The 144,179-nt window shown below is 36.3% G+C and overlaps 1 protein-coding gene across 1 annotated transcript; it reads left to right on the top strand.

Moving 5' to 3' along the window:
- Positions 1-39,094: 39,094 nt before the first annotated feature.
- Positions 39,095-135,056, top strand: WDR72 (WD repeat domain 72; the record flags this gene model as incomplete). The annotated part of the gene is made up of 19 exons (XM_079540737.1): positions 39,095-39,247; positions 40,229-40,335; positions 43,008-43,086; positions 45,646-45,817; positions 46,350-46,426; positions 47,811-47,930; positions 49,469-49,614; positions 49,976-50,072; positions 51,614-51,755; positions 52,225-52,467; positions 53,024-53,244; positions 54,176-54,371; positions 67,715-67,920; positions 83,203-84,023; positions 88,179-88,270; positions 90,605-90,687; positions 96,722-96,833; positions 129,599-129,697; positions 135,001-135,056. 19 exons carry the CDS (start codon positions 39,095-39,097, stop codon positions 135,054-135,056), a joined length of 3,222 nt encoding a protein of 1,073 aa, XP_079396863.1.
- Positions 135,057-144,179: the final 9,123 nt, after the last annotated feature.

The following is a 144,179-nucleotide window of genomic DNA, read 5'->3' as shown; positions in this document are numbered from 1 at the left end:
TCTCTTTACCAATGAAATAATATTTTCTGATTACAAAATCATTTTTTCCTACATGCCTAACTGAAAACTTAGTACAGCAATAACATCTACCTATTAACCATTCCAACCCAAACATTTAATAACATGAACAGAAACAAGAAGGTCACTTAAAAATATGTATAACTTCACTTATTATTTAAGAGATTTCTGTCTCACACTTTTTTTTTTAATGTTGGTTACACAGTCATTAAGAAATTAAAGCTTATATCAAGGCCTCCATGTTTTGACTCACCTCTGAAGCAAAGTTCTCAGGTATGTTTTTATTCCTATAGTAAAACTCACTTCTATATTTTTTTCTCAAGTCCACATATTTTCTCTACTTCTTCCTAAGATTTTCACAGGAGCAACTCACCCCTATGGTGATCTTTCCATTTTTCTGAAGTTATTTGTTCTTGCTTGGTTCTAAAGAACACCTGAGTTACAGCGTTATCAGCACAGCTGCTAAGGGTACCCTGTAAATAGCTGCAGCCTTGTTACCCCTCCTCTTCCTGGGGATAATTAACCTTTTGTTGCAAGATTATTTCTTCCTTCTCCTTAGCATTTCACCCTTAAGGCAGTATGTTTACAGATTGTTATTTAGGAAGTCACAGCTAATTTTAATAACTATTTTCCAATAAGCTAAAATGGTTACTGGGGAAGGGAGATAACTTCTTAAATTGCTGCAAGTGACAAAGTCACTGATTTGATACACTGAAGTTAGTGCTAGTGCATGTTTTATTGCTTTCTTTTGAGTAAGATCTTCGAAACATTCCAAATCCTCTTTGAGAGATCTCGTTACGTTCCTGCAGTCATCAGCCCTGAATCTACTGTTCTGAGCATTTTCAAATAAACGTTTTTGACACTAACCAAAATGAAGGATGGAAATATTCCAAGAGGGTAAGGTGAAAGTTTCAGAACAGCCAGAATAGGATTAATCTGAATTTACCATTAATATTTATGATCATAATTTGAAAAAAAAACTAGATACACTGAAGGAGGAAGCAGAGATATAATCCATACACTTTGTTTACCGGGAAATGGCATTTTGGAAGGACTAAGCTGGAACTGATAGCAGTTAGTTTTCCAACCTTTGCGTAAGTGCTTTTAGTGTCCCCACCTCCCTGTTTTTCCTAACGTGAAAATAAGCAGTGGCTTAAAGCAAGTTAAAACCTATTGTTAGATCTTCTGTGACATAACTTCATTTATGCCACGATTTACATGTTCTGACAAACTAAACACTCTCCAGGGCACAAGTCCACAGTAATGATAGAGGTATTCTATTCTACTCTGACAGAAAAGGGCTGAAAGATTTTCTCTTTGTGAATCTTCAGTAGTTAGAAATCCATCAGAAACCACCACAGAAGGCAAGATGGTTTATACTCAAACTTGGATTGATACTGAACACTTGAAAGCTGCCATTCCGATAGGTGACTTTCTTAAATTTCAGTCTTAGTGTACTTAGTACAGTGTCAGTAAGTACTGATGCTATCCCCATACACAGCTGTAGAATAACAGCTTTGAAGGCATTCTGTATTGTTTTCCCCCAAAGTATGTCAGACTGTAAATCAAATTGCCTGCAAACTTTCCTGATGAATGCAGGGCAGTTTTGCTAACTGGGAAATCCTCAAGATGAATATAACTGTTGCAGTGCTGAAGAGATAATGCATCTTCTCTCAAGAGAATGACATTTATCAGAATAAAAGGACATGCAATTAGGATAGGAAGTGATGGACAAGACCAGAAGCAATCAGAAAAGTCATACAATACGAAGAAACACACATGTAAGAGTGAATAGGATACTAGTAAGACACCTTTCTACTACTATCCAGTGAAGTACCAGCTTCTAGTCCATCTTGACTGTCACAAAGCATCACCTAGCACAAGTAACAGTGAGGTATTTTAATGTTCTTTTACACAAGTTTTAGGCAAGTGGACATTAGTAAGTCAGAGCATTATTTACAGTAAAACAATGGAAGAGCTCTAAGTATTTATTTTCCCTATTTCTTGCATAAGCATTTTATTTGCAGTCACATCTATAACTCCAGTTTGTCTGTTTCAAATTCCTCTACATTTTTACAACTTTACTCTTCTCAATATATAGTTTAATCGTGCATATTTCTTTATGAAATCTGCATCCACAAACACGATCATAAAAAAAAAAACAGCTTTTTATTTTTCTTGCTGTACATAGTCTTCAATAATGTGAATTGTGCAATGCAAAAATGTTATAAGAACAAGCCTCTACTTCAAAACATAACTGTGTCATTAATACACATTCAGTAAGAATCTTCTCTAGCTTCTTCAGTCAATATAGAGTGGAATTAAGAACAATTGTCTGTTTCTTTCTGAAAATTGAAAATTTTCAATATAAAAAAAAATAAAAAAATCCAGCAACAGAACCTAGATAAAGTTTCCCAGAAACACGTTGGAATACAGCAGGGCACTAGTCTTACCATGATTCATAACATCAGTGGGGAAAAAAAAAATCCCCTAAGATTCACTCTAGGAATCTAATGCTCTTTATTATGTTTACCTTCCATCCAATACGACTTGCAACAAATAAGGAGTAATGAGAAGGCTGTACTGTCATAGATAACTGTCATAGATATCTTTAGCATAAATTATTGAAAAAAGGAAAATACACATCTGTTGCAAATTATTTGTAATCTGATCATATTTCAGTCCCCTTTGAACAGAACCTGACACCACAGAAAGTGGAAGGTTTTAACTCATACTTAATCCATTCCTGTAGTGTCTGTAGTTAAGTGATGTTTTCCTTGCCCTTTAGCAATTGTTGCACCATTGAACAAAGGAGCTGCCTGTCATCTCTCTACCTACAGAGCTTTTCTGGCCTTGAATCTTGATATCCAAGAGAGAAAGAAATGCTTCCAACAAAGATGATTGCACTGTTCAAAACTATTTTTGAATCTACTTGTAACTTTGAGTTCAGACAGAAATCAAAATATATTCAAAATATATAAAAAATACATAAAAATATATACATCAACACATCATATCAACTCAGTATCATTTGTTCTAATCTGCAATTTGCCTTGCCACAGGAAATTTCTTTTGTTCCCTACTTCTATTAACAGATTCACATATAGTCTGCTGGTTGTTGTGACAGTATTGCTAACTCCCTCAATATAATTGCTCAATTCCCCACATTTTTTTCTCAGGCTGCAGAGTACATTTTCTCTACATACAGCTCCCAGTGAATTATCTTCTTTTCCTTGTTAGTTTTCTCACTCAAAGTCTTTCAACATATACAACTGCTAGTGATTTTATTCCCACAGTTAACACAATTAGAAAAATTAAGTATGGGCATCTTACAGAATTCCATCTCTTAAACTTCAAATTTGCCATCGTTACAGTAGTTAGTAGTCTCCAGTTCTGATTTTGAACATTGACCATACTTTCTCTGCTGTGGAGAGCTACCATGGCATTCCTTAGAATTCCCTGTAAAGATTTTTTTCTTAAACAGACTTTGAAATAACATTTAACTCAAGATAAACAGTTCCAGAAAACTGAAGGAAGGAGATTCTTGAAAAAAAGCTGAATCTGAACTCTGCAAGGGCAACAGAGCAAAAAGGCCATTAATGAGTGTACTAATTTGAGTGACAGAGGAGAATTAAGCCTGAGGAACAATGGAACGAACTCTCAGCACTACAGTACTCTCAAAAAGGCTTAATTTTATGAAGAGTGTAAGCCCCTGTTACAACAATTATCTAATATTGAAAAGATCTACCTTGCTGTAATAAAACAAATGAAAAACATCATTTATATGTAGTTTTAAATGTCTTCTATAAGGCAAAACTGAGCACCTAAAGCAGAGTCTCTTTCTATTATGTTTTCTATAATTCAAGTATAAAACTGCTGCCTAAGCAGACAAAATTCTCAGAGGAATGCTTTTCAACATGTGAGAGATGCTCATATTGAGGGTAGATTTCTTGGTGGGAGCTTGCTGTGAACAGCGATCTTACCCTGCCATTGGAATGCACAACTATTAAAGTTACCTAGGGAAAAAAAAAAGCTTAAGTAGAAAAGCAAGCCAAAGCACAGCTGCAACAATAACTAACCAAGATTCCTGATTCTTTCAGACAATTCTGACAATATGGTTTGTTTTTCTATTCTTAGGGTACTTTCTATAAAGATGATTTTTTTTCAGCAAACACCATCAAGCATTCAATACTGCAATATCATCTTAGAGCAAAAATGCAAGTTTAAATCAGATGAAGGTCAATTAAGATAGACATGCAACAGCTATTGCTAATACTTGGTCTGAGGCCATCTTGCTTAGAGTTTTTGCTGGCTATCCATTGTTTGTGTTTTCAATACTTCAAGTTCAGATCAGTTCTTACTTTCCCACTGGACGAAAAAAGAAAATCACATTTTCTACTTGCATTTGGAAGAACACAACTGGAAAACAATAATTTAGACCAAAGGAAAATAGCACACAATAACAGTGTATTTTGAAAGCACTGCCCATAACACGCAGCACATAGATCCCGCCATGCTAAATACTACAGAAATAAATAAAAAAATATTGGTTTTCATCTTGAATACCTGCCTATTGTTCCATTTGTGTAAACTAGAAGATGACACTCATTTTCTCGTTCCATATACAATGAAGTTCCACACATGCCCACTATAGTTTCTGTATCAAAGCTCAGTCACTATTCTGAAAACAGATCTGATATAGCTCAATTATTTATAATTGAGATCTAGAATTATTTTTCCTCATTAGTTGAGGTTTTGAGGAGGAATGCAAGAGTAAGTATTTAATATTATCTTTTTTTAGAGAATTGGGTAATTCTTGTCCCTGAGGCTGTAACTTGACAAACCTAGCAAGTAAATCTCATTGCTTTCCATGAGGCTATTAAATCTCAGTGCCGACTGAATTGCTCAGATATTGCTGATGGACAGAATGCCTTTGGGTGACATTTCTCAGTGTCTAAGGACATTTTAAGCAAGTGCTTTTAAAAAGAAGTTTGTCATTTTTAATCCAATATTTAAAGTTCAAGGATCAGAAGCATGTCTAGTCAATTCATGGTCTGACTGAACCTTACCCAGACACTTTAAAGTAGAAGTAGGCTGCAAACATGCTTACTAGATAAAGTCTCTTTCAAATCTTTTGCTTTCAGAACAGCAATGTGCTTTCCTAGGACATTTTCAAAGAACTTGTGTCCAAGACAACTGAAATGGTGGATATATATCTCTGAAACAGGCAGAAAGAATCCAATTCAGATACCTGAGCACAGATATTTGAACTCATCTGGCCTTCAGATGCCACTTGAGATGAGCCCAGGCGTTTTAAAGGCCGTATGAAACATCTGCTATACATGGAACTGTGTTACCACGGGGAATATTAAATAACACTTGTTTAGAAAGAATAAAGTCTTCCACAAAATCTCATGTTATAAGACACCTTTCACAACCCTCCAGAACAGATGAAGCTGTTGTCCTTGGATGTGATGGCTTTGTTCTTTAAGTGTGTTGAAAATAATACAGCATCAGTCCTAAGAAAGCAAAGCTCAATGATCCAACTGGAGCAATGCAGTGCACATGGAATGCAATCACAACACACCTTGATTTTAGAAAAACTGTCTCAGAATAGCAATTAAATGCAAAAAAACACAATCACCAAAATACACTTAAAGATATCAGCTGCCCTTTTTTTCTTGGGGGGGGGGGGGGGGGGGGGGGGAGGAGGGGAGGGAGCAGGGGGGGAAGTGGGGGGCAGTAAGGGGTAGGTACATGAGGGCTTACTCCTTTTTGGCAGTAAACATGAAATGAAACAATATGCATCATGGAATAACAGTTATTCTTAGCTGTATACTCTGTAACTGTAACTCTGAGGAACAAGATCAGAACAGAAAACCTATGTGGACAAACATCTTTTTAAACAGCTGTGGGTACATAATGGAAACATGTCTTTCATCTCAGAAGTTCCTTATGTGTAGCAAAGAAGTAGAAGTAGAAATTTTCACAGTTTATCAACAATTTTCTGCCTGCTCTGCATTCTTTTGTCATCTGTATGTGAATAACTAAGCAGCTTACTGGACAAATGGCTGTAAAGCAATCACTTCAAATGAATTCAGACCTTAGTAAATACTAATCCCATAGAAGCAAGTCTTCCTTATTTTTAAATATGTTTAAGAGCCTGCCTTTCAGGATGTTTCAAACTTAAAAAAAAAAAACTTTTAAAACTCAATTTATCGCATTTAAGCATTCTTTTCAGTTTTCAACTATGTTGTAAATAATCAGTATGTTACTATCTAATCACCTTGGTTTAATGAATACTATTTTAACAAAGTTCTCGTTTAAATCAACACAGAGATAATGACGTCCAGTTTTGGTAATACACCTCTCTAACACTCAGCAGTTCATCTCATACACATTAGTTCAGAAAACACAAAATCAGAAAACCAAATGCTGTAGAACCAAATACTCAGGCCCAACTTTGTCCTTCAGGTTTACATAGGCCTGCTGTGGTTTTGTTATGCATTCGTATATTCATACTGGAAATAAAGGATATGCATACATCTACCCAGATGTCAGTGTAAGTGGAATAATAAACCTGAAGAACAATTTTTTTTTTTTTTATTTCTTATATATAAATCAGCAAGTCCTTTTCATTGTCATATGATTTATATTTCTGCATTGAGAACACGTTAAAGATTTTTGTTTTACAATAATATTCATCTGTGTTACTCTAATGCTTTAGACTTCATTTAATTTTTGTTGGTTTGGCCCTACACCTTGTCAATGCAATGCCTTTTGTTTCAGTTTGTGATTCACAACTGTGCTGTACTTCTGTTCAACTGATTAGCTGTTGACCCCAGCATTAACACTATCTAACATATTAGATTATTATTTTCAAAATACTGCATGTTTAACACTTCCTAAATCTGAATAACTAAGTTCTTTCATAAATAGGACAAAGGCCTATTTATTGCTCAGCATTTATTTAGTGTTCCTTTTCTCTGTAGTTCTTTTGTTTCAAACAGTAGTCATACAGTTTAAGAAACAGACTGTTCTGATTATTCTGCATTATGAATTGATTAAAGGATTCATTTCAATTCTAAGAATATTTCTATCCTAGAGCATCAGTTAAATGAAGCATCTCCCGAAGAGACACTATAAACTTAGCAGATACAAACATCTCTCGTGTAATTTTTAGCCTTCATATGTTTTAGGTTGCAAAGATCCCAGTACTGCACAGATGTTTTTTATCCCAGTATACCTCCTCTGTGCATAGAATGTATAGCTTTCATGTAAAGATCTTTACGAATTCAATCTTTCAATCTGGTATGTACTTAAGTCAATTATCTACAGTACTAACTCCCCTCCTTAGGGCAACATCATCACATTCTGTTAATGTAACAGATTTATACGTTAAGTACACAAAGGAAGCATACATATTGTATATGTGTAATTGTACTGAATTGTATATTCAGCATAACTGAAGAGTAACTCATACTCACACATGTATCTTCCCTGAAGCATCAGCAGACAATTACATGAAAAGCTTATTCACTATGACGTTCTCCAGAATTTGTATTTTAAAATTATACGCTGTTTTCCAGACATTCTGTTGTAAAAAACACATGGCTAGAAATATATGTAGAACATCGCAATGTATCTTAATGACAGAAAAATAATTACCGTGATATCCATATTCTGGCAAGCACCAGAATTGAGCAATAGATACTAACCCCACAGACAAAATGAAAACATTGATTTCTCATATAGTAACTATACACAGCCAAATGTGTTTAGTTTATGACTTGGAGGAAAAAGTTGATCAGTTACACTAAATTAGCAGTCTATATCCAGAGTCAACAGCCATAAACACTGTATGCATGGAAGTCCAAAGGACTGACAAACCAGGGTAAAGAATGGACTAATAGAAAGAATAGAAAGTGAGCTTTATACACAGAAAACCTTAAGTATTTACAGGATACAATCAATTTGGTGCATTCACAACAAAATCTAATTTAATTACTCTCCACAGGGTTATCTGATGTATTTCATTAGTACAAATGTAGGGTTTTTTTTTTATATATAAATCACAGCTATTTTAATCTTTAAAACTAGTATAACCTTACTGGATAATCTTTGAAAGATGCCTCTAAGTAGATGAAAACATTTCCGTTTTAAATTATTACCTTGTAATTTACTGATAATTCTTAATTTAGTTACACAAAAGCTAATTCAAAAAGACCATCTGGGACAAAAAGGCTAAGGAAATAATTTCGTTATCAGGACAGATTCAGTTACTTTCATTTAGATTAATCTGCTCAGGGCTCAGATCTGTTGAAAAAGATGCGTCAGCCCAGACAATATGCTAATGACTGCACACATTCTTAGAAAAACAAAGTGAAACTGCTCTTGAATTACTGACATTCCTCACACTAAGGATGCAGTTGTACTTATCCACTAATATGCTGCAAGAGTTTGCTGGTAAATGCAAAAAGAAAACAACCAGAAAAATAATGCTGTAGCACCCTGCATATGTATACTTTCTACTGATGAGCTTGATCACCTTTTTTGCTAACTCGTGCTTAGCAGTAATTCTTTGTTGAACCTACATCAGAACTACAGCTTTTACCATACATGAAGAGGTCTTAAGTATGTACAGGTTATACCTTCAGAGAATACATCCCTTAATAATGCAATAGCTTTTGTCTTCTCTCTGACAGCAAACACTGCAAGTTTCTGAATTTTTAACACCACTGAAGTGACCTCAATGTTTAGCCACATAGAACTTTGCACCAGAGCATAATAAAAATCAACTGTCGACTTTGCTGTCCCACTAAGCACTCTTAGAAATACTTACATTTTTCCTATGGTTATCAGCTTTAACACCTTCTACATTTTAAAATTAAGCATCATGCAGGCAGCACACTGCTTTTGAACCACAAACCAGAAAATAAGGATAATGCAAACAGCAGTAACAGACTGTTTAATTCCTCCTGTCGCAAGAGAGATCGGTTCACAGTTCTGTGAGAAACTTTACCTGTTCCATGCTTCAGTGTGCATCTCATTATTTAGACTTGTTGAGCCTCTGACAAAATGCTGGAGTAAGCAATGTCTGCCCCTGCTCATTCCTATTGTTTCTTCATGCTGCCACAAAACATTTGAGCATCTGCCAAGTCAAATGGGCTACAGAGCTGGGCTGAATGAAAATTAACCTGGCAAAACATGCTCCATTTACATACAGAATGGTTCCCCAGGCTGCTTTATTGACTGGCTATATAAACTGTTGTGATGACCTGGAGAAAGGGGGGCAAAACAAGGAACAGCGGTAATCACTGGCAGAGAGGAGAAAAAGATTCCAGTCATCTCTGAACCTACTTGATTCACTAGACAGGCAAAAAAAAAAACCTAATCAAGTGAGAAATGGTGCTGCTTGTTTTTTGATTCAGAAAAAGGCTGAGTCTATTCCAACAAACAACAGTTCCAGAAGTGATGAAGATCAGGAAATAGGATTAACTACCTGGTGACAACTAGAAGGAAATGCAAGAGTAGGAGGAGTTGGAAAGAGGGATGGGTCATGAGAATGACTTCCAGTTCTAGTGAGATATTCCTTAATTTGAAAGAAAATTATATTTATCATTAAAAGTCTAATGACTGACTATATTGTCTTTAAAATAGTGTTCTTTAAAAGCATCACCATAAATTAAGGTTAACAAATTTGTGCTTCTGAAGCTATCTGTACATAAGCATGTATAGAGTCTCTTGCACAGATTCTAAAGTGTTTACTGCTTTTGTATCAGTAACAGAGGACTGTTTTATAAGGATTTCCCAAATAAGTATTTCTTAAGCACTTCTAATGCCTATATTTTTATCAGGCTAAAATCCCCTTTCCTGACAACCTGTGATTCAATGAGAGAATACAGCAGGAAACTGTATTCTTCACACTTCCAATAAAATATAAAGATATTATACTCTGTCCTACCATAAAGATTAAAAAGGTGTTTTTTTTTATAGCTTTATATAAGTTAATGAAACTTCCAGACACATACTTGCTTAAATTAACTGTGTATCATTGAATGTCACTCAAATTAAAAATAAATATGATACTTGCTTGATATAACAAATTAACATACCTTAACTTGTTTTCTTGTTTGCTGAGACCACTTTCCAGCGATGACAGACCATCATATGCATCTTTATGTGAATGTTTTGTTCCTTGAAGTAACATCCCCCTATTGCAGCCTCTGTAATCTAAATCTTCATGCACATCTGAGGAGAAATATAGAAATATTTCCGTCCATCTTAAGAAATGAAGGAGCTTCTAAAATAAGTGAATATTTACCCATAAACAATAAACTTGATAGTTGAGAATCAATGAAGTTGATAACAAAATACTACTATAATTAAATTCAATTTTCTCAAGAAATGCAGAAATGCTTTCAAGACCTACAACAATAATCATCTTCTGTCTGTTGCTCTGAAAACATTACCTAACCTTAACCTAAGCTAGTTCCCTTTATGACACACAATCTTAGGAAAGGATTATTCCAAAACTGAAAAGAGAATTAGTGTTGATAATGAAAGAAGTCAAAACCTTAATCTTCCAGTACTGCTCTTTAACTGTCCTTGTACCTCTTCTGTGTCCATGCATAGCATTCCAATTTATTATTTTTTAATAAAAAATGTGTGCCAAATTTTTAATAAAAAATGGGTGCCAAGGCGCAGGCAGAACTGAACTTGGCAAGGGATGTGAAAAACAATAAGAAAACCTTCTACAGGTACATTGGCCAGAAGAGACAGGCCAAAACGGGTGTACCTACTTTGGTAAATTTAAAAGGAGAACTGGCTTCAACAGATGAAGAAAAAGCTGAGGTGCTGAATGAATTCTTCACCTCGGTCTTCACTGGTGGCCAGGATTCTAGTCTTTTTCACGTCCCTGAGCCCTGCATCCCCAAACCTCTATGTGGGGACCAAGGAGGTAAATCCCTCCCCACTGTAAGGGCAGAGCAAGTCCGACAGTGCCTCCTTAGACTGAATGAATATAAGTCTATGGGGCCGGATGGCGTGCATCCCAGGGTCCTGAAGGAGCTGGCTGAGGTGGTTGCCGAGCCGCTCTCCATCATATTTGAGAAGTCGTGGCTGTCAGGTGAGGTCCCGGACGACTGGAGGAAGGGTCACGTCACTCCCATATACAAGAAGGGGAGCAGGGAGGACCCGGGGAACTACAGGCCGGTGAGTCTCACCTCCGTGCCTGGGAAAATCATGGAACAGATCCTCCTGGACAACATGCTCGATCACATAAAGAATGAGCATGTGATCCGAGACAGCCAGCACGGCTTCACCAAAGGAAGGTCATGCCTAACTAATCTTGTGGCCTTCTATGATGGAGTGACGGCATTGGTGGACGAAGGGAAGGCGACCGATGTCATTTTCCTGGACCTGAGCAAGGCCTTTGACATGGTCCCCCACCACATCCTCATCTCCAAATTGGAGGGAAGTGGATTTGATGGGTGGACGACCCGATGGATAAGCAATTGGTTGAAAGGCCGCAGACAGAGGGTGATGGTCAATGGCTCTATGTCCAGGTGGAGGCCGGTAACAAGTGGTGTCCCCCAAGGGTCTGTCTTGGGACCGGTGCTCTTTAACATCTTTATCAATGACATCGATGAGGGAATTGAGTGCACCCTCAGCAAGTTTGCTGACGACACCAAGCTGAGTGGTGCGGTTGATACGGTGGAAGGAAGGGATGCCATTCAGAGGGACCTCGACAGGCTGGAAAGCTGGGCTCGGGTGAACCTAATGAGGTTCAACACGGCAAAGTGCAAGGTTTTGCATTTGGGCCGGAAGAACCCCAGGCACCCGTACAAGCTGGGAGGAGTGGTCCTTGAGAGCAGCTCGGCAGAGAAGGACCTGGGGGTCCTGATGGACGAGAGACTCAACATGAGCCAGCAGTGCGCTCTGGCAGCTCGAAAGGCAAATGGGATCCTGGGCTCCATCAGGAGAGGGGTGGTCAGCAGGGACAGGGAAGTGATTGTCCCTCTCTACTCGGCTCTTGTGAGGCCCCATCTGGAGTACTGTGTCCAGGTGTGGAGCCCTCAGTACAAGAAAGACATGGAGATTTTGGAAAGGGTCCAGAGGAGGGCGACTAAGATGATCAGGGGGCTAGAGCACCTCCCCTATGAGGACAGGCTGAGGGAGTTGGGCTTGTTCAGCCTGGAGAAGAGAAGGCTGCGGGGCGACCTCATTGCAGCCTATCAATACCTGAAGGGAACCTACACCCAGGAGGGGAGTAAACTCTTCATAAGGGCTGACAATAGCAGGACTAGGGGAAATGGATCCAAGTTGAAGGAGGGAAGATTTAGGTTGGATGTTAGGGGGAAGTTCTTTACGAGGAGAGTGGTTAGGCCCTGGAACGGGCTGCCCAGGGAGGTTGTGGATGCCCCGTCCTTGGACGTGTTCAAGGCCAGGTTGGACGGGGTCCTGGGCAACCTGATCTAAATGTGTATGTTTGGTGGCTCTGCTAGGCAGGGGGGTTGGAACTACATGATCCTTGAGGTCCCTTCCAACCCGGGTGATTCTGTGATTCTGTGATTCTGTGATTCTGTGTGATTTTTAGAAAAAACATCATATTTTTCTTTAACTCCATTTGCTATTGGTCTAGAACCATCCTTGTTTCTAGTTATTCCTTTGGAGGAACCTATTAAGTCTCAACTGCAATGAGAATCTGTTATTTCCTGCTTTTTATTCCACTAACCATCATACGAGCTTCAGTGAATAAAAAAATTCCATCTGACCCCAAACCTGAAAAGTTTCACTTTCATAATGCTTAGAAAAATTCCTGTGCCCTTCTCTTATCTTCCATTTTTTGATAGCTTTTTGTGTGCTAGGTACTGTATTTTGATCCATTTCTTCTCACAGTTTATTTCATTACCTGCCAAAGATGATAATATTTAAGTAATATTTTGCTCATAATAAAAGCAACACCATCGTGAAACAAAGGTAAGTTGAAGAAAACACTCTGGAAAACAATGAGATCCTGTGGCTTTCCAACTGCATAAATTAATGCCAACTTTTAGGCTGGTTACACACATATGAATTAAAGCAGAAACTGAGGAATTTCATATTTGGAATTTCATACTTTGAGGCAAGAGTTTTCACAAACATTGATTTTTTCAGGACCACGCTTTAAGCAAATAAAAAAACACTATGAAAAAATCTGTTTTGCCTGTTAATTCCTTGGTGATAACTCATGAGGTTACAGCCCAGGGGATGTTCAGTAGGCTACTTGTCACACAAATGACTTCCAGAATTATAGCTATTGCCAAATCCATTTCATTTAAATGAAATCATCTCCATCCTCGTCTGTTTGTATTCTGCCACGTTAAATCTTTTCAAAGATACACTCCACTTTAGACTATATACATGGAATGCTTCGGAGATCAAACCCTTAAGGGAAACTTGCAGGTTTAACTGATTTTCAGGAGGTCCTTGCTCATGCTTGTATTCCTACTCACAAGGCAAAAACATTTCTTAAGTATGAGCTCAACACAACTGCTGAGTTTCTAGGTAAAGATATTCAGTGTTCAGCCTAAAGTAATATAATGAAACAGTAAAGCTTGTTTAAATGTATTTAAACAATCACAAGTTCATCTTTGACCTAATGTTTCTATAATTTGTTATCAAAAAACCAATTGCTTCATATGCTTGGCACTTCACATTCATTGTATTTTCAGCTATACACAGACCCATGCTGTTTTACAAGATCATGCTTTTCTAAGACTTTACGGCCTGCTCTTGGGTGTAAACAAAAAAATTCCTTATATTTTTATACTTAAAGAATGCAGGTCCAGTTAGAGAAAAATAAGAGGCTTCTTACTGTGAATTTGAATGCAAAATTCCCATTTTACTTAGTGCTTTTACAGAATAAGGTGAAATGACCACTTCTTACTACCAAGAGTAGCATTAACTTATGGAAAAAAAGCACCCATTAATAAAAGTTATTCAATACTAAAAGCAGTAATTCAATTCCACAAAATCACAAGTTAAGAAAAGCATTGGAGGGCTCCTATTTCTACTGAACATTATTTTTTCTTCCACAGATGAAGTATGTGACATTCTCAAAGTCAAAGACAGATTCTCAGTTGATGATAGCTGAACTAAAGTCATTCGACAGAATAAGTAATCAAAATGTAATGATTCATTTAAACTCCAGGTAGGGGGGTGAAAATTAACATCTAGCTTTCTCAGTACCAGACAGAATGCTTCTAAGTGCACCCTCTGCAAGGAGAACTGTGGTGTAAGAGTGACCTCTACAGGATTTCCTCAGCACTCTATCTACAGTACGGGGGACAGTCTAAAACCCTATTTCTTTCAAATTTATTTATTTGGTAGCAGTACACTGACATTCCTGCTTAGCAGCGGCCTGAAATCATTAACAACATGAATTTGGAGCTTGCAAACACAATTAGAGATTGTTGGTTTTTTTTCCCCCCCCCAAAGACATCCATCAGGTTTCTACATAGGAAAGCTGTACTTATACAAAGGAGATTTCAACAAGTATGCAATATACCTCATAAATTCCAGTTGTACCAGTTTCTCTCCTTTTATAATAGGTATTTTACTGATATTGAGCATACCGTCTTTTTCTGCAATCATCTTTATAGCCCACTATTGCTTTTTACTAGTGATCTGGTTTTTTTTTTTTTTGTTTTTTGTTTGTTTGATATATATACATATATAGAAATACACAGAGATACACAGAGATACACATATAAGCAGTCACAAAGAAGCACAACCAAAGAGCTAGGAAGGAAATCCTACACTGAAAATTGTGGAAGGTCAATGGGGAAAAAAACAAACAGAAAAACCACAAAAAACACAATGTTAAGATGACTTGACTTAGCTTTTGAAATGCTATATGATGCTTTCATGACAAATAACCATTTAAAAATCTATAGAAAAGTTACCATTTGACTCTATTTTAGGAATTTAAAGTAGAACAGAATGGTTTAAGAACTGGCATTGAAAGGTACTTCTCAGTATCTCCATATAAATTTTTTTGACAATGGTATTTGCAGATGCTTCCCTTCCATCCTTCCTAGCCTTTAACTCACCAAATGGTATTGCAAAGTAGACGTCCAGTAAGAGCTCATGTGAAGTTGGGGTTCTTGTGCCTTGAATCTCAATTCCATTTTTTATTACTTTGGAATGCAGCGTCCACCAGGCACCTGGACCTTCCTAGGAAAAATATTCAAAAAATATGCCTACAGAGGATTTAAAGCATTATCCATCCAGTTGCCCTTAATTCAATGTGAATACCTTTATGATACCTTACTTCCCCTTCCCCCCACCCTTATTCTTTAAGTAGAATCATCAAAACGTCAGTTTGTATAGATGTTATTTTCTATGGAGAGATGGCTATGAAACTTACCAGGGGGATGCTGTAAGAAAGCTTTTCTGGTTTACTCTCCTTTAACTTATCACTTAACTCTTCACAGGAAAGAAAAAAAAAAAGGAAGAACAAAGCTTATACTGAGGGACAGAGTAATTACTAGGCCAAATTATTTTTATGTGCGAGGAACAGGTGAAGGGCAGCTCAGGTGCTGAACTTAATCCATCTTCCCTAATTCAGGGTTACTTTCTTTTTAGCAAATAGACTCCACAGACTACATAGAAGAGATGCATGGGTGTGAGAATTGAGGAGTATTAGCATAAGGCATCTCTTCTTACTTTTATTCCTTTCAGACAATTTCACAGCACTTGCAGTTTGCTTCAGTATTTACTTACTCCTTGAAATCTTTCTCTTGATTTTCTAGCCTGAGAGCAAGCATGGTCACTCCAGTGGCTAATTGTGACTGTGCTAGATACTTAACTTCTGGGACTGATGGGTTTTCTCCACTTACATTTCTCTATGTCCTCATTATAATATTTCCTTCCTTATTACCATAGAGCAAATTTCTCTTCCCCTCTATGACACGGCAGTCGATTCCCATGGGACAGCGCAACAGGGTTTTTCTGGCCATTTTAACAGATTCTTATTCAAGGTCACACAGTGAAAAGTCAGGCCAGGAACAGCAATTTGAAATTCCCTTGCTCAAATCCCACAGTCCAAAGTGCTCCTGCCTAATAATTAGAGTACAAATGAACTCTAACCCACTTACTGAATTACACCTGATTCTGTATGAGAGCCTGTTCTCCAGGGTATGAACAGCTAATGGATATCAGCTGTTACTGAGTCACATTTGCTCTATACCCTCAGTATTAGAGACTGAAGCAAGCAGAGACTATAAATTTACATCAATTATGTCATTACATTAGTCTGAGACTAAAATACCCAAGAAATTCATTGGATTTTACTGTTTTGCATTGTCACAGAAAGTCAACTTACGTCTGTTGCGTGTTCCACAGATGAAAGAGGAATCCATAAAATTCCTAACATGCTATCCCAGAGCAAACCCTTCTTCCACAGTTCTACAGTGAAGCCTTTTTCACCAGTACCAATTTCACTAAAAAAATAAAAAATAATAAAAAAAAAATGAAAACACAAACCATTAAACTGAAAATGGTGGCTCTTTATCATAGTACCTTGAGTTAGTGTCTTACAGCACATTCAGAGGAGGTTCATATTCAGTATACCCAGAATACAAAATACCAGGCATAATATAAGCACCAGACTGGAAAAGCCAGTCAAATTGTCATTGTTCCCAAATGCTTTTTTTTCTCTCAAACTGATGCTTGAAAAAAAAAAAAAAAAAAAAAAAAGTGGGACAATTTCCAGCTGTCAGTAGCCTTCCTAGTAAGTAGCCTATTGTACTAGAGTAATTTTTCCTTTGCTTTCACAGGTTGTAAGTTGTCTCACACAATATCAATAGCTCAGACAAAAAACACCAAAGATGCAGTCAGTTGGTAAGGACTGCCTGAAACTTACAACATGAAGTCCTGCTCCCAGCAAGGTTCACTTCCCCTTCTTTCTATTGTAGTGCCTTTCAGGTTTTGAACTTTCAAAACAACATAGGTGTCAAATGCTTCTGTAAAAGAATAAGAACAATTAGTTGCAGACCTAAATTGTTTTTATTTTTTTTTACTCTAAAAGCCAGAAACATTCAATTTGAAGGTTACAGAGTCTTCACTATTTCTCCATAGAACACGTTCAGTGATTGCTTTCAAACACATGGACTTGAAGAAGGAAATCCTTATAATGATACTATATATATATGATATATATATGATATTCTAATAGGAAAATCCCATTACAGGTAGGAAATAATGTAATCCTAGATGCAAGCAATTGTTTAGGGATCAGATTCCAGACATGACTTCCCAGATTATTTACCAATTCACCTGACAGATTTTGTATGAAACCAGCATGTACTCTTCACAAATTTTCTTCCATTTTCAAGTGATACAATAATATTGGTGATTGACTATTTGGCATTCACATTCAAGTAAGGCACAACCAAAAACTTGTCATGATGCAGTTCTGTCACGTCTTTGTATGGTAATCTAGTTCTGTCTGTAGTTACAGGTGTTAAATATGATACAGATATTGTCCCAAAGAAACTCAAACACTTTTCTAAAATAATAATGAAAAGGGACTTAAGTAGGTGGCAGATAAAACTGAAATTTTTAAACCATCAATGACAGAAAAGCAGAACTATTCTGCCATTCTGGGCCTGTTGCTCCCTACTCCAGGAGGAAGATGAGTACAAACAGCTACATTCTCACTCCTTCCCATAGTGGGACAGGGAAAAGAATCAGAAAGGTAATAGTGAGAAAGCTTATAAATTGAGATTAAGGACAGTTTATTAGGTCAAGCAAAAGTTGTGCCTGCAAGGAAAGCAAAACAAGGAGTTCTTCACTTCTTCCTGTCTGCACACAGTTGTTCAGCCACCTCCAGGAAAGCAGGATTCACAACTAATAACAGTTTCTTTTCAAGTCAAAATGCCATAGCTCCAGACATCCTTCATTTCCTCTGCCTTTACCTCAGCTTTTATTGAGGAACACAACATTGTAAGTTATGGAATGCCCCTTTGGAAGAATCCTCGTGGTTATGTTCCCTCAACCTCTTGCGTGCACTCCAGCCTCCTCAATAGCATTATGGCACGAGAAGTAGGAACACTCTAAATACTCTGTAAGCACTGCTCTGCAAAAACTGAAACATTTTGTTACCACCACTATTTCAAATCAAAAATCCAGAACACAGCACCACACAAATCTCTGTGAAGAAAACTAACTCTACTCCAGGCAAACCCACAACAAGGCACCCCACAGAAATCTAAGGTGTAAGAGGGCGTACTGTGTTGTCTTGATTTATGGAGCTGAGCTGTTCAGAAAGTCTTTTCAGCCAGCATGCATGGAACAAGCATTGTTAGCCTCCAATATTCTACAAATGGATGAACACCAGCAATTTAAAGAAAACCTACTGTCAAGGCATACGTTAGATATTGGCAAGAAACAAGTTGTTTTTGAGCTGGCTGTATTAACAAAGGTCAATCAGCCACCAAGCAAGAGGGAAGCTGTTTCCATCTACAATGGTCTCCTGAATGGGTTGTCTTAAATTACATCGCAATTACCAAAATGCATGAAGGAGAAGGGCAACCTCTTTGCCTCTGTCTGCTTATCCTCTAGGTGTATCTTATTAGTTAGGACTGATAATATTTGACAAAAGGAATAAAAGGTATTAAGTAATGATTTCTTCCAGAGAAAACCAACAGCTGTCAATATTTTCTGTAATGTAGCACATCACTGTTCTCAAACATTTTATTCTTACTTTTAACACACTGTTGACAAAGTCAGTACAGATGTAGAAGAACAGCAGCTTATTTCTGAGAAATGGTGTCAACAATGCATGATTCCCATGCTATCCTATTACTCCATTTAATAGAGATGAAAGGTGAAATTTGCAAAATCTTTTGTAGCTGCAAAATGAAAACATGGTTTGGAAGCTTGCAGCTTAAGTTGCGAGAAATTTTCAAAACAAATTCCCATTAAATCATTTTGCTAAAAAACAACAACCTGAAACATTTAATCCAACATCTTTGAACACCTGCACCCATTTCTAAACTTAGGAAGAAACAACTCCACAGCAATCCCACCCAAAATAAAAATTCATCTCCTTTAAAGGAAACAATAGAGAAGGTAGAGCAATGAACCATATTAACACTGAAAATAGTGATAAATCCTGATTACTTTCATCTTTCCCAGCTCATTTTCTAGCATAAAAACTAAAGAAATCTGTCTACCTGCATTACCATTTTTTCTTACTTGAAAATTTGTCATCTGCCCTTTAGAACTACTGTTTCTCCAAGAGCTCCATGGCCTCTCTAGCTTTTCTCTGGATACAGACACTGCCTTTCAGTGCTTTATCACTAGTTAGTCTTCTTTAGATTTTGTGGGTTATGTTCAGTAACAAAATACAAGAGCCGCCTTCCACATTACAGCAGACAGTGCATTCTCCTTCAAGAATAACTGTCAAAACAGACCGTTGTTACTCAGCTACTCCGGTAGTAGAAGGGAGTCACAGATTTTGTTCACACACAACCAACTCTGCTTCCACAAATCTATTATTGCAATTCTCAATCAAAAATGGGAGCCTTTGGTCAATGCCGTGTGAGAAAAGAAAGCGAAGTTAAATAGCTTCTCTTGATTCGTGACCAGTTTAGATCAAATTAAGTAAAATTACTTTTTAAAACGGGAATATCTTAACTTGATTGAAAGAAAATCATTAGCAACTTAAAATAACAAATTGTTAGAGTCCATAATTTTTTAATTTTTATCTTTAAAGTACTTTTATTTCTTCAGTTGTTTTGTGCTGAACTCCTGTTGAGATGCATGGCAGTCACTTAGTTTACTATGAAGTATATGAAATAAAATTACAGCAGAAATTTAAAGGGAATTCAGACTTACCAGCTGCTTTATCCAACCTTCCTTTTTTAACTATAAAAGAAAAAAGATTTCATACCTTGATATTATACAATTAATAATATTATTTTTTTAAGGAAAACAATGCTATTTCAATGGTTTAAAAAAAAAACAAACAACAAAGTAGACACTTCCACATATAAACATCACTGTAATATCATTTCTTAAAACACCTTTGGAAAAAAATGATAAAGTTTGTTTTACAGCTTATTTGAGCTTAATAAATATATGGATCCAATACAAAGGTAGAATGGAGACTGGATAGTTCTTTATTGTCCACTACCCATTGCTTCATAACGACAGCTCAAAATTCTAAGTAGAATTAACATAAAGCTCACAGCTTTCACATAATCTAAGCTAATGTCTAGCAGCCTATTAAGTAGTGCTTCTCATTCAGTACTTATTCTGCCTGCTAGAAAAGACATGCTGCAGCAAACCCTTTACCAATTTAAAAACTTGCATCTTGAATTTTGATTCATTTATTTTACAGCTGTAAGTTCCACTCTGTAGTGTCACTCCCACTTCCCTGGAACCAATTGTGCTGCGATTGACATAGATTCTTCCTACACATGGAAACCTCCTCGTTACTTCAGATCTGGTATATGACTATTAAATATCATTTAATTTAGTCTTTAATCCAAATAAACATTATTTTTCCTGCCCTATCAGCATATGCAAGCCAGTTCAGATATACTTGACTGAAGCAACACTGCAGCCCTGCTATTTTTACTTGTATCATGCATTTCAATGGTATAATTTTGATTTAATTCCAATAAATTTAAAAAAGCAAATTTAAAATATTTAGCTTTACACTACTGAGGTCCCCATAGCTTAGCCCTATTTTTGACATCCACCTGCTTATCTACCTAAATACCCTCAAGTGCTCTGTGGAATTGCTATCTACTTATAAAACGTCTACCTAAACAATTTCACTGTGTTTTGTATGGTAAGATTTCTTTCACTTTCAGGGCAAACAGAGAGCCTGTCAAACTGTCACCGAGCCACAGGCAGACTGGGGCTCCAAACTCTGCAGCAGTTTGATCACACTGCAAGAGCACAGGATTTACACACAGCGCTTGCTTGACTTCCCTTGAAGAAAGCACTACAAGCAGGATCCCCCCCTTCACATAAATGAACAATGCACCCAGTTTCTGAAGGTGCCTCAAATAGCCACTACTAAATTTGTTGTACAGGAAAAGAAGCCTGCTTGATAAGAAAAACCTACCTTTTACAGAGAGAAGTTCCATTCCAGAAGGAAGGTAATTTAGGAGATAACTTTAAATAGTTTGTCTGGGTGAACATTAAATTACACTTCACCTCCTGTTCCTTCAGTACAAGCGTGTTACGTGTTTTACTTTTCTTACACACTCCTCCCATGTTTTACATGGAGAAAATCCAGCCAATTAAAAGACCAGTGACAAATTCTTTCTGCTTCAATAAACATCCAGAGATGGAAAAGGAATGGAAAAATTACAGCCGTTTCCTCTCCCTCATTTCCTCAGCGTCTATCTGACATACACAGCTGCCTCCAGTCTAAATAACATTTCTGAATGCCATCTCTGTCCAGCAATAACAAACATGGCTAAATGATTTTATTAGGAACAAACTCTGGGATTTCTTGAACTTTCATTTTTAATACTTTGTTGAAAAAACCTAAGTATTCTACACATTGGTTCACACAGTCAGAACTTCTATTTTTCTGCATTATCTACAGCTATGTAAAAGTAGGCTTAATTTACTAAAACAAAAAGCAAATAAATATCACAGAGACAAGCTTAATTTTAATGCACCCCATGAACTCGTAATTCTATTGTTATACCCGGTTACTTTGCATTGATAAGAAATAATCTGTCACAGTGATCTTTGACTTTGAAACCACGCTCAAAACACCAAAATTACTACAAGAACTGAGGTATTTTTTACTGTTTGTGCTTGCTAATTGGGTTATTAAAAGGTGCTGTTTTTTGTTTTTAAAATTGTTTTAATATATATTCATATAGTGATGAAAAACTTGAATTTTTCCAGTCTGTACCATACAATCTGGTTTTCGTTCTTAGGTCTTAAGTAGAGAAATCAGATCCTCAGGGCAGAAAAGGAGACTTAGACCTTTCAGCTCAGGATCTACTGAGAGGCTGTTTGAGGCTCAAGAGAAATTCAATGAAAGGTGAATGTTGAGAAAAGAGAAAGAAGCCACTGGGGGAAATTAATCAGTGTTTATAAACACAGGAGATAGTGAGCCCAACTTTTCTCATTGTTCCCTAACAACAGGACAGGAAATAATAAGCACAAATTTTAATTATTTCATCTGAACAGTACAAATATTTTATCATGAAGGTAATTTAATAATGAAGTTTGTCCAGAGAGAATGTGCAGACTCCATCCTTGGAGATGCTCAGAACCTGACTATATACAATCCTGGGCAACCTGTTCTCACTGGCCCCATGGAAGAAGAAATGCTAGACTAAACTATTTCAAGTCTCCCTTCCAACCTCAACAATTCGAGAACACAATGGCCTACTCTACGTTAAGTATGACACAATCAAATATGGTGCACAACTTGCTCCATGAAAGTCTGCAGTCACTCTGCAGGATGTACCTGGCCTTTGTTTTGGTACCATGTAAGTGTCTAACACTAGCTTTAGTTTTATGCTACTATATTATAATGTAAAGCTGTCACAGTTACTTTTCAGACTAATATGCTTACACTTCTCTGCCTGGAATGTCGTTTATTTGAACAAGTTGCCCAGAGACAGACTTATGCAAAAACATGGAGTTCCAGTGAAATTAGCACAGCTAGGTCTAGCATTCAATAGAGAATCCAATTCTGATGTCAAATTTGGACCAAATTATGAAGCATTTGCTCAAAACAGAGGTGTAATCACTGTTCTCCAGCATTTTGACTTCTGCACAACATGCATATAAGCATATAATTTGAAAAGCTCAGCCAGCACAGACACTGAAAAAAAATCTAGAAAATAACTCAATTTCAGTGAGTAATCACAAAAACAACAGAAAAAGACCAAGAAACCCACCCATGAAGGACCATCACAAGAAAGATTACATTTACAGATGGAAGCAAGCTACTAATGGAAAATACGTGCAATTAAATCTTCCAGTTCCCTAATTAGTTTCTTGAATACTTGGGTTCCAGCAGCTCCAAGTCATTGTTTATTTGCCATGATGTCAAAGCAACTAGGAAAACTGCTACGATTACATAGCAGGAAATACACAGAGACTACCTGAACACAAGCAGAGCATTGCTATGTATTGAAGATATGTTTAGCATAGGTAGCCTTTCACTTGGAAAAAGCATTATGCTTAACAAAAGAACAGCAGAGAGCTGAGCAGAAACAAACAGTCAGTACAGCATTTGGCTGAAGGACAAGAGCAGAAGCTGCAGTATGACAAGTGTGTTTCACTAGTCAATAGTTTCAGCGCATTCAAGTAAATATCTCATCACTTAGTCATTCCTTCCCCTACGTTCTCCTCCTCCATTTTATCATTTCTTAATGCCTGAAATAACAGGTTCTAAAAATGCAGATCTGTGTCTAGAATCAAGAATGCAGGAAAATATTTTAAAAAGCACAGAATTAATTGCCTTGCATTTCTAGTCAAACTATGTAAAAACCACAATGGGTAAGAAGTATAAACAGAGAACAAGGTACAGTGCTTCTATTAAGATATCAAGCTGATACTTGACATCACTGAGTGGCCTTCTGTAAAGCATATGGAAATCTGTTCTGTTGCTTTTTGTTTTTTAGCAGTACTTTTGTTACAGTATTTCTTTGTACTGACTTAAATTGCACATAATAACAATTTGGAGCTGCTCAGCATTGAAAGCAAGGAGGTTTCAGTTTAATTATTACCTACTTGGCATTAGAACCACACATTGTTCTTCTCAGGAAGTTCTTTCCCTACAGGATACTTGTAATGCAACAAATATGGCCAAAAACAAATGATTTATAACATGTCGCATAAGGAGAACGAGGATCAAAGCATATTTGAAAGTGTCTGTCAAAATTTGGAAGATCACCACTCAGTTCTCACAAGAGAAGGAAAATAAAACAAAAAAATTAAGAATTCCATGGTATAAGAAATAATAAGAAGAAAACAGTGGGGGGAAAAAAAAAAAAAAAACAACTTTTAGCCAAATTTCAATTGATACTTAAGTATGGTTTGTAGGAACAGTTTCCTTGAACTGCATTTCTATATGAATATTATGAAGCCATCTTTTCTTAGCCATTCTTATTCTGAGCCACGTACAGTTTGAGAAGAGAATCCCATACTGATGGTTATGTTTATGCAGTTTGGATACTCTTCAGACTGAAAGCCCCTGCAGTGATGGAGTTGTTTACAAATATGAAATCACATACTGCAGAAAGTCTGTGTAGAGGTACAGATATGCCTTAACACAAAGAAAGATAAAACTAAAAAAAAAAGTGTATCTGCTTTTTGGCATCTATTGTCAGTCACCATTGATTTTCTAAAAAATTCTTATTTCATCATTAGTTTGATCTGTGTAAAACCAGTTGCTCCTACTGGAATTCAACTGCTCACTATCATTCCAGAGGAATAAAGGGCCCAGGCTCACCAGAGGCCCAATCAAACATTTCCAGTCTCTTCCAGGTGTTTCATACATTCTGATGTGCACAACCACAGCTACTTCCTAGACCTTTCCTTTACATTTACAGACACCTAGTGGAATGCCTGATCTGTTCTGGAGGATGGCAAGAACATGATAGAGAACAAACATCAATTGTTTCCACATCTTATTTTCCTCTTAAAACACCACGAAAATACAAACAACATGTGAAAAGCCTGCATGAGGGAAAAAAAAAAAAAAAAAAAAAAAAAGAGCCAAATTATTTTGTGAACTCTTTTCAGGACTCTTCTTTTCTTTTTTTTTGGACTCTTTTCAGTGGTGAGTGGAGACAGGAGAAGGGGAAACGGCTGGAAACCGGGCACAGGATGTTCCGCACAAATGTGCGCAAGAACTTCTTTATGGTGAGGTGACGGAGCACTGGAACAGGCTGCCCAGGGAGGTGGTGGAGTCTCCTTCTCTGGAGATGTTCAAGACCTGCCTGGATGCCGACCTGTGCGACCTGCTGTAGGGAGCCTGCTTTGGCAGGGGGGTTGGACACGATCTCTGGAGGTCCCTTGCAACCCTACAATTCTGTGATTCTGTGATTTTTTGATTTAAATATAATCCTGACGAAAAAAATTATTTAGATTGTTTTTAAAATTATTTTCAATATCGAACATAAAAGTAGTACCCTGCTTTCAAAAGATTTCTGTCTTCAGACACCCAGTTTTGTTCATTTTTAAACATGGTCTATCTCCTAAATATATATCTCAGGTGGGTGACATTTTCTTTGTTTTTACACATATAGTTATACAGTCATCCTTCTGCATTAGAGGTGAAGTGGAGTGCTAGTTAGCTCTGTTGTGTCAGTGGAATTATAGTGCAAAAAAGTACCTCCTCCAGCAACAATGAAAATAAATACAATTAAAAACAAAAATAAGCAGGCAGATAAGTCTGACAGCTTTAAATGGACTATATTGGGATTCAGCAGAATGTTCTGTAAACCAGACTAAAGTCAGTTGCACATGCTGTAAGTTCCATGTGTGTTCTCTTAGTGCTTTCAAAAGTTGTCCATGTTTGGGACACTCAGGGGTCACATTTAAACCACATGGCCTCTTCGTTTGTCTTTCCAGAACTGTAATCTTTTCAACTAGCTTTGGAATTCTTGTATTCAAGAAAAGCATTTGAACAATCAGTGTTCATCTCCTGTACATACCTCTATTTAGCAAACATAAGAGATTAGATTTCTAGCATTCCCTTTAAAAATCATCATTTCTATCTGTCTGTAACAGATCTGCACTTTCAGCCTTCGTTTCCAACATCACCTTATGCCCTAAAGACAAGCACTAATATTCCCTGCCCATCTGAGAAAGGGAAGTACAAGTCTTTTTCCCATGCTTTTCCTTGCTCAAAAATATGTGAAAAGTATGTGAAAAGCTCCTGGAAACACAAATAGCTTTCATATTTGCCTTTGTCACATGATTGCACTAGATGCTACAGCGATACTACAGGGAAAGGTGCGGTTATGTTGTTCATCATGAGGAATTTTAAAGGGAAAAATAGCCCCACAAATTCTTTTATGATTTACTATTAAAAAGATAAGAACTTCACATTCTTCCCTCAAGAAAACACAAAACTAAATATGTCAAACAAAACGTTTTTAAAGTAGATTTGAGATAAAAGAAGCAAGATGTGTGCTTCTACTTAAGCCTTAATCTATTTAAACAGCAGTTTAACAATATCGAATTTGTGTTTCCTCTTTCTCAGGAAAATTAAACAGAGGTGTTTTCCTCCATCTTCTCCCCTGGCTCCCTCTAGCGTCACAAAAAGCGTATTTCAGTTCATGCCCCATCACCTCAAACAAGCAGAAACGCACGTATTAGAAACAACCACGGTACTATCATACTTTCGGACCTAGAGATGGAAGCATTTTCTGGGGGGGGGAAGAAACAATAAGATACATTTTTCAAACCAAAAGAGATGACATGAGATTGAACTTTGCCTTGGTTTAATCCTATACTGTGACAAGTAGCAGCTTCCATTGTCTGCTCATGCAATAGTAATTTGTGAAATCACATTTATTCTCATAAAAGCACTGATTTAATCAACAGCATCCTTAAGTCTCCAGGAGGGGTGAACGAACCCAGAGCTTACCTTAGCAAAACAATAGCTCAGTTGCTACAAAACTTGACATTTATTATGTGAAATGCTGACATAAAATCTGTTAATACAATAAATTCTCACTACTTGACAACTCTGTCCTAACGCAATCTAAGCTACAACTGTTTCACACCTTGGTACATGACACCTGTCAATGTTGTTAACCCCTAATTGCTCATATTCATCTCAGAAACAAGCTTTGGTTACTAAATGAGACCATACAAATACTTTAGTTCACAGAAGTTGCATTGCTGCTCATTCAAATAAAAGGGAAAGTTCTTCTAGGGAGATGAAGATAAGAAAGCTGGAGAAATTAATTACTGGGTTACAATAATAATAAGTTATTGAGTTACAGTTTGGGAAAATAAGACACTGGCGTAGAAGCTAGCTGCATGATGTTTCTGCATAGCCTGGTGTCCAAGTTTGCAATAAACATAGCATTTCTGAATGAAGCACTCAGTGAACTTAAAGAAGCTCTCTTCAACAGAAGAATTAAAAAAAAACATACACAAGCAAAAAAAAAAAAAAGGTAAAATGAACTGGTATGTACATCAGACAGAAAACTGGGAAAAGAGCTGAGTTTAGAGCACACGTCTTCTGTAACTGAACATGAAAACAGTATTCAAGAAATAGAACTAAAAAGGACTGTAGCTTTAATGCAGGAAGTTTGCTTTTGGAGCAAAAGAAACAAACCCACAATTTACCTCTTTCAGGAGAGATTCTCCCCTTGTCCATTTCATTCACTGCATGCACCCCTATCCTCTGCACATTTTTTGACCTATTAACTGCCCTTGCCTTCTGGATCCCAACAGTCCAGAGGTCACCTTTTCTTCAGTAGAGAAAAGTGATCTCTTTTGAGCTCGAGAGCAGAATCAGTTTTAGCCACGTTCAGAAACAGCACTCGAAAGCGTCAGCAATGACACCTGACTCATACTTCACACAAACTGGGACAAGAGTTCATGCGGAAAAATGACATAAAAGTATTTCACTTGCTAAGAATAAACTACAGTAAGTATGTTTTGTTTTTAGTATGACTATTACCAAAAACCCAGAAACAAGCCCAGAATAAGTACTTCTAGAAGTTTTCACATAAAATACCATATTTAATCTTACATAACTTGTAGGGATGCAATCTAACTAAACATCTCCATTCACACCGGGGCTCTATTTACAATGGTAGTAAGTTCCATATGTGAAATCACTCAAAATGAAAAAGCATTAGAAGTATCAGAAGTTCTTTCTCACAAAGTTGTTTAGAAGAAATAAAATACATTTCCAAGTAAACAGTGAATCTTGCAAAAGCTGAACTGCAGAACTAGGTGGGGGGGTAGGGGGGGAAGCATGCTTCAAAGTTCCACAAGTTCTACAAACTTCTTTGTTGTTACTGACCTCCATAACGTGCTCCAGGGATGAAAACTACAATCACCAGTACAATATCAGTGTATTTTGGAACACCATTTTTTAATCTCAGAGCAGATATCTTACAGAAATATCCCTAACGTACACATGAGCTGAATAAAACAATGATAAAAACAGCACACATAAGGCACCACAGTGGTTACTGCATTAAAATGTGAAAACTACAGGCATTAAAATACAAGCCTCTCTCACTCACTCGCTGTTCACTCCACCCCACCTGTGCTCCCTTTAAGCCCTCGAAGCCGAGCAGCGCGTACCCCCCCGCCCCGCGCAGACCCCGCCCGCTCCGCGCTGCCCTCAGGCGCGGTCCCCACACCTGTTTGCAATCACGGTCGCTGTACATTTTAGTATTATTTCAATAAATGTAAAAGAAACAAACGAACAAAGTTAGGAAGTAGTACATCTAGAGACACAAACTCTTTAGTAACACCGGCTCCCACAGCTCTGTTTGCAGCCCTTTACACAGCTCCGTAAGAGCTTTCCAGCATCTGTGACAAACTCACAGCACACACCGCAGCCAGCCCGTACTAGATACTCACAGGAACAACTTCCAGGTCTCAGCTACATTACGTCTGCCATATAGAACAAGAAAAGCTCACGAACCAACACCACACTGACCTACTTGCTTCTCTCTTCTTACTCACTCTCTAATCACTTCAACCCCTCTAAGCTCCCTTTAAGCCCTCGAAGCTGAGCAGCGCGAAACCCCGCCCCGCGCTGCCCTCAAGCGCGGTCCCCACACCTGTTAGGAATCACGGTCCCCCGCAGCGCCCCCCTGGGAGCCCACAGCGGCCGCTCCGCGCCCCGCCCGCCCCTCACGGAACACCTGCGTCCTGCTGCCGCGAGCAGAAGCTCAATACCTCTCTGCCCTGTGCGGTAGTTAAACATCACCTGTGCTCCATCACCGGCTGGGGGAGCTCCGAGGGGCGGGCGCTCACCTGTCGGACCTGCCCTGGTTGGGGCGCGACCTCGCCTCATTAGCGAGGGGCGGGTGGGCGGACGAGCTGTTTTCGAGTCGCTCACTTTTAACTTTTAATTTTCTGTGCACTTTTTTTTTTTTTCTTTTTTGTTTTTCCTGTTTTCTTATTTTGTTTCTCCTTTCTTCAGGCTAACTGTCCGTTCCCCTCGAGCTATAGAGGTGGAGAGCTGCCGTGCGAGAGCGTCACCTCTGCGTTCCGATCGGGTTGCGGGCGGAGCGAGCTGCGGGCGGTTCGGACCAGCCCTGCTCTGACCGCCGTCCCACGCCCGGCGGCGAGCGCAGAGCCGCGTGTCACCCTCTGGAGCAGGACGCAGCCTGGCCTCGCTCCCTCCCTCTCCTCTCGGTGCTTCCCTCGCTCGCGGTGCTCGGAGCGGCTCCAGGTAGGGGGTTGCGCCGGCCTGGTTTGGCTCCTGTCAGCGCATCGCTGAGTGCGGAGTGCAGCCTCCCCACGGCGCGAGGCGAGGCGCGCGCTGTGCCCGAGCCTTTGCTTCTGCAGCCCCCGCGCGGGGCTCCAGGTGGGCAGGGCGAGATCCGCCGTGCGCGGCCTCTGCCACCCTCCTCCTTCCACTGGCCGGCTGGGGATCTTGCTTTTTCTTTTAACTGTTATTTTGTATTTGGTTTTGGCCTGTCTGTGTATCTGTCAGCAACGGCTCTATGTTTGTGTTGTATTTAAACTTTAATTCATGATGTTTGATGTCGGTGCTCAGATTCCAAAATATCTAGAGATGTACGTACACCTTCCGTACCTTGTTTCTTAGCAGTGGTTCTGGTTAGCAATTTGCTCAGTTAATCAAGAGGGCTCAATTAGAACCCTGTGGCCTTTCTTCAGTCATTGCTCGGATTGCAGCTCCCTGAAAGGAGGTTGTGGTGCTGTGGGGCTCAGCCTCTGCTCCTGGGTAGCAGTGACAGGATGAGAAGGCATGGCATGGCGAGAGGTTCAGGTTGGATATTAGGAAAAACTAAGAAAGAGTGGCTGGGTGCTGGAACAGGCTGCCCAGGTTGCTGGTGAAGTCCCTGTCCCTGGAGGCACTCAAGGAAGAATAAATATGGCACTGAGCAATATGGTCTCAAGCAGTCAGAGGCGGGGCTTGGTTGTTGGACTGTGATCTTAGTGGTCTTTCCAGCCTTTATCATTCTATTACATAACATAGTGGTGTTTCCTGAATATGTTTGTAACTAACAAATTGCTAATGCCTTTGTTAAGGGCATGTGAAGTTTAGGAATGCCTGTTACAGAAACTGCTGTTGCGTGAGCTGGTTCTGCCCCAGAGGTCTGTGCTGCTTTCAAGGCTGGTGGAGTGACAGGAGCAAGCTTCTCATTAAACACTTCAAATGTTAAAATTAGAAATGTACTGTAACAAGGAGTGCAATCTGTGCGTTGCAAAGGATTGAGTCAGGTTCGGACTTTGGTTTTGCTTCATAATAAACTGTGTCTTTGTATGGGTCTGACTGTGTGTATATTATAAATCATTCAGGGCTGTTTACACTAAACAGCTGTGTGCCCCACAGCAGGGAACATTGTGTACAGACCTGTTTGGTGATAAAGAGTACCTGAAGAGCAAAAGGAAAAAGTGAAGAGTTCTCAAATAGTCACAGTTGGGAAACCTTCATGATGATGTGCTTGATTTACATTACTAATTAGTGATTATTGCATCACTATATAAAAGCCAAAGGCTGGTGAAATGTTTTATTTCTAGCATCTGATTCCAATTTTGTTTGTTATTTCAACATTCTGGAGTACAGTGTAGCTGAACCCAGACCAACACCCTTCTGATGATGTATCTTCAGTGACTTCAAGGTCGCTCAGGGAAGACAAACTGAATGACTCAATCTTTGATGCATATTTGCTGCCTTTCTCTTGGGGATTTTAAGTTTTTCAGGTTTAACGTCTTGACCTTGCTAGATTTTCTTCTGTATTAAAGCAGTGTAAATAATGAATTCTGTAGACTTAGTTATGGCTAGTTTGTTACAGAATACAGTGTTCCATAAAAATGAAAGTTCATTGAAGCTCTTGTAGGTGATACACGACTTTGGCTTCTATCTGTGAGATTTCTTGACACAGACTTGAAGTTCATTACTCTGTGTTTTCCTAGGAGTGTAGGTCACAAACTTGGAGGTGAAACCACCTTAGCAGACCCTTTGATGCATGTAGGAATCTTAAATGCCTTAAAAGACACTAATTCATCTGAGCAGAGTTGTTCATAATTAATGGAAAAATCCACAAAGCTGTCTGTTTGCTAGTACAAGGAAGCAGCACTTAAAAACAAAAAACTTTACAGATAAACATAATGTACAAATAACATCTATAAAAGTTAAGGTTAAAGCATGTCTTTATGTCAGTAAGATTTATGTCAGTAAGTAGCTTTGTAGAAATCAAAGCTTAACTTCTGCAGGTGCTGATGGCTGTCTTCTCCCACAGGCTTTCCTGTAAGAAGGGAGGAATGAGTTTCCTGAAGCCATTTTAGTGACACATTTCACCATTTAAATGAGTAACTCCCCAGAAGACTTAAGCAATACTGTTTATACACTTCAGATTTTAGAAGAGGCCAAGAATTCACGCACTTGAAGGACTGCTCAAAACCTTTTCTTATAGATAACTATTCTATTAGATAGGATGTTAGGATAGTCAAATTGCAGACAGTAAAACAAATATAATTTTTCCAATTATATTTTTATGTCTCTGAGCACTTGTATGTTTTTTTCCAAATGAACTGCATATATGCAATATGTTATTTAAAAACAAGTTTGTTAGCTCACGTGCATTAATGGCTATCGAAAGTGTAGACAGCTATCACATCCAAGATTTTTGTTGTTGAAGCATTTAATGATGGTGGAAGAAAGGGATTTTATAATCTTGCAAGAATTTTTTGGGTTTTTTTTTTGTGCTTGGAAAAAGTGTCTCACAATGCTTTTATAGCAAGCTTAAAATAAGTTATGGGGCAGTGCTAACTTCAAGGAGGTGCAGGTTATTCTACTGTACCCTATAACAGCGTGTACAGCACGAGGGTTCCAAGTTGCTGGTGTTTTTGCTGCCCCATTTTCCAGTTTAGGAGCAACATAAACTATTTTAATTAATATTGTGTCACCAAAAGCTTTTCAAATGGCCAATTGAATTCTGCCAAGATAGAGTCTTTTGATGAAAACATATCTTTATTGATTGTTGAAGAAGAAAATCATTCTTAAAATGAAATCCAGAGAAAAAAATCATATCCCTCAGAGAAAATTTCTGAGTGGCAGGCTGAGATTAACATCATAAAATTGAATTTGTGCTGCAAACCTTTGATGTAATCAGCAGCTGGGTGATGGTGTTGCCCTTACTGTGCTCTTTCTGATTGTGGTGAATTACTGTGTGGAATGAAATAAGTGTTTCTTGTGTCACTCGTTCAAGAAATACAAACAAGGTATTACTAGGTGGTTCTTGCTAGTTAAAATGAGTTGTATTGATCCCTGGTCCCAGGCTCTTGCTCCCCTGGACTGTGAAAGCAGCGCAGTCACACCCCAGGGGAGATCTGGTGGTCACTCAGCAGTGACTCCTCTGGCTGATGAAGGTGGAGGCCTGGCAGGTCTCAGAAGAAGTCCCATTAAATCTTAAACTAGCAGTGTAGTGGCAGCCAGGGTCTCCAGAATGAGAATGAGGGGAAGCTTCCAAAGCCAAGTAGAGGGAAAGGTGTGTGATGGTTCACGTTCTTGAAAAGCGTATTAAAACGTGAAGAGGTGGGACAAGGAACGGTCTTCTTCCTTGGAGCCTTTTCATCTCCATTGTATTCTAATTTCTATTCTAAGTTTCTTTCTCAGCATTTCATTTTCTTTTCTAATTTACTGCATTGCTTAAACCTATAAAAACCTGCTTGTACCCTGCAGCTTCATGAACTGCAAAATATTGTTGTGTTCAGATTCATAAATACAATGGCATTCTGAAGAGCAGTTTATAGCAAAGTTGTGAGCAGCATTGCAAGCAGTGACGTGATGTCAGAAAGCTTGCAAATACAGCATTATGTCACATGAGTAGAGAGAAAACCTTGTAAAGATATTTTGGTATTTGTCACTCTTAGTTGGTCTTGGTCTGTATTGTGGACAAGAAAAAATCTGAGAGTTGTCATAGCTATATGGAATGTAGGGACTGCAAGTCAATGCAGTATTTAAGTAAAGTTTTTACACCAACTAAAATATTAATAAAATGACAGATAATGGCAAAGAATAGACAGAAATTCATAAGGGTTTGTTGTGAATACCTATCAGTCTCTAATTAAAACTTAGCTTCTTGCCATAATATTATAATAAAACTAAAGAAGATTGAAGGGGCAACTTGCACTGTTTGATATAACTATCAGGTCTATAAATGCTTGGGCAAACAGAATTTTGATGGACTTGAAGATGCATGTTGCCTTCATAAAATTTCAATGGCTACTGTTAATCAGTTTGCCCAAATATTTGAGTTTTGAACCCAAAACGAACAGCTAAGTGCTTCTCATCTCATTGTTCTTCCACGATTGTATAACAATTTCTGCATTCTTTTTTTTCTGCCCGTTCTGATAATTACGTATGTAACTGGATTTTGCAACAACTGACCATGTGGACAGTGCAGGTTGCTTAGGAAATGCAAAATAAGTAAATGTAAAAAGCCAGGAAAGGGCTCCTGATTTTTTTTTCTTTGATTTCATGTATGCAGTCTTTCTCCTTCCCCAGATAAGTTATAAATTCCTGTTTGGTTGCTTTTATCATGGAATGTTCTGTAGCCATGAGAAGAAGCATTCTGCCAAAACCATTGTTTTATTGCTTGAACAATTTGAGATTACATCTCAGGCAAGTTAACTTCCTAGTTATAAAGACCTTGATGTGCACTGGAGCCAATGAATTCTGAAGTCTGCACACAGAATGTTGTTTTTTTTTTTTTTAAATGAAATGATTCCTATAACTGTACTTAATATTTTTCCACGTACTTCATATTTTTCCACATTAAAAGCTTCCTTAATGCTTTTGAGCAAGGTCTGCCTGTAAGTAAATGCAGAGCCAAATACTGAATGTAAACTCTGGACTTGATGGGGAGCAAAACAGAACACTTGACTTTCTGTTGAACTTGGTGTGAATTCGTGCTTAAGAAGATGTCCAAGATCACAGCCCCTCCTCTCTGCTCTGTTACGGTTTTTGAATGGACTTCTAAATACATAGCAGCTTCTCTACAGCAACAGTGGTACTCAGCATCTCAAAGAGAAGTTTTGATGCTGTATAAATTGTCCACATTTGTTAAAACAGTACAGCTGAAGTCCTCTAAGCTGTACAAGTTGTGATTATTTTCAAAGTTAAGAGGCTTGTGCTGTGCTTCTGATGAGATGTGTTCATAAAAGTAGGGGCAGGATGGTGGAGATGTGATGTTACAGATAGAATGAACTGGTATATTTTTAACTAAGAACAAAAAAAATTTTACAGTTATGAGGGAGTACTTTCTGGCAGTCAGGAAGGCAGGACAAACGAGTTGATTAGGTTGCAAGCAGAGAGAAAAGGGAACATGACTGAGGAACCTGATTTAAAGTTGGATTATGAGTTAACACTGTGAATCAGACATGCTTGAATGGGCAAAGCTGGAGGAATTTAACATGTGCCGATAAGCTTACATGCAGGCGAGAAATGCCTTGGGCAGTCTTTGACTTTGTGGAAATGCTTTACCTCTTTAAAGGAATAGTTTGATAAATCACTTGCTTTTAAAAAGTAAGAAATTTTGCTCTAGGTGTTATCAGCTTCGCTACATACCTTTGATAAAACTAATATTTTCAGACGAAGTGTGAATATGTGCATTTGTGCAAATAAGCATGCAGTATTTCTAGGGCAGCTGTGGTATTTGTAGAGTCAAAACATTTATGCAAAGTACTCTTTATCTTGTACATCAATATCTTGATCTTAAAGTTAAGAAGAGGAGGAAGATTTAAGGACAATAATATTAATGCAAGTTGATATGCCTTGCCCTCTGTTTCTCTTGCACTTCAGTCACAACACAAGGGCGAAAGTGCAAAATGTTTGTGTGAAAAATTACATATAAAGGATTTTAGAATGATTTGTCCAGAGTAATATGTTTATAAATCGTAACAGTTATGGTCTGAAAATGTACAAATGGATTATCTTAGATCGCTCCAAAAGTAATGTCTTCTATTTATTTCATGGGAAATACAACAGATATGAAGAGCACAATAGTACTACTTGATAGAGGACATCCTCAGCTATAAAACACTATTTCAACATAAGCACCACCCTTAGCTATGCATTTTCATCAGCAATAAACAAGAGCCTGTTTGCCATGCTTGTAAAAATGTGCAGCAGCGTGAGTGACCCACTGTTTCACAGCTGCTACCATGATGTTGCTCCTAGGAAGATGTTGCCCACATGGCCTGTCTTGGTGCCAAATCTGGACTATATGGTGTGTGTGATAGGATAGTCCAGCCAAGACTGGCAATGTGTTCCGTGGTCTTCAAATTCGTATGGGGTCTGGCCCATATTGTGTTGCAAGAGAGAGTTTATCTACTTCTCTGGCCGGACTCTGGAAGCTCAGAATTTCAGCTTAGTGAGCGTCATGATGCGGCAGTCACCGCTGATGGTTTGTCCGTGTTCCAGGAAGTCCAGAAGAATCATCACTTTGTTATCCCAAAAGACACCGCTCATCACCATACTTGCTGAGCACTTTGTCTTGTACTTTTTTATTTGATCTTTTGTGAACAGGTTATATTTTCACACGTATTGCATATTCACTACATTCCCAAATTCATCATCCTATCCACCCCTAGTGATTGCCCAACAGATGTAGCCTTATCTGGCTACCTTCATTGTCAGCTAGCCGTCTAGCACTGTGATGGTCCGCTGTAGGTCCATTGTTAGTCATTGGGGTGGTCGTTTACTTCCTCCCAACACTCCCTTTGTTCCAAAGATTGCTATAGAATGCAAGGACAATCGAGAAGTCTTTGCACGAAACACTGCTTGCAGTTCATGATCCTTGTTACTACTGCTGAAATGCACCACCTATTGTCTCACTGTGCTCACATCCACTGGTTAGTCTCCATAAATATACAACAAGCATTGATGAATGTCAGTAAGTGCTATTTCTTTTGCAGGTGGGTATTTAGTTCCACCCCTTCGCTTCAAACAGTGTTGTTCCATCAGACTGCCCCTCTGCTGCCATCTGTCACAGCAACAAAATGTAATGGAATATTGGTGGGAAGGTTCAACCTCTGCTGCCGCACCACCACCATCTGCCTCTGATGTTGTGGGCCAACACAACAAAATAGGAGGCATTACTTTCAGAGCAGCCCTGTTCAATAACAACAAATTCTAGGGATTTTAATTTTCAGTTTGTAGTTAATTTGTATAATCAAGATGCTATAATTGCAATATAGTTGTTTAATCAACAGATATCAAGATGTTGTAATCACAATATAATCGAGAGAATCAAGCAAGGTAGACAATGATCACAAAGAGAATAAGCGGAAGAGCTTACCCTTCGGCTGAGCTCACCAGAAGACACCAAGAGAAGGGATCTCCAGAAGAGATCCTTCCCCTCTGGTAGCCAGCTCTTAAATAGGTCTAGGAGGGGTGGAGCCTGGCTCCACCCCTTCCGGCAGCACAGGTGAATTGCCTTCACCTGTGCTCCTCTGGCTGACTCATGGCTCGCCTCAGGTGATTAATCAGAGGTTCAGGCCGTGACTCAGCAGTTCCCATACATAATTCCACTACACACCACTTGCTCAGCACTAGGTGTGCTAAGAGTATTGATCTTGATTCTGTATTTCTCTCACATGAAAATACGACTTAAGGTTTTTATTCAATGCAGTATGAACCTGCAATCTGCTGCTCTATGGTGTTTTACACTAACTGAACATTCCCATGGCACAAGTGGCTATGTGATATGCAGGAGAAAATACACTTTAAAGAGCTAGGATTTGGTTTATCACTCAATTGTTAACTCAGAAGACACCATTCTGTAAGGATTATAATAACAGTGAAGTTCTGTTGTCTAGCCAATACCTAAAAATATGTTTTTATACTTTGGATAAAACACCTTCCTTTTCAGTACACTAAGCAAAAGAAAAAGACTATTCTTGTTCAGTAAACATTATACTTAATATATCCAGAAATTTATAAAAATAAGTTTGAGAGAAGTCATTCTAAAGCTGAGATCAATTACTTCTCTAAATATTTTGATGCATACCCACAGCGAGATTAGAAAGTATGCTATGTGTGAGTTACCAAAGAAATTCTTGTAATTAATTTCTGAGGTTCCTCTTCTGCCTTTGATGTTCTGGCTGACATTGTATGGTATGTTGACCTGCCTTGATAGACTGTCATACCTTCAGTCCTTTGTCTCAGTCACTGTCTTCACTGAGCTCAGTCACTTCTCTTCACTGAGACTCCTTCAGTTATTTGTCCATTTTTCTCGGGCTAGTAGGAATCAAAATTGCATTCACTAAAGCTTAAGAGAATTTTGGTTTTCTGTGGAGTTGTTTGATTGGCACAAGGCCATTTCACACCATTCTCCATTCCTGACAAGAGCTAGAAGCAGACAACAATGTTTTGACATTATTTTCTAATAAATTGAAAGGGAAGGAGATAAATAGATGCTCCTGAAGCATCTATATAGGTTTCCTGGAAAAATGAAAGAGCACCATAGGGTAGAGTATTGGTACTCCACTTAAATGGGGAATCTTGAAGCAGCTTTTACACACTGGAGTAGTTTGCAGTTGGACTCAGGTAGACCGTGGTGTTTTATTGTGGGAATACTTCATGTAAAGACACTGCTAGGTATTGCTCATCTATGCCTTTCTTTGGCAACCAGTCCTTTCACATAAGATGACCCAAAGGATGAAATTGTGTGTGTTAAGTTCCCTGAATATTTGTCTTAACAGGACAAATAGAAGCTCTTTAGGTAAAACTGTCTATTGAAGTACCAAATAATGTTCTGCTACTTGCTGGCTTTCATTTTGAAGACATTGTTGGGAGTACTCTAGAAAGATGTTAGACACTTTAGAATGCAGGAACCCGAAGGCAAGAAAAATGCAGTAGAATGCTTATGAGATCATTGAGGTAGCATTTTTATCAACTATTTTGATTGAAGTGAAGCAAGTACAGAGGGCTGAAGTGTTTCTAAAACAAACAAATGTCAACTTTTATATGTGGAGAAGTAAAATATTTTGTAAAAAGGAAATCTTCAGTACTGTTGTTTGTACGTACACTGGAATATTTTCTTACATACTTAGTTCACAAGAGTGTAGTGACCAGTATTCATTTTGGACAGGTCCAATTTCTTACTAGTGATTGAAATTATTGTGCTGATAAATCTTTGGGACAAGGCACATGTGATTTAGGATGAATTAACTGTTGTGTTCAACAATTCATTTCCCAGCTATGTCTCTGCCTCACACCTTCCTATTGGGCTGCTTCTGTCTCTAGGAGGTTCTGCTCTCCTGACCACCCTCGATCCATTCTCTCCTTCCAGCCACTGCTATCTTCATCCTCCTTTACCTTTTGAGGAACCACAAACTCTATTGATACCCATTTTCACCTGCCAACTTCTGCGCTCTGATAGTTTGCTGCTGAGCATGATTAACACCCCTGGTAGGGGGAGATAGGGGAAGTATGGTAGTACTACCAAACTAAGTCAGCAAGAAAACAGAGTGGGATATGCCCATCAGAGATCAGGCATGTTATGTAAGGCAGGGTACGCTTATACTGTAATAGTACTTGTCCTTTTTGGCACAGCACAGATTTAAAATAGCAGCCCTTCTCTGTCTTTTCTTCTCAAGCTATTAATAAAAGCGTTAATGAGATATTGGCAACAGCCAGACTCCTTCATCAGCTTTTCTGAGCTCCCATTTTCAAATGCTGATTGAATTGCTTGGTTGTGTTTTTTTTTTTTTTTCTCAAGTGTGTTGTGTGTTTTTCTGTTGTGGTTTTGTTTTGCTTATTTGGTGGTTGTTTATTTTAATTATTTCTCCTACGTTCCATGTGGCTCACAGTCAGCTCACCTTGACTTGTTTCTGTTTTCAGGTGTGAGCGATGAGGGTATCAATACCAGCTGTGGCAGTGTGGGGGAGAATTGCTCCCTCTCACAGCATCACTGCCATTATGATTACAGATGACCAGCAGACTATTGTTACAGGAAGTCAAGAGGGGCAAATATGTCTCTGGGATCTTTCATCAGAATTAAAGGTTTGTTTCTACCAAATTGATGAATTGAAGTTTTACCTTTTACTATCAACAGTGGAATTCCCTAGGCTCTTGCTTTTAAATTAGTTATTAAAGATAAGTTTCCTATCATAAGCCATATATTATGAAGCAAAGTTGTAGATGTTAAAGCACCTGTACAAGTAACTAATAATTTACAGACATCAGAAAAAATTTCATAGATGATTGCTGACTTATGGGTTATTTTGAGATTATGTGCTGTAATTGTAAGTGAACATACAACTACTGCAGTTCTTACACTGTGAAATCTTTTTTCTTTAATACAGTGGTTGACTATGGCCTGTCATTTCAAGATGAAATATTGTAGTTATGATATAATTAAACTGAAAAACTACTGACAAGTTACTACTATTCTATTTCATGTCCATCTCTCTGAAAATGGAATGAAATCAAAGCAATTCCAAAATTTTATTCTGTGTTCTTAGTGATGGTTCTGTTCTTGGATTTTGCTGTGCCATTTCAGTTTGAACATGACACTTTAGTTTATGCTTTTATGCTGCTACTTTTTTCCTATTAAGATGATCTTTGCATGAGATGAAGCTCATCATAGTCAGAGGTGTTACTTAAACGCACAGTATTAAATATAGGCTTAAGTGCTTTGCTATATCAATTCCCTGCTTCACTTGCCATTTCTCCTTTTGCAGCATAGTGTAGGCCAGAGAGGTTCTGTACTTTGCCTGCTGTATAACATTTGACACTCCAGAAATTTTTCAGGAGAGGTTTCCAGACTACAGTGGTTAAAGACTATAATTCCTATTGGCAGCATGCAAACTTGCATAATCTGTACACATCTCTGTATATTTCAGAAACATAGCAGAAGAACATAAGAGTATAAAGCGCATTGTCAATTACTGGTAATGTCTACAAGTAGGATTTACTAGCTTTTTGATCTTCGTAGTTTATAAAGTGCTCTGTTTAAGTTAAACCATTGTATTATTCTCCTAGATTTCATCTAAAGAAATTCTCTTTGGCCATACTGCTTCTGTAACTTGTTTGGCAAAGGCAAGAGAGTTTGAGAAACAGCCATATGTAGTAAGTGCTACTGAAAATGGGTAGGTAACTGAATACTCAATTTATTTTTCAAATCATGAAATGTAAATCAAACATAGATCAAATTCTGCATTTGGCAGAAAGTTTTTAATCCACTTTCTAGATTATATAAAAAGAATAGCAATTATGATAATGACTATTTCTTGTATACAATAGGCTAACCAAGAATTCATCTCTTAAGCAATAGAAGAGCTTGGCAAATTCAGGTAACCAGTTAACAGTCAGGAGAATGAGTTATTCAAGAGTCAGGCCCCATTCAAATGGAGGATAACAGACTGTGGAGGGAGGGATTGGGAGGTTCAGAATTTTAATATCATGATGACTTTTTTCTTTCTGAGTTTGATCTCAAGAATTGAATCAGGAAGGAGGCTCATGCACTTGATGCAGGTTGTGTTTGCTCAGTGACCACATCTGGAAGCACAGAAAAAACAACTCTTGAATACAAGGTGTTAATGTTCTTTGTCTTTACTTAAGTTGCATCAGCTGTCTTGGTATATGACCCTTGAGTTTCCTGATCTTTTCTTGTATGTTTGTTGTGATTTGGCACTCTACTTAAATCAAACTAATTTCTGCAGTACTGCCAGAGTAACATATGAGAGTTTTTATTTCTTAGTTATTTTATAATCCTTTGTGCTGGAATCTGAAGCCTATCTATTGAAGATTTCAGCTTTTGAAAGCAGTTAGAGCTAGTTTTTTTACTTCCTTGATGACTTTTCTTAAAAGACTTTGTCTTGAAGCTTGATGATATTCCTCATTCAACTTAGGTTCACTTTTTTCACTTAACAAGGCAGCTCTGTTAAAACCTCTTCCCATGATGAACACTTGTTGCCCTCTCCAGGCTACAATTTTTGTTGCCTTGAGAACACTGAGAACATTGTTTATCCTTTCCATCCAGCTACTAGGATCTCTAACTCTCTCAAACTTCAGGTTGCAAGGAGAGGCTAACTGAGCAATGTGATTCGGGCGTTTTCATCAAACTATTTACCTCTGTCTGCCCAGTGGGACAATCTAAGCTTTTAGGATTCATCAGAAAAGAAAGGTGGGAGAACTACAGAACCAGTTTTTGATTGCTCACTGATAATTCTGTTCGAGAGTTCAGAAGTGAACCAGTCTTTCATCTTAATTCTGAAGCTCTCGTAGTGCAATATCATTTCCAGATCATATTGGAAGAAAAGATACTATTTCCAAAAAAGCCGTGATAAAATGTGTTAAGAAACAAATGAGGTTTTTGCAATAGATGTGATACATACATTCATATTCTGAAGGTTCTGTCATATAGGGCTTGCTTGGAATGAATATTGCTAGGTTTAAACAGTTTTCAATCTGCTTTAAATACTTACTTTCCAAACTACAGAGCTATTGCTTGCTTAAATTCTATACTGAGTAAACGCAGAACATTTATTACTTATCCCTGGAAGGTTACAATGTGAAGTTGAGAAGTACAAATAGGAAACCTCCTCTTTAGGAGATATGGAATTGAACTATTTCCTGGCCTGTGAGTCCTTCAATTCCCTGCTATTCATAAATTTTCACTTGTCCTGTGTCTGCCTGTGGAATGTGCTGTAGGACAGTATTATCGATGTGCTGCGCCCCTTCTTCCTTTTTTATATGCAAAGTAAATTAAGTGCAGCGTACAGATGCTGAAGCTGTTTTCTGTTCTAATTTGTGTGTGCTTGTATGTATTATAGCATTTTCACTGAAGTGGTAAAATTCCATGTATTCTGATATAAACAAGAAGTAATTCACTGCCTTGAAATGATTACTGAAGACTAAAAGTTATTGTTTTTGCTCTATGAACTCTGACATACTAGGTATATAGATTGTACTCCTGCAAAAGTGAAAAAAAAATTAAGTTAATGAGTAGATTAAAATACAAGTTACTAAGTATTTTTGATATATTAAAATATTTCCCCCTAATGTTTAAAACTCCTCTTATTAAAAATGCCTTTGAATGTAATCTGGGAAATCGTGGATATAATTAAAATTTGAAGCAGAGATGATTATTTAATTGCTGAGCTATGACTACAAGCCAGGTAAAAATTCATTTATAACATTTAAATAGTTGTTTTTTTCTGTTGTTCTCTAGTTCAGTAGCATGTTGACCAATGTTTCAGTGAGGAGGAAAGCTAGCTGATGAGACTTTCTAAAACAGCTCCTACGTGTTATGGAGTAGAACTGACATTAGGGTTGCCGAGAGACTTCGGCAGCAGCCTCATGGTGGCACTGTTTCTTCTTCACTGAGAGCGTCAGCTCCTCCCTAGAGCTGAAGCCTGCAGCAGATGACACCATTATGTGTTTCAGAATGTGTGGTTTAAGTTCAGTTGAATGAATCATTTTCAGGAGGATGTCGCTCCAACGAATGATAGTTATAGTGATGCTTTGACAAGCTATAATGGCAGTATACCTACAATTTGTTGTAGACCAGAGTTGGCCTTAAAGTCAGGTTTGCTGCGAGGTAGCAGGGTGTAATTACCAAAACAAAAAGCAACAGATACTGTATGTCATGCCCTGCTAATGACTGCAACGTTTTCATACCCAGTAATCTGTAACAAAAAGCCACATAAATGACCAGACTGCACTTAAGTACAGCACTAAAGAAAAACTTGCTGGCACAAAATTATTCCATCCAATTGAGTAGAAATGACAGAGAATAATATGAAGTTATCTTTGGCAGGGAGATGTGTGTTTGGAATGTCACTAGTGGACTGTGCATTGAGAAAACAAAGCTTCCTTATAGGCATACAGCAATCTATGTAAGTATAGAAACTTCTCATGAAATATCTCCCTTCATTACAAGAGGAGTTTTTCCTCCATTAATTTTATTATTTTTTAATGCAGTTCTAAACATAATTCATAGAAAATCGTTGCAGTACTCATTGTATGTTATTTTTCCTTTTAGATTCCTTCTGAGAAAATAACTATGACTTGGTATTCCTTAATCAAATCAAACTGATTCTCATTAAGCCACGTGTCTAGAATGCGCTCTCATTTATGTATTTTAAAAATATGATGTGAAATAAAGTTGCCTTGTAATCTTTACTCTTGTCCTTTGTTAAAATAGCATGGGAGCTTCAAGTTTTAATGCTGGCTTTTGGATGAGCTATTTCTGAAGCACGAGCAATGTAGGCATAGTGAGCGAGTTTGCTGAAGATCTTATCAAAACCTTTCAAATGGGTTTAAAAAATGCCTTAATGACTAACCTCCAAGACTGCTCTGCCTCACTACCAAAAACGCTCTTTCATTCATTGCAGAAATCAGAGGGTAGATTACTGTTGTGCTTGTTCTCACTGGCCAAACTGCTTTAAATCTTCAAATCATTTCAAGTATCTGCCTTGACTGGATAAGGTATACACCAAATATTTACTGGAACTGGAATATGAGGGTGTTTAAAATGTGATTTAGAGCCTAACACATAGGTTTGATTCAGAGATGCTTTTATTTGTGGAAATACCAGTAAAAGAGCTCAGAACTCATATGTTAATTAAAATGATGATCTTCAGTGAAGAATTCTACCGTGGAATTAAATTAAATTAAATTGATGGCAATCTGAGACTTCACTGAGTTCTCATGTGACTCTTAGGCTATGGCCAAATCACAAAATAGAAACTATAGGTGAATAGCTTCTTAACAATCTGTTTATTGTATGCATACATGTACAAAAACAGTAATCTGTTTTTCCACTTAGTATTTCTGTATACGTGATAGAAAACATGGTTTTAGTGTTTAAGTGCACATAATATTAATGCTCAATTATGTATTTGAAGTATGGTGTGATCTGTGTTGTGTATTGCTTTATTAAATTTTAATAGTTTTGGAGATCTTTCACAAAGAAGCAGGCAGATGTGACCTGGCTGATTATCTGCTGATTTGTGTGTTTCTGTGAAGAACAGAGGCAAAAGCTTAGTTCTTCTCCTTCAAGTAGGCAAATACTTTCAGAATAGTGTTACTTTTCTGTTAAAAGTAGTGCAATTGTGACTAGATAATGACTTTTTTGGTCCATGATTTTAGCACAGTAAGATGGCAAAAGGACAATGTGAGTACCTAAGAACAAAACTTCCCTAAGAAAGAAAATTCTGTAGCTAGGACAAGAAACAATTCTTAAAATACAGTCTTCAAGTACTAGTAATTGTTTTGTTCTTTGGTATTGTTTGGCTGTGGGGTTTTTTTTTTTTGAGTGTTTTTATGCTTTTTTCTCTTTTTTGTTTTCCTGTGACAAGTTCAAAAAGTATCACTTCATACAGAATGTTGTCTGGGAGTTGTAGTGCGTACTGTTTTAGCATCATTATTTAAAAACATTTTGGTTGCCATTATCTGGCTTAGTATGTTCCTTTTGTTCAGCATCAATAGTTCTAATATAAATGGCAGATGTCAAGCAGTTCAAACAATACTTCCAATTTGCAATGAAACTTAACACCAAGGTCAACTGCTAACCATTTGTGGGATCTTAAGAGAAGTGGGATCTTCTCATTAGAGGACTGATTGATTATATACACTGAGGACTATCCAATTATATATTTAAGTAACAGTTACAAATTCTTCCTGTTTCTGAGCATTTCTCCATCTGATTGTTCATTTCTGTGTACTTATCCTATTTCCAGTTATTTATGGAACCTTTATTTTCAGGCTTGAATTAGTTAACTGATACTTTGAGAACTATCTAACCCAAACTGGAAGTACGGAAAATATCCTTGAAAATATAAAACACTTGGAAAAAAGATAGTCACTCTGCTCCCTGTTATCAACCCTTTGCTCTGTGTTCTTCCTTTCTTTATTTGATTTTTGAGAAATAATGGGTTTCTTGAACAGGAGGGCAATTAGTATTATACTGAAAATATCTTGTGGAGTAGAAATTCTTCCTGGAAAATAATTGGAAATTCAATATGATTCCTCTGCATTTTTACTCAACTTATCCCCAGTCTTTGTCCTTCTTGATAAATGAAGTTTTATCAGATGTTTGGAGGAGATGAGCTCTTAGAAATCACTACCAAACTGTTTAGCAATTTACAATGAAAATCAACATCTTTAGTGACTTCAAAAATCCTAGTTGCTAGACAGGGCAGATAGCAATTTCAGTATTAAGTCCCCTTTTTCTGAAATTAAACATCTATTAAATTGTTATAAATGTATGTGGAACACTTGCAATTCTACCAAAGGTTTCTACTGTTTCATGTGTGTAATTCACTATATATTTTTAGTAATTAGTAATTTAGTAAACAGTGTTGAGTATGTTTCTGTGCTATGCTTAATGTGAATGATGTGCATGCACATTTCCTGAGCTCGTTATGCTGACTCTCTTCTCTCCACTTGCACAGTATTACCATTGCTCATTCCGAATGATAGGTGAAGGCTGGCTTCTTTGTTTTGGAGAATATCAAGATGTTCTTATTATTGATGCTAAGACTTTGGATGTTCTGCATACTTTGTCTTCTCAGTCTTCTGATTGGATAAATTGTATGTGTATTGTTCGCTCCGCAAGAATTCAAGGTATGCAGCATAAATATTAGTACAGACCAATGAATTTAATGAAGAATTTCTGTATAACTTGTGGGATCTTACTAGATTAACAAATATTCAATCATGTTGTACAGTGCACTTATACGTAAGACATTGTGTCATTGTTGGAACTTAAGGTGTCTATAATACCCTTGGTCATGTTTCATTCTTTGTTTCATAAAGAGAAAAACAAAGGACCTCTACGACTGTAAGCAGCTTGTTGTTTGGAGATGAGTGCAAATTAATTTGGTAATATCAGGAAAATTATGGAACAGAACTGCTATTTTATCTTTGTTTGGAATATAGGTGATTGGACAAAATAATTATTCATTGTTTGCTTGCATGCTTTGTATTTCTAAGTGTGAATGAGCTGTTTCATATTTCGTTTAAACAGTGCCCTGTAGAATCCATCAGATTGAGTGCTATGTAGCACACCAGTGTCTATGCCAAGGTTTTTCTTTTTTTTTTTAGGCATTGTTTGGACTCTGTTTCAAACTGATTATCTTTTGTTATCTTTTCACAGAAGACTCACTGGTTGCCGTGTCTGTAACTGGAGTTCTTAAAGCATGGGACCTATCTTCATCTTTGACCAGCATACAGGTCAGTTTGTGAAATGACAATTGCAACAATAACATAAACATAAAGATAACATCAAGTGAAGGTGCACTGAAGCACCTTATATGAAGGCTTATATTCATTCATGAATATGAATGAGTGAAGATCTTATGACTATGATTTAATCCAGATTGATTAATTTTGTCTGTTTTTGAAGGCGCTGGACTCTAAGTTTCTACAAAATCCTGAAAACTCATCCTCCTACTGCTATTTAGAATTAATTGGGCTATTGGCAAGTTTTTGCCATGGCATTGCAGTGTTCATATCTTTCCTTAGGCTATGAGCTCTTAAAAACCCACGCTTTGTACTCCCTCTTCATCTTTGTTACTTTTCTCAAAATGATTCTTTAGATTATATTTTTTAATATTTTTCATAGTACTGCCTTCACTTAGAAAACACTCTTGCTGTGTCAAGTGCTCAATTTGTCCATCTCCAGACTGCCTGTTTCTGTTGAATTTTGTCAGTATTCTCAGCAGCAGTCATTTGACTTGCACAGATGCTAAAAGTCAAAAATGGTGTTCTGGGTTGGAGTCAAACTCTGAGGACTAGTTTCGCAAGGAGATGAGAGCATTATAGCTAAGTACTAGGGATTGTCATCAAAGTGGCAAAAAGTCATCAATCTTCTCTGGGGCATCCATAATACATTACTGCCTTATTTGACAAACTGCAGAGCATGCCACTGCACAACTTGTTAATTGATAGGATCAGGCCCCTCAGGACAGTCTGTCAAGTTTGATACTGTACAAGTGTTCACATGATATGTTTTTGACTGTTCCACAATGTTTTGGGTCTTCCTTCTAACATTCCCAGGGGAAAAAAATACTGTTACGCTGTAGAAATTCTGGGGACTGTACAAACTGATCAGCACATAGCACCATACTATGTGCTTCCTTTATTTTACTGCCTGGGACTTTCTTTGTAAGAGAGGAGAGCGGAGTTGGTAAAAATCAAGTTATTGCAGATGCTTAGAGAACAGAATTTTAACAAATGTTGTTGGATTGAATTGATATTAATATGAGGTGAAATGAAAGAATGGTTTGCCCTCTTACTGTGCAATGATTCTGTAACCAGCATACCCCTTTTCAGGGAAGTTACAATACCGGCAGTTATTTTTCAAAGCAGAAAATGTAATTTTTCAATCATTTAATCAATAATTAAAGTAACTCCAGTATAATCATAGGTGAAGATCTGAGCCATGCAGAATGTAATTTATTTATACAGTGCTTGTGAACTCTGTCTTCCAGTCTTTTTAATTAGGAAATATATGTTGCTTTACGTGATTTTTCAGTAGTTTCTTTCTATTCTAAAAGTGAAAGTTAAGCTGTCTGGAATAAATCACAGCTCTTTTTTTTTCCTTCTCTGCTCAAAGGAGAGGCAAAATGTGTGTGAAAAGGAGTCCAAGTCTCTGGGCTGTATGAACTGCCGAGCAATACGGTTTTGCACTTACACAGAAAGGCTCCTTCTGGTTGTGTCTTCCATATGCTGGCAGGTATGCTGTTGAGCATTATATTTGTTTGATTATTAAGAACCTTGAAAAGCTGATGTAATCAATTCTGACAGGTAAATGCTTCCCTTAAAATTGTCAGATGTGTGCTCTCTTCCCTTCAGTTATCTTAACTGTCTTACTGAGGTTTTCATTTTAAGTATTCCTGCTTTAAAAGATTGATATTAAATCGGCTCTGTAGGAAGGGGATTATTTTCAGTATCCCCCAGTTTTAGAGCACTGGGTGCATTACAGCACACTCTGTGGTACATTAAAGATCAAACTGGTGTTGTGACATTTTTCTGAAGGTGATTTTGGACTATTAATGTGTGATTCAGGTGCCTCTGGAGGTGTGGAAAGCTGGAGTTCATAGAGCTGAGTCAGCTTTGTCTAACGCTTTTGTAGGGTATTCTTGAGTTTCCTCTTGGGCTATTTTGGAAAAAAAAAACTGTATAAAAGCACTGATAATTTTCTTGTACAGAATGGGCAGGTTTTGCATGGAAAAATAGAGTAATATCCTGTTTATAAACTTGTGATGCTTTTCACAAAATGCACGTTTCTTGTAGTGTTTGTGTACTTATCTATATGGCTGCTTCAAACAGCAGAATATATGCAAGTGGCTTATTTTAAACTTCTGTTTAAATAAATATTTACCTCTCAAGGAAAAGATAATGATGATATTACTGCTTAAATAGAAGGTTATGCAGCACGTGCCGCGATAGAGACTCGCATGTATTCTTAGTGACTGAACTCACTTCTATAGTTATGAAAACATTGAGCAAATAATCTAAAAGTCCTGTGCTCCATATAAATCACACTAATTCTCATTCTGAAAGTTTTCCTCATGCCATTGGAGTAAGTTGTAGAATGTGGCTAAGAAAACTCTTTTCAAGACTACTAGGAACATAGACAAAGACCATATCTTGCATTGCCATGTTTTTGTTTAAGATGGGGAGGCCAGAGGTAATAAGCTACTATTTTATTTCTAGTCTTCAAAACAGAAAAGCTACAAGAACTCTCCAGAGTAAATCTCCTCACTTTCAATTAATTTGTGGAAAAAAAAAAAAAAAAATTGTTGTTCAACAAACAAAGAAAAAATCTGTTCTCCTAAAATCTGCCGAGATCAGCAGATTATTGGTTAAAGAATACATAAAGAATAAGAACAGAAGCATTAACTGCATGTATCAATCTTCAATGTCATATTGTTATGTACTAAATTCATTGCTTCTACCCAACAGTCCAGTAAACATTAATAATGAACGCAAAGCAAAACAAACTAAACTCTGTCTAAAATCCTCTAACATAGCAGAAGCCCATAATGTTTTTTGCTTTTTTGTTTTTTCAGTTTATCTTTCTGTTGTATGGTTTGATTCTGACATTATGCTAGTTTAATGTTATAAATATTGCTTTGGCTTTAAAAGAGGTAGTCGAACTACAGAGTCAAGATAATGTTCTTTTTATTGATCCTTTGCCTAAAACTAGCTTGAATTAATCTGATTGTGTCAATATTGTTTGTTTGTGTTTCACTCTTTTTTGGGACTTAGGTCTATGATTACTGTGATTTCTCTTTGCTGTGTACTGAGTTCTGTAAGAGTGGTCAGTGCTTTGCTGGTGGAGAAGTACTAGCAGCTTACAGGCTTATCATCTGGACAGAAGATGGTTACAGTTACATCTACCAGCTGCTAAACAGGTGGGCTCAAATGGGAAATTCACACAAAAAGTTCAGGTACAGGATGAACTTTGGGAGGTTTATTGTGGAAAATCTCTGCATGTTGCAAGTGATCAAAAACCAGAACAAAAACACTTTGGCACTCAAAGATTTACCCTGAATTTGACAGCTCTCAGTCTTTGTTTGACACAGCAGGGGACACAGGAATAAGATTAGCCATGTAGAACTTGGGCAGCTGGCGCTGTGATTTCACAAAGTCGCTTGTAATTGCTTGGTAACTTTTAATTTAACTTGCGGATCTTAGATGTTGCTGTTCTCCTTCCTTTAAAAAAAGAAAAAGGAAAAAAAGACTTTCTAAATCTTTTCTTTCTGAATTATGCAGTGGACTTTCCAAAAGCACATATCCTGCAGATGCGAAGGTGCTGAAAGAAACTGTTTATCCTCATTTACTCTGCTTTACTGATGTGAAGGAAAATAAGGTAAATTCATAAAGATTTACAGTGAGATTCAAAAGCTGCTTCAATGTATGTTTGTAATTTCCAAAATTGCAACAAAGATTTAAGTGCTGTAAGTGTGGGTTTTTGACTTAAACTGCAAGGAAGACGTTTCTTCATATGAATGTGTTTACTTATAAAGTTGGAGATGTTCGCAGTGTTGTCTTTAATTCTGGCTTATTTAATTTTTTTCTCAGAAATCCTGCATTTTCAGATACAGGTGTTTCCTGCTTTTTAATAAAGAAGCAGAGGTTTTCTTTAAGTTAAAAGCACTCTAAAATAGCTTTAGAACCCTTTACTCTCACATCTGCTTTAAAAAAAAAAAAAAGCAAGCAAAGAAAACCAGGTTATTTAATTCTTGTTGTAGTAAGAAATGCATACATGTTTCAGTGTATGCCTGTCCTGACTTGAACGGTTTTGAGTCAGTGACATCTTATACAGATTACTGTTATATCAAGCCTTCATAGTCGTCATCATACATTTAACTCTTACAGTGTGGGCAAACTGACAGAACTTACAGTGAATGAAGTTAAACAGGTTTTTAAGCAGTTTATGTAGATCTCAAATAGATACCTATTTTTCACTTGTTCCTGGCCAGAGACGCTCTCAAATATATAGGCTTTTTCTAGTGAGCTTTTGTTTTTGTTGGCAGCCAGAGACTCTAAGAAACTGTTTTTGTTGCGTGCAAAAGTGGGATAAGCGTTGAAGGATGCCAAAAGGTCAGATACCTTTTGGTATAAAGAAAGAAATAGCCAAAATACATGGTTTAGTAATGCTAGGGTGTTACAGAAGGAAGCTCATATTTTTTACTTCCCCCAAATATGTGCATTTTTAAATAATGTCTGCTGCCATTTTCTAATATTTTTCCTCAAATATTTACTACCTAAATAATTTTTATAGTGGATTTGTTTTACAGGACACAGCTCCCTTGGTGACAGTCTGTTTTCATCTCTTTAGATTGTAACCTGAGTTACATATGGAGTTGCTTATTGTGAAATTTACTCCCAAACTTCAGTGTTGTATATAAAACGCATCCTGCTTATGGGGATGTTATTAAAATGTCTTCAAGGAGCATACAGCCTAGCTGTGTTGACACTATTAATTAAAGCTTCTCTTTAGAGGAAAACTGTGCTGATCACTGTTCAATCCATGCTACTCAGCATGCATTTTTTTTCTGGCTTGTTTTTTGGCAAGTCTCTTTGTGTCTGAAATGCAGCATCTGTGCTCCTGCATGCATCTTTCAGTTCAATTTCAGCCAGAAGGAGTCTTGATGTGGTACTCCAGGATGACTTCAAAACACAAAAAAGCAGCACCAATTTCCAAAGTACACTCCTGCTCTAAGTTAAAATGTCTCACAGGAAATACACCTGGAGTTTCCTATTTTCTTATTTTCTGGAAGAGTGTATTGTTTCATTTTTGATATTTCCAATGTCTTCTGATCTCAAACTTGGAATTTGAAATTAATTATTGCATAATTTTATCACCTCTTCCACATCAGGAGTTTGACTTGCTGTTATTTTTGGCAGAGTTTCCCTTTTGTCATGGGCTTTATGAATGAAAGGAAGGAGCCTTTCTATAAGATTCTTTTTTCCGGTGAAGCTTCAGGAAGAATCACTTTGTGGCATGTTCCTGATGTTCCTGCATCTACATTTGATGGTTCACCAAAAGGTTTGGTAACTCTATGCTCTCAGTGCAAACTCATTAGTTATGTCTGCAAATCATGAAAACTTGTGAAAATTCTTAATGGTAAAAATTGCCGTTTATCCATCCGCTGTGTGGTGATTCTCTGTAGGCAGCAGCAACACACCAACAGGGAGTGTCCAGTAATTGACACTTCTGTTTCATGTGGTTGGATGAATGAATATTCTATTTCTTTTCAATCTGCTCATAAGCACATATTTACCAAATGTCATGGAAATTTGCTTATTTGATCTTGCTTACGGTGTTCATAGACAGGTATATTTAAAATAAAGGATTTTAGTGAGGTGATGTAACGTGTTGGAGTGACCACCATTAACTCCAACCTAAAAGTGCAGGAGGCATAAGTTTAGAAGTGGTTGCGAGATGAAAAATACATTTTGGTTTTCTTTTGAATTTAAACAAATAATGTTCCTGCCTTTTTCTCCCCACACTCTAGAAATCCCAATTTCAACAACATGGACTCTTCAAGATAATTTCAATAAAGCCCATTCAGTGTCAGAGGGCATTATAGATCATCTCTGTGAGTCTAAAGATGGAATTGAAAATGCAGTTGTGACTTCCTCTGTGTACATACCTGGTCTGGATAAGCTTGTGTGTGGATGTGAAAATGGGGAAATTTTCATAACGCTAGGTCTAGAAACTGCAAGAGCAAGATTTCTAGGAAATGCATCTTTGAAAGGTAAGTATTAACAATTTTGCTTAACTATCTGAATGATGCATGGAAGACTTCATGTTTCTAACATTCCCTTCAGTCATCCCTTTAAACATTCAATGAAAATGGAGGTGAGGCTCAGGATCTGAATGAGGAAAATAGATTATGACAGTCTTTGCAGCCTCCCTGTAGGTGACTTATCAAATCACTACCCGACGACTTGGTACTGCTAGTCCTATGATGGATGTGGGGATTGGAGTCAACTGGAATTAGAGTTGTGGGATATCATAGAGGCAGCAGTCATCTTTGTCATTTTCCCTCTGAAAGATAATTCCACTTCAGAAATAAAAAAAGATGCTTTCTGGTGGATGAAGGTCTGAATGTACACCTTTGTTCTCCTTTTTTAGAGAGAATGTGTCCAAGATTGTTTAATTCATATAGGAAATTACCTTTCTTAAAACTCTATAGATGAAAATTTAGTTGTAATTAGTCTTCTGAATCTCTTGATTGTTTTATGAAATGTATTGTCAAATATGGAACTTCTACTTTTAAAGAAGATAAGTAACTTACTGTGTTGTTTCAGGTAATCTACCTCATAAAGTTTTGAATGGTCATAGTAGCAGAGTGACATGTTTACTTTATCCACATGGTAATTCAGTAAGGTTTGATCCCAGCTGGCTGTTATCAGGGGGCCAGGATTCTACTGTGATCTGTTGGGATATATTTACTGGAAAAATCTTGCACCGATTTAGTCTGCAATCTGGTCCAGTGACAGAGCTATTGAGATCTCCAGACAACTGCAAAGTAAGTATACTTATAATAATAAATAATTTATAATAAATACACATGCTTCTGCCCTGCGGCACTTGGTCTTTGATTTGCAGTTGTTATTCACTTAATTGTTTTGTTTGAAAGCTGCTTTTAACTTCAGGGTGTTGATTTTGTATATTTATAATTTCAGTGGTACAGAAAAATGCTAAAATGGTGATGGATTTAATTCTTCTTAACAGTCTATTCATCCTTTTTCACATCATGATTGTAAAATTGTATTTCAATCTGACAAATCTTTGTAAATGGTATGTATTTAAATACTTCACAAAGGGCTAGTTCAAGGTCTTAATGCTTGTAAGACTCTTAAGCAATTTTTCTGGCATCTAGATAAACTGTATTTACCTACTTGGATGATGATCCAGTTCATTTATGGGGCTGATATTTTCCATCAGGTAAATTCCTTCATATCACCAAAAATTACTATGAGAACGACAGAATCACAGGGGTTAGAAGGGACTTCAAGAAACCATCAAGTCCAAATCCCTTGCTAAGGCAGGTACCTTACCATAGGACTCGCAGGTGGGCCTCCAGACAAGTCTTGAATAGCTCCATACAAGTAGACTCTACAACCTCTCTGGGCAACACCTTTTAGTGCTCTGTCACCCTTAACGTAAAGATGTACTTCTGCATGGTAGTACAGAACTTCCCATGTTCAACTTTGACTGCTTTTACAGGCCAAGTACTGGTGTTTAAACTATTCTTAAATTTGAAAAATCAAAAGAGGATCTAGGGATCTGTTTTACAGCTTGCCTGCTAAAAATGACTTGGAGATGTAGTCTGAAATTAAGCATTTTCCAATATTAGTATGTTCTGGGAAATAAATGACTAAATAACTTCCAGGCTTACGACAATGATATCATGACTTTTGATGCAGTATTGATAACAAAATTCTTCTGTTTTGCAGTTGCAGTATCATAGTGTAGTGTGCTGTGTGTGTAGTGATCACTCAGTAGCAGTTCTACACCTTCAGAAGAAAGTTTGTCTCTTACATGCCAGAAAGCATCTGTTTCCTGTGAAGAAGATAAAATTTGACCCCATTGAAAATCTGCTAATTGTTGGGTGTGAAGATGATTCTGTTTATGTTTGGGAAATTGAAACAGGTAATATCAGGCTATTTGTTCACTTGAAGTTTTGTCTGTGATGTTTATGAACATCTTAGATTAATTAGGGAGGTTAAAATTTCTATATTGTTCAAGGTATGTCACTAATATAATAGCTTACCTATAACTCGTTACATAGAAATTTAAGTCAGATTCTGATGACTGAATGATTAGCTGGTATCGCAGTGAACTGAACTCAGCAGTCATTCATAAATACAAGCATTTTTAATAGAGATTATGGTGTTTGAAGATGCTAACAGCCTCTAACTTCCATCTAAATTTTTTTCCTCTTCTAAAATTGATGGTGAAAACAGTATGTAATTTAGGTGGGAGAAATTGTGAAGTAGAATGTTTTCCTTGTTTAATACGCAACTAAGAAGGGCGCTTCAAAATCCTGTGAATAAGCTGTATATAAAAACTTGAGTCTGAGATGTCCCTAAAGGTCATTTAAATTACGTTGAAGATTCAGTTGCATTTAAAACTGTAGTAGAGCTTGGCAGATGTGACAAAGAACCATGGAACTTTTATTGTTTCCTTATTAATCTGTTCTTATCATTGCTATCATTTTAACTTGTTCTGCATCAGTTATTCTGTATCACATTTCTATCCTATACAATGACTAAAGCAGCCCAAGAAGTTAAAATGCTTCAAGGGAGATGATTATATGCCAGTTGCAATTTTATTCCAGTGTGATTAGATAATATCATACAAAAGTGCAGTGAATAATTTGTAAATCAGTGGGACTTAGTACCATAGGATTGTACTGGTACCAAGAATGCAAAAAGCAGTATGCATTGAATTCTCTCTCCTTTTGCCATGAAAATGGTGCTCATTTGACAGGAAGTAAAATGGATGCTCACATATTACATATTCTAAATGGGTCAATTAAAAGTATGTTAAATTACTCTTTCTGTTTCTTGTTGCCACTGGCTGGAATGAGGGTTGCAATCACTACTTTTAAAGAATGTGTGGAGCATAAGGGATGCAGTTATTTGCTGCAGAAGCCTCTATCAACTTTCTTTTCTATTCCACTTCTGCACTAGTAGCTGAAAAATGTCATCTAAGCCAACCAGGATATACTTGCTTTAACGTAAATTAAATCTTTATTATGGGAGAACTTGAGAGGTCGTAGCATTGATCCTTGAAATTGGCCTGACCTAGATCAAGAACCGTATAGATACTTCAGTGTCACCCGGGCAGACAGAGTATTGTTTAGGTGTATGAGAATGGTGTATCAAACAAAACTCAGCAGAAGCAAAGCCTTTGAATACAGTTTTCATCTGTCAGTATTTGAACAGACAGATGTGCATGTACCACTTGCAGAGTTGTTTACCTGTGAGTTCCCAGATAGTTGGAGAGTACTCTTAGCAATAGCCTTGTGCTCAAATTCCATCGTGGATTTGAACATGGAATAGTTTTAGTAGTTCCTGTTGTCAAAAAATGGTTTGGTTCTTTTTCTTCCTCTTCTGACTGTGCAGTTTCATGACTGAGGCTTTGCCTCTAAATGGAAGTCAGCAGAGGACCCAATTTTTGTGTCAGCCTCATACATCACTGTTTGCATTTAAAAAAAAATACTGAACGCTGTTACTGTACTGGAGATAATGGATAACTGGGAAAACGGCCAATCTGCTTGTAATTTGGGGATGTGAAATAAGGAATCTCTATGAATATTTCAGTATTTACATTGCTGTAGAGTCAGCAGTAACTCTGAATATGACAAATGACTTCACAAAAATTCAGGGACTCTTAGTACCTGATAGTTGTTCAGCTATACCACTTTAACTTCAGAGCTGTCCTATCAGGTAATTAAGAAAACAAATCCTTAAGCAAAAGAAAGCCTTTATTATATATTACAGTTTATCTTCCAAATTTCAGTGAGATACTGATGGCTGATACTTTTTTTTCAAAAAGTATTCTGAAGTTAAATTTAAGGCTCTTCTTAGCAAGTGTACTTTTGTTTCTCTTATGAGATGGGAAAAACACTGTCATACAGATTAAAATCTAACCCAGCATTTGTGTGCAGCCTGTATCCATCTCTTTGTTAGCCTGTCAAAGATTTTATTTTTGCCTCATAAATGATAAACAATCTGAGTATGATGGGTTGCCTATATTATTCCAAATAGTCTTTTGAGGATGGCTTATGTTGAAACGCATTAAATGACAGAATGACAGAATCACAGAATGGACAGGGTTGGAAGGGACCTCTAGGATCGTGAATCTCCACATGCAGAGCCACCAACCTGCCCATTTAATGCTAGATCAGGCTGCCCAGGGCCCCATCCAATCTGGCCTTGAACACCTCCAGGGATGGGGCATCCACAACCTCTCTGGGCAGCTGTTCCAGTACTTCACCCTGACATCCAACCTAAATCTCCCCTCCCTCAACTTAAAACCATTTCCCCTTGTCCTGCAGTTATCTACCCTTTCAAAGAGTTGATTCCCCTCCTCTCTGTAGGCTCCCTTTAGGTATTGAAAGGCTGCAATGAGGTCACCCCACAGCCTTCTTTTCTCCAGGCTGAACAAGCCCGGCTCCCTCAGCCTGTCTTCAGGGGACCTGCTCCAGTCCCCTGATCATCTTTGTGGCTCTCCTGTGGACCCTCTTCAACAGCTCCCTGTCTTCTCTGTGCGGTGGGCTCCACACTTGGACGCAGTGCTGCAGATGGGGCCTCACAAGAGCAGAGTAGAGGGGGACAATCACCTCTCTGTCCCTGCTGGCCACCCCTCTTTTGATAGAGCCCAACAAGGTTATGGTTAATTTCAATTGGAATTCATCTGAACTAGGGACATCCATTTATGCTTATAAATATAAGCTAGTAACAAGCAGCTAGTAGTTTAGGCTGTGTCTTTAATGTTTAGGAGAAATTGGGAATAAGTAGAAGGGCTTATCTTTTCTCCATTGACTGCAAGGAGAGCATGAAGAAGAGGGGGTGAAAACAAATTACTTGCTGCTACTATTACAAGTCCCCAATAAGATGAACTGAATCTCATTTTAAGTACTTTTGATTTACTCAATAAAGTGAAATTATTGTAAGTTTAAATGTTGCTGCTGAACGTGCGTGTGGTTAGTGATATGGAAAATGAAATAGATGCTATGAACTAGTATTTGTGTAGGCAAACATTTTGCCTACATTTTAATATATGGATATGGTAAGTTCCCATTAAAGTAGAATATTTTCCATGACAATAAATATTGATCTAATAATACATATGGAATATTAATATAGCATGTGCACAGGGTATGTTCCAAACTTGTGTGCTGGAAGATGAATATGAAAATCAATAACAAATTTTGTTCTAATTAAAGTGTAAAATATTTCTTCCAATAGCCACCACTTGAAGTCCACTTCAATAAGGAAATTAGCTGTAATCTATATTGCTCTTATGTTTTTCTGAGGAGTTGATATATTTGAGATTTTTTTAAAAAGGTAATTGGTATAAGATGTAACAACAGGATCATATTTTCTTTCTTGGTTAAAAAAAATCATGTGGAAACCTGCCAATGGAGCTACATCTTTGTTTAATACACACTGAGAGCAAGAAAATAGTAGATAGACTTAAAAGAGGGATCTTCTTTGTTTTGAGGTAGCAAAGCAATCCTCATTTATCGGAGGTAGGTTTAGTTTTGACTTGGATGTGATTTTTTTCATCATTCTTGCAGTATGTAACTTCTAGTAATTTACTATATTTTATTCTGTCTTGGAAGTGTTGCTTTATTTTATTGTTCAACTATGTGGTTATTGTGAGTTTAAGACAGAATAAAATAGTTAAATCAGACCTTTTGTTCTGTTATTATAGCTATAGAGCAAGACTTTCTGCTAATGGCAATTATGATTTTTTACTAGCTTGCTTTTACTAGTTGCTTGAAATATGGGCTGTTGGGAAATAAAATTCGTAACGTAATGCTTGACTATTTTGTTTATGACTAACTTTACATCTGAAACTGTTTATGGATCTGTTATCTTTTACTTGTGCAATATTCTGTACCATTTATTACATGCAGGGCAATTTTATTAAAAAGAGAGAAGCAAATAGCCCTCACTTTTTACGTTAAAACAATTTGCTATGAAAGAGTAAAAACATTAAAAGCAATGTAGGTAGTCACGTAACTAAGATGTGTGTTTGAAGGGAAATCTCTTGCATCATATACATGCAAGAAACCTTAGTGATATTTTCTTTGCTGTTCTGTTCCATTTCTGTCACTTCAGCATTATGTTAATTCTTCATATAGTGGTAAGTGAAATGCTGTGATTGCTGCTTAATGAAAGTTGAGTCTGTATGCTGATATTTGACATGAAGTCTGCATAGCTGTTTTTTGAGTAAACAGAAGTGGTAATGAGACTATGTAATTATTTTCCTTAAAGTTGTCCTGTTTCCACCAGGAGGACATCAGTGCTGACTGTATTTCACAGCAGCGGTCCATTCAGTTATGAGACCGTGTCTTAAGGCATGAAGACTTTATGGAATGGTGTTGTAGACCAAGCTTGTTTCACATTGACTGACAGACGGACTGGAACGTCTTCAAAAGCTGTTCAAAGTTAACTTGTAGATATCTGTGGTCCAACATTTTTCCAGCTGGTGCCAACAAGAAATCTTCCAAGTTTGTGATAAGTTCTGCCAGAGTTATATGAGCTGCAGAATACGTGGTGTTTCCTTTCCTTTTTGTAAGCTGACCCTCGCTTAGTATTTCCGACAGCTTTACTCACTCCAGAACAAATTGATTAAACTGTTAAAAAAAAACCCTAAGATTTAGATTTCTTCTAGTGTCTGTAAGGATATAATCTGGACATTTTTAATGAAACTCTCACAACTGTATCAAAGTAAACTTAATAACTGACTGTATGTTTGTGCCTAGGCAGTTGTAGAAGCAACCATAATTACAATTCTCTAACCCTTTTGTCCTTGTAAAAGTTAGTGATTTACAGTCTCTTTTGATATTTTTCATTTTCCTTTTTTTCTTTCCATCTCTTTTTTTTTTTTTTTTTTTATCCTTAGGTCATCGGTCAGAGCTATGTTTGAGTGGATGAGTATGGCCTAGCTGATAAATCCCATGGTTGCTTTTCATATGCTAGAGGCTGTGGTACAGCCAGTGTCAAGATCATAGCAGTCAAACTATTTTTTTTTTTCCTCCAATGCCCTCTGCATAGCTTGAAGATCCTGACTGATACAGAATTCACTTTTTAGATTCCTTGGTAACTGCATCTGGCAATGTTTTTGTGAAGCACCATGTGTTCAGGAAAAAAAATACTGCATGGTGCCATGTTACTGGGTGCAAAAAACAGCCTATAAACTATAAACTTAGAAATCTGTTTACTCATTTACTTTCTCCTGGCTAATGTATTTTTGTCTCTAGGCCTTGTGCTCGTGGTCGGAAATTCAAGTTGCTTACACTTGTGAATGTAAGATGCAGTAACTGTAAAATTGTTTTGTTAGGTAGAAGGCACCAGATTGGTCTCTGTGCAGTTCATGTGGGCAGGGCAATGAACTTGATGTAACTGATAATAAGACACTGGTCTTCAGAAGTGGTAAATGGCCAACTTCTGCAATAGGTGTTCCTTGACAGAAAAGCCAATCAAGTCTTTTTTATCAAATCCTTGTTAAACTTTTGGCTAGCAAAATAATGGTAGTATTATAAGCAAGTTATTTAAATAAGATTCACCTTGTCAAATGTATATCTGTGAATAAGCTCAAAGTCTGCTTGCTTATACAAAAACTACTTCATTTTTTCTGATATTAGAATAAATAGTCATTTGATTTTCCTAATAATGATGTAAAACTGTTCTATTGCACATAATTTCATCAATCACTGTGAAACTATAAAGAATAGCCCTTATGAAACTGTGGCTCTTATATTAAGTGTTCTTTGCAATTTTAGGTGTTTATTGAGGACTGAAAAGCTTATTTCTTTCCTGAAGGGAACTTTTAGCATTTGGAAAAAGGCTCCAGTGATTTTAGCTCTTCTGTTCTTAGTTTGTGTTCTGACCTTCAACATTAACAGTTGAGGCAAATACCATGTGGGCTGAGATCTTCACTTCCAGTCTGCCCTCTTTCCTTTCACGTGTAAGAGGTATCCTTAGAGAAAGGGACACCTTCCAGGCAGTGATTTAACCTTGTTCATGCTGATGAACTAGAAAGAAGATGACTTCTTTGGCCAGAAGTAAGGAAGTTTATGAATTTGCAGTGCAATGTTAAATAAATTCTGGTTAAAAGAATGTTTCTCTAAGAAAGCATCTCTGGGCAGAAATTCGTTGCTGAAAGTGTAACAGTGCAAATGATGGTGTAGTAAGTTGGAAAGTGATGTATCAACTTCTTCCCAGTGCCTGACTACTTTCTTGGTGAAGTTCTAGAATTCCTCGTATCTAGTTTGGACTTCCCCTGATGCAGCTTTAGTCTTTTCCTCATCCTATTGCCAGTCAGAAAACAGAACAGCATCTCCCTCTCTACTCCTCATCCTGAGGAAGACGCAGAAAGTATTGATGGCACCCCCTCAATGTCCTCTGCTCTGAGCCTGACTTACCAAGCAAAGACTTAAGTTCTTTTCTAAAAGGCAAATGATCAGGAAACTTCTATTAGTTACCTTCTTTTGAAAATGTGATTGATTCAACATATTTCATAAAAATGAAAATATGTATGCATTGAAGAGAGTTTTTTATTTTGTAAGGCTTGAACTTAAAACTTTTTTTTCCTTTTCATGTCATCAAGCGAGAGTAAGTAAGCCTTGTGTCAGTCTGTAGCATGCACTTTAACATTTTATAGTTGTCTAAATTTGAGTCTTTGTTCAGTAACTGCTTAGAGATGCAGAATAATAAAAGGTACTGCAGCTTGGATGAGTATGTCTCAAAACCAAACTTCTGTTCCTCAATCTAGGGAAGCTAAAAACATGCGTTTATGTAGAGAATGATGATGTATATTCGTACGTCATGAGTCCGTGTATACTTCATGGATATTCACTGGAGTAATGCATGGAATTAGCTATATGTACTTAAAAGAATTCTTAACAGTTGATAGCTGCCAATTCTTGCTTGGCCATTGTAGTTAGAAGAGTTCAACTGTATTATGGAAGACCTCGATTCTAGACACTGAGAGGGTGGCCTTCTTTTTCTTTCTCCGTTTCACATGGCAAAGTAGAAATAGAGTAACTGCCTGTGTATCTCCTGTTCATTTCTTCCGTTCAATCCATCTCAGTTCATTTACTGTGTTTCAGCAATTCCTGTTATAGGGTATTTTCCTTTGCTGTTTACGATAACTTAAGCGGAGTCAAGAAACAAATGTGAGTTTTAATGGCTCTTCTATCAGAGTATTTTTTCTGCAGAAGAATACTCGAGACAACTATTATTTTGAATAACTGCTCTTTTTTTTCCCTATTATGTAAGTCTATGCTATATATATAATATTTCAGAGGCTTTCTTTGCATTGTTCTCAATTACTATCTTTGATTAAAAGACATTCTGACAAGTTTGTTAATGCAGGTCTGAAAATGTCAGCAATGTTCAGCAGTTGGGCTGTGTGATGTAAATCCTCAAAATGAAAAAAAATCACAGCAGTGTCTGCCAAGTCTGTTTTCCTCTATTACTCTACGTGATCCTCCAGAACACTCAGTGCTGAAGTTCTAGAAAAATATCCTTCTACAAATAAGTAGATTTGAGGAGGCTGGATTTTATTTGATCCATCCCATCTATGAAGACTACCCTGAAAGTGATGCCTGCTATGTTATTATATGGAAGATTACCCACAACGTCAGAGGCGGATTCTGGTGGGATGGCAGTAGAGATTGAACCTTTCTGTCAGTATGCTGTTACATTTTGTTGCTGTGCGATAGATGGCAGCAGAGGGACAGTTTAACAAAATGACATCTGCTTCAGAGGCACTTCCACATCAAAGATGTGAGATTGCCATTTTTTTCTGCGTGGAGGAATTCACACATTGACATTCGTTGAGTCTTGCTTAATGAAGATGGAGACCAAGCAGTGCTATCTGCACACTGAGGCAGGGGTGGTGCATGTTGGCAGTGAAAACAGCAACATAAAAGGCAAGCCATGTTCTGGAAGCTATGTAGATTTTTTGAGTGCAGCATGCAGGTTTTTGTTCTTAGTTGGCAAAAAAAAAACACCCATAGCTAATAGTGGTGTCTGTAGCAAGCAGTGTTTTGTAGCTGAGAATGTGCTCTATCAAGCAGTGTTACTATGCTATTTGCATCTACTGTAGTTTCCATGGAAATAAATAGGAGGTATTACTTTTGGAACAATCTACATATATATATATTTTTTAGACCATATTTATTAGGCTTGATATTGGTTGGAATGTGTATTTTTACTTCTGAAGAGTTTGTTCCGTCTGATTTATGCTATGTGATATTAGCAATAGAACTAGCAATTGAGATTTTTTTTTCCCACCCTCCCAAGTGAGGTGCTGGAACGGTCTTGAAGGAGAGTAGTAGACTTGTTTAAAATAAATAGAAATTTTGTGAGGAATGCAATATTTGTTTTTCTGATTCTACTAGAATAGAAAATATGTGGTTGGAAGTTTTTAAGATGATAAAGGATGGAAGGTGTCATTGTGATTCTGTGAAAGGAGTATCTTGACAGAAAATAAAACACTGAGAAACAGCTAATACTTGGCAGGTGATACTTGGTCTGAAATGTGAGATGTTCTTTGTTTTGGACATTAGTAAATTTAAAGAAAAAGGTTCATTCTTGACTACGTGTTCTTTTAGAATAAAATCAATTCTAAAACCATTTTTCATGCACACAGATTACTTATGCTATGAGACTCAGTTGAGTCACTAGGTCACAGTAGCACTGCAATACTGAGAATGTCTTTTCAATACTTGAGCTGTGACAGCGAACAGAAAGCAGTGGAGCCTGATGATATGGCAGGTCATGTGATGCCAGTGAAAGCCTCGTCTTGCGGCAGCATAATATGCATGACCTCCCCAGCAAAAATGCATTATTCAGTAAGAGCAGAATCCAGAGAACTGCACAGATAGCACTAACACCCAGAGACCCAATTTGTACTACTTGGTCCAGAAGAAGAATAAGATGTTGTAATAGTCTCTAGCTAGTCACATCTAGTGGTCCAAAGCTGCCCAGGAGGATGAAATACTCCACTCTTGTCTGTTCAGGAGACTTGGTTGCCATGGTCACAGTCTGAGAGAGACTTTTCCTGTATTTTGTGTGTGCATTATGGGGTCACAGCAGTAGTGATGCTGCTATGCAGAAAACACTATCTTTTCTCTTTCATCCATTGTCATTTTATACTTCCCAATATAAAATTTCTAGGTTTTCTTTATTTAAAATACAAGTTTGGGACTTGTGTCACTTATACTCTTTCCTACCACCTTGCTCTTCAACTTCCTTTTCCTTCATATCTGGAGAACATTTCTCTAAAGTCTGTTTCTAGAATAAACCAGTTAGCTACTGTATTCCTTTGACTGTGTGTGGTGTGGTATATTCAGGTTCACCAGCAGCTAGCAAAAGCCTGTTTTGCGTATTTGAAGCTCTGAGGCATGATTTTACATATTATTTATTAAATTTAATACCAGGCCCTGAAAATTCTTTTTATTTACTGAGGATTTATTTATCACAATCTAAACCTTACAGATTTACTGTTATTTCAAAGTATTTAATATTTAGTGAATTGCACAGATAAAAGCAATATAGAAAACGCAGGAAGATGTGAGACTTCTAGAAGCAGATAGCAGAGCAAGCCTAGCTCTCTACACTTGAGAGAACTATTTTTATGTTGGGTTTGGTCGTCTTGTGGTCTGAACATTGCAGGAAGTTGTTTGCATGCTTACAGAGGCCAAAATAATATTAAATGAATAACTGTATTATTTCTAAATACGCTAATACTTTCAAGCATATTTACTCATGCAAGTCTAGTACAGATTCCATAATCCTTCCTTGATCCTGTGTGTACTTATGTATGTAAGTTTTGCTCCTGAAATATTTAAATATTATAATGCTGGAAGCTTTGCAACTGGTAGGGTTTTTTGTGTGTGTGTGGTTTTTTTTTTTTTTTTTTTTTAAGTACTCATAGGCGGTCTGACTTCAAAGATCTTAGAAATGTTGCTTTCCTTACAGTTAATATTCACTTTTGTAACAACCTCTGTCTCTGGCTGCAAATCCTGAGGCAGTTGAATAAAATGAGATATTAAAAGGAATCAAACCTCTTTTTTTTTTTTTTTTTTTTTTTTTTCCTCTGTGACATTACAGAATAATCTATGGCACTCAACTGAGTTGTAGTGGACAAAGAGTCAGTTGCGTTGCTTTTTTCTGCCCTGAGTATAGAGGCTCTTGGTCACATAAATAACTGAAGTGATGCTACAGTTAACAGAGATGGGTGAGTTTCAGAGAAATAATTTCTGATAAAGAAGTTTTATACACACAAAGTGTGGTATGAGATCCCTCAATCCCAGTCCAATATTTTTTAGCAGGTGTTACTGTTAGAACTTCAGTGTTACATGGTTGTTTTTTTTTTGAGTAGCAGTGAAAAGGGAAATTCATGTTGTATTACTTGAGGCTACAAAGAATTCAAACTTAAGAGAAAAAACATTTCAGGATATAGTAGATATTTAATACTTTTATATCTTTCCCATGTTTTATTTCATTTATTTATAGGAATTGAGTAATTACAGTTTAATTCCTATAGGAAATACATGGTATATAAGAGCTTGTTTAAAACATTAGGGCTATTCCAAAAGTAATGCCTCCTATTTTATTATGTTGGCCCACGACATCAGAGGCAGGTGATGGTGGTATGGCAGTAGAGGTTGAAACTTTGCACTGGTATGCTGTTACATTTTGTTGGCATGTGACAGATGGCAGCAGAGAGGCAATCTGACTAAATGGTGCCTGATACAGAAGTGCAGGTGAAGCAAAGGGGTGAAACTGAATTCCTTCATATAGTAAAATAGCACCCACTGACATTCATCAAAGTTTGCTGAATGTTTCTGGAGACCAACTTGTGGATGTGAGGTGATGGGTGGTGCATTTCAGCAGTGGTGACAATAACATGAAAGTCAAACAACGTTCTGGATGGCCATACAGATATTTATGAGCATGGCATGCTGGCTCTATGCAGTAATCACTGGTAAAAATGCATAGATAACAGCGGTGTCTGTTGAGAAATGTTTTGTGACTGATGTGTTCTGTCAAACAGTGTTACTGTGTTTTTTGTATCTTTTGTAGTTTCCACTTATTTACATGGAAACTACAAAAGATACAAAAACCACACTATTTTTGGAGTGATTTAAAACTATTCAAGATTAGTTTGATACTTAACATTAAAGCTGTATTTATTGAACTGGTAACTAACATACGTGCTTCCTTGTGTCATGAATAACTGTTTCAATTGTTTATAGTTAAATGTTCTGCAATCTTCAGACTGATGTTTCTAGAGTGTTATGAAAAATACGTGGGGAATCTTTCAGCAAGGCCATATCTAGGGCTAGGGTTGGACTGAGAAGGTATTATGGAGTGCTAGGTTAGAAGAAATGTTAAAGATCTAGTTACAATCCCCTTGCCATGGGCAGAGTTGTTACCCAGTAGATCAGGCTGCCCAGGCTCTGAAACCAACTTGGCTCTGAATGCTTCCAAGGATGGGGCATCTACAGTCCTCTGAACAGCCTTTGCCAATGCCCAATCACCTTTGAGTAAAGAATTTCTGCCCAACATCTAACAAATCTCTCCTCTTTTAGTTGAAAGCTGTTTCCTCTTGTCCTATTTTTGTTAGACCATGTAGAAAACCAGTTCTCCTCATGTTTATGAGCTTTCCTCACGTACTGGAAAGCTGAAGTCTAAGCTGAAGAAGCCCAGCTCTCTCTACCTTTCTTCAAAAGGGAGATGCTTCAACCCTCTGATCATCTCTGTGGCTCTCTAGATCTACTTCAACAGTTCCACATCCTTCTTGTTTTGAAGGCTGCAGACCTGGACACAGAGGCCTCAAGAGGGCAGAGCACAGGGAAACAGTCCCCTTCCTTCCCTGATGCCACCCCTGCTTTGACACAGCCAGGACACTGTTGGCTTTCAGACTGCAAGTGCACACTGCTGCCTCATGCTGAGTTTTACCTCTGAGAGGACACTGAAATCTTCCTCCACAGGGCTGCTCTCAATGGACTCTTATCCCAGTCTGTCCACGTATCTGGGACTGCTCTGATCTATGTGCAACACCTTGTGTTTGGCCTCGTTGAACCTCATTACATTCTTGGGAGCTCACTGTACAATGTGTAAAGAAGAAGAAAGAAAACTCTAATTGTGCATGTAACCTAAAGCAAAGGGAATCAGGGCAAATCTGTGTGGCTTTCAGGCTACCTGACTGACCCATGAACAGTCCAGGACCGTGGAAGAGATGTTCTGCTGTCTTCAAACAAAATTAAACAATCTTGCTCTATTTAGTAATGTCAGCCTCCTGCCCCATGGCTGGCTTGGTAGCATTTAATTCCCTTGCACTAACCTAGGAAATCATATGAAGTGTGGAAAAATACAGCAAGAAGGAAGTAAAGAGAATTAAATCACCTGTCAGAAGTTAATTGGTTTTAGGCCCTATGATTTTTTCTTTTTCATTGGCTGCAATAAAAGAAGCCTAAAATAAGGAGCTGTCATTCAGCATATGCTACCTTTTTTTCTGATTCACTCACTGGGAGGAATAGGGGAAGTATGGTAAGAATGAAAAGTAAAACTGAGGAAATATCTGGAGAAGAACAGAGACAAATTCTTCTAATTAGAGAAATAGCACTTAAATCTATTTATAATATGGATATGATGCTTAAAGGAATCAGATTCTTTATATCCACACAAGTGAGGAAACAATCCTTTAAAACTTGTATTCGTATTCTGGGATTTTAATCTAGTTGTGCTGTATTTGTGTTTATACTGTTTAAAATGTTTCAGAGGGAAAAAATTGAGCTTTCCCTTGCTGTTTGTAATTTAGAACGCTAGAGGACAGCACTAAAATATTACATAAGTATTACTGTTTGTACTGTTAATTATGTACATAGCAAAGGCTTGAGGGAAGAAGACAAATGACAGTTTTGAGCAAGTCGTATTCTAAAATTCCTTTTCTCCTTTTGAAAAGTGCATCTAGCTTCTTACAATATACAGAATATCCTACGTTTCCTGAAGTTTAAGATATTTGCTGCAGTAACATCTAAAGAAGTTTTTAGTTTTTTTTTAATGTAGTAATACAGTGAAATAGAACCTACTTTTCTAAGATCTAGAGAGTAAGGATTTAGTTGGCTAATCTGTAAGTGTAGTTTCATGACTTGCATACTCCTGTGAAATATACTAATATAAATTACCTTGTGAAAGACTGTAGTTCTTAAAAAATTACAACTTGTGTTTCTCTAGGCACTCTGGAACGGCATGAAACAGGTGAAGTAGCAAAAGCAATCCTTTCTTCCATTGAGGAGTCAGAATACTTAGTGGCAGATTCTCTACATCCTGTATCTCAGGAGTCTAGAAGAAATAAAAATGTTCAATACAAATCCTCCAGCTCTTATAAGCGTGGTATGATCTCCTACAATCTTACTCAGACAGAAAAATCTTCAGATAAGGTAAGAATGAAAATTAATGTATGAGCGAATAATTGTGATCCAAGTTCTTTAACTTTTCACCTTCCCTGTGTAGTCCTGCATTTGTGTTGTGTAGCCTTGATTTTAAGTTTGTAAAGCCTTGCTCCTATTTGTTCAGTACTATTACGTAGAACAAATTGCTGAGCGCAGTTTGAGCGTATCTCCTTACAAACCTAAATTAAGACTGCATCTATGAGTCACCAGAGCTATTGCATGTGCCAGTTCAGGTGGATGAGTCTTGGGAAAAGTCTCATATGTCTTTTCTGCTCTTCTACAGAGGCCGATTTCTTTTGTTATCCAATGGTAGCTTTTACTTGGTGTTTGTTTTGTTAACTATGGAGAACAGAGTGAAAGTGCCTTTCATTGATGTTGGTGCCATTAACTTGGCACTTTATTGCTTAAAAAAAAAAAAAAGAAAGTTCATTGTGTGAGATATTGGGCCACAAATATATATATCAGTCTTCAGGAGTGATCTGGACAGGAAAAATACCTAGCTTTCTCTCACAATTTTTCACTGATATCATTAAACTAAATAATTGCTACAGATAGAAAAGTTACACTATTGTGTTTTGTTGTTGTTTTTAAGCAATAGATGGAAACACCTTACTGTAGCTACTACTAATGTACCGTTAAATCTGAGAAAACTAATAAGAGATACTAGAAAATGACAAAGTTGAAAGTGCAATAGTAATTTTTTATTTATTGCTTAAATACGTATATTTTTAATTGTTATTGTAGATATTTTAAAAGGCTGTGTTTGCTCAATGTAAAACCAGATTTTAATACAACCTTGGTTTTGTTGCAGTCTCAAATATGATATGTATAACCCTTATTCAGACTGAAAGACGAAAGTTGGTACCGTTTCTGACACTTAGTTTGTATACCAGGAATTAAGTATATTTAACTGAACTCTTGATACAAAAGAATCTTAAGAATGGGACTTCAACTTTGCTTGTTCAAATGTAGTCCTTCTTAGTTACTAGTTTTTCAGGATGGCTTTTCCCTGCAGTAAAATAGATGAAGCCATTGAATGTAGATCAAAAATACCTGCTCATAAACATGGGAAGATGAGAAATGCTTTACTTCGACTCATATGTGGAAACAGCTTTCTGAATGGTTTCTGGCTTTTTCCTTCTTTAAATAGCGTTAAACAAAATACTAGATTTTCCAAAAATCAGTTTGATAAGGGATGGCTTAATCCAAGTCCTTATTGTAAACTTTCTCTTCTGGTCTTTTTCCTAATTGTCCTTACAATTTAAATATGCCTTTGAGTTTATAATTGTTCAACTCTTTATATTTCTCTTTGACCTTTTACTAATCTTAGTCTGATTTCTAAAGTTCTTTTTGATCCCATTTTCTGAAAAGTCTTATTAAAGCATAATCCTGCTGAGCATGTTGTGGGGCAGATGGTGTGCTAGTTGGCCATTGACACAGAATCTGATCTCACTGTTACTTTAGTTAAAGGAATAATTTCTTCTAGCTTTTTCAAAGAGAAATAACAAAGTTATAATAGATGACTTTGGAGCAGTGTTTTGGCTGTACATATTATATTTCAATTTTCAAATTGCATGAGTTTAACAAAGTGTTTAAGAAAAAGAATGTGCTGTTCATGGAATATGGGAAAGTAGTTTTTGGCAAATTGTGAAGTGAGGAGTTTAATGTACTTTGTGGATTACCATGATTTTAAATTTGAAGTAATGTCACAAGAGGTGACAGAGTTGTAATAATTTATAGCACTCTTCTTGATCAGGCATGTGTCTTGACTGCTCTGAATTTGCAATGAAATATTCTATTTTCATCTTTCAACTTTGTTCATTAGTTATCTTGCCCTAATGAAAACTCCTTAGAAAATATTATTGATGGCTCTTAAACTTCCCTATGATTGACAACATACTTTTTTTTTTCTTTCACCTTCTCTTTTTTGTCCTTACAGTCATGTTAGTCTAATTCCCTAACAAAGAAATGTCTGTACTTGGAGAAACAGCATTCATCAAACTCTGCCACTATTTGCATCCAGCATTTCATCTCACCTCCAACCCCGTTAGACCAGATTCTGTAGATTAGTGTGGGAGATGCTGGTGGCCAAATGTATAGGAGGTAGCCAACTTGAGCATAACAATTAAGTGAACAATGGAAGTCTGCATAATGTTATTCTAGAAACCTGGTATGGACTGCACAAAGGGACCATGTGGCTTCTTATAGTTGAAGCTGTTTTGTTATGAAGTCCAAATCAAGGGCTTCTTAAGAAAAATACATTTTTTTATAGTTCTTGATCTGGAAACTTTTTTCAGTTTTTTTCCAAGTGTTTGTATTGACTTTTTTGAACCACAGCATTTTAACATCTTTAAATATATCCTTGAAATCTGATTTCATGAAGCTAGTGGAAGTTCCATGGATATAAGTGAGTTCAATGCCTTCATGCCATATTGTATACAACGTCCTCTCAGATTAAACTATCATGAAAATCTGAGATGCTTTAATATGCACGTATACAATCAATATTTCATTATCCATTTGCTTCTCTGACAAATTGTATAATAGGAAATTAACACGCTAAATTGATAATAACACTCCAATTTTACCAAAAACAAACAAATTCCACTTCAGTCTGCATAAAAATTCAGTTTCAAAGACTTATGTAACAGAAAATGTTAGGATTCCATCTATTCTGTCAGGTCAGCATTATGTTTGTAAGAAATACTTACTTTGTACAGTGATCCACATGAACTTCATAGGCAAGATTAATATTTATTGCATTTTTTTTTTATCATTAATAATATATTTGAGACAAAAAACCCATCTGCAAGACAATGGTCTCTTTCTTCCATCCTAAGAAAAATATCCTCACATAGCAGACCAGCTTCAAAGGCTTTATTTCAAAACATTTGTCATCATGTGAATCACAGATACAAAGGCAGAATGCTTTGATTTCATGGTGTTTTGACCATTTTAATTCTCTTATTGTGGTGCACGTGCCAGTGGGAGTACCAATAACAGATGAGTGTGACAAATGCAGTTAAGGCAAGATCCATATTAGTATTGTCAAATACCCTAGGTATATTTAAACAGATTTTAATTATTTTCAATGTCAGAAGACCCAAAATATATAGTTTAATAGTTCTTCAAGAAAGCTGTACTTAGTATGTGAATGTAAAAATCTCTCATAAAAATGAAACTTTTATATTGGCCTTAGTCATTGACATAGGGTATTCATCAAGTCAGCAATTTGTGCGGCAAAGTGCCATTTGAATAGCGTATTGTTAGACTACTTATGGTCCACTTGACAAGGGTTCTTGCTGTAAATAGTGCAATTTGACTCCAGCTGTTAAAGAGTGGCTTTGACAGCAGCCAAATAGAATGGAGATGCTTTACTGCACCGCAGAAAAATCAATATTGGGTTCTTGTTCATAGTAACCTGTTTTTTCTTTTTTTGCAGATTTATAGAAGACTATCTAGAATTCATTTTTGGGAGTTTAAATATTATTTTAAGATTCTGTTGTGATTTCAAATTAACATTAGTGATAAATAATGAGCCAAAAAAAAAAAAAGAGAGAAAATACTTTGTGGATTTACGCATGCAATGCGGTAACAGTGTTATTTTAACTCCAGCTTATGTGGATAGATATTAGGATGTTGATGCATAAGTTATATAACTAATGACAAAGACAGTCTTTCCTTCTTGATATTACTTTTAATGATCCTACCATATCCCTATCATTTTTCGGTTGTTTTTCTTTGTTGTTATTGTTGCTTTGTTGGTTTTTTAAAGGATTTCTTTTTTGTTCATTCTGTAACAACCCCCACAGATGTTGACAATCTGTAGTGCCATTGTAGATTTTCCTGAAGCATAGTCTTGCTGCTGCTGAACAGTTTTCCAGTAGTATTCAATGACATAAGGTTGCTATGATACCTGGCCAGTAGCAATAGGTATTGAATCTTCTGGTCTTAATTACAATAGACTACATACTGGATTGTGTGCTTGTGGTGTTTGTATGGAACTGGCTGTTATTATACCTTTAAATCAGTTATTCTTGAAAATGAAACTGAGTATTTAAAAAAAATTTTTTTTAAATACCTTGCTTTATGTGAAACAATTAAATCTTCACATAAAAATTGAATGGAATCCGTTTTCCTGATGTTCCACAAACATTTCACATTAGAAAATTTTCCAGCTGCTAGTTGGAGTAATTTGGATATAAATCTGTTATCATGCATTGCTATTTTTAGTGCATGGTTAAATAATGTAATTAGAGCTTCCTTTATGTAAAGATATAGGAAGAAGAGAGGCTTCTACAATTTGAGCGATCACTGCTAAGTCAAATTCCATTGAAATCTTTGATCTGCTGAATTATACTACTGAAGAGCTAGATTAGAAAAAATAATTTTAAGATAATTTTCATAGCTGTGTGAGATGAGAAAGATAATGAAGGGGAAGAAATACATTTTTATAGGAAAATTTATGGAAATATTTACTGCTTGATATATTTCACTTGACATTTCCTTAAAGTACAAATCTTTGAGCACATAACCATTAGAGAATGGTGCAGAAAGTCAAAATTTCTGAAGTGTCAACACAAGATTCATAAGAAGTCATTGGGCTTATGCAGCTGTTAGAAGAAAATGTAACTGGAGTAAAGTACCAGTTACTGTAACAGTACTAAAGCACATTTTAAATTCGTTATGTTGACATACCTAATATTTGTTCTGCAGAGCTTCCCATTCACGTATGTGATAGCATATATATTGTTTTAAACAAAATACGTGTAAGCAGGATGCCTATGAAACAAAAGTATTTCCTCAGTAGGAAGTTAGTATTTTTATAGAATTACTTAAATCAATGTGCAATAGAATGTACAGAAATGATAAATAATAAACTACTTTATGTTGCCTAGAATAAGCAAGACATAAGTGAACTGGAACAACAGCAGTCGTTTGTTTTAGTAAGTTATTAAGTGCAATTTAATTATTGGGAAACTGGAAAAATCATGACAAGGTAAATTTTACCAGTGTGAAGTCTGATAGAATAATGGACGTGAGATATAAACATAAATACAAAATATTACTTTTCAAATAGAAATCAGATACTGTAAACTGTGGAACCTTAGGTGTGTATTCCATTTATTTCAGTTTGATGTCTAGAGTAGTATAAGAGATACAGATTTTTGATCACTTTAATTTAAACTATTAACACCAAGTGGGAGAATGTCAGTAACAGGAAAAGGGTAATTTTTTGTTCTTCTGTCAGGTTATTTCTTTTTTTTATATATAGATTTGTGTTCAGAAGCTATTTATATATATGTATATGTATGTGTGTGTGTGTGTATATATATACATGATAGTAAGTTATTTAAATGCAATAGTAAAATGAGCAAAGAAACAAAGGTCTATATATGGATTTCCCGTGATGCAGATGCAAAGCATTTCAGCACCATGTTTCCTGTGAAACACGCAATGGGGCCAATGTGACAACATAACCACAATGAAGGAATCACTTCAGAATTATTAGATCAAATAGGTGACAGTCAAAGGGCATCACGGTCCTGAGAGAGTGATAGCTTGGACCACGTGCCAGCATTGCTGAAAGTTACTGCAGTTTTATGAACCCCTCTACCAAGTTATGAATTCGTTGATTTTGGTGTTTTCTCCACTCATTGCCACAAATCAGAATAAAAGGAAAGGCTACCTTTGTGATATTGTAGCATATTTTACTCGTACAGGTACAGATAGCGAGCAGCACAGGCAGGCCTTTGCTGAGGTGTACTCCTTTGTCTATTAAAAACAGTGGTAACTTCTTTAGAAATATATTGAGAGTTTAAATGTAATGATGGAACTAGGCCTTGCAAAATGACTTCTGAAACCAGCACCAAATTTTACTCAGCAAGAAAAGACTCACTGTCTTCCAGTTTCCTTCTGATAACTAGTTCATTTCTGTTAATTATTGGAGAATTAAGTACTAAATTGTGGTTCAATTTTAAAACAACAGAGACAACAAAGCAGCAACAACTGTGCATACATTTCCGTTTTTCTATTGTTTTTCTACATTTTGATCCTCAAACCTAAATTTGTTTGGATAGCCAGGTTCTGTTCTTTCAATAGTTCTGAGAAAGATGAATCAACAAACCAGGTATGTCTCAATATTTATTTTTCAATACAGGGTATAGGGATGTAGCTGCTATTCTGATACCTCCCTATAGAATCTTAAACTCCAGTCTGTAGTTTCATATGCTTTTAAGAATGACATTTTCAAGGCTAGACTGCATTATACTACTTAAAACTTAACTGCAAAATTACTAGTGTTGGTATTAATGTGAACCAGTGTTCGTTTGCTTAGAATTTGATCTAGCAGTTCCATGTAGGTAAGTTTTATCAGAGAATCCCAGGGCAAAGACACTATCCCAGTTGGAGTCAGCAGCTAGCAATATATTGGTAGCTTAATTTTTACATACGTGTGTCCTTCTTGGAACAAAGCAATATTCCCATGTTTTAATCTCCTTTAGTTATGTTAGTGGTTTCTCTGTTCAGCTTTATTCTCACAAATATTTGGGTGTGCATTCATCCAGTAAATGATTCAGTACAATAATTCCCAGGTGCAAGCATCATGTCTGTAGATTACAATGGCATTGTTTGTCCAGTCGATTATGTAGGAACAATGGATGTTCCATGTTACAGCTTTCCTTCCTAAGTGCTGAGTAATGCTGAGGAAGTTTTCACTGCCACCCATCTCTGAAATCTATATGTTTCTAGAGTTGCATCATTTTTTGTTAGAAAATTTACTTCTACATTGGTATGTTAAGATGCTGACATAATTTATGTATGTGCAAATACTAATGTCTTCCTTTAAAAAAAGAATCTCATACTTTCCTACCATCTAAAATTTTCATGGCTCACGGACTGTCAATGTAGAAGGTGGGTCTGATTTTGAAGTGGAGGGTCCTCAGTTCATTTTGACATTCTTTCTACAATAAAAATCTGAGAGGCTTTGTTAAAGGTACTAAAAGGATAAATGATATTGAAAATTATGTATGTCCTTCTCAAGAGGATCCTGTTTGACCAATATAGTAATGCCTCTGGTTTGTGTGATCCTCTGTGCATAAAGACAGCATTGCTTTGGAGTAGGTAGTTCCAGCCTGTCTGTGCCAGCTTTAGGAGACTATAGAAAATTCTAGTGATAAACTGTTTGTATTCCCTAAATTGAAGGGATCCTTAAGCAGGGTAGGCATGGGAGTGTGTATGTATCTGTAGGAGTTCTGTTGGGATAGAAGGTGCTTCTTGCCTGTTAATATGGAGGTGAAAGAGCAACTGATGATTTTCATCCTTCATCCCTGGGCAGGCTTTTAGAAATGGTGTATGTTTTAGCCATTTTAGTTGCACACCTATAATTTGCAGCATTTTTGACCAAAAGCATCTTTGCCCATATCCTGGATTTCTCATCGATTCAACAAAGCTAAGAAAAAAAAAAGCTGCATATTTATAGGGTTCATCATTAGTGAGACTGCTTTGAATTGTTGACTGAATTCAGATTGTGCTTGAAAAAAGAACGAAAAATGTTTTAAGGCAGTATTCGTATAAAACATAAATGACACTCTAGCAGAACATGCAGGTCAGAACTTTACTTCCTAAATGATTATTTTCCTGAAAACAAAAGCAGTGTAAAAAAACAAACAAACAAACAAAAACCCCTCAATTTCATCCAATTTAATAATTTTTCCACAATGAATCCAGTTAAGAGAGCATTACCTTTGTTACTTAAGATTATGAACTTAACAATGCAGATTTCTGATGCAATTTAGCTGAAAAGATTATTCAATGTCATTAATGAACAAGATTTATATATAATTTATACTTATTACCAGTTTTTCAGACATCACAATGAACTTTGCTTTCACTTTAAGTGTTGTGTGACTTAAATTTTGTGTACTGATTTAGAGAGCTTTTTGAATGCTTAAGATCAGGGAAATTTGAAATTAAACTCCAAGCTCTATTTGAGTGCTCTATAATATCTGTTTTAGTATTTCTCCACTGTATGATCTGTTGGAACATTTGGTATATATTAGTCACAGAAAAATGCTGGATTAAATTTTCATTAATGAACCACTAAGCTTTATATATTTAGTAGTAACTTCATGATAACTATCTGTGAAGGCTGTATCAAGCCTTTAGTTTTATATGTTGAAGCTACAAATATTTTGTAGTTGATAGGTGTTGTATTCATAGTATGAATTTAAGAAACGCTATTTGTAATCTGAGATTTTTTTGTGAAACTTGCTTGCAATATTTTATGTTCATAAACTTGTTCAAAGCCCCAAACACAATTTCATTTATCTTTACATTCTAAGCTTTATAGAATCTGCAAAAGTGTCCATCTGTTCAGCTGAGATTGCTTCAAATAGTGAGTGGTCAGAGAGACTTAGATGATAAAGGTCAAAGGAGCCTCTTGACCCTGTGATACTTGCTAAAGCAATTGGAGCATAGGGACTGATATACAGTTAGATATAGCTTGCTAACGCAATCTCCACTTTAATTGGTAATGATAGCAGGAATACACAGTAAAGTCATTGCTGAAAGAAAACAAAAAGTATCCAATATAGTAATTTATTACCAGTCAGTGGGTTTCACGCATAGGTTGTTTTACCCCTGCAGTGGTCAGAGAAAGCAAAAAGGTACTCTAACACTTAACTGAAAATGGATGCCCTGCTGCTATCAGAGATGCATGGTGGTCAAATGATTGCCTGTGCCATTAGCTTGGTAATGTTTTCTCTATTGTAAACTCAGCTCCCCATGTTCTTCCTGTGCATCAGCTGCAGATTGAAGGCTTTCTCGTTTGTCTTCTATTTGTGCTGCCAATCATCAAGCTGCTGTCCACCAAGCACATCTCAAGGAGGCAATTTTTTTTTTTACTACTATCGACTACTATCTCCAGCAGCCCAGGGCTCAGAGGATTTAGAAATGAATTTAATGCTTTAATTTGCACTGTGCCAACCATTTTGTGCATTTTTAGAACGTATTTTTCTTTGAGACAATTCCATGAGAATTCCACATTTCCTATTTTGCAAAACTGTCAAAGATTGTGCCTGCAAACCTGTCCCTGGAACATAGTTGTTTCTCTTATATATACTACCTAGTTTGCTCTGAAAGTTAGACTTCCTATTTATTTTTGTGAAAACTGCAACAATTACAAAGAGAACAATAATACTATTTTAAAGAACCAATTCTAGAACTATTTTTTCAACTGTTAACCATGCATTTTTACTAGTGATGAGCAAGAGCATGCATGCTGCACTCATAAAAATCTGTGCCAGTGGAGGTGACTCACTGTCACCACTGCTGAAATGCACCACCCACCACCTCACTGTGCTCACATTCAATGGTTGGTCTTCAGAAATGTTAAGAAACATTAATGAATGCCCATGGGTGCCTTTTTTCCACACGGAGGAAAAATGTTTTGCTTTATCTATGCTTTCATGTCAGGTGCCATTTTGTCAGACTGCCTCTCTGCTGCCATCTGTCACGTAGCAATAACATGTAATGGAATATTGGTGGGTAGGTTCAACCTGTACTGTCATATCACCAACATCCACCTCTGACGTTGTTGGCCAACTTAATAAAATAGGAGGCGTTACTTTCAGAGCATCCCTTGTATCTGTAATTCATCTCATTTAAAAGATCGAAGAGAAAAGGACCTATGAAGATGAAGCCATTTATTAAGCTATTCCATATTCTGTTTTTAAAATGACAAATACAACAAATGACATCACAAAGGCAGTAACATTTGTTTCTTCCTGCTATTGGGGACTGAACATCATGGAGAATAGAGTAGAGCTATCCTTTCAGAACAAGTGGATTTTTAAGATCCCTATGAGTAATAATCTTGCTTCAGTCAAAATATTTCTTCCAGATACATGAACCAAAAATGTAAAAGAGGGGGTAGGAGGATGGATGGTTTCTTATAATCGGCTGTATGACACTTCCGTGCTTTTCTTATGAGCCTGGAGAGAGACCAATGCGGGGTCATGATTCTGAGAAAAATTAGTTCTGAACTTCTGTTGACATGCTGTTAACTGTCATGATCAAGAGACAGGAAATTCCTAGCCTCCAATAAATTTTGGTTGGCAAATTCTGTTGCCTCATCTTTCCTCACTGTAGCGTCCATTTTATTGAAATGAGCATAATGATAGTTTCGTCTCACACTCTGGTACTATTTCAGAAATATAGTCTGTCTGTAATGACTGTAAAGAGCAGTTTTAATGATTTAGTTGTTTTTTTGCTTAAAAACGTGTGGAATGGTGAAATATATGAACTTTTGTTTACAGATTGTCTTCCTTGAATACACGTAAACAGGATGACGGTATTTGATTAATTAGCAATTTCTTTTCAGTACTTATATTTAATAAGGGATTGTTTATTCTTTAAAGTGGAATTCTCATTCCTTTGATGCAGATATTATCATGGACTTTAAATGCTCTGTTTTGTTGGGTCAGTGTTAGTAGTCTATTAAGAGCGTATATGTGAAAATAGCAACATTTAAATCTGCTAAGAAAAACAAACAAACAAACAAAAAAACAAACCAAAATCCTCAGGATTCTTAGAAATTATACCTTGCTCTTCCAAAATCAGAAGCAGTGCTTGTTTTAGTGAATCTTTCTTTTGACAATACTTTGAAAAATCACTACCGCCTGCACCCAAAGTCTAACTAAATTCTATTTTTGTGCAATGGGGGATGGAGAAGAAGTAGCGTAGGAAGGAAGGGACCGATATTTCTCATCAGGCTAACTCACGTTTACATTATTGATTCACTTTGAAGGCACTGGGAAATTTCAGGCCTGTTTGTTAGCTGTATGTTATGTTTGATATAAAAATATGTACAGTGGATAAAGAAGACCAAAAGGATATAAGAATTGCATTTAATACTTTCAGACATGCTTTTGTGTAGAAGTTGATACCACTCATACTTTGAGAACTATTTCTTTCAGTGGTATTAAAGTGACCCCTAAGTATTTTTTGAGTCTGGTTTACTTTCCAAAGTCTGCTTGCCAGTTTATTTCTTTTGTGTAAAATGAACGTCAGGACCATTTTTGTCAAATGTATTTTTAGCACACAACTCATAAAAAAAAAAAAGTGCTTCTGGTGAAGAAAAGTGGAACGCGAAAGAAAGTACATATACACGAGGATTTGAAACAATACAGAGTCACTGCCAGCTAATGGACGTGTGTATTTTAAGTGGAATAGTCTTCCTAGATTAAGGAGGATCCCAGTGGGAAAGTGCCTTTAGAGAAAAGGCAGCTAGATAAAGTAAGATTTGAATTTTACTTCCCGTGAAAGTTTTGTAATGTGTATGCATTTAACTTTTTTAAGGTAACACTGATGTATTTAGAATCACCAAGGTTGGAAAAGACCTAAGAGATCATCCAGTCCAATCGTTCACCTATTCCCAATAGCTCCCACTAAACCATGTCCCACAACACAACATCCAGCCTTTCATGGCTATGGAGAAGGCAGCCCCCAAATCCCACAGGAAAAAAATACTGTCCTGGTGCTAAGGTGATTTGGTAAAGATTTGTAAAGGGAGAAGGAGGAGTGTAAAAGAATAATCTTCCAAGAGCAGGAAGGGATTTCATGTCAAAAGAAATGAAAGATTTTTCAGTTTGTTGCAATGGCTTGTGTCCTGGCTATAATACCTTTAGCAGCAAATGAGGGATCTCTTATCTTATAGTTTCTATGCACAGAACATAACTTGCCATTTCAAAGCCTTCCTGAATCCCTGTTCTTTCTTAGATATGGAAAGCTGTGCTTCAGTCAGAAATGACACTCAAGAGATTCATGAATGTGGTGTCATTTTGGTCTGTAGCCAAGCTTCTTTAAAAGCTCACAGGTGAAGGCTCAAAGGGAACACTCTCAGTGAATGCAAGCTTCTCCTAGAAGCAAAATATTCTGAATTCTAATTCATTGCTAGCATGAATGTCATTGATGTGAAAAGCTTTGTGTTTTATTTTTTTTTGAATGAGGGATATCTGGCCTCACTACTGAACTTTAGCATCTAATGTTGTTTTGCTGGTTTGGGTGGTGGTGGCAACACTCTTACACTGGGATTGGGAAAGTTTAAAATAGGACTTTTAAAGACTTATAAAGCTTTGTTTGATACTTTGTGACTAGGAAACATTTTAGCTGAAATGGTTGATGGTGCTTTTGGAATGATGCACGATGACACCATTTTCAGATAAAAATGAAGTACTTGCTACTTCTTAGTTTTAGATTTAAAACAATGAGTTAGCTATGTTATGACAATGAAAACACTTTTAGCTTTGTGTTTCAGTTTTTACACTTCATGAAAATGTTTATTTTTTTATAAATAAATTTGTCTGTCTTGACTGGTACAGATATACTTCAGATAGATTTCTTAAACTTATTGCTAGTGATGCAGAAGGAGAGCGTATTCAGCTAATTCTTATAAACAAGTCAAGTGGAGCGTCTGAATGTTCATAACTGTTTTAGAGTCACACACTTTGACAGTGATGAAAAGGACAGTAGCTAGATTTTAAAATCTAGATCAACTTATTAAAACCATGAAAAGCTTTCTCCCTACAATAGTTTTCAGAAGACCGTTAAAAGTAATCTTCCTAATTGCTACTAATGGAAGTAAGTGAAAGAAAGCTGGTGTATTCATCACTGAAGAGTCAGAAGGTAGGCTATATCAAAAATAATTTTTTTAATTAGCAAGGGTGAATTAGAAAAAGAGGAGATCTCTATACTGTCCTTTGAAATTGGTAATTATCAAAATCTGTGGGTTATGCTTAGTAGTACAACACAGAGTTGTCACTTAACTTGCAGAACTGAAGGAAGCCTTTGTATTATTGGAGGACTTCTTAATGTAATAATTTGAAATTCAGTTGGGGAATAAGGCTTGAATAGCTTGATATTTGGATATAGAATGTGATCACATTAACCCAGGACTGTCTTTCAAACTTTAAATAAAACTGCATTGAACAAAAATTGTCAAAAAAAAAAAAAAAAAAAGCAAGACCTGTGTGATGACAACAGGGAGAACTCTGAGTTAGACCACATGGCTCAGAGGCAGTCCATTCTTTGTTATTGCTGCTGTTAGCCTACTTTCTGATGCCATTATTAAACTCTTCATGTGTTTATTATAAAAATAATAATAATAATTAATGACAATACCTATCTGTAGCCAATAAATCTAGTTTTGTAAAACACTTGTGGAACTTTAACAAATACACCATTCAGAATGTAAATAACTTAATCTACTTTTCAATAACCATCATCAGATGTTATTCCCAGCACTCTAGTTCAGTTATTTTTATGGGCTTCCTTCCATTTTCTGTCATCTTATGTTAGAGAGAATAGCTTGTCCATATGTCCTAAATAGTGTTTTATGTTTGTAGCTTTAGATGTCCACCTGCTTTCACTGAAATGAAATGCCTATTGCAGAGAGCTAAGACAACTTGGTAGATGCTTTTAGGATCAATGTCAATAAGCTTTCGAATTGCCAATAAACATTTATTGTGACCTCACGCCCAGTAGCATCACCAGATTCCTCAACCAATTGACATTGTCAAGATATTTTCTTGTTCGAATGGCGATTTTTCCTAAAAGCTTCTAAATGTGAATCAACAAAATATAAGTGTATAAAACAGACAGAAATGTATGAATCTTCTATTTATTTCAGAACTAGTTTGTGAATTCCAGCGTGTACTTTACCTGAGTGTTAGGAAGCAGTATAATTAAAGATGGAAAATAATCCTAATGCTTAACTACAATATTTTTTTTAAAGGGAAGAGATGGTGGGGGAAAAAAAAAAAAGCATGAACATTATCCTATAACCCCTTGTTTATCTAAGGATCTCCATAGGGAGGCTTAATGTTTTGTATTTAGAGTGTGTTTTCATCTGTTTTTAATATCATTCACTAATTAACAGAACATCGGGTCATTTTATTACTCCAAACTAAATAGTCAAATAACTTGTTGAATAAATAGGGTCAAAAGTTTTGTTCGTGGTTTTCTTGTTTGTTTGTTTGTTTCTTGTAACAGATCACGAACAATTAATCCTACAAAACTTGTTCGTAATGTAAGAGGAGTTATGTAAAGAGTACTCTTGAATGAAAATGGTTAACATCATTTTCAAACTAAATTTAGCTGTCAATTTTTCTTTTTTTTAACTAATATCTGATGGTTTATTTTAAGATTCAGCTCATACGCATAGCAGAAACAGCTCTTAATTTGCACTGGTAGAGTATTTCTGATTGTCACAATAGAAATTAAATGATCTAGAAAATCCTGTTTTCCTCTGACACTATTGCCTCTCTACAAAAGCTTCACTGGGCTGAAAATTTGCTCCTTTGTTATGTTTCTGCTTGTATGTGCTTGCTTATGGGAAATGGTTTTAAGCTGAGGGAGGGGAGATTTAGGCTGGATGTCAGGGGGAAATTCTTTACCGAGAGTGGTGAGGTGCTGCAGACAGGTCGTGGATGCCCCGTTCCTGGAGGTGTTCAAGGCCAGATTGGATGGGGTCCTGGGCAGCCTAGTCTAGTGTTGAATGGGGAGGTTGGTGGCCCTGCATGTGGCAGAGGGGTTGGAGATTCATGGTGCTTGAGGTCCCTTCCAGCCCTGTCCATTCTGTGATTCTGATTCTATGATTGTAAAGATGAAATTCCTAGTATGAACACAGCACTGAGAGCATAGGCTAGTGCAGGACAATAAAAGCATATGAGTTGTAAATGCTTAAAGAAAAAAGGTAAAGGAATCAAAATGAAGTTTATACTCATGTCTGCTGTTTCCTGAAGATAGAAGTACTTCTTTAACAAATAAATCAGGATTCTGATAGCCGTTTTGTCACCATCTCAAAATTTGACTTTAACACTTGGTGATTCTCTTAGCACATTCAGAAAGCTCCCCTTGGCAAAGTGAGTCACAGTGATTTCTGTGAACTAAAGTAGTTGCTTTTCTACAAAAGCATCTGAAGTGTGTCTCAAAAAAAGTATGTATTTTGACCTCTGCAATAAAAATATATTGGACTATTCTATATTTCAAAGTCATTAGAGAATCTTGATTACAATATTTAAAAGCATGTCACTTTGCATAAACTATTTAAAAGAAAAATCTTGTTCTGAAGTAGCAAGTGAATAAATGCAATTACGTTGAACTTAATGGGGGATGTAATGGATTTAGCCTATTCCTTGTGCAACTTTGCTGATATCTCCAAAACTACAAAATACTATGGATTTGTTTGAATGCTAAATATTTTTCTTTCAGGTAACAGATAACAGCCTTATTCAACAGCCCTTTACTGTTTTACCAGTTAAGACAAAATGGAACAACGCAAACTTTCATGTTCTCTTATTTGATCTGGAAAAACTTGTGGATATTCTGCTGTCATCTCAACTCTGTGGATTGAAGTCATCAAATTCATTCCACAATTATGATGCTCTAGAAAGAGCCAAAAGTACTACTGAGAAAAGAGCGCTAACATTAAAAAGAAATAAAACTGCTGGGTTCACATTGTCAGTGGATGGACAAGTAGGTACTGTTTGTGCAAACCAGGTCAATATAGATTCTAACACAATTAGGCCTTTGGAAGAAAGTGGTGGCATAAAAAGACAGAAAAAAATGAAGAGTTCAAGAAAGACTAAAATGCAGCCATCAGGAAACATTGATGTGAACATCACCACAGATACAGCTAAACTGCTTTTGTCATGTCTCTTACCCTGGGGTGTAGATAAAGAAATAGATAATCTTTGTGTTGGGCAATTAGATATCTTAAGGCTGCAGAGCCCGGTTGCTTTTGGACTTGTGTCAAATGAAAGCCACCTCTCATTGATGTTGCCGGGATGGAAATGTACTGATGGTGTTGTGCTAGAAGAACACACTTCAAGCAACTTGTTTTCAAAAAGAGTGCTTGATTTATCAAACAAGTACCTTGCCGCAACCGAAGGGCACACTGGTGAGAAAGATGGAGCAGTGAATAATGTTTACGGAACAAAGGGAGCTGAAATAATTTTTTTCTTATTAAGCAGAATACTTTTAATCAACAGAGTTTTTAACATGCCTTCAGCATATACGAGTCAAATTGAAAGGTAAGAAAATCTTGTCTTCCTTAACAGCAAATTGCTTTCTTCTTCTAGAGCTTTGTTTTGTAGAATGCTCTTAAAATGAAAGGAGGTTGCAAGAAAGTTAAATATCTGTTTTTCTATTTAGCTGATGAGTAAACTTGTTTCATCTGAAGAAGAATTAGAGCTATCCAACTTCACATCCTGTCTTTCAGAGGGAATGCTTTTTCTCAGAGTTTAAAGAGAGTAATGAGGTCTCCTAAGACATATTTGGACGCATTAACACATTTGCGCTGTGTTGACTTTCACTTCCTGTAATATACTTACCCTGTCTTCATAGATAAACAAAATGTGAGCCAAAAACAATCTGTCCTAGTTATCCTATCTGAAGTAATATTCTCATGTTGTAAGAACGATCCCAAATAGCATTTGTTACTTAAAACAAATTTAATTGACTTAGTGCTTCTTTGAGCATTAAGGGGAAAAAAAATAGCATGCTCAACATTATTTGACACAGCCAAATAGAGCATACTAATCAGGCAATGGATATTGTCTGTCCACAGACTGTTGTCATTCAGAAAACCTATGTTGGTCTGTATTTAGTATTTTCGGGACAATTAACTTCAGTGTTGTTGATGCTATAGCCTAGAGGCAATAGGAAGAACAAAAAATATTGATCCTTGTGCTGCAAAGGACTGTGCATCTTCCACAAAGCTGTAGGCGTTCAAGATGCCTCAGGAGATATGCAAGATCCTACAAGACAAACATGGATTTCTCAGTTGCTCTTCTTGCTTATTACATTGCCAGCTGTTCCATACTCAATGCAAGATGTTACACAAAATGATATTTCCAGGATTCCAGATTGGACTTCAATTTCTTTTTGTACAAACAAAATTTGTTTGCACTTTGTTGTACAATGCTCTGGCAGAGATATATAAATATAGAAACATTTTAGATTTGAACATTTTTCCAGACATAAACTCTGTATTTGGAACATCTCTTCCATAAAATTATGAAAGCTGTATAGAAAAAAATGACCTCATCTGAATAAGAGGTCTTGAGTTTCTCCCTATGCTTTGTTTTTTGTTGTTGTTTTTTTTTTTAATTGTTATTTAATATTTATATGTATTTTTAAGCTTTGAATTTTCCTTTTGCTCTCCTTAGCAGAAATAGCACGTGCTGTAAGTCTGGGTAGAAATAACATTCCTCTTTTTGTCCTGGCTGTACTTGCACACTCATACTAAGTTTAGAGGCTTTTCCTTCTTTATTCTTTGTCTCTCACACATCTGGAAAATAACTGAGAAGTAGGTTTTTGTTTTTTTTTTTCGTAATATAGAAGGATAGCACTCTTTTTCAGGGAACTAGATCAGAACTAGACTACATGAGGTGAATCAACACAGACCTGAAAGGCTCTAGTCACCCGGCCTTTTCCTCTGTACTGCTGATGACAAAGTATTTTTCTCATCATGGCTCTTTCTTCAGACTGTATTTTTTTCCTATATATTGCAAAAACTGCTACAAAATGTTTGATATGTGGTCCATAAGTTTCCTTTCCCTCTTTTTTTGTGCCCTAATTCTAAGCATAGCATGAATAGGACTATTTATTTAACGTGATACTGAGATTCATCATTCATTTAACTTTTTCCTCTATGATTTCTCTGAGGGAATTATCACAGTTGATGTTAATTCATTCTTGAAATCTTCCTGTGAGATATATCCTTTCATTGTTCACTTTGTATTCAAGATTGAAATGAGCTTTGTTTATGTTGAGTTGTGGTACAATAATACACTTTGCCTATTTAAGAGTTTAAAAGAAACTAAGAACATGTGACTTTCTACAATTTGCTTTCTAAAAGTACAAAGTAGCCACACTTGCTCCAGCAGTTGATTTAGTTAAAACTACTGCATGCTCAAGGGAAAAACTAAATACTGAATTTTAATTTGCTGCAGCATTTACTGAAGAAGTTAGTAAGATGTTTTATATAGCTTGCAAGGGTCCTGATCTACTAATTATTACTGCAGTAACCCAACTCTTACTAGCTCAATTACTAATATGGAAGATAAAAAGCAATTTCATTTTCTTTAATCAGGATTCTTCTATCTTTTCAGTATTTTCATTTTCACAGCTATATAACCTTCCATCCTGTGAAAGTTTATTTTCTGTTGGCACATGAGTACAAATCCAAGAAATGTGAAGCTTTATAACATTTAAGTTCAGAGCAGGTTAAAAAAATGTGTACAGACTAGCCAGTGAGTAAATACTTAATATGTATGTAGCTGGTATTCAAATTCTTGCCCAATTTCATATTAATAGATAAGCACATTTATTTCTAGCAGTGTAGCTGGATGTCCAGGTATGTTACTACTACAATACTACCATGGCCTTGTGGTTTACGATTTTAGGATTCTAACTTTCTTCTGCTAATGCTGTATTTCTTTGCATGTGGCAATGAAATACTCATTGGTCTATAGGGAGAATTATTTCATTGACAGACAACTGTGCCTAGATCCAGGGAATACAATAATAAAATTTAAATTTCTTTGGCATATCTGATTTTATTACTACAGGAGAGCGAAAGGATTTTCTTTTCTGTTAAATAAATACACTTTTAATCTGGAGAATCAAAACTGGAAAAATGCAGTTCATATATTATTGTGTATTCTTGGATGAAAATAATCTTATTTTGAACAGAAATTCTGTCTTGGTCAGCATGTGTATATTTATGTTTCTGCATAAACCATGAATTTGACTGTTAAGCACCCCCAGTTAACATGGGCTGAAGAACTCTTGATGAGCTTTTGTAAGTTTTCAGGTAATGACTTCAATCAGTAAGTTTCAGGATGTAGTATATTGGTCTAATATTGTCTACCCGACTGCATGAATAAAATTGTTGGGATGTGAAAACAATGAACAGTGAATTACATGTTTTGAACATGCTATCAAACCAGTACTAAACTGTTTTAAAAACAAATAAAAATATAGTATCTTTCGACAGGATTTGAGCATTTCACGAAACAAACAGTTTGCAATCCAAAGAAGAAAAAAGTATGAAAAGCATGATTTTGGAAGAAGTTGGAGATGAGTCTATAAACTATTATTCATGAAGATGTTTTTGAATCTGCAATTTTTTGCAATTTGATCACAGTTGTGAAAATAAAGGAACTTGCATAAAAATGTCATTATAAAAGTGGGATATAAAAAGGAAAAAGCTATCACGAGATCTTAGTTTTGATATCTGTGTCTGTAACAGCGCTCAAGCTGACAGTTTTCAGAGTTTAGTATCATGAAGTTTTTGTAACAGTACAACTTACTAGTTGATTTTTAAAGATGAAATATTTTTAAATGCTATAACTTCAGAGTCACTATAGAAAAGTATTTAGAACATTGTTTAAAATAGTGTAAGAGTTCAGAAAGGCTTTTCCCTTGCTTTCTTCTGTTTTCATTCTTTTTCTTCATTACATTCTTGAATTAGTCAGAGACAAGTACTGAAGGGTTTTCCTAAAGCTATTCATATACATGTTAGTCTCCTAAGTTCTAGCTCTGTATCAAAATCCCAAGTATTACAACCATATTCTAAATGAAAATTTAGAACTCTGAAAGACCTATAAAATAAAGCTATTGCTTTTAGACTTTTATGCTATGTAATAGAAAGATGACCCAAATACTGCATGAAAATTTTATCTTAATGCATTTCTTTACATCATGTTAAAGTCATAATCAAAATATTTTGGGTTGTACGTATAGTTCCTGCATCTAGATGATGGTCTTGGGCTTATGGATATTTGACTGTTTCAATAGCAAGTTGAGGGTGAAAAATTCAAATTATTCTTAAAGAGAAATTATATCATACGTAAGTGAAATAGGTAGTAAGAACATTTAGATTAGATGTTAAGGGAAGTTTTTCACTGAGGGGGTGGTAAAGTGCTGTAACAAGTTACCCAAAGAGCTTGTGGGTAGTCTGTGCCTAGAGATGTTCAAGGCAGGGTTGGATGGGGCCCTGGGCAATCCAATCTAGTACTTGATCTACTGGCTGGCAAACCTGCCTGGGACTGGGGTTGAAACTTGATATTCCTGAGGTCCCTTCCAATCCAAGTCATTCTGTGATTCTATGAATATCCACCTTTAATCAAACATAAAATTTTTGTATGTTAAGATTTTATTCAAGTTCCATATTCTTTCAGCCTACAGCAACCAGAATCTGTACACAGCAAATGGCAAAATGTGGAAGCAGCCATATCTTCATTTCCCAGTTTCTATGGAGAGTTACCACGTAGTAAGTATATGGAAATATGGCAGTACTAGCTTTTTATGGTGTTATGTTTTGCATGTAATCCATTGCTAAAATATATTGCTTATCTTCAGTAATGACTATATATATATATTCTTTAGTTTTAATGATGTTCATAAAGAAATTGTATTAATCTGTTATTTTCTTTTGTGAGTATCATTTTTACATACAAAAGCATGTAGACTGATAAGCAATGCTGTATTCAAGGAAACATTTTGTGTGGCAAAACACTTTAGCTGAATTTCTTAAGATATTTTCTAGTTATCTGAAAAACTGAAATATAATGAAATGGTCATCTTTACCCTCCCCCATCTCCCTCAGCACTGTTACATGCCCACCCTGCAATATATACAACCCTTCAAGCAAACTGTTGCCTTAGTAATGTGAGGGTTATCTTGACTGTTCAATAATGCCCTTAGACTTTTGGCTTAAGGCAAAATAAAGTAATTTCTTCATGCTAATGTCCCATAGACAGTCATTCACTGATCTTGGCTTGCAGGCCACTGTAAATTTCTTACAGCATGCAGTGAACCAAAGAATAGAAGCTGGAATGTAGATTTTTCACAATATGTTACCTAGCAGATAGTGTTCCTGTTATAGGTTAAGTCCTGTCTAAACTGCTAACATGAACTCTTTTAAGTAATGGCTTGACCTTCTGGTATGTAAATAAGTCTTGAAAACCCCATCTAAATCAGCTTTTATTGTATCTTTTCTTCTCTCTTAGACATGCTGTAATTATTACTTGATATAACTTGTGATGATAGCAAAAATACTTGCTAGAAAAAAGAAGGGATGATGAAAAGTAAATGGATAAATTGCACAGAAGTAGAGATTACTAAAATATTAACGACAAAGTCACATTAGAACAGGATCCTTCAATGTATTTTTACATACATGGACATAAAGCTGAAGTCTGCTTGGATGAGAGCAGAAGATAATGTTGGATAGGATACTGTTTCCTGTACTCTTTCTCAATCTCAGGAATGCTTGTTGAAAGATCACTTTGTTTACAATAGAGTTGCTTCAGGTTAGCTCTTCTATCAGCTAGTAAGAACCATCTCAGTGGATGGATGTGTTGTGTGTTTGGGTTGCTTGTGAATTTTGGTGTTGCTTTAACACTTAGAGTTGCCAAAAACAAATCAGTTTCCTGTTTTCAAGACATTATATTGTATTGGCATTCAGATATTAGTGTGTGGATTCAAAGGGTCGTACAACTAATTTGCTTGATTTTTGCCTGGCAAGGAATCTCATAGCAAAGTCCTGAAATGTGTGACATTTCTCTATTGAAGTCTAAATGAGGAAGAAGTGGACTGAACACGTGATGTTTAAATGCTTGTAGTTTAAATTGTGCTTTACTTTAGAAAGCACCTGAAAAGTCAATGTATAATAATAGAAGCCATACACAAATATATGGAATACATTTCATAACTAGCGGCCCTCCAGTTTTGCTTGCAGTTATTTGACATTCTTCACCACAGGCAAATATTGTTGCCTGTAAGCAGAAAAGCAAATTGGGCAGATTAACTGCACAAAATATAATTCAGTGTATTTTTGCTTAGACTTTACTGTTTATTGGTAAAGAAACATACAAGTTGTTGTAGAATTTACCTAGCAAAAACCATAGTTACATGCTCCAAATCTGAAAAGTATTAACAAAAGAGAAAGAACATAATGAAATGTGGTGGACAGATTCAGATGTTTTTCCATCTGAGCCTGTTTTCTCTTTCTTATTGTCATACACTTACAAGGATCAAATGAGGAGAATTACATTTTTACCTACTAATCTGGGCATTATAGCTTTGATTCTTCTAGATTTGGTTGATTTTTGACCAATTTAAAAAAAAAAAGATTTTCAGTTCTTTCATACTTAGCCTTGTCCTATGTGAAACATATCCTATAAACTTCAAATTTAATTTGTTTGAAGGAACTTGGTACAAGTCTACAAAATGAACACTGAAATGCTCAAAGACTTGCTAGTCACAAAGCATAAATTCCTGGGTTTGTATAAATTTGCACAGTTGCATAGATCTCTTCTAAATTAACCATTAGATTGTACATAGTATAGTATGTTTAAAAGCCATGATGGGTTTGCTCTCTTTGCAAATAATTAGATCACTGTAAACAAAATGAACCAAAATGATGTTGAATGAGAATAAATGTATGCATGCCTTATGCTTATGTTATGAGATTAAAATGTTTTCTGAGAAATTATTTTCGCTGAATTGTTATGTTGCTGAAGTGAAAAATTCAAAATGTTAAGTATCCTTCTTTTTGTCAACTGTGTATTCTGTCAGTTCATAAATCGCACATGTTTTTTAGATAAGAGTAGACGCCGTTCCTCTGATTTTGCGAATGCTTCACTGCTGAAACTCATTTGTTGTTGGAGTGACCAGTCTATAAAGGTAGGAAACAGTCTGTGCTAATTACAATAATGAAATCTTTAGGTAATATTGACCTTAGTATTTGGAATCTTTCATACGGTGCAATAGTTAGTAATGTATGGTAAAAATATCACATAACTCATGTTATTAGTATCTTCAAAAATCAGTAAAAATTTCAGTATGGGATATGCTACTAATGAAACTATCTTGCCTTTCAGTACATATTTAAATATGAGAAAGCAACTGTTCTTTAATCTGAATGAATAGTAATTATCAAGCAAAGCATGCTTAATGATATTTTATCTTGTGTTTTAGAGATGAATTACCTGTTCTTCGATGGCTAGATGTAACTTATAAAGGCTATAATAAGGGCATCATCATACATTAATGTATTATGCAGGAAACAGAAAATGCATTCTTAAGGGGATATAAAATCCCATATATAGCATTAGAACGCTCCTCAGGAACGAGCTAGAAAACAATGTAAGTTATAGGTTTCCAGGTCAGTTGAAGTTGTGTCAATGAAAGCTCGTGTTAGTGAAAAATCCCACGTCTGTAGAGGTGAATTGCTTCTTCCTGAGAATTCACAGTAAACTATGAAGCAGTCTGAAGAGTGAAATGTAGAATTCATTTTTAATTTTGGAAATATGCATTTAAATAAATGCATGAGTCAATTAACGTTCAAAATTAGGAAGCTGAAGACATGATACTGCATCCACAAGGGATTTTACTCTAGAAGAGGAAATAACTGTAAAAGGTCTATTTTGTGATGCTACTTTTAAAATTGACTGCAATTCTTTGCTTGTTTCCAATTGAATGAATATTTTCCAGGGCTGACACAAGGGATGGCACCATGGTGGTAGATCTCTGTTCTGTTAGAGAGAGATTTTAATGGTTTCTGTAAATATATCCAGTTGAATTCAACATTTTATCTTGAACTTAACGGTTATTTATCATATCTTCATTGTCTACATGTCTTGCACATTATTTCAGCATTCTTCCCTCACAAACTGCCCCACTTCTCTTATAGTAATTTTTTTCTTTCTGGAATCTTTTTTTAATGAAAAAAAGGAAAATAATAACTTAGTTTCTATAGCTGCAATTGTCACGTGAAATCCATTTAATCCCTTGCTGGCCTGACCAGCTGCTAAAATTCTTTATGGAGTAGAGTTATATAGTCATGAAACTAGCATTTGCAGCATAGCTGATTATGTAAGATCTATGTATTTATATTTCCCGATGAATTTAGTGCCTGATCAATTTATACAATGCTAATGGTCTTATCTGCCAAAGGAGATTAGTCTGCAGGAAGATAAGATTTGGAATAAGCTACATCATATCTTTTTCTCCTGAAAAGATTTTATATCCAGTGAAATTGTGAAGTACTGCAAATACCATGCTATGGGCTCTACTCACATTTTAACATTATTCAGACAGTGGTTTGTAGCTGCAGCGATCTTTGCAAACCAGTTTTGTAGCACAGTATTTTGTTTGCTTTAAGCAATTGTAAATATAATATTCGAAATCATTTGTGTTACCAACAGTAATGAGTATTCAGCTATCCACGGCTTACATAAAATGATTGTTTTATCTATAATGGGATGGCATTATTAACGCTCTCTTTATACACCAACAATTCCATTGCCAACCTATAAATCCTGAACAGCCTGATTAAGCAGTCGTGTACATCCAGCCCAAGTTACCCTGCTTTAAAAAAAGTTTTCTTCTTTTATTTATTTATTTTTTTTTTGTGGAGGATACTGATTCTCAGACATGATGCAAAGGACTTGCCATTTATTGATTCTTCATCTTCTTATTGTACTGTAACAGGTTCTGTGCAAGCAAGGAAACGGAAAGAACCTGCTGCAAATGATTGATCATGGCTTGGCTGACTTATTGAAACTGAAGGGCCAAGGGAGGGTCTTTGTCTTAAACTTTAAAAATGCATGTATTTTTAAAATATTTTTCCAACAATTTTCCCCAACTGATTTTAACGCGCTTTCCTGTTCTTCAAGTGAAATATAGCATTTTGTTGCTACACTCCAACCTTACCCTGAAATTTTGCTGGCCTTTTTAGAAGTGTACACACACACACACACACACACACACACACACACAATGACTTGCCCTGAAATACATAATAATGAGGTAGCGGTGATTGTACTTCTGCCCTTAGTTGTCCTTTTTCTATATTTAAAATAATCTGCTACTCTATGTTATCTTATTTGGTTATATTTTATTTTTATATTCTACATTCTTATATTATTGGTGCTTTATGAAACCTTTTTATGTCAAAGAATGCACATTAAAACAAAATTTCTAAGAAATATTTAGTAAATGGTCGAACTGCAGCACACAAGTAGTTCTTTGATGTTGCTGGATCTAACAGAGATAAGAATTGTTTTTTTCCACCATGCACTTTCTTTTAAAATAATTCCTTTGCTATTCCTAGGCTCCTTTAAATGATAGATGTTTAAACGTCTCCTGTCTTTGCTTCTATAAACAAGGATTCAATCCGTGACAGCATGCAAGCAGTCTATCATACTTGTATGGCACACATCAGTCTATGGGTCCTCAGCAGTTTGCCTCTGTGTTATGTATGATGCTATCAGGGCACTGTGGTGTAGCACACCCATTTGGCAATGTCTGCTTAATCACATCAACTACTAATACCTTCATCAGCAATAGGAGTCCTGCATCTGTTCCTACTAGTTCAGATATACCTAGTCATGAGACAGTTCTAATTTTAAAACTGTCCTCTTATATATAAACCCAAGTAATAAGATCTTGTTAGAACTCGGCTGTATTAATTCAGGATCATCTTCAGTAAAACAGTTTATATAGCTTCAGCGTATATCATTTGGGTCCTGATTTGGATGTTCACAACCCCTCCCCCTCCATCCCCCCCAACCCTCAGCAGGTATTCCTGTTCTTTGCAAGAAACTTTGCACTATCTCTAATTAGCTAGCCATTTAGCTAGGTAATTCTCCCCTTAGGGAAACTGATGTCATATTTAAATCTCTGAAGTAATCGTGTGCATGAGGATTGTAGTTGGTTTAGCTTCCCTCTTTCATCTATGGGAAAAGATGGACACAGAATAGAAACTGTTCAGATTTTCGGACTCTGGACTTTCTCATCTCTTTCTATTAATTTATGCAAAACATCTGTATTTTTTTTTGTTGTTATTTTAGTTACTTAATTTCTATTAATATCTAAAATAAGATGGGTGAATCTGAAATATTTTACAAAGGTTTTTACTTGAAAACGTTAGACCACCTCATTTCAAGAACCTTGCTGATAAGATGATCTATCTTCTCTATTGATGTTGCTTAAGTTTGCACTAATTTCCCTAACAAGCTCTGAATGCGTTTCTTTTTACAGTACCTGATTCTTTACCTGTAGCCAACTGACTACATTATTAGTGTCTAAACAATAATAATTCTCTTGATAGTTGCTGCCCAGTAGATCCCCTGTACAGCCATACCACTGTGCTTTAGAAGGAAGGAAATTAATTTACGCGCAAAAACTGCTCAAAAAATCATTACAGCTAGTGCATGGTAGGTCACAGCTTCTTCTTCCTGCCCTTCACCACCTCCCCCCTCCCTCCCCAATATATCTATCTGTTCTTGTTGTAGGAGCTTTAAATTAGAGGAAAGCAAATTGGGTACTGCAAGTCTGATGTTTTGATCTGTAGGGTTTTGCTCACAGATGTGACTGTTATGGAGGTATCTGGGAGGCAGCTTCTGGAAGGCTCAACCCTGCAAAGGTTATGGTCTGAGCAATAACCAGGGGTGATGTCTAATGCCTTTTCTCATCAAGCCCAGTCATTATAAAGAGAATAGTAATGCCTGGAAATAATTGATTAGGAGTAGAAAGGAAAGCCAATATAACTTTTCACTTATCTTTCTGAATTGTTCTCTGGTATTGCAGCTGCAGACCCTGATAGTCAGGCAATTGCCTTTTACCCTTGAATATCTCTGTTTGTAGTTGGACATATGCTATTTATACTTCATCAGGTATAACCTTAGAGAAACATAATTTCTGTCGTCTTTCACAATCACGGATAATAAAAACACATTAGCCAACAAGATAGCCAATACATGTAATCCAGAAGGGTGCTAAGAGTGGACTGGAAAATGTCAAAGACTAAAACTATTCACTTAAATGTGCTTTGTGTTAAAAACAGGTAAATCTTCATGAGGTTTTTAAACTTTGTGATAATGTCAGATGAGGTATATGGATTGCTGGGGAAAACACAGTGAGAGAACAAAACCAAACGTGAAACCACAGCGAGCCCTGTGGTAATGTAGATTCAACAGAATGATAGACAGGCTGCCTGCAGAGACATACAGGTGCTTCCACAATATCATGTTGTGCCATTTGGAACAGGTTTTTTATTCTACTCTAAGATGTTAGAGGAAATTACATGTTACAAATGCTGCCTGGATGGCATACACAACAATGGAACAGATAATGAATATCTGATCCAAATTAGTGACATGTTTTTAGCAGATCAAAAAACGCAAGAAATAGGTAATGTGCACAATTTCCTTGTGTGATTCTTGTCAGAAATATTCGTTTTGTCAACAATTTTCTTAAGACAATGAAAACTTCTCAGGGCTTCAGTCTCTTAATTACTATAGATACGTTGTAAGAGTCTGATATAAAGTAGGATCTGTAATCACCAAAGCTCAGTGTTTTATGGATGTGAGGAAATGGAAACTGCCTTTGGTTTCCCTTGTAAAATAAAGTACTATTATGACAAGATGAAGGTTTACACTATGTAACAGTACATAGAACTGGGTTCATTTGCTGTGAAATTTCACACTGTGGACCTGACCAGGGAATTCTTGTCTATAATAAGGTATTTTGTCATGAAGGACACCTAAAAGCCTTTGTTCTGCTTAATGATTTGAATTTATAAGAGTGGATAGAACTGTGACTGAGGATTGCCTGTGAATTCACTATACTTGATTAGTGAGATGAAACTCCTCCAGGCAGTTTGAGGGAGTCTGCATTTAATTTGTTAACATAAATTTACACAATATAAACATGAACAAATATATTTATATTATAAATATTCTATATTTAACTTATTTTCATATGCCACTTAAATTCACATTTATATGGTGTAAGCTGTCTTGGAAACTTTATATTTTCTCTGTCTTTCAGTAAGTTTCTTGTAGTTGAGAATGACTACCTGAGGGGGTGAGAAACTTTATCTGCTCTCTGTAAGACATAATAAATTAAAAGAAGGTACACGTGCTGCCATTCTGTGCTATGCTGAAATGTAGATTGAGCAGGAAATGCAAAAACCTGGGTCCATTGTGAAAGGTTTCAATGTGATTTAGAAATGCCTTAGGTTTTAAAATTTCCCAAGTTCTCCTTGGGCTTCTCTGCTTAAGCAAAGGCAAGTAAAAATTGTAACTCTGCCGTATCATTTACAAACTGCATTATCTTAAAGCCTGTATGTGGTGCAACACGTATCATGTGCCATTTATAGGCTGTCCATATTTACAACAGTTTCTTTTGGATAAGAGGAGTTAGTGGGGAATTTTACTCTTTGTATTGGGCAAAAAAAATTGTATTCACATGATTAAGCTGGAGGAATAGGAGATTACTACTTATAGCAAAATATTAACAAAATTTTTCAGAGACCAAACACACTTCTAAAAACATCAGAATAGGAGGTTCTTATTCAGTCCATAAATCACTGTTGCAAAACATACAAATGAAGATATTTTCTTCAGTAACAAGTATTGCAATGCCCCCCTTGTATTGAAGAGGCAGTAGACTGTTGATTCTAATTTTGAGACTAAGGAAAATGAATGTTTAATTTGTGAAGAGTAGTCACAATTCATAACTTGCATCATTTTACTGCTATCCAGTTAACATTTGGTTATTCATATTGAGCCACGTGATTATCACTGTCTAATGGTAAAAGTTACTTTTCTAATGGCATCTGCTGGAACTGTCTTAACATTGTCTAGTATTTGTTTAAAATTGTGAAATTGAATTATCAGTATCATCCAATAATAATTTGCATTTATGGCAGATTATTGAGGCAATGCAAGCAGTGCTGTTGGCAGAAGTTCAGAGGACTATGACAACCTTGAGAAAGACAGCAGCCTGCAGAGAGCCATTGGCTATATTAGAGAATGGAAATGGTAAGTTGCAGACATGGCCAAAGACTGGGAAAGCTAATCAGATGAATTTGCAGTACGTTAAAAACTTTGTCATATAAGTACAAAATTTATTGGTATATTCCTTTAGCAGAACATCTTCTAGTACTCAAAAGAAGTTAGCCGAATGAGTTCATAATACATTATTACTGTGCAAGACAAGTTTACTGACCTACTTCTGATCCTAGCAGGCCTATAGTTTTTTTCAAATGATTGCTGGGGAGTTAAAGGGCTTCTATTCTCTCAACATTAAAGAAGAACAGATAAAGTCTCTTTGCTTGTGCAGTTTTTCTTACAAACAGTAATTCCAGTATTGTAAATACATAAGGGAAGCAGTGTGCTTGAAATAGGAACAGTAAAACCTCATTAAAATTTTTACAAATTTCCTTTCCATGACATCAGTCTTAGCACTAAAAATTAATTGCTTGACGTTATAACTTTGAAATCTAGTATAGAATATTTTATTTTTCTTTTAGAAATAACCTCTCTGCAAGGAGATATCAAATGCATTTTACAATTAGATCATTTCATTTTACAAGAAGCCTACTCTCTGCAACTTTACAGTGGTGCTAATGTTTATAGTAAAAAAAAAAGATTGAGCTAGATTTTATATTATGAAACTAAACCTTCTTTTTCCCCCTAATCCATTAGCTGAGTCTTAAAATAAAATGGCTTGTATTTCGGTTCCTATCTTAATTGTGAGCCCTCTCTTGGGAAACTAATTTATGATCTCATTGGATGTGTGTGCCTGTCACAAAAAAAAATGTTATGTATTTGTTTCTTTCAGGGTGCTAAAACCAATACTTGTTTCAGGCAGCAAAACAATATGGTCTCTCTAAAACTTGAATTGCTGGAATATAACAAACTGCAAACACTTGAGTAATTTCTACGTATGAACTTATTCTTTGTTTACACTTGAGATTGCTTTGGATCACTTTATTGCTGTACAGTCTGAGAGAAGATACACTGTAACTGAAATATCCCAAAATATTCATCACAGTATATAAGCAAGTAATCTTGTTTTAGCCTATTATGGTTTACTGATAGGCACTGCAAAACTTGCTGATTTTATTAAGAATTTAACAAAATCTTCAGGGATTTTTTGTAGGTTAGAATAAAACTGGTTTGGGGATGTAATTATATGTAGAAATTGTTTAAAACTCGCTCAGGTCTGAGTCCAGTCAGTGTAATTACTGAGACACATAATTATATCCGGTTTTACTCATTCATTTGATGCATAGGTCATTTTGTATCTTACTAAATCTGTATAGATGAGTGGCACAGTAGCAGTCATCTTGTGCAATGTGAAGATAAAGGTTAAATATTGTTTCAAGTTCAAGTCATAGTTCAAGACCGGGAACATGCTCTGACCCCTTGAGTAGAAGTGGAGATCAGAATCATTATACTGCGTGGAATTTCTGTTTTACTGGAATTAATAAATTCCCAAGATTTTTTTTAATGTTGATTTACTCATTACGTTGCTACTGAAGTAAACTGCATTTTTATTTAAGATGTTGAATAGAACTTTCAGGATTTGGCATTCTTATCTTTACAGTTTTTACAGATTATTGCTCACAGGGCATTAGCTGTGATCTACTACGTTCTCCTATTTTATTAAAAGGAAATATAAATGCAAACAGTTGTAATTTTCTAATGTCACAGATGTGATCATTTGGAACAAGTTCCAAGTATATTGGTAAACTTTGGTTCTGTTCATCAGAGAAGCTGAAGTTTTATCTGTTTTGTTTTCTTTCTGACATTTATTTGTAATTCTGAGGAAGTACATTGTACTGATCTTGTCTTGTTTTTTTCCTAAACACTGAAAACTCATGTTAATGGTACTACTAATGATGTTGTTTTCCACTGCCAAACTAAGAGGAAATGAATCTGCTGGTGTTCTTTTTTTGTCTTTAATTTGCAGTATTTGATCTTATGACACACATACGTAGTAATACCCAATCATGTGCCAAACTTGCTAGACTACTAGAAAAATGGCAGAAAGGCTCATTCCATTTCATCCAATAGTCCACTGATTGGATACAAGGAAAAGGGATAGTCCCTTTTGTAGTTCATTTGAGTCCACTGGGCATTCTGCAGTGATTTTTCTTGTGAAGTTCTACAGAATTGTTTCTTTTCTAATGGAAATCTCAAAACACTTGCAAAGGTAAAAGTTAGAAACTAGCTATTATCTATAACCTTGTCTTTTATATGTAATTTTGGAGCTTTTTAAACTAATAAATTAAGTAAATAAGTTATTGCAGGAAGAACAAGCTGATTCTGATAAATACCAGCATGAGAGCAGAGTCTAAGTTTTAGAATTTAGTGTAAAGTATTGTCAAATACTTATCTACATATCTACAAATAAAGAATTCTATTTCCTCATTAATGATAAATCAATGCAAGCCAAGATATAACAGCTTCTGTTCACTTAGATATGTGTAGTGAGCTGCAGCAGAGGCTTTCACTTAATTTCAGAAATCAGTCTGGGCAAATGCAACTTTTCATGTGACCTTCATGCACATCTTTTAGGAAATCTGTCTGCATAACAAGTGAATCTTCTTGCTTGCCTGCAAAGTCTTATTGTTTTGTCAATAAAGTGCAGATGAGGACAAGGGTTGTTCTTCTATCTTCGATACTTTCTTTCATTGTGTCTTCTTCCTATAGTCTCCTGCTTTTTCATATTAGTGGAGGTGAGTTTTTTTGGCTGTATATTTAAACAAAAAAAAAAATGTCGATGAGATTACTTTCAATGAAAACTTCAGCTTTGATTGCCTGATTGCTGAAAACATGACTGATGTCTTTATACTTCCCTTACTATACTACTTTCAAGTTTTGATTTAATTCGTGTCATATTTAATATTCATTCTTTAAAACAGTTTTTCTTGCTGTTGCTTAGTTCTATATCCAACAGTAATCAAGTAATCAAGCAAAATCTGGAAAAAGGTGTCCAATTAGAATGTCTTAGAACTAGCAGTCACCAGACAAAAATAAAAGGAGATAAACAGCTAAAAGGGAAAGGATAATGGGCAGAAAGAAACTAAAGTTGACATGAAAGTCTAAATAAAATACGAAAAAATATTTTTAATAGAAACATAGCAATGTATGTGCAGCAGCTTATCAGTCTTCTAGTGGAAATCAAATCCCAGAAATTGGCTGTTAGTTAAAAAACTTTCAGGAATAGAATTTGATCTCATTTCTGATATGATGAAGGTTATTGAGATTGGTTTGTAGATGTAGTAAAAAGAACACTTTGTCTGTGCATGATTTTTCGTTGAAAGAAATTCACAATCACAGAATCATTGGGATTGGAAGGTACCTTTGGAGATTGAGTCCAACTCTCTTGTTAAAGCAGATTGCCTAGAGCAGGTGGCATTAGGATGGAGTGCAGCTGGGTTTTGTATATCTCCGGAGCAGAAGATGCCATAACCTTGATGAATACATATTGACTAGTACTGATAACCTTCTTCTCTTCCAAATTGAGAGAAGAGATTAAATGTGAAAACAGTTGAGAGTCTAACAGTGTACATTTTGAAGTGGAACATAGGTTTATTATTTTTTTGTAAATGCTAATTCAAATAACACGAAGCAAAAAAAGACCAAGGCAAGTCATCTGGAAGAAAGCCAAAGAAAAAATTAAAAGCACCATTCAATATGGCAGATTTCCTAAAGGAAAGCAAGTAAACGATTTGTGCAAGCTTTCATAACCTATTTGTGAGTCTCACGAATCTTATCATATTTTTTTGATACGCAGATTTTTGAAGGAAGCAAAGATGATTTACCTCATGCAGACTACTTTAAAGATTTTTGTTGATGAAGAGGAACCAATAGTTCTTCCTGCTTCTTTCTCAAACTAGTTCAATTTATCAAGGGTATGGAGATTAAGCATCTTTTACAGTTCATTGTCTAGCAAAATCTGAGAAGGTCACCCCACCAACCCAGAGTGATAAAAATGGAGATAATAGAGCTAAGAAGGTACTGAAGTTAGAGACATTTCAAAGAAAAAGGATAATAAATCTACCCGTTTTGTTAGAGCGGGAAGTAACGCACAGTTCACTTAAGGAAATTGTTTACAGATTTTTTTAAAATGAATATGGGAAATGATTTGGAGATTATTGATACAGAAGAGTGACTATACTTTAGAGATTCTAAAATCAAAATTAAGAAGATAAAGATATGTGGAGTTGCAAAAAGAGTCAAAAAGTCAAAGTCAAAAATTTGATAAGAGTTGAAATGGAGCAAATATGGTCAACTTTTTGAGTAGTGTGAGGGAAGAAGTTTAAAATGCTTCAACTTCTTTCTGAGTAAATACATATTTTTCCTAGAGGAAAATTCATAATTATCAGAGATTTGAGCAGTCAGAGAATTACATGAATTATGTTTTATTCAGTAAGATGGAACTGTGAAGTCCTGAAACATGCTTTGCTCAGGGAAGATTCTTGGGTTTCACGTGTTGAAAACAAGCATATTTTCACTCTGAAATAAAAATGATATGTTATCTATAAAATGGAATTTATTTTCCCTGTCCTCTTCTTATTAGCCAGGAGGAGCAGAATGTTATGTAGGCAAAACTGAAGTTTTATACTTTTTGTGTTGAACAAGTTCATGTGTTTAACAAAACCTCATTAAATTATTAGAATTATTTCAAGCCATTAAAAAAAAACTCTCTGACCAGTTTGTGGTGTGTGCACATTAGCAATAAGCAAAGTAAGAAATGATTGTATAATCAACCTTTCAGCACTTAATTGGAATGAGATTTATTTGTAATCTCATTTTAGATTTTGAAAGAGCAAACAAATTAATCTAGCATTTTTTTTGATGAATAGACTTTAAGTACAGGTTGGTAATAGCAGTAGATTTCTTCTGTACTGAATATGCATTAAAAATGAGTGTATTATATCCTAGGTTCATGTTACAATTATTTCCAGTAAAAGAATACAAATCAATGTTATATTTTAGCATCTAACCTGTGGTTTATCTATACTACTGTATCATCTCCTATATATCTAATTAAAACTGTATTTTGATCCAGTAGTCTTTAATATTAGTGGTCAAGTATTAAAGGAAGCAAGCTTAAAGACTCATTCTAGAACTACAGCTTATTTCATTCCATGCATCATATATTTTACTAGAGAACTCCTTAATGTAGCAGAAATCAGATTTAGTGCATATTTTTACACAAAATCAAATTGTACAGGCGCCATCTCAGACTCCTCCAAAACATTAGGAGGGATAGGATTGCTCTAGGACACTGGTCAAGGAAGGATTAAGGATGACGCATGTTCTGAATTCAAATGTACAATATAGTTTTTGTGCTTTTTTCAGTATTTACATACTGAACAGGAAAATTTTCAAACAACTTTCTATTTCGAGCTTTAAAAATTAAAACGTTTGCTTATGTAGACAAAATTATCACTGGCTCATTTTTAGTCTATTTCTGAAATTTATTTAAAGGTTTATTTGGTAAAAGCAGACTACAGTACAGGACTTAAAAACATGGAAGTTGGTTCTGAGTTGAGGCTTCAATATAAATGAATGGCAAGTACTTCTTGTATAAAGTAGTACCTTAGCTGTTTTGAAATAAGCCTAGCCATCTCTGCTGTCGTTTTATTGAAGATCCACCTCTTGTCACACCTCGCTTCCTTGTTCTGAAGGTGTCCTTGCATAAATTATTTTTCTTTGTCAAAGAGTTTTCAGATTTCTCACATTTGATTATCCTTACTGTTTAGTTTGAATCCTTTTTTTTATTCTATCACTGAGAATACAGGGCCCTGAGTCAAATAAGCCTCTTGGTGCTCTCTTAGAAATGTAAGAGATGTGAACATAATGTGGAAAATAAGTGTGTAGATTACAATGTAAAGTTTGATTTCTTATATGTCAGAATTTCTTTTCACCGTTATCTATGAACATGAGCTAATCAAAAAATGGAGAAACTACAAAATCTTTTTTTAAAAATTCTATTACATTACATTTTGAAGTTTATTCTTCTACTATGTTAACTTTAAAATATCCAGAATTTAAGGGCTCAGATTCTCAGTTGTCCATTGCCTGTACTGTAAGCAATTCACTGAGCACAGTTTATTTGTCCTTATTCCACTCACTACAATGATAATGACTAAAACAACAGAAAAAAAAAAAAGAATGCACAGAATACTTTAGTTCTAAGAGCAGCTCCTCCTCTGGAACTATCTCTGCTAATATTTGTGAAGTAGAGAATTTTCTATATGTCTATCATGAAAAGTAGGGAGAAAAAGTACCCCTATGTATAGGCATTCATTATGAGTATTAGCTTAGCTCCATGCTACTAGCTGCAGAGCAGAACAAATCAATAACATAATACTTAGAGTAGTTTTCCACTATTTTTTCTGAACTGAAGGTGATGCTCTGCATTCACCTTTTTACAGTGTTTATTAATTTCTTCCTATAAAATAATTAGCTTCTAACTTTGCTGTTAGAAGTTCACAGAATCCTTTTTTTTTTTTTTTTTTTTTTTTTTTTAAAACCAAGTCAAATGCAGCCTCAGGCCTGTAATGGAGCACTGCATGTGGATTCAATATGAACTGAAAAGCAGGATGTATGTATGAGAGTCTACACGAGAAGGACTGGAGAGCTAGATGCTTCTCTGAGAAAGGAGTAGGGGAAAAGATAAATAAAGAGGGAAGTTCCCTAGGTTAGGGGAGTTTTTTCTGTGTTTACGCACCCTGCTTGAAAAAGGTTTGGAAGAAGTTGGCAGTACTTTTTTTGGGCTGTGTTTTCTGTCTGTTTCTTATTGTAAGGAGTAAAATGGTTTGAATGGTTTTGATTTCAGGTAGCTATGACTTCTATTGTCTTGGACAGTTAGGAAGCCAGACCAGTGTGCCATGTGCAATTAATGGATTATGTCATGCTTTGATTAATCTTGTTATTGGAGTAGTATTGGTTTTATTTTAGCTTTTTATAACATAAAGCAAACCTCAGTCTATGCTCTTTTTTGTATTACTGGTTTTGTTTTATTAAATTTTAAAAAGTTGCTTTCTAGCATCTCTTTCAAGCATCTGCACCTTCAGTGGCCTTACACTCAGTCGTGTGAAGGACCTCTAATGCATAAAATCTGTTAATCTACATTATTTTCTGATTAATCCTGGATTTAATTTGCTGAGCATACTGTCAAACCTGAACCAGTTTATTTCCTCATAGAAAGCTTTCTTTAGCTCTGTGTTCACATAATGATTATTTCATTGTTTCAAAGCAGATAAAAGATAATAACAGAAATAGTATTTCATGTTTAGGTGGTACGTAGAACCAAATAGCAGAAAAAGATTTCCAAATTTGGGAAATTCATAGCTGTATTGTTCAAAGTTTTCTCCTCTCATTCCTATTCCACACCAGGTGTTTTAAAAGAAGCTTTATTTTTATTTTAAGTCGTAAAGTTAGGTCCATACATATCTTGCTTCACTAATCTATTTTAAAGTCACTTCTTGTATTGTACCAAAATAAAGTCGATTCAAATGATAACAAATGCAGAAAATTTTCCAGTACACCTAAGGATTTTGCATCAAATCAAAGTAAATATCTGCACAATATTTTTTTTCCTACTCTTGGAAACCTTCTGTCACACTTGAAATACCTATTGCTTATTCCCTAAGGACCAAGTGCCAGCATTGTTCTCATATGATGGATGTTAGTTGCATCACCTGCTGCACTACCAGAAGATGCTCAGATAGCCTAGTGAGGAGGGTGAAGGAATCTGAAACTGTGAGATGTTTTTTTTTAAAGTAATTAATAGTTGGTATGTACATTCTATTCTCTACCACTGCTATATCAGGTCAGGTTTACGATTTATTTAGCAAAATCAACACATTTTTGTATTTAGATATAATATAAGCAGGCACTAGTTTTAATCTCCATTTTCAGAAAAAAAAAATAACATTGATAAAAAAAAATAAGGGAGATCAAATAGGTATGCCCCTGGTCAAGTTAGCAAATTAAGACCTCCTTCAGCCACAGGAAAAAATTAATTAATTAATTAGCACCTCTTGAAAGGTTCAAAAGGAGTCAGTTTTACCAGTGACCATTGTTATTGATGTCAAGGCATGATATATGGTATATTATATAAATTGTACTACTGGCAATAGGCTACATTGAAGAGTAGTGAGGTGATCATGATTGCAAAGCTGTGCTTTCCTTTGTGTAATGAAATTTAATGATTTAGCTGCATGGTTAGGAATGTTGTTAAGCTGGCTCATATGGGGTTAAGGACTTTTATGTCATAAGAAAAAAAAGATCTAAAGCATCAGTAGGAGGTCAGATCTGACAGAAGAAGCAAGAAGATCTGCCTCACGTGTATCAGGACAGTAAAGTGTTACACTGATAGAAAAGTATAGCAAAGAGAATCACTTTTGCCAATCTCTTCTTGTGATAATTGCATATAGTAGCCATATTTGCAAAATCATTTATCTGGAGTTTGCAGTTCATAAGGGTGTAATTTCTCTCTGAAGTTAGCCTGGAGTAAGCTGTTTTTCATACAAGATCTTGAATGGTCGTCATCATAGATGTGTGCTGATTTTTTTCAGTTATACTCTAATACAGTTCACAGTCATAAGTCAATGCTCTTGAAATCTTCTTCACTCTTTGACTGTGTCTCTTAAAACATGTATTTCACCATTTGTGGTGAAATTCAGTGCAGTCACCTGGAGTGGATACAAGAAAGGTAGCTGCTGTGGGGTAATAGCCTCCCTCCTCTCTCCGCTCATCCCTGTAACTCCAAAGTTGGTATTGCAGTTTAAACCTTAATCGTGTGATGAAGATGCGTTTTTCCAAAATTGATTAAGGATAACATTATGAACATAATCTACTTTATGGAGAAGCAAGATTAATAATTTTGGGATCAGCAGATACGTTACAGTGTGATTTCTGTTTTGTGGACTATCCTAAAAATAGATGCTTTGTAGAAACAATAGAGGAGAATATAATAATACAAAATGAAGAGTTTTCAGTATTTTGCCAGCTGTGTGATATTTGCAATAATATATCAGTCTTTTTAAGGAAGAGGCTGTCTCTTATAGAAAAAGATAGATTTGTAGTGCTCTGTGTTTTCAGGAATCAAGTAGTAAATGTCTTGCAAGAAAACAAAAACCTTTAAGACCTTGTTTATTGTATTCTGTTGGCTAAAACTGCCAAAAATAAATTAATAGCCGTAACCACTGCACTGGTTTTTTTTGTTCACAAGAAAAATATCTTGACGTATTTTTTCATTTTGTGATTGGTGCGCATTTCAAGGGTATAAATTAATCTTCAGAGGATCCTAGGGAATATCTTTCCTGGACACTTCACTTATACATCAAGTTGGCCATGTTAGCAATCTAATCACAAACCTGTAATTCAGTGAACAACAATTTCTTATTGTGAACAGTGTAGCAGCTTTTACTATCATTTAGGTCAGCCTAAGATTGCTGATGCACCATATGTTTCAGGCCATGGATGATGGATGGTATCCTCTGGTGCCCATCCCTAAGTGATTGGAAAGATTGAAGACACACAGTTCACTTAAGCTTGCTTACTATTACATCAAGTAATCAGCGTGATAGGCAAACCTGTGCTCTCTATGTCACACTGACCAACTTTTTTTCAGGGACATTGTGTCAGAAAAACAATCTAAGAACATTTCCAGATGACAGGCCAGTTACTAGAACAACCATTTAGCAACTGGATTCATCCAAAAATCTTAATGAAATGAAAAAGCCAATGCACATTTTAAAAACACCTTTAGTTATTTCAAGCAGACATGGTGTTTTATATTTAAAGGGATTTCATTCCAAGGCTGACCTTATGCAACCATGCAATCTCATAGATCAATTTTAGGATATAAAAACAGTGCTCCCAGTATTAAACAAAGAGAAGTGTTGCTTTGAAATAATTGAAAACGCATTAGATGTTTCTTTTGAGTTTTGTAGGTGCATACAAACTATCAGATTGAAGTTTTAAGAAGGAAATCTTTTTCCTAACGCCTGTCTTGTTAATAGTAACCAGTGTTATTTTCACTCTTCAAGTATCTAGCCCAACAATTGAGGGCCTCTTTATCAGGTTGCACTGCGGTGAGGAAAGTCTTTTGCATGTTATAGGAGCAAATCCTAGACTAAAGATCTCCTTTTGCATAAATCCCTGCAAGACTTGTTACTGTATTCACTGGTAGGAATAAATCCAAACAAATCAAATCAAGTAAAGTGTTTAAAACAGTATAGTTTAAATCAGCTATTGGCATATGTTATTGTATAATTGGGTATTTTTTCTTTTAAAGTAACTGAGTTGAAAGCTGAGCACACAAGTTTTTATCCATAGCAACCATGAAAAAGGAGCTTGTGAATTCAAACCTAAATGCTCATTATTACATTCAAAATGTAATAATACTATCATTAATTAATGTACTTGTCTACGTATTTTCTGTTTAAAAACCATAGCTACTGCATGGCACTTTGTTTTTTGAGCAGCTCACAGAATTACATAGTATCTTCCTGACATAAGAGGTACTGTTTATTTTGAATGCCAAATCCTGGCAGGTATTCTGCTGTCAACTTTGCCTTATTTCACCAGATAGTAGTATCCTAGTTATTATATAAACTTATCTAAGGTGACTGTGACTTAACATCAAGATAAATGCATTTGTCATATTTGGAGTGTGCAATTAGAGGAAAAAATAGTAAAATCATTTAAAAAAAAATTTATAACCAGCCCCTCCCGAGTCAAGATTTCAGAACAGATTTCCTCCTGTCAATCCTGTGATAGCTAAGACTGAGTTCCATAACAGGAGACAATTCTGGCAGCAGCCTCTAAAGTAAATATTAAACCAAGGTAATGGAAAGAAGAAACTATTATGAGGAAGACAGTCAGGGGAGCAGTAATTATCACAGACGTTAAAACTAAGGCAGATAGAGGTGGTGAAGAAATGTATTGAACAGATGGCTCATCAGTAAGGCTCATTCCTCACCTGTGAGCAGAAATTGTTAGAAAGCTGAGTAGTCTGCGTATACAAACTTTCCACGTTAGAATTTTGCTTTTTGCAGCCACTGACACTTTGGTTTTCTGCTGAACCATCTCCTGAGGAGGCATAAGTATTTTGGGCTTTACCATAAAGCGTTCTGATCTAAGCTCTTGCACTTCACTGAAACAAGGGAGCTAACAGAATAGTACAAATTGAAACATATGACTGACTGCAAAGATAAATGAAAGTCTTCCAAATATCAGTGGCGCTGCCTTGGCCTTGCCAATGAGAGAGAGAGAAAAGGAGAGAATTAAGGAAAAACCTTACATGTCTGAAAATACATTTTTTCTTCAAAAGAGTGTAAATGAGAGCGATGTGAGTCCAACTTCTGCTGAGCCTGCCGTGAGCTTGAGACAGGGACTTGAGCTAAAAGAGGGGATAATCAAACTCATACACTCTGGAAAATTGTTTGTGGAAATTTCTGCTGTTCAAAAATCAGAAGTGTCAGTATGAAACAGGCATAGTCTCCCCATGTTTTTTTACTTCTTTATGACTCTTCAGAGTTGGACAGCAGTGACAAGATGATGGTTATCTTCATTTGAAAAATAGAGTCTGAAAGTGTATTCAGTTATGCAAAGCAAAGGATAATCAGAGAGATGTTCTGAGTACTAGTGAGCAGGGTTTAGACAATTAAGCAGTGAAGAAAATGTTCATATATTCTCCTAAGTATGTGTATATCAGACAATAATGTAAGGCTTAAGTAAGCGCGTTAATTTTAAATGTTGTAACCTATGTTTGCTTCACACCATGACTCAAATGGCAGAACCCATTGGTTTCTGAGACTGGGAAACCTGGAACTACAGGCAATTGGCTATAAATTTTTTACATCACTAACAAATGCAGAATTGACTCTTTTGCTTTGAGGATATTTTCCCCATATAACTCAAGCTTAGAGATGAACGTATCATTTTTGCTAAAAGCAACTGTAGTGTAATTTTTGGTGACTATATAGTTAGTCTATGAGATCTATCAGTAGCATCATGTCAGTGTAAAACAGAACTACACTTGAAAAATATTGGGTAACTACACTTGAAAAATATTGGGTAGAGAGAGATTATATTTTAGAAAAGCACAGCAGGTTGTTACTGCCTTTTATGCACAGTGGTGTTTTTTCTACTACTTTTAAATGAGACACTTGTTCCTGAACAATCAGCCCTTTCTCTGCAGTAAGAAGCCTGTGATAAAAATGATTGTATTATTTTCAGTCACAGACAGGAGGCAAAGCTTTTAACTACTGCAACCTACTGTCCCTTTTAAAACCATTTAAAGATGGCAGACGTGTTAAACACAGTGGATTGTTGGTAAAAGTTACCCGTGTGCATCCAAAAGTGGCAGAATATGGACTAAGGTGCAACCTCAATCTGTGCTGTAATAAAGTAGCTGTTCATCTGTGGTCAGAGATCGTCATGAAAGACCTTGAGTTCCTTCACTTTATTTTGCAGAAAGGCCATCAGACAGCTTTGCATCATCTAACTCTATCAATCAAGGACCTCAACCACTGCTTTCTGCTGAAAGCTTTCCTGTTTGGCTCTGTTTTTCACAGACAGCTCAATAACTTGTCTGTGGAGCTGTGATAAATGTACCATGTGCTTCTAAACTGTCTCTTTAACACTGAACTGAATTTCAACTTGTAATGCTTGTGACTAATTGTTTTCATCAGAAACATTTTGTTTCTGCTATCCAATAGTCTCTGATTATCTCATGTTTTCATTTATTCTCAAGGAATGGTAACACCTGAAAGTTGACTTTCATATAATTGACTACTAGAAAACTAGATTTGATTCAATGAATAAGGTCCATAATGTAAAGCATAAAATTAAAACAAATTCATATAAATGTGAAATATCAATTTCTAACACTTATTTTTTTACAAATTATGTTTCAAGTCTATTTTTAATTATGAATTTTCTTTTTTCTGATTGTGAGCTAGTCATTAGTGAAATATCCTTGTGCTTTTGTCACCATATATAAAATGGGGCTGATATCACAAAACCTTGTGCTATTTGGGCACAATTGCCTGTTTTTGCTGAGAAGGCCCAAAATAGAGCTATTATGGTAAATGAATAACTTCTCAGTCTGAAAGAAGGTGGTTCTTTCTAATCAGGTTGTAGGTCAATGGCAGGGCAGGGTAAGAAAACTCACGTTGCAGCTGTCTGCAAATGAGCTGCGCTTCTGATACAATATAAAACGGACTTCAAGGTTGGTAAAGGTTAAAGAATGGATATGAGGACAATTGCATAAAATATGGGGAGGCAGAAGAGTTTTCATATATAGATACAAACTTTACAAGTATTTGTGTAGCTCACGCATTTTTAGCATTTTATCTTTTGGCCTTAAAATCTTAAAAAAAAAAAAAAAAAAAAAAAAAAAAAAAAAAAATCCAAACTGAGAAAGTATTTTGCTTTCTGACTAACAGAAACCATATAAAATGTGTTGCTGGGAACGAAGATAAACTGTGAAATAAAACTAAATTGCAATATGTTTAATTACTATAAAAAAGTTAAAGTTCTACTTAAAAAATAACCAGTTCATGCAAATTACGAAACTGCAATACGTGGTCAGCATCAAGGCAATTCATAATCTTCTCATGGAAAAAATGGTTTGTGAAAATACATTGTAATAGAATTTAAAAGCCACAGAACGCAAAATCTGTTCTGGGGCATACAAATGTAGGTCCTCTCGAGTGTAATTGTGCTCAAGATTAGCAACTAAGACTACAATTTGGATCAAGATTAGATCAAACATGCGCAAATGAAACATTAATTTTCTTATTTTCTCTGTAACAGTTTTAGTAGAAAAAGAAAGAAGATAAGGCATGTTAATTGCTCTTGGGAATACGTTATTTCAGGTTAAGAAGAATAAATATTGTACAGTCTGGAAAGCATGTTGATTTTTAGCGGACAGTACTAATTTACATTTTCCTCATTTAGAGTTCAGAAGTAACAGTAAAAATGCATCCTTTGGGTTTGTGAAGTAAACAATACAGATATAGAGACAATTCTCATTTTCTGTGACATAGATGTGCAGTACCGAAAATAAAATTCTTTGTGGGTTGGCATTGTGCTGCATGAAAAGGAGGGCAAAGGAAGGAAAATTGCAGCTTACCTTGAGTTAACTGTTGTCACAATTGCACAAGGCCAGGGGGTACATTAGGGCACAGCTAGGAGATTTGGTTAACAAATTTACTGTGAAGGACCTGCTTGGGATGATTTTCTATGAGAAATATTTGCCTATTTGCTGTTATTGTGTTACCAGTTGAATACAATAACCTTTTTGACTTCTACTTCCCATAGTGAAGTCCCAGAGATCCACTCTCTCCACACACTAATCGGGGGGGGGGGGCTCCGCTGTGCCTAACCCTACCCTTTTTTGGCTCCTGGCTCTCAAATAGCATACGTGGGAGAAAGCTGCTGTGCAAAGCAAAATGGAATTTCTGCTTACAGGTGATACCATTTGCCAGAGCTATGTAGCTATGGAGCTCCTCCTCTCTCTTGAAAAAAAATATTTTCAGATATGGTTTAAGAAATGCATCTCAGGGCTGTGAATCTAATTCCAGACTGCACTGTTCTGCCTCACGTTGTTTTAGCAGTAAACAGCATAAACCTATGTGATGTATGTAATGGAATATTCACTTTGTTGGGCAGAAGCTTCTGCTGGTGCATATAGCCTCTAGGGACTCATCAAGTATGAATTTTTTGCAAACAACTCTTCACTGGCTTTCAGAATGACTTGTGCTTCCCTGACTATTAAACAGAGCAGTCTGGATGGAGGGATTTTTGTTTGTTTGTCCTTTTATGATATTTCCCAAAGATCCCAGAGTTATTCTTTTTTTTTTTTGAGAGAGAGAGAGGTATGATGGAATACCAAGGCACTCGTCAGTAGGATGAGGAAACAGCATGGAAGTAGTTAAAGTTGGTTTGACAGTGGTTGTCCACTATAGAACTCATGTCAGTTGTAAACCAGAGTGAATGTAATATTTTTAAGGAAGTCTAGCAGACTCTCTGGAATACACATGTTATTTTGTGGCAGAAAAGCAATCAAGCAAACCTAAATACTTTTCCTGATGCCCTGGATGCAGTAAGATTTTTTTTTCCTTATGTAGTCTGCTGCTGCCTTAAATACATGAAGCAAAGCTGCAAGGAGATTTTTTAAAGCAACTTTTATAATCTAATATATTTATAATCAAATTTTATTTCAATTGCATACAGGCTGGAAGTACAGGAGCTGATTAGTGTTACTGGTTCCCTAAATGAATGCAGTAAGATTTAAAAGCTGAGTTCACTAACAATGAGTTTAATTGGTATCTGCACACAATACTGAAGTCCAAGAATTGCATTCTGGACACACACACATGGTTCAGTGAAAAATTGGGATAGATTATGTAGAGACAGTGTTTAATTCTCCTTGCAAAGTCTTTACAAGTGCAAAGGGAGGACATGTGGTCAAGACAATCCCTTGTGCTGGATACCCTAGCTATTGGCTGCTACAAGGTCTTTAAAGGCAGTGATAAATTTGAGGATAGTCATCTGACTTGCCTTAATCAGCACTGATTAAAAAGATCTAAATGGCTCCTGGCAGCCCCTGCATCAGATGGATGCAGATTCTCTCTCCCTAGTGGTATGCCACTCACCACTGTGGAGGTAAATTTCATCTATAAATGTCAGGTGTTGCATTTCAGTCAAAAGTTGCACAGCGGCACTCAGATGAGCTGATAGACTGTGGGAGTATAAGAAGAATGTAAATAACTCTGCAAATATTACAAAGTTATTACATACATTGATTGTATGGACTTTTGGGGAGGTCACGTTCCTTTCCGTTGACTCTGTCTCTGAAAATATATGGCTAAAATAGAGCTTAAAGAAAGGCAAGAAAAATTATAAGGTTTCTTTATAAATGTAATTTTAAAAGCTGGTTGATTTGAAGAGAATATAAATATTTTTAAAAGTCACAGAAGTATATGGAATTTCAAATGTTTTGACAAATATAAATAGCATGCCAAGAGCATGTAGACATTCAGCTAAACTGAAAGGTTGGAGGAAATCTTAAAATGATTGGAGGAAAATCTTCATGATATATAATGCCTCCCTTTCTCCTATTAAATGAGGCAGCAGTTTTTCTCCATCTCTGTTCAGTGTTGAAAGGTTCTAAGTTCTTAAATACCAGCCACTATGTAAGTTAAACACTACTTATGCACAGTAATACAGAACTGAACAGACCACAGTTACTTTTCTGTAGAATTTTAATGTAGACTCTAGACTTCTGTATCTAAGGAGCATTCTTTTGAAAAGTAATTTACAGCAACTTTTAAGACATAAGTCCTAAGGATTTTGTAGCTCCTGTATTTTATCCACAGACAAATACTTAGATATCGGGATAACCAAGCAGTTATTTTCCCTTGCTGATCAGATCTCAAAACGTCTTCCAGAATGGTATTTAGAAGCTTAATATGAAGCTGCTAATTAATGGAGGACAAACACAAAGATGTAGAAGTATTGCTGCAAATTCATGCAAGTAGCTGGAGCATAGCTGACTAAGGAAATAGCAATCTGTGCAGCTCAGACCCAAATGGGGTAGTGATCCTAGGCCTTTTGTAGAGTGGAAACTAATGATGGATATTTAATTCTAGTATTGTGTTCTATCTTCTTCGTGAGTCATCTGCTTTGTAACTCTTTCTGACTAGCATGGTTTACGAAGTGGTCAGGAGAAAATCATTGTTGGCCTTACATACTTTAGGCCTCTCTTTTACCCCCTAAATAAAAAATTTAAATGGAATAAAACTGAATATATCTTATAACGGATTTTTGCTGACTCATATTACAGGAGGTACTATCAAACTTATGCCTCTTCTAAGTACATCCTCCAAATGGGAATTGTATACATATGACGAGAATAGACCTCATAGGAAATGTTAGTAAGGTATTATACTTTGTGGCTAAAGGCAATCTAGATGAAGCAGTAAAATAATTGCTGTAGCGGGGATTACAATGTTGTATTACACCTCTCTGTAAGTATCACTTTAATTTTTTATGGTGTAGATTATCTGGAAGTTTATTTTATATACTGCGTAGCACTTAAATGTCACTGGATATGAAACCCTTATGCAGGAAGCTCATTAGCTGAGCTGTCTGCATCTGTATATCTGCCATCAGCATCTGGTGAGAGGACTGCTGCTGACCCTGCCAGACTCGGGTCATGAGGTCAGCAGGTCTCATTTATTATTCAAAATTGCTTTCTGACCTTTTATCAGCTAGGTCAAAGTATGCTGCATTCTCCTTGGTTGAATTTTATAGTGAAATCAGTATCATGTGCAGATAATATAATTACCAATTCATGTGAATCTCATCCCTCTCTCTCCTAAAATGTACTCACTTTGAGACTGATGAAGTTCATTTAGTTACCTGTACAAATGCACATATGCTTCAAGAGCATGTGTATACCTTGTCATAACACATGTAGCTTTGCATCTAAATTCGTCCTTCAAATTGTGCATCTGGTTTCCACTATGGTGGTGCTGAAACAGCTGAAAGCAGAGCTCTGTTGTTCACAGATAATCTCTCATTTTTACCACTGCCATTCTTTTAGATTACTTTCCAGGGTTTTTTATTTCAATATACATATTCACTGTATTCTTCAGTAGAAACTGTACCTCCGATTTCAGTTGCACATATGTTTATCCACTGACAACGGGAGTACTAAGAGAACTGTAAAGCAAGAAACACAAATAAAAATGAAGAGGGATTTCCTGGAGATTTTAGTAGACTTTGGAAGGAAAAACAGTGACAGCCCCAAATAGTTTTAAAATATCTCCTGATTACAGATGCAGTACAGATGCAGAAAATCACTGGTAGGCATGATTTCCCTGCTCAAGCAGAACTAAGATTGTCTCCAGTGAAATAAATGAAGAACCAATTATTCAAAATTTTCATTTTGTAGTGAATAGGTAGGAAGCATAAATAATATCCAAATAACAAAAAATATTTTGAAGTTTTACTGGTCTAAACTTGGAGGAGAAAATTAGCCAAAATTAGCTTAACAAGCCATGCTACAATATGGAAAATTAGAAACCATATATGTCAGATTGATTCCTAAAGGGAGCTGTGCAGTATAGCATTATTCCTGTGGAATGATTTCATCCTTTTTAAAAGAAGGTGTCAAAGGTCACATTGGTTCTTGCCCTTGAAGCAGATGATATGAGATGTCAGCGTGTGTTTTCTGACACTGCATATGATGAATAACCTTGACATAGTAATAAACAAATAACCTATATTAACGTTTATAAGCACAGTGAAGTATTAATGTAATATGTAATACTTTGACAATGTACTGTGAATATACAGCTTTCATAGAAATGAATTTCCTCTAGCAATACTGTAGTAAATCTAAAGTTAGTTAAAAATTGCTGTAGACTACATATTCTTGAAGTATCATAATTGATACATACCTGAAATGTGGCCAACCCAGTTTAGAGGATAGGGGTAAGAGAAGTACTTTCAACACTGGGTTAAGAGTATGTAAAATACCTGAACCTCTGTATTCAGAGAGAGACCTACATTGTTGTGAAGAGTTTTTGTCTTCTAAATATCTTGCAGTCAATTGTCTTTGTAGGTGCAGCTCTATCATAAATCAGTATTCAATGAAATTATGAGCTGCTCTCTTGCAGTAAAGAAAAACGACTGCATACAAGTATGAATTCAAAGCATACATTACAGCTGGTTGGAACAAGGGGTTTTCTAGTAAGAATGGGAAGCTAGGAGATTTGTTGTTCTGGAAAGAATTATAACATGACGTAATAGTGCTTTTGATCAAATTATTTACCTTTAAAAGCAGTTTTGTATCTGTTACAGCTCTCTTGATGTGGTTTGTTGGTTTGTTTGTTCACTGAAAATTAAGTAAAGCTAATGCATGATACTGAAATGCTGGCTAACTTTCTGGGCTGTTACTTGGTCCCATGCAGGACATTTTGAAGTACAGCATTTCACTCATTCATCAGTAATATCTGTATCTTGCAAGTATTTTTTTCTGTATATCATTTTCATTTGCTTTAGCTGTATAGCTGTGTACCACACTCCCAAACAGGTAAGCTGTTTCTAGTATAAACAAACTATTAATGTTAGTTTTCTTTCTGAATCTTCCAGAGAAGTCACCAAGTACTATCGCCTGTGAGTTAACTCCAGGTTCTACTACCACTTTTATTATGCCGTGTACAGCCGTGCTGCAATGAATATTCACACTATGTCACAGAGTCTGAGAAATGCCTTCACTTGTGAAACATCCTAGCACATATACTGGTGTACTTTACAACGTGAAAAAAGGCATTTGTCATTCTTTTGTCTATATTACGAATGTTGCATGTCCATGAAATATACTTTGTGGGATGTGTATATGCAAGAGAGGTCGAGAACAAATTTCATAGGATTAAATGAAAAGAAAAATATATAGAAGACATAAAAGTAGGTTAATGAAAAGGTTTTATTTCGTATTTTAGCAAATGGTTATCTGCTCACAAATTTTCATGCCTTCCTGGGGATCCATCATTGTTCCTATAATTACATATTGTGTAAATCTTTAGGTGAACTGTACATATTGCTTTTTTTTCTTGTCTAATCTTTGTCATAGACATATTTTTCATGCATGCACCTGCTTTTAAAGAAAAAAATGTGTTCTCTCATTGTGGGCTTTTTGGATCTTCAACGAGCTGTGTTTAGTATTATACATCTGTTTCCCGTAAAGAGATGACAGAGGGTAAATTAGTTGGAACTGCAGTGTGAATTATTTCATTTAAGGATAGCAAGATAGCTGGGCAGTGTTTACCATAGTGGAACAATTCCCAATTCAAAACTCATCTTAAACACATCATTAGTAATCTTTCCAGTCATGATCGGTTTCTGTGAATAGCTAACGTGAGCTATTGCTGGTGTTTCCATAAGATACTGTTATGTCATCTTTTAAAGGAACATGATTTATGTATAAAGAGCTTTGCTGATTTGGCTAGAACAGGCAGGAATTAATACAAAAAAACAATCAAACAAAAAGTAAACTAACAAAAATAGTAAGAAAATGGATAGATGGATCTTTACATAAAGCATTAAGTGAAGCTGGACTTCTTAAATACTGAAAATTAAAGGAAATAGCATGTATAAACATCCAGTAGATTTCATAGTCCCAGTGAAGCCATAAAATAACATCTGCTTTTAAGATGTCATTGTAAGAATAAAAAAAATAAGATGAGGAAAGTAACCCCTATTCATTTGCGCTCAATAGCTTTCCTCATGGACTAAGACAAAACAAGTGCTTGTTTCCCAAAAACCCCTTTGCACCTTTCTTTAGCTCTGAATAATGGAGCGATTCCCTTGAAGTAAAAACTGAAGTGGTGGTTGGAACTAAAAGCGTCAGATAAACAGAGATAAAGTGTTTGATAATAATGTAATATGGTAATACCACTGTGAACCCAAATGTGTAAATTTGAATTTAACTCTCCACATTGATAGAATTCCTTTAAATTGTTCTTTATCCTACGTCTATGTGCTGTTTCCAGCTGGGACAGCGTTGATTTTTTTTTCATAGTGTTTGGTATAATGCTATGTTTTGCCTTTAGGGGAAAAAACATTGTCTATAATGCACCAATGTTTTTTGGTGGTTGCTGAGCAGTGCTGCAAAGACCAAGGACGTTTCAGTTTTTGAGTTTCTCTTACAAGGAAGGGGCTGAGAGAGACAAGAGAGAGATGGGGTCTGAAAATGTAGAAATGTAAAGTGGAGCTCTCTCAGCAGAGCAAGGCATTTCTCTTCTGTAAAAAGCATCAGGCCTTGGGAGCAGTCTGTAGCTAGAAGTTCACCTGCGTTTGTCATTTACCCGTGAATTTGGTTGTGCAAAGACTGAAATGTCCAAGAGCCTCAGTGGACTCTTGCATTTAACTAACCACTATTGAAACTGGGCATATAGCTGTGCTACTGCTGTGTATTCTCAAATTTTTGGACTAAGAAAACTGAAGCTTTCTTTCAGATTTGGGTCTTGATTTCACTATATCTAGGAAAGGATTAGAAGGAATCTAGAGGGCCAGTTATATTCTGGTGATGGCAAGCTCTTCTGAACATAATTATGGAAAGTTGTTTTACACACTGTATCTGTTCTTCTCTTTTTTACGTACCCAGAAGAATTTGGGTACATAAAAAGCACTACTTGTTTGGCCAAATTCAGGTTGTAATTAAACAAAAGCAATTCCATGGGGCTCTTGTTAAAGTGCATCTAGATAACACAAGTGTGAACTCAGTACCCGGGGCAGGGAGTGAGTATTTTGTGATTCACTTTATGAGAACTATCTGTTCTCTGTTAGTAATGCTACAGTCATTGCACTGTGTCTTTGAAAACTGCAATCAAGGTCCTGCTGCACATTTGTACGTTTTTTTTTTTGTACAAGAGCCCTTTTGGCTTTTCCACTTCACTCATCTTACAAGCTGGTGTGCAACCTTTAGAGCTCTCCTGAACAGGCAGTTTTGTTTCCTGAAATACTAAATTTGTTTTTATCCTTCAATATGTAGAGGGATGTATGTGACTGTCCCTAGATTCACCTCTGACTCTGTAGATCGGCTGAAAGCATATAGGAGCAGAAACAAATTAACCAGTAAAAGAGGGAAGAGTAACAGGATTTACAATTTGGAACAGGTAGGGCACTTCCACATGGAATTTCTTGTTGATAGCTGGATCATTTCCAAATAGTCAGTGTATGCTTACCTTTAAAACACAGGAATGTGCGTAAATAAGCATCACTATGGAAGAATTAGGTTTCAGAAAACCTAAATATATTTCCAGTATTTTGACTTTTATATACAGACTCCTGCTGGTGGTAATGCAGGAGCTGAAAATCACTTGAGCAACAAAACAGCCACTTTTAGAATCAGAAAATCAGAGGTTGCATGAAATGATATATTTGTTTTATTTAAAAGACAAAGATAGTTTCTTTACTGAGCATGTTTCCACAATGGAGCCAATTTGATTTAACATTTTCTATGATAACTGCTTCTTTTTTTTTTTAATGTTGGTTTTAAGTTCAAGAGAGAGAAGTTCTCACTGTATAGACCCTAAGGTAATCCTTTGATTTCAGAATTAACAAGAAACTAATTATCCGACATGAATGAAAAATCAGACTCTAAACATTGACTTGGCTAACATGATAAGAGAAGAAGTTACCATGAACGTAATGTAACTTCACTGACTTTCACCATTTTATGGCCAGCCTCTAGCTACAGCGTGTGTTTCTTTTCTGAAAGTCCAAGCAAACACGCAAACACACGTAGGAAAGAAAAGAAAAAAAGAAAACAGAAGAATAGCATTCCTGAAGAATAATAAGGGCTCAAAAACTGGAGAGACTGAATACTTGGGAAAAAAAAAAAAGAGCTAGGAAGAGCTCGTACTCGTGTAACTCGTCAGCTCTTCATCTCCCTGTGAAACTTCACTGCAGTAAGAGCATAGTCTTGTACCGTGTTTCACGTATCAACAGAAAGATCATCTGCGTTTTTAGAACAGTGCTTTTCAGTTCTTCACGTGTGGTTTCACACAGCCTCTGAACCACAGTGATACTGGAAGTCACCTTCTTAGATGCCTGTGTCCTTGCCAGTGTCCATAGTGTCTTTTTTACCTATTTATTACCCATCTCAAAGCAGAGGGTCCAGGCCCTTATTTCCACTTACAGATATTCTTGCTGATGGTTGAAGTATGAAGTCAAACACGTGCGAATGGTGTTAGGATGCAGTATTAGATAGAGGTTCTCTTTTACCCACTCTTTCACCATTACTTGCCTGTCCTCTCATTTCTCTAGAGCTTGAAGTGAAAGGATCTGTTTTCCAAATTTATGTCTCTTGTAGCTGATAGTGATGGTGAAAATTCATTATTAATATAATTAATTTACAGATCAGCAACGTCCAGATTTTGTTCTCAATTGCATCACAAGTGTAACTCTATTTGAATTAATTTAGAGTCATGCTTCTGTAACAGAGGCCAGAATCATTGTCCTCTTATGCAAAACAGGTTTCCAACAATATGAGAAAAGGGATGGTTAATTGGAGCAGTTTTTGTTTGAGAACAAACACAAAATAATACAAATATGTCAGATGCTAGTTTGCTGCCCTAAACACCAGTTCACTACAAAATTTAAGCATGTAACTGAAAATCATTAATTAAATCTTGTGCGGCCAGGAATCATGCATAATGTAACAGCTACTGCAAAATGTCCACTCCTGCTCATTTACATTTTCTTCTTGCTTCTACAGAGATGAGGAGCCAGTATGTGAAGTAGTCCCTCTTAAGATTTTGATTTTACGTTGTTGGAGAATGTCCCGTTGTGTATTTGTAGGATAATGCAGAACGATTACATATGTGGATTTTTGCTTTTATAGTATAAAGTCTAATCACTGAAAAAATACCTTGGCAAATATTTCCTACACTGCATTGCATGACTACATATGCATACCTCAAAATTTTTTAGACTGGATGGAAAATAAGTGGCCTAATGCACCAAGCCCTTAGGTAATAATACTGTAACATGGCTGTGTGTGTGAAATAGCTACTTCTCAATTGAACATGAAATTCCATATGAAAAGCAGGATTTCTGTATCTTTCTTCTATTTTTATGACAAGGATTTTAGTAAACAGTCCACTATGAACAGCAGTGTTATTTTTGTAATGCCATTATGTTCGTGGTGAGAATATAGGTTCCTACAGCACCGTGGCTAATGTTCAAAAAGACAACTTGTTTAAAGGACAGAAGAGAAAGCAAGCGGTGTTCACAAATTAAAAATTGCACAGCAGTTTCACTACAAAACCAACTACTACTCATACAGAAGTATCCAATTAATCCATTACTCTTTAGAAGAGGAATCCCTACATATCCAGGTACAATCCTTGCCAAATATCTGGACACAATCATAGGCTTTTAGGATTACAAGTAACATAATAACGGATAATGGCCAAAATTAAGCACACCAATACAGAATGCTTGGGTTAACTGGGCCTGCCATGTGCACTTTAAAGCAGCAGTCTGTTAGGTTTAAAGTGAGATTAAGGAGTTGTGTAACCTACAATTGTGCCGTTTTTCATTAAAGAAATAAGATGATTGGGCTCAGTAGGGCCCTTCCTTATATTTACCTCTGTTTAATTGGATTGGGAACTGCTTAAACATCTTTGAGTTGGAGCTTAGAAGAAGATGATCCCAGCTGTTTTTCAAAGCTTAAGACAGCAGGCAGACAACATGATCATGTCAAGACTCATACTAAAGCCTTAATCCTACTTTTTCATCAACTAGCACTACAGCTGAGTCTTTAACCTCCTAAGTACTAAATGTGCTTTGTATCTCTCACAGTACATTTGCTGTGAAATGTTGCTGTCCAATAATATTAATTTTGTTTCCTTTCTGACAGGGACTTTAAAATTACCCTCTGTCTACCTGAGTTTGGAGAGCTACAGTGCAAGCTTATGTTTTTAGTCTTTTTAAAAATATAAGCCTGCTCCTATTGAAGTCTGTTGTTCTCCGTGGAGGTGAGGAATTACATCGACCCATATCTCACTGTTATACTGTAAAACGCAGCGTACTGGTAACTGTTATTCACAGTACGTGTGTTACCAGCTTGAATATAATTTTCTTTTCAATAGGAAATAAATGGCAACAGATTCAGATTTTTTCCGGTCTTTTTTTTCTTACCAACTTTTAGCATGGCCAAAAGAAATTTTATAGATTCCTACCCTCAAAACTTGCACACTAGAATGTTATTTAGCTTGATAATCCTCAAGTTGCGTAAAGATTAAATGTTCTAATGAGTTTTCCCTGCTTTTGTTAATAGTGTTCTGTGTAATGCCATAATCCTCTTCCCTCTTCTCTTTCTTTTGATTTTTTTCTTTTTTTTTTCTTTTTGCTTTTTTCTTTTATTATTTTTTCTTTTTTTTCTCTTTCTTTTTTTCTTTTTCTTTTTTTTTCCCCCCCTTTTTCTTTGTCAGGTAGTGCTCCTATTTGTCCTAGTGACACAGGGCTGCCAGCAGGAAAGCAAGCGTAGTTAATGCTCAGCTGCTCAAACCAGTCAAGCAAGCTAGCAAGTCCCAGCTGTGCTACTTGATGTTTTTTGATTGCACCTAGTCCTCAATCTGTGAACTGTTTTCTGGACTTAGATTCATCAAGCTCTGCCGCTTTAAAAACTCATGCAGGCAGGCATCCTAGGATATGCCATTATAAGCTGCTGCCAGGGGATCTTCTAGGAGATAAATGGAATCTGTGTGAAGTAAATTAGTGTGAACCAGTCAATCTGTGTGTCAGCCTCAAGCCACATCCATGGGTAACTAGCTTGCTGACTGAAAAGTCTGCTGTCTTTTGCCAATCAGAGGTCTCAGCCACCAGGAAGCAGTCCTATACAACATTAGTTTCTTGGAATAATGCCTGTTTGACCAGTTTGTGAAACTCTTCAGTATACAGTACTGTACTGCCTGAGTTTACTTACTGCTTACAATTGAACTGAAAATCTTTTAAAGTCAGATAACATTTTAACAGTAGGGAGCATCACAGAAATGTCCTGGAAATAAGTACTTCCACTTTCATACAGCAGCCATTCAGGAGCTTCATGCTGTGCTGAGTTGGCTTTACCTCCCTATCAGTAATGCATCTTCAAGGCCATAATGCAAAATAATAACAATAATCTGGACAGAAGAGGTTAATAAAGATTCTCTGTATATTTTTTTCCCTGTGGATTAAGCCTTTTGGAAAGCTTTGATCAAGAGACAGAAAGGATATGCAAGTGATAAGATCCACATTATGCAGAGAGATATGTGAGTGTCATAAAGTGCTGCACATTGTTGTTTCGTTTTGGTTTTTGAAAGAAAATTGAAGAAATCAACAACTAGAATTCTTGTGTGTAAAAGAAGTAATTAAAAGCACTTTACAGTTGAATACCCAAAAAATCTATCTTCATGAAAAAAACTAGCAATAATGTAATTTTAAAAATATGAAGTATGGATTTCCCAATTTGTTTGTTGTTTTTGGAGAAGACATTGATGTACTGATAGGCAGTTATATCTACAGTATGGACTATCCAATACCATTGTTCTAATATGCTTTATATTTTTTAGAAGTACAGACAGGATAGGAGATGACATTTATTTAGTAACTACCAGAACTGCAGTGAGGCCTTCTTTCCTAATTCCTATAAGAAAAAAATGTATTTAATAATTTTAAAAAAAGAGGTGCTAATAATGATAATCAACTGATTAAACGACTCAGTCCTACATCATGTTTTGTCAAAAAGACATGTGGGCTTTCTGGCTAGAGAGGATATGGAGAAGAAAAAGCAGTATGTAGTGGTAGAAGAGTTAAGGATGGCTCGAGGTTACATTTTCCTTTTCATAATCCTCCTAAGTTTTACAGAAGCATATGCTCTGAGCTTTGCAATAAACGCTTTGTGGGATTTTATGGGAAATAATTTTATTTCTTGTAGCAGAACCCACTGAGACAAATTTAACTAGTTGGGTATTTTATTATATACAGTACATAGAATACATGGGCACATTCTGGTGTAAATCATAACTAAGATGGAGACAACTGCTTTAAAATTGAATGAATGTTTCATTGCACTAATGAAACAAAAACGGATGTCCTTTGAGAATGTAATTTGTTACACAGTGCCATATTTTAGTTGCGAGAAGAAGGGAAGTCCCTCCGGGTGAATAAAACTGCAAGGTATATTGGGGAAAAAAATCACTGAAAATTTTCGTTTTCCTGTCTGGGGTAATTCTGTCCTCATAGTTATAGAGAGGGATGGAAAATAGAGTTTCTAGTGTGTTTTTGTTTTGTTTGTGTGTTTTAATTTAAAATCTAGAAAAATCTTAAAACGGATTTTAGACTTTTTCTAGGAGATAAGTTATTTGGTTGCAATTCAAGAAGGGAGTGGAATGAACTTCATTTGCACACAGAGTGCAGCAGTTAGCTCCTGCTCCTCTGGGTGCGTGGTTCATATTTTTGCAGAATGAGCTGTGCATGTAATACACGTCAGTGTTTGGACCTGTTACTGCATTTAATGCAAGGATTTAAATTACTTTAGCTTCCAATGTGACTAGCTCCATGCTGGGATTTCTTGTTTGTTTATTTTTAATGGGACTAAAGACTATGAAAGGACCAACAACTGATGTCCTTCATCCCTCGAGTGAATTAGGGGTTATATGGCCTGAGAAATGATTTGGGAAAAAAACAGTTGAAAAAAAAGTTGAATTCAATTTGGAAAGCAAGGTTTCTAGGTGGACTTGGGTTAGTCTGCATACAGACAGGATGGGAGGTAAGAGCAAGGCAACAGTTTTTCAGAAAACGATCTGGATAACAACTGAGAATGATTCAACAATGTTCACACTGTGGCAACAAAGGCAAACCCCATAGCAGGCTCTGTGAACAGGAGTATCACCTGCAAAAGCTGTGAGGTCATCCGTGTGCTCTATTCAGCATTGGTAACACCTAGGCGACAGCCCCAGGCTGCTGCTACACTGTTCCATTGCACTGCTCTCATCCCACTGTAAGGGAAGGTGCTCCTTGCAGTCTGGAGTTGATTCATTATTTTCTTGCTTCTAGCTGATTGTAGTAAGTACTGCTACTATTTCACCTGCTATTTCACCATACTATTTCACATGAGTACCTTTTGCATTTTTTGTATTAGTGAAATAATTATTTCCTTTTAGGTTAGCATCAAAATACATGGGGAAAAAAAACAATGTAGCCCACTAATCCTTAGCTGTTGAAAGAGGAAGCAACAAAGGACTGTTAATCACAGATGTCACGGAGATGCACAGCGCTCGTGCACCTTTTCTCATACCAGAGCTGGGGGGGTTGACATGAAGCTATCAGGAACTTATCCAAACAGACAAAAGGAGATGCTTCCCTATGTGTATAGCATAGAGCCTCCCATGTTAAAGCAAGTCAGGATGTAGGGTGCAAAAATTCTAGACGTTTAAGGGAAGAGTGGGAAAAATTTGTGGAACAGAAATATAAAACAAAACAAATAATAAAAGAAGACTAGTTTTGGAACCTGAGATTCAGTTTGAAGTTTTGGAGACATTTCTGATGAAGTTTTACTAAGAAACGTCCTTTTTAAAATGATACCCTAAGCATTTCCCAGCTGTCAGCCCAGCTCCTTGGGTGTAATATGGTAACTGTAGGCCTAGGGCATCCTGGAACTGCCATTGCAGCATTGCAGCAGAGTTGGTTTAAAGCCCTTTGGAAATGAATACTTATCAACAGTTTGTTTTTTGTTTTTAATATTTTTATATATTTTTTTAATAATTTCTCTTCAAATTATTAATCCCTCTGATGAATACACAAAGCATCTTATTAGAAAGAAATGTTTATTTGTTGATTCACCTGTGTTCTGCAAGCTTTCTCCAATATGTCTGCCCTATGCAAGTTGGTATAAAGAACAGGTTTCTTGGAGTTTGGTATGTGATAGTTCATTTCTGAGTGGAACAAGGCTTTCAGGGCTTCAAACATAACATGAAGAAATAAGGTAGTGATTGGCTGTTGCCATGATTGGTACAAATTCACAAAGAAGAGCTTATCATTTTGCAGCACTCTCACATAAAGACCATTCTTTCATAGACTTATCACGGATGAGTCCATTATATTTTTATGGAAATAATTTGTTTCGGTTTCTTTTTTGCATTTGAAATATTTGGAAACTGTTTACATGAATGTTTCATTGAGCACTGTGATAGCATTCATTTGCTATTCTAAATTTTACACCTATTTTGCCTGTCTTTTTAGTGCTAGAACATAAGACAATCAAGTTCAGTAAACAATTCTTAAGAGCTTATTAATATGTATCAGGAAAAAATTACTGCAGTTCTCAGGACTGGTTCCGTACAAGGAAGATGTACCTCATTTTAACATGCTGTTTGATGTCATTTGACTCCCTGAAATTTCTCCTTTTACCTTACTTAACAAGAGTAATTTCTATTATCTATGTAGCAACTTAAATTACATCTTACTGAGCTAAAAAATAATTGGGGTCATTTTATCAGAAATGGCTGATGCTTAACTTTTTTCTCTGACTTGTAGATTTAGGGCTTATTTACACTCTAGATATTTACATCACTTGAGCTACACAAATTATCTTTCAAATGGAATCAAAAGTAATGTTAGGATTAATTTAAACCCAGTATAGGACAGGGTATCCTCAGAACGAGTAAAGATTGTACTGTCAATGGTTCCATTAGTTCTGAAATTCCACCAATGTCCTGGGCATGAGAAATTCAGAACTGTCTTTCCACTACTGACATTTGAGCATAAAATTCTATAACATAGTAAAGTAGATATCTATTTAAATGGAATTTTAAAAACATTTTTTTTCCAAAAATTATATAATGCTTTTTTTAACTTTCATACTTTATTTGGGCCAGACTGTTCTTTTCTTATTTTTAACTTCTCAATTCCCTTTGTTCTTCCATCTTCTATGATATTTTTAAGGTACTTTCCTCTTCAAATTGAGCATGTAACTTGATGTTTAAAAAAAAAAAAAAAAAAAAGACCTGGAGGCATCTGCCTAAATCCCTTTCTTTCTCACTACACTGTTATGTAACATCATAAACTAGGGTACTGTGAAGTGTATCTGCCTGAGTTCTATGTAGGAAGATATGCGTACAGTGGGGTAAGTGACAAGGTTAAGATACATTCCCTCACTTGCACAAGTGGCCCTAGCCTGATTTTCTGAAAGGTCCTCTTGCCAGCCTCATTTTCACCTGATGACCACCATTCTCCAGCAGCTCTTTCTACTTTAGCTATAGCTAATTGAGGTTTGCTTTTCTGTCTCTGCAAAAGCCCTTTCCATCTCTGTTTTCTGCTTCCTTTTAAACTCTTCCTGTAACTCCTTTCCTACCTGCCATCAGTGAAAGTTTCATCACTGTTTTCCATCACATCAGGTTATATCAGCTCTGCTCCTGATCCCTTTTTCTCATCTCACTTCTGTCCTTCTTGGGCTTCTATAACTCCATCTTCTCTGGTATCTCCCATCACTTCATAGTGTCCTGATGTCATCTATGTCAGCTGTCATCTCATCATTACCAGTTCTCAGCCTATCTGGTGTTTCTTCTGGCATTAGAATAAAGAACGAAATCAGATCTCTTCGTTATCTCTTCCAAGCCTTCCCACTACTTTCTGATTTACAGCTATCTGCTCCTTATACCTCCAAGTCGTGTTTAACTGAGAGCTCTTTCCACAACCCTACATCAGTATTTTAACAGACCCCTCTATTATGTCACTTTTGCGTGTTTGGCCCAGGCCTGAGCCAAAGCCTTTACTCTGCTAAACTTTTAGACACATTTTGTGTCAATCTTGGTGCATGTTCCGCATGTATCTCAGCTGAGAGATGTGATTTCATGTCTGGTTGTGGGGATGCCTAGAAAACTGTGCACCCAGTAGCCCTGCTTTAAGCATTTCAATTCTTTTAGTTAACAGAATGAGCTGAACTGAATCAAAAATGTGTTATATATGATAATGAGTTTATACTGTTTGGTCCATCCCCATCAAAGATCTGTTTCAGAGGTGTATATTTTGCTTCAGCACCACATTACATATTAAATTAAACACCAAGCCAGTTTTTTGTTGTTGTTGTTGTTCTTCCACTGGAATCCCCTTATCTTAACTAAGCTCAAATTATGTCGCTTCTTATAACTAGACCCAAGAGAAACTCAGAGTCACTTACTGAATGAAAACATTATTCACAGTTGATCCTGAAGCTGGGAGGTTTCCATTTCAAAAGGCTGATTCTGAATTTTTGGTCAGTGTTAGTTTTTTAGAGAGGTGATTTTGTGATTTTTCCTTCTCTCTAGAGGTGCTGCTGTATGCTTTGTTTTCGCCCTTTTACCACAAAGTTCTCTGTTGGAAATTTTCTTATTGCTCTGCTTCAGAAGAGTTCTGTCTTATAAATTCATGCTGCTGTAATGGCTCAATCTATCACTCAGCACAACAGAGCTGAGTACTTGATAGAATGAACTGTTTTAGAAAAAGTGTTGTAATAAATTGGGAACAAAACAAATGTCTAAATATAATATGCAAACTCGTGGTTTCCAGTTTTTCTTTTTGAAGTGGGAATGCCAGCCTTCAGATGGTATGGAAAATTGTTTAGATGTTGTAAAAATCCGAGGAAAACACAAAAATCTTTGAAGACATTTTTTTCCTGCACATCATAGTTTTTCATGGAAAAGAACATATTTATTTTAAGTTATTCTTCAGTGTCGGTTTTCCTAATGCAGGTTGTATTGTCAACACTTCCATGGCAGAGTTATGAACTAATATTCTTCCTTATGTGGAGAGGTTGACCGCTGATCCAAGTCCACTGTCATTTTTTGTAATGTTAGAAATGTAACCTGTGTTCCTGCTATTCCTAGGCAGTTTGTATGCCGCGTACTTACCATCTCTGGCAGCTATTCTTAGCAAAATCTACTTTTAAACTTCTTTTAATTTCCTTTTTTTTTTTTTTTTTCCAGATGAAATGTACAGTGTCATAGATTTTATTATTTTATTATGTCGTAATGTTGTATTTTCAAGGATCTGCCTCCACAGTCATGCTGAAGCATGATTGATTCACATGGATTCTGGGTAAATGTCAGAGTTGAGAATTATGGGAAGTTTTGATGACCTGGGGTCAGTAGCTGCAAACCAAAGGAATGTACAAAATAACAAAGTGGAATATGTGCATTTTGACATCTTCCTATCTGAATTGTACACTGAGGCTTTTTTAATTCACTCAAATTTTTGGAAAATTTAAATGGGCTCTGAAATTAATTGTTCAGCAAATATTCATCTGATAAAAAAAAATCCATCAAATGCAAAAAGGGAATACATTTCTTGTTTTGAATACAGGACAAAACTGGAATTGTAGCCACTGTGCTCCTCATCCACATGGTCTAGCTTGAAGTCTAGGACTTTGCTTACTTTTAAAGATATTAGAAAAAATGTCTTTATTAATGCCAGTCACCACTGTTTCCTTAAGAAATGAGAGTTTCAAGGGCACTGAATATTTGAGATTTAGTCCTTAGTCTGCTTTTCTGTAATGTAGCTCTGGGTTCATAAAAGCAGAAGAGAAAGAAATGAACACTGTCAAGAGAAATACCCCTAAGCTTTTCAGGAAAACCTATGTGGAATTTGTTGAAAGCTAGGAAGGCTACAAGTTGTATATTGACAAATAATTATTTCCATGAAAATATTTCCCTACTCAAAAATGAAAATATTTTTAGCAATTAATGAAAAGAATCAAATTTGACCATCTCTAAACTGCATTTCCACCTGTATCCTACTGCATGTTGAGTTACAACTGATTTTATTGCACGTTCTAGCTTGTTATATTCAACATATTTTCATCTTAACATATTTTTTTCTTCCTACTGATTGTCTCCAGCCATTACTAAACCAGCTAACTAGTCTTTGATATTGTATACTGCGTTCTTTCATGAAACAGGATAGCACTTTTTATGGTTATGAGATTATGTTCTTATTTTAGGATTGAGCCAGTGCCTCAAACTTCTCCCCAGATGAATTCTTGTCTATAGACTTTTCAACAGTGTTATGGCTGCCTATAAGTATTTTGAGTTTGGGTTTTATTTCAGTCTATCACTTGTATTTATAAAATACATCTTCAACATTGAATGGTCTGCAGAATATCAGGAAGTTTTTGTTTCTAAATATAAATTACGTCTCTCCCTCTCTGTTTTTATTCTTTATTGCTCCAGTTAGTGTGCTGAAGCATGACAAGAGCTCAAACTCGGCAAACTTCCAAGATGCAGAGGGTGCACCTGACAGATGTGTCTTAGAAGAATCTGAGAATCCAGGTGAGAACCATTTCAAGGCAGTTACCAAGTATCATGTGATAAATCTGACACAGCTTTTGGGTCGGTAAAAAAGGCACACTGTAATGCTGTTTCCTTTTTAGCAGCTGCAGTGTCAAATTAACGGTCACCTCTAGGGGTCACGGTGTTATCCTTTCCTCTTTCATCAAGAATTCAGGTCTTAGAAAGGATAAGGTCTTTATGTCCAAAAAGAAAGCTGACACAACTAGTTCATTATAATTAGTTTTGGACTACACTTCTTATTTAATATATATGCGATGTCTGACCCTTTGAAGGTAGAATGAGGTTATGAAAAATTAGAAGCACTGTATATGCTGCAGTTAAACTTAGCAGTGGACATTCAAATACTGTATCTCTGGAGGAAAGCAAATTGGTAGTTTTAAATAGCTTGATTCTTTTCTCTAAATCAGTTCACAACCATTATTTCATTTTAATGACTCTTAACATTGATTCAGTTAAATACAAGAACATCCATAAAGTGCATTATTTTTGGTGTCTAAAAGATTTATCTTCATGTACTATCATTATCTTCCTAGTTATGGAATATCTAAGAAATTCATTAAATGAAACCCAAGGGGAAACAAGTATGAAGTACATCTAATCACAGCTGATTAAAACATTCTATGCAACTAAATATTAAAATCTTACAAACAGTCTATGGGCTTGATCCACATACACCATATATGAAACCTGCACATAGTACTCATTAACAAAAGAGTTAAACATCTTTCTTCACTCAGTATTTTCCTCCCCTGCTTTATCTGGTTTCTGTGTACCCTCTTGCATCTTTGTGTGCTGATCCGTGTATCATATTTTTGATTCATCGTCTCTGTGGCCTGTCAGCTTAGTTAAGAGATTTCCAAATCTTGCAGCCTGTGCTGACAGGGGGCAGCTGCCAACAGTCCCCTGATCCTTCCCCAAGGAACACTGCTGAGATTTAATTTTCAGTCAAAGGGTGCAGTCTGAAATCCATGTCAGGTCCCCTAAGTCATCTCAGAACCCAGAAAGGACCCCTGTCTGGGGGATTATATTTCAGCACACTCCACTCCTCCAAGATTCCTTGGGAGTTCAACTGCCGTCATATACCTGATTTGAACTACATTCCTTTCTCATCTTTTCCACAGAAATGAACACAAGTATACGTTAGAATAATTGAAACCAATGAATTGTAAATTCGTATTCATTTTAAAGCCACGTTAGCTTGAACTCACTGCTGTACAGCAGAAGGCAGTATGAGATTTAGAAAGAAATACGTAATCTACTTGGGAAGGAGAGCCATGTAATTTCTTTGCCATGACCACCTCAAGCTGTTTCTGGTGCATGGTGCATCCTTCAGAAACCATCTGTACAATGGTTTCTACAATGATTCTGTGTGAAAGTGTGCGTTGCCCAAGATCTGTTCCAAGGTCTGTTCTAAGGTGAAAAAGAATTTCAGCAACGTGATGTGAAAGTGTTGAGGTGAGAATTAATGTACATTAAAGATAACATTAATTTGAACCTTGATTTAAATTATTATGCGTAGCAAAGTGCACACATTTGGATGGGAACTTGAATACCAATTCTACATTCTGCATGTCTATGTGAAGTAATGGAAAGGATAAAAAACTATCAGGAGGTGAATGTTGGCTAGCAAAAATACATGTTGATAAAGCATCTAAACTTAAAAACTGAGTTCCATGCGGTCCATCTGACATCATTAAACTGGTAATAAACAATGAATTACTCTGGCTTTTGTTTCTGTCCATTCCTGCATTTTAAGACATCTTGTCTTATAGGTCTGAAAACCTCAGGAGATTTCACTACTGGTCTCACTGCTTTCCACTGAGAATTTGTGGCTTGGTTGTCATGGAGACATCGTATTTCTCCAAGAATTGCTCATATTGATCCGTGGACAGGCGTAAATGGCCAGGCGAATGTGAGGAGTAAAGGGGGTTGGGCAGTACTATAAAATGACCAGAGGTTATGGGTCGGAAATAAGCTCATAGCAAACACTTAGGTAAAGAGAAAGAAACAGTTTCATTTTGTTTCAGGATTTCGTTTTTGCACTTTATGCCATTGTCTTCTTTCACTATAGACTGAAAGAAACTTGTTAGTCACTTGTCATGTCAGATCTTTGGTGCTTGTCCTGACACAGCTGTCAGCCTTCCAGCTCTGTGCAGTTCAGGGACACACAACAAAGAGCCAGGAACATGAATTATTTATTGCTCCTTGTGCGGATGAAATTCTGTGATAAGAAATTAAGACACTTCTGACCGAAGTGCTTGTTTGAAAGGAGAGATTTGATAACAGACTACATTCACTTAAAACTTACTACTTACTTTTAGTAGCAAACATTGAAACAATAATATGGCATTCAGTTGTGTAAGATTTTCTCTAGTGTTTCTCAGGTGTTTTGACTTTGAAATGGATCTTGGAATTTAAGAGTGCCTGGAAGGTCGGCATTTGATTTGGTGAAACCTGTGAATTTAGCTCTCTCTCTCATATTCAGTGTCAGGACAACTGACAATCATTTATAAACTTTAACTAAAGAGCTGTCATTATGTTTGTTTTGCAGACTCTGTTGCATTTAGAATATGTTATTATATGTGCAAAAGTGATGTTAAGAAATATCTTCACTTTATTATCCCTTCTGATGAGAAAAAGATGAAAGTATAACAGCATACCAGAAAGGAACTCCAAATATTTCTAGACACGGTTCCTTGTTGCATCTCCTGCCAGCATCAGTGAGGCTGGAGTACATAGCCATTAGTAGACATATCTGTTTACTGTGCTTTCTACCGGTGAAAAGTGCAGCCTCTAACCTTGACATAAGAGTGAAAGTTATTTTCAAAGTGATCTAAATTTTCTAAAATCACATAAAGAGAACTCTGCTTATTTTACTTTCACTCTCTTTATATTCCTGTACATGTTCTTACTGCTCCAGAGATAGGCCTCCAGCAGTCATGGAAAAAAAGGCCTATACTCAGATGGCAGGAATCCATCTGACTAACCAAGACCCCAGTCTGAGATTTACCTGTGATTTCTTGTATTCAGTGTGTGATCCAAGCTACACTTAGGTAGGAAATGAAACCCCTCAACCTGCACTTTTCTCTTGGATAATTCACAGCAAACACTTTTCATGTGTGATGGACACAGGTAAATGTCAGACTGCAGTTTCTTGTCTAAGTGAAATAGATTTTAGTTTCTCCCCTCATGTGCCTACAAGCTGCCATTATCTGTGATAGTGGCTCACGTCTATTTAGCCCTCACACAGAGGAGATACTGGGCTTCTCTCTCAAACGCCTAATAGTAGGTTTATCACTGCCATTTTCCCTACATGCTGAGGACTACTTCTGTTTGATATGCAAAGCCTTGGCTTTTCAAACTCTGTTCTGGCCTTGAACATAATAATCAAATAGGAATTGCAACAGAATTTTGTAGAACTTAACTTTTAATCACATTAAACTGCTGTAAAGAATTCACTGCATCTTAGAATGGTTCTTCAGTAGAAATAAATAGTCATAGCATTGTTTTCCATTTCAGCAGTCATTTTTTCTGCACTTACAGAAACCGAGAAAGAATCTGAAGCTGATCAAACTTAGATGTCTGAGTTCTATGTCTGAGCTATTCACCCAAATATTCTTACATAAACAGTGATGGAAAATTCACAACCCTAGAAGGCAGATAATCCTATTCGTAGGGCATTGCTTAAGAGTTAAGGGTATTGAAAGTGCTCTGAATTTTGTCAGTCTGAATCTGACAGGGACATAGCAGGAGTTTACACAATTGCAGATGTTTTAGTTTTCATATGTGCTGCAGTCCCATTAAAGAAGCTTCTGCAAGCATAGCACTCATGAGATTAAAAAAATAGATTTGAGTGGAAGTCAGAAGGAACAATATAGACACAGATGCCCCTTACCTCTTTTTTCCCCCAACAGACATATTGCAGTAGATCAAGCAATAGGTTGTTGCTTTCTTTGGTAATGGAGGAAAATTCAGCTTGATCAAGCAAAACAAAGCAACAACTGAAAGCTGTAGATTGGAATTAAATTTTTTTCTATCTTTGGCCTTCAGTAGGCAGGAAGTTTGGCTGAGTCAGCTGGTCCCTTCTGCAGCTCGTGATTGCTCTCTGTGATATCTTCACTGCAAAAACATCGTAGATATTAATTTTTTCCTTCTTCTTTCAGGACAGAATGTGATTCTGATCATATGACAGATAACAGTGAAAATACAAACAGTTTTCACAGTCTGCCATAGTTGCATGTCCTAGGTAGACCTTGACACAGAGATGGGAGAGATCTTTGACTGCTCCCAAAGTACAATCTTTTAGAGGCTGAACTGCAGGAAATAGAAATGAAAATGTGGAGATATAACAAGATCGGATACTAATTAGCTGAGTATGAAATGCTAGTGTCTGGAGATAATTGCAGAAATTAGGCCCATAAGAATTTCACTGTATTGAATGTGTTGCTGTGTCCCATCATCATTCAGCATTGCTCGTATTTGTTTGTTTGGTTTGGTTTGACCTTGTAAATGAAACTGTAAAATCAGAAGATTATATAGTTGACAACAGGAAAATGTGTCTCTCTTTATGTCTAAGACATAGATAGGCAGATAGATGACAGACAATAGGACAAACTGAGAAGATAGCCATTAGGCTGGGAAAGAACAGCGTGTTTCATGTACTCATAAAGAGTGCTGAATGTATATAAGCAGTGCTTCTAATTTAAGTAATACTTTTAATTCAGGTTGTAAATACATAAATATATATGAATTAAATGGGAGAAAGTCATGAAGCTAAAAACTGATGACTGAGATTACTCCTTACAAATTTAGCTATTAATGCCTTATTAATAAAGCTTCTTACTACTACTGTTTACAGCTAACACTGGATTGTTTCTGTTGAAATATATATATATATATAATTTGAAAATGCTTTTTCCATAGGAAATGCAAATCCTCTATTAGATATAAACTGAAATTATTTTTTGTGTTTCTATTAGAAAGTGTTTCATTCAAAACGAAAAGGTGAAGAAGACAAGAGGAGGACTGTTCACAGAAAAACTCTGAGGAAGGCTATGCATTCTCTTAAGCTACTTTGGATTCCATATTTCCTCATGTAAATTGCAATTATGATGTGAAAAGAATAGAAATCTTCTGGATGTCGATTTCTTGCTTTTTTAACACCACTGTGCTGATGCTGAGTCTTAATTTCATTACAAAAATATAGATTCTAAATCTACAAAAAGATTTTCAAATAACTTTTTTCTTTTTTTTTTAACAAAATATGTTTCTTTCTTTTCCAGATGACATGAAGGCACATCCCTGGATATCTAAGGTGTGCTCCTGTAAGGTGTGTTAGAAGACCCCACTTAGCTGAAAGAATACGAAGATGCACAAGAGCAGCCAAGACATAAGATAAAGGTGGAATGGACATGGGGTGGCTTGCTGTGGTTATTATTTTATACCTTCATTTTCAGAAGAAATATCTTCCATAATGTCAGCTGCTCTCTGCTGATTTACTGAATTCAATTCACACTTCTCTCACTAATAGATTTACAGTTATTCAATTTAATTTGATATTTCTAACATAGAAAATATTGAGTCCTTATTTTAGATGTTTTTCATTAGCTACAGCAGTGATTCCAAGTACTGATTGACTGTAAACTTGCTTCAGTTTGAATATTCTTTTGAATGCAACTAATTTAAATAATCAAACTCATTTTTTTCTCTCCTTTCTTCTCACTTTTATTGCCAATAGCATTTTGACACTAATAGAAAGCATTTGGCTAATTTGAAAAAATAGAGATTTTTTTTATTATTATTTAAATGAAAATGCACTGGAATATTTAGAAACAATAAAATATAAACAATTTTGTGCTACAGGTCTGCATGGGAAATTAATTTTAAGTCTGGTCATGTCTAGCATCTGAACTTTCCTTTTATACTGCCAGCAGTATAATCTGAATAAAGGTGCTCTGGTATGAAAATGGGAGAAGCCAATCTGAGTTCTCAACTGATGCACTTTGTTGAATTGCTGTTTATGCTCATGGGGAAAAGAAGTTACACATCTTTGTCCTTTTAAAAAAAAAAGATTGTGTTTGGAAAATAGTTGCGGTTCATGAGACTCATATATCACGTAGAGTTCTGAGGGATTTCTGCTGGTCTGCTTCTCTGAGCAGCACATTTGCTTTCTGTATTATCAATAGTAGGAGGGCTAATGAAGTCAAAGAGACTTGAAGATGGCATTGTTTGGATTTGTATGATGGTGGAAATCATAGCCTGATATTATGCTTCCTGTTATGTTAGCCATAATCTGCCTTATCTAGAAAATTGGATTTCTTTAGTGCAACAAGATCCTCTGGCGATGAATCCTTGTCCTCTTTGTGGGGAAATGTCGTGGCTGTAGGTGTGACCAAACCAGGTTGCTGTTATTACTATGGCTTGAATTTGACTGCAACATCGTAAGAAATAGTATTTGAATTTCATTCCACTGAAAATACAGCAATTAAAATAGGTTGAAGCCCAGGGCAGATAAAGATATTTAATTTTCTTTCTTCGGAATTATGTATACCATGCATAAAATGACATCTTTTATAGAAAAGTCAATGTGTTTTACATATTTGGTATGTTTCAGGAGGAGCTTTCATAGAATCACAGAATGTCCTGAGATAGAAGGGATTCGTAAGGATCATTGAATCCAACTCCTGGATCCATACAGGACCACCCAAAAATCACACCATAAGCTTTCCTTATTCTTAGGAGTCATTTTCATAGATAAACCATGCCTTTTGTTTATACAGGCTTATATTTGATTTATGGTGACTAAACAATCTAGACATGGAGTGGTATGGCTTCAGTCTTTCATTTATCATGCTGGATGTCTGTAGTAATTTCACTGACATATTTATACTTGCATAATGCAAGTTCTACACAGCCAAGAGCAGTACAAGCCTTCAGCTGACATATGCCCCCATCTCAAACTTTATGCTAAAATCAAAGATCAAAATATCAAGAAAGTGAAAATTAAAGTTATTAAAATAAAGTATGATTACAGGAACTTACTACAAAAAATCTGCAGACAGTAAACCAAATGTACCAAAAGCTTGAACCTTGCTATCTTCTTCACCACACACCCTCATCAACAGTCATCACTATTTTGCTTAAGTAATCTTCCACTGGCACAGAAACATCCATCTCCCTTCACTACCAACTTTATTGCTTTATCAGTATCTACTGACTTGCATGTTCTTAGTACAAGAGCAGCAAATCTCCTAAAGCCATTTCTACGAGGTATTCTTAAAAATAACTGTGTGTTCAAAAAGGTGTCAGAGCTCAAGGAACTGGCTTTGTCCATAACACCCAGTATTGCTGTGGCAGCAATTACATTTGTGTAGCAAAATATTTGATTGCTTGTCTTTAATTCATTAAAGCAGTGCACATCAGCAGACTGCCAATACAGACAGCCCTTGGAACGGGTTGTGCGATGACGATTGGTGTTTGCTACATGCTTATGTGTGCTTTGCGCTAATTACAGGTGCTGTATCAGCAAGGTACGTGTACTGTGACTGGTTAGGATGGAGTTAGCTGTGCTCTGGGCTTGTGTCTCCAGGTCTGCTGCCCCAAAGGCCAGCAGGCTGGGGATGGGCTGAAGGTGGGGAGAAAAAGAGCCAGGACAGCTGAACTAAACTCACCGAAGGATATTCCGTACTGTATGATGTAATGCTCAGCAATAAAATCTTGCTGAAAGAAGGTGAAAGGGGGAACTCTGTGAAAGCGTTGGCCTTTTTGAGTGTACTTAGGCCTTGCTTTCCAAGAACTGGATGAATAATTTTTCTCCTTTTGCTTCCACATGACCTTTGCGTTTTTTTTCCCTTTTCATTAAACTGCTCCTTATCTCAACCCACAAGCTTTTCTTTCCTTTCATTGTATTTTCTCCCCCTGTGTTTCTAAGGAGGGGGAGTGAGAGAGGTGTGGCGGTGCTGAGCTGCCTATCGGTTGTTAAGCCACCACAGGAAGACAAGAATTCTTCCTATTAGGTACATTTATGTCCCAGTAAAATTAACCTATTTCCAGTGTGCTCTGGATGCCTTTCAAGCAAGAGCTATACAGTATGTGCTCAGGATGAACTCTTGCTTAGAAAAATCTTTGTGTATCAAAGTGATGATTTTAGAGCTCTGTAGAAAAATACTACTAACCCCCTGCAATTGTTTCTCATAAGCCGTAATAACTGAAGAAATATTTATGTTCTAATGCACTCTGATGTACCATTCTGTTCACTGTTATGGAGATTGATTTTACAACAAAGTTGCAAGGTAATTATGAATGTATCTCTCTGTTGTGTTACATTGGAAGACTCCTACCAAAAGAAGTCACATAATAATATTTTAGAATACCCGTCCAAATTTTAGGTATGGGATAAAAGTTTAATGAAAGCCTACACTGCTTGGGGAGCAAGGCTTTACTTTTTGCTTCCTCCGGAAGTCATAGGGTCTTTTAAGTCAAATGATCAATTTGTAGTGTTTTAAGCAACGTTAGGACATCCTACCACTAAACAGAGCAGCTTCTCCCCACTTCAGCCTATGTTTTTATGTCTCCTCACTTATGTTTGCACTCATATGACTAGGCTGTGTCAACACGAACACCAGTCTCGGTGCATTGAACAGAGGAGTAACAAGCAGCTCAGGCCAGGAGGATGGGTGGGATATCATGTAAGTTGGTGGCAAGCCACAATTACACCAATATTATCTCAGCACAAAATTGGAGCTTTAGTGTGCTTTATGAAAGGGTGTTTCTTGAAAATAGACATTTGGCTTTCAAATCGTTTAGTTATATTTATATATAAGCTATATATGCTATATCTATAGTTATGCTTATAATTTGTTATATTAAAAAAAAAATAAGAATCCACTGATTCTTTATTATAAGCCCAAGCCTAAAGTCATTGACATCTCTTTAATGTGATGGATTTTGAGTTTTCCAAATGATTCATACTTGTTAAATGATCACTGATGGAGATTTCTGCCTGAAAACATCCCTAAATACTGAACCATTCATTTATAGCTCTAAATACAAGCCATTGCATTTTGAAATATCATGTACTTCCATTCCTGGGTTGTATTTTTTTTGTATTTTATTAAACAAGGCTCTTCCCCAATACAGTGGAAAATGCCCCTAAAGTACATTGGCGTAGAACTTGAAATACTTATATGAGATTCAGAGAGAAGAGAGTGAAACTCTTCGATAAGACCACTGTGTAACAGAGCCACAAGCTCCAAAAAGCACCAGGAATCTATAAATGGAAATGATTTTGCATATCTGACTGAGCTAAAGGTGTTGAAAATTCTGGAAACAAAATGGGAAAGGATGTAACGAAGAGCATCACTTCAGATTTTTACTCCTTCTGAAAGAGTATGTTTTCTGAAAGCAAGCTAGGGGAATGAGCTAGAGCATAAATCTCAAAGTCACTGTGCCAACACTGAACAGCTAATAGATGTTAGTTCTATGAAGAAAAAGTCCTGCTCCTCGTGTTTCAGATATTTCTGTTGATTTTTACAGGCCATTCTTGTATGATATAAGCATGCAGAGGAATTTCGAGGATTGATCTTTACCTTTTCCCTCACTCATGGAAAAGCCAGTATGAAGTGCTTGGCAGAGTTCTTGGTAGTATTACTACAGACTCCATTGATTTATGATTTGAGTCCACTGATCCCCAAGTAATTATTATTATTACAGATCCTTCAACAATATTATTTGAGAAGTAACACATCTATAGATGCAACCAAAGTAAAAAAAATACTAAGTCAGAATTGTCTAATCGAGGACCATGGGAAGTTTACCTCTTGAATGGCAGCTGCTGGATAGTCTAAAGGATGACCAGGAGCTGTGCTGCAGGACAAAGGTACCTCATGTAAACACTGCCTTCTCCACCTTCTGATGAATATGGGAGTCCTGGCTACAGTATGATCAGTAAGTACAAATATACCTGCCAAAGCGAGGCAGCACAAGTTCTTAAACAATGTTAAACGTTAGGATATCTAAATACCTGCTGTTTTCTTTTAGGGTGGACTGTATACCTGATGAAATTGTTACACAGTACTAATTTAATTGCACTTATCCTTTTATGTAGTTCTACAAACTTTAGCTAAAGACCAGAGCTTTGCAGCCTGATTTCCCGTTAAGTGTCTCACAATGTAGGGCTAAAAGCTATTTTTCTTCCTCTGGCAATATGCTCAGTAAGATAGCCAGGAAAAGTACCATCACTCGAGTAATATATGTCGTTTAATTAAGTACATCACTCCCTCCATTTTTACAGCAACTGAGAGAATTATTTTTGTATTTATTTTTAGCATTTGGAAGCTTAATACTCAGCAAGCAGAAAAATATTAACAGTATCCAGAACTAGTAAAATAATGGTATTTTTCCTATTTATTCTCAGATTTTATATAAATAATTTGTAAACTTCTTACTAATACGGATCTGGAGAACTCTTAAGTCACTACAAATTTCCCACACAGAAACTTAAGGCAATCAAATATTCTGTCCAGTTTCATAACTTGATTTTCCATAGCCACACTGGCAAACAGCGTGCCAAGTAAAATGCAGCAAACGTATTGTTGTTTGTTTCGGTTTATAGTCTTCCTGCCATGTAGATGGCAGCAGCACTCAAGCCTTGAAATTCACACCAGTGAGCTTATTCCATATCTCCATGCTTAAGAATATTATTGTCATAAATGAACTGAAAGTAAGATTATTTTTAAGATGGATATCAGGTTAGTTACATGTACTCTTAAACAAGCCTGTAACATCATGAAGTCAATTTTTAAAAGGCAAGGTATTTTATCTGCCTGCGAATATAGATGTCACAGTTTGTTCTTTGTCCATTATGACATTTTCTTTCTGCAAATTAAATTGCTACTATTTTTTTTTTACTGCGTTAGGTTTAGGACATGCAAGGTTTCTGAAGATCCAAAAATGTTAAGAGTTGCCAAGATATATAGGTTTTCCTGCAGAATGAGAAGCAGCTAGCAGGCGGTGTTGTCAGAGCATTCTTGTTCATGGGAAATGCAGAGAAAGGTAGTGGAATGCACAATGTAGGATTTTGTGCTGTAGGCTCTGCTAATTGTAGTACATCATAAAAATATCAAGAATATCCTGAAAGAGTACATTTTGAGGTACAAATATCTCTAATTGTACAGAATTGTCTGCGCTCTGACATTTGCTTTGCCTAAGAAGTACAGAGAGGTTTTGAAAGAGAAGCCACAAAGCAGAGACCCGGAATCAAATTTGTCTTTACAGCCTCTGTCTCTTTGCAGCATCGGCTGAAACCTCAGGGAGGCTTTGTGGGATCATCCTTAGGCCCTGGGAAGTAAAAGCAGTTGTTACAAGTGTGACTGGAAGTATTCACTGATAGGGCACAGAGGAAAAATTATCACAAAAAAAAGAAAAAAAGTGTGAGGATGTTAGTTCCTTGTGTTAGGAAATACTTTTTAAACACTGACTGCAAAAAAAGTTGTGTATCTGTACTTTGCAGAATAGAAATAGTGACAAGGCACAACCTTGCTGTTTTGAAAGGGTGGATGGGTGGTCACTGCATATTGTCAGTAAAATATAAAACAAAAATTACTCAATAAAACGTTGATAAATCCCTGCCCAAACTTTTTAGGCTTATCCATCAAAGCATGTATTTCCTTGGTGACTTTTTTGCAGAATCACCTTGGAGTATAACTTAAAACTGCTCTTTAGGAGTGTGAGACAAGCAACAATGAGATTTTTAACTTTTAAAGAGGTTGAACAATTTTAATGGATTGGATCCTGAGAAAAAATTGGGGATGACATTACAAGGGAAGATTCATTCTAGCCACTGCTTCTTATATTTGTTGCTTTCATTATATAGAGTGACAGCCCAATGAATCACTGGATGGACTGTTGGTCTGACAATTTGGGAATCATCTGAGCAATTAACAGGCAGTCAGCCAATTGCAGTGGCTGGTGATTAAATTACAGAGGTTCTTTGGTGGTTTCCATAAAGAAATCTCTGGGAAGAGTTAGGTGAATCCACCATCTATCATATCATGAACATGAGTCTTCTTATGCTTACTTGCTTATTCAACTAAACACTCAAGAATATTGTATCACTTGAAGTGTTGGTATTTGAAAGACATTTCATGCATTTAGTTTTTGCTGTGCTAAGTCTGGACATTATGAAATCTTTATCTTTAAAATTCCTTTTGCAAGAGGTTTCAGAAAGTCCTTTCCTTGCGTCTTAAATCACATATCTGACTAACTCTGATTGCTTCACTGGTTTCTTTAGTTTTCTTACTAAAAAGTGCCTTCTTTTTATTTAAGTCCTTTACACAGATTGTTGGTTAGCCCACAAAACCATATCAACTTCTGTTACTCCTCTGTGCCTAAATCTGTAGATCTGTGTGTGCTTCTTTCTTCCTTCCGTGTGTGACAAATCTATCACACTGTTCCCAGAATTCTGAGTTTTTTCTTCCTTCAAGGACACTCAGGGGTTAAACTTCCACAGGGAGAGAACAAGGTAAAAGCAGCAATAAGGAAGAATAGGAAGAATTAAACTCTATTAACAAGAGTAAATATACTAGCATGGCCAAATTATGGTCACAGTGACCTGCAAGCTGCACTCTGATCTTTTATGGTAATTTTGACCAGAGCTGCTGAAGGTAAAAGATAGGTCAGTACGCTAGGAAGAAAGGATTTATGGGAATTTACGTAGGATACATATAGCCATAGCCACAATCCTGTACACAAGTGCAGTGGGCAAAGTTCTCCACTGCACTGAGCTCACTCTCAGAATTCTTGAAAAGGAAATGGAACAATAAAATGGACCTCAGCAACACTTAAGATCTTCTTAAGCATTTAACACTTTCCCCTGGAGCTAGTCTTTTTGGATTAGCCAGGAAAGTGTTCTTGTTAGCTAGCTAGGAGAGAAGGTAGTCCTACACATTTTAATGCTTTTACATTTTCTCTAAAGGTACTAAAACATACTTAAAACAGGAGGGGGGCTTGTATGACTTCCTTAGAGATAGATTCAACTCCCTTGCACATACATTTTTTACAAGGTATTGAAAAAATGAGTCCCACATTAGATGACATGATTTCTTATTGGGCATTCTGTCTTCCACCCACTTTTACTCAGCCAAAAACTACCTCCAAAAGGACTCCTAGGTACCAGTTTGTCAGCATCAACTAGTGGGTTAATACAGACTTTACTCCTTTCTCTCCCCAGTGTTCAGGAGAAGATGATGAGAAAGGGACAGAGCCAGAGGTTAGTGAGATAAACCAACTGGAAGGTAGAAATATGAGACTTGGGAAGCAGATGATGAAGAGGAAATGTTAGTCTTTATGTTCAGGTATTATGCAATTGAGAGAACTGCTGGCATAGGATAGTTTTCCAGTGTTAAAAGGACCATTTGGTTTGCTAAAGCATAGCAGTAAGTGATATAAAAGAGAACATAAGCAACTTCAGCTTACTAATCTACCTGGCAAAACAGCCTTTCACATTCCTATTATAGTCAGTATTGGATTATGTTATGAATTCTGTTATGCTAAAAAAAGTAAAAAAGTAAAACTGTATGTACCTGTGGTAAGATAAGCAGTGAAATCTCTCCAAGAAATTCTAACAGGTGCTTGGATAAGCATTGCTAGAAATCTGTCTTGCATTTGAATAGACTATTGATAAAATGAGTGAATAAAACTTAGACAAATATAGAGAGATAATACAATAAAACAAATGGCCCAAATAGAGGGCTATCCTGATTTGAATATCATCATGAAAGCACTTTACCTTTTGCTGAATCTTTTCAATAACCCTGGGCTGAAAATGGTGCAGCCATGTAAATAAGACAGTTGCACCTTGACCACATAATGTGAAAAATTGCTAGTTCTCCATAATTGCACTGTCAAAAAATTCCTTATCAGTATGCAACCTCCTATTACAGACAAGCAGAATACAGAAAAATCTACACAGTCAGTCTGCAGCTTTCAGTGTTCTATTCTTACTGTTATTATCAGCAATGGCGATTATCTCAAAACGTTCAACAGTAAATTCGGGGGAATAAATGGGAACATTTCTCCTAAGTGGTGTATAACAATACCTGACATTTGTAAAGCACCTTTCATCTGTAAGAATCCCAAAGTGCTTTACAAAGTCTGCTGGGATCACTTCACCCACCACTGAAATGTAGCTATCTCCACAGTGAAATTCAACTTCTATTCCACACAAACACCATTGCACAAGAGTGTTTTTGAAAGAAGTGACAACAGAGTGAAATGCATTGAACTGTTCTTGTGAAAGTTATCATAGAATCCTCAGTGACAGCCAGTGGTTAAAGCTTTGGTTTGGCATCTGAAGCAAAAACCAGCAGCTGATTCACTCCCTCTGCCCTCATGTGCTTCCTTGCCAGCACACACACATTCCTGTTCTCTTTTTTTTCTCACAATGCTGTACTTATGATGAGAC

This window comes from Tetrao urogallus (genome assembly GCF_951394365.1).
Source record: "Tetrao urogallus genome assembly, chromosome: 11".
Lineage (NCBI taxonomy): Eukaryota > Metazoa > Chordata > Aves > Galliformes > Phasianidae > Tetrao > Tetrao urogallus.
Note: the sequence above shows the minus strand (reverse complement) of the source record. Positions and strands in the feature narration are given on the sequence as shown.